This window comes from Cottoperca gobio, chromosome 20 (assembly GCF_900634415.1).
Source record: "Cottoperca gobio chromosome 20, fCotGob3.1, whole genome shotgun sequence".
In the NCBI taxonomy this organism is placed as follows: Eukaryota; Metazoa; Chordata; class Actinopteri; order Perciformes; family Bovichtidae; genus Cottoperca; species Cottoperca gobio.
This window is the reverse complement of record NC_041374.1, coordinates 3596860-3741038: the sequence shown is the minus strand read 5'-3', so window position 1 is coordinate 3741038 and position 144179 is coordinate 3596860. Positions and strand designations below refer to the sequence as shown.

Sequence of the window (144179 nt, the reverse complement as noted above, 5' to 3'; positions counted from 1 at the left end):
ACATGGGGAAGATGGTAAACATTAAACCTACTTAACATCAGCACGTTAGCATGCTAAAGTAAGCATGTAGCCTAGACTCTTAGATTAGTTCATTAAGAGAATTTTCTAGAACCAAATTTAACATTTAATCCTTCAGTATATCTAAATAATTCGAAATGACCAAATCTGGAGATACATGGTTTTCACTGGACGGTGACGTTAAATGGAGCTCACGTACATAACAGCACAACTATTTGCTGAGGTTCAATTTCTCATGCTTGATTCCTCACATTACAGTATATTACACACCAAAATAAAGGTTTGCTTACTGTTTCTACAATGTCGAACAGTTTTAGTAGAATGTGGCAATTTGTGCAGGAAACAGGGGAGTCATACAAAAACAACATTACACCAACTGAAGCACACGTTTTGTGTGCTGAGCTCATTACGAACAGTTGTATGGGGTAACATTAGCTTTTCTTATTCCCCTACTATTATATGTCATACTTAAAAACATGCATCCTCTCAGCACTTTAGCTTCTTTAAACTTTATTTGTCTGCAGTGAGACGTGATCATTTGTGGCTGCAGTTTCTTAATAATGCATCTATTCAAAGATAATGGCAATAATAACTTGTTATGCTATTTCCCTGCTTTATAAAAGACATGGGAGTGTGTAGGAGTATGTGCAAAGAGAATTGATGTGCATATGAAGCCAGCATCAGAAGAAAGATTGTACCTACACACCGAGAAGTGTGCATGAATACATTGCATGTGAAGCCAGAGAGTTAATGTGTTCCTAGGTATAAGGTGGAGGGGTTTCAAGTGAGATAATCCTTCTTTTCTATAAATCAAACCCATTTTCTACGAACATGAGCATGTTGTTGTTTAGTTTAGAAAATAATCCACAGTTTGTTCCTGGTTTATTATTTACGAGGTTCTTTTTTGTGCCGTTCTAAAAGTTTGTTCTTTAATATTTCTTCCAGCTTTACTTTGAAATGATTCCCAGCAGCTTCACATATGATGATGAAACTGTTTATGTGGGAGTTAACAAGGCTTCCTCCCTAATAAGCCTGAAACAGCATAAGGGCACAGACATGTAGACAACACTGTATTCACTACTGCCACAACACAACCAATTTATTCTTTCTTTGTAGATTCAGTAGCTCAGACACCCGTCTCAGTCCAGCTGTGAGGTTACCTCAGTGGTAATAAACAAAACATAAATAAAAACAACACAGACAGTTTTACAGACATAGTCTCTGGTTATCATCCATCTGAAGGATGATTGAGTGACAAATACAGGTTAGTCCTCCTCTGTCTGGAAGAGTAACACTGTGGAGTGCTTGCTGGTGATCTGCCGACTGTGCAGCGGCTCAGCGCTGCCGGGAGAAGAGGTTCCTTAGGGCATTGTTGTAGTTCTTATTAAAGGCGGTGTATATGAGCGGGTTAAAGAAGGAGTTGGAGTAACCCAGCCACAAGAAGATGCTCTTCCAGATGGGAGGGATGTCACAGGAGCACAGTGGGACGATGAGCTCGGTGATAAAGAAGGGGATCCAGCAAAGTACAAACACGCCGATCAAAATGCCTACCATCAGCGCCGCCTTTTTCTCCTTCTGCTCGCGCCATGTGTCCCCATCTGTCTGGAAGGTCACAGTGGCGTGGCGCACAGTAAACACCATCTGCGGCTGATGTCCTTCATCCTTTACCTGCGAAGGAGCCGATCAGAGAGCAAAATCAGTTACTCTATTGATTCATTAATCAATCAGACAAACCTGGTTAGCATTTGAATCAGAAAAGCAATACTTATATATATATATATATATATATATATATATATATATATATATATATATATAGGCCATTTTGCCTGCTCAGCTAAAGATGTATAATAAACTGAATAGAAGTGAAGTGTGAATCAACTGGTGGATCAAGAAGCCAAAGCTTATTCTTTCATTTCACACACACACACACACACACACACACACACACACACACACACACACACACACACACACACACACACACACACACACACACACACACACACACACACACACACACTGATACAGAACATAAATCCAGTGGCGTGTCTTAATCTGCATTTTCCAGCAGCCTATTTTGTGCCATCTCACAAACATACTGCGCAGCGGGGAAAAGGAAAAAGAGAATGTCAACATTAATCTGCTGACTTTTTTCTCTCTCTTATTTGTTGCCAAAAACAGCTCAAGGCTGACTCTACATTTTATATCAGGTGAAGTTTCCCAGGTCGTTCAGGAGCCTAACAGCTTTTATAAAGACAAACCATCCCTCTCTATAAATGTGTCAGAAGTAAAGTGCCCGGGCTAACACTCTAAACTGTTGTGTTCTGTTCAACATTCAAGCAACCCGCACCTAAATGGAGAAACTCTCCAAAAAGTGAATTTAGTTAAATCAATACGGGTCCACAGGGCCTACAACTGATAACATGTATGAAACACATCCATTTGCAGTGGAGGTAAAAGCAAAGTGCTGTTGGGAAGGAGGTTTCAAATTGAGTGGATGGTTTAAGAAACTTCCACTTTAGATGGTGCAGTAGATCAACTGAAGACCCTCCTTCGATGGAAACATCTAGTTTCCCGAGACAAACCTGTCCGAAAGTGTTTTTTTTATTTTGCCGATGACGACACGTTGTTATGTCAAGTACGAGGTTGAGCTATTCAGTCAACAAGCGAGACAGTCTACAGGTTTTATTCATTCTAAAATGTACAAATAGAATTAGCAGTGTTTTAACATCCGTCAGTTTTCTGTTGATGGATGAGAGAGTTTATTATAATTCGCAGGGCTCGGTGCCTTCACTCTTCGATAGTCGCTGGGAAATGATGACAATAAACTTTGGCTGGGTAATGAGACACGTACAACATAACCATAAGTTGTGTCGGTGGAAAGCAAAATAACTAATAAAAGATATTGGATTTAATTGCTAGCTACAAGAGCGATTGCCTGTGTAATGAAACTTGACATAAAGTTGGTCAACCAAATCAACATACCATGGGGCTAATTTATTCCCAAATGTTGGGCAAAGTGATGTCACACTTGCATAACTAAGGGTTATCTTGAGGATTTAGGGGGCGGGAGGCGGGGGGGGGGGGGGGGATTTCAAAGTACATGCATTACATAAATGAAAATAAAAATCCTTCCGTGTGTATTTTCTGTGAAACATTTCTCCCTTCTGTGGATGTTTGCCAAGTTCTCAGAATCTTCCATTTCTGGGTGGTTTTCATAAGATGCCTTTTATAGGAGAAAGAAAAAAGTGTCTGCTGAAAGAAGTCTATAAGTGGCGTAATCGCTATCGCTGAGGTGTGCATTAAAGATGCAGGAAGTGGTATTTATAGCCTTCTACCTTCTGCCTACGCACATTAACAAGCTGCCGGTATAATGAGCAGGATTTCTGCAATTATTTTGTCCGTATGCTCATACGTTGGACGCTTATGTTGCCCTGATTGCTGTCGAATAGCTTATCATGATAAATAATTGCACAGTAACTCATATTTGTGGGTCAGGTGCATCAGCCAGTTGAGAAATATTCATTTTAGGAAGAAGAAACTGCCTGCCTCCACAGTTTATTTGTATTCAGAACATATGGTTTATTTAAATCTCGACATAAGCAGTCGGCATGGTCCTGTCAACCAACTTTGCTGACTCATGTACATCTAGTCACAATGTACCTGCTTATTCAAGCACTCTGAGTGTCCTTCACACCTTGACATCTCCCCGTCTCGGTCACAAGGTTACAAAACTATTTTACTCAATTATACAATTACGACATCCTAGAGATCACTCTGTGTGTTACCTTCGCAGTGCCACCTAATGCATCTTACACAGTGCTGAAAGTCTAGCTGTCAAAAATGTCCAATTCTTAACTGGATATTACATTACATTCACATATCAAGTCACGTTAAAGGTTTCTAAACTCTACCAGTCTTTGTTACTGTCAGTCCTTGTGGTGTGTTTCTGTTAAATCAATTACTCTCACTCTGCGCACAACCAGAGCCCTGATATTGGGTTTCAATTCCTACTGGCTCTGAGCTCGCTTACATAGTCTCAGTGTTCCCAGTTGCATCTCTCCCTGATGCTGGTCCTCTCAATGTCTTTGCATCTCTGCGTCTGATGAGTGCTTTTGTTGGCCATTTAGAGCCCAGATTATTCAGGAGTGAATGAAGTATGGTTATGATCTTTCGTCCCATTAGCAGTTCTGCTGGGCTGACACGAGTAGGAGTCATCAGTGTTGCTCTGTATCACATTAATGCTAATAGTGGGTTAGTGAGTTATGAACCGCACCCTCTGGTGGGTTGTGAGGACTGGAGGTGCCATGTACAATGTCTGTGCAAAAGTCTTGAGTAATCATCTGATTTCACAATGTCATGATTGCCTCTACACTCACATATGTCTGTGGCGATCTGTTTCCTCGCCCGCTCTGACGGAGGCGTAGGCTGTAGGGGCCCTTTGAGCTGTGCACGTGGCAGGTTTCCACTATGCGTTTATTATGAGCAGATATTTTAGTTCTCTGCATTTCAATAAGAACTTGGTGTCCGTCATGTATGAGCTCCAACGTTCCCTGTCTTCTTGACTGTGGAATTACAACGCAACGGTCTAGTGAGATAAGGTTTCTGAGAGTCGCCTATATTTATTTATTCTGTCCAATGCACTACACTTACTGGTTACTGTTCCTAGGTCAACATTTTTCTCAGTCTCCTTAACAGCAGTGACTTCTCTTACTGACTTGGTGAAATATTTTCTCTCTCAATGGCCCTTTTCGCTACATTTTCACACTCAGAATCTAATGCATTGCATTTGTCTGGGGCATTATGCTTCTCCTGACCGCATCAGCAACACTTGCAGCCCCCCCTCGGCTGGCTGTCTCTCCCCCTCTTTTCGACGGTCGCCGCTGTGTCACCTCCTGCAAGCTGAATGCTGCCTGTTGTTCTTTCTGGCTCATCTACTGTGCTACATCCTGTGCTTTTCATACCATCTGCATGGCAGTTTCAGATGTGAGGGCGAGCATGAGCTCTAATCTTCAAAGTCATGACTTTAAATCCTTTTTGGCTTCCTAGCCCATTGCATAAAAATGTGTGTGTGGATATTATAGCGCCTGGTGCCTCTCTCATGACACCATGTCCAGAGAAAATATAGGTCTATTACCACCACAACAGCATCTCAACATGAGCGGTATACAAAGTGCTAATCGTGTAAAAAGTGTCAATCTACATGTATAAGGGGGGGAGGATAATGATATTATGACTTTTAAGGATGGATGGGATATTTTAAGAAAATTAATTTAAACAAAAGGAAAATAAATAATCACCTCAGCCATGGGTGTTATCGTGTTAGTCTTGCGGGAGCCAATCCGAAACTTGGCAGCCTTGTAGATCTTCCAATAAACAAACAGCACCACACAGAGCGGCAGGTAAAACGCTCCGAAGGTGGAGAAGATGGTGTAGGATGGCTCCTGGCTCACCTGGCACTTCATCCCCTCTGTGTAGGTCTCCCCCCAGCCGAAAAGAGGCGACAGGGAAATGATGGAGGACAGCAGCCACGTGAGTGCGATCATCACATTGGAGATCTTTTTACGCGTCTTGAGCGTGTACTCCAGGTGCCTGGTAATGGACCAGTAGCGGTCCAGCGCGATGGCTGTCACGTTCCAGATGCTGGCCGTGCAGCAGAGCACATCAAAGGAGATCCACACCTGGCACAGCACACGGCCCAGTTTCCACAGCCTGCCGTTGAGCTCATGGATGAGGCTGAGTGGCATGACCAGGGCGGCCACCATGACGTCGGAGATGGCCATGGAAGCCACAAGGTTGTGGGGCACCCGGTGGAATGTCCTAACCCTCAGGATGGTCACCAGCACCAGCAAGTTCCAGACGAACGTGGCCACCACCAGCATTGCCAGTAATGTAAGAGTGAGCACACTGAAAACAGAAAAAGGCCGGTAGATGTTTCCCCCGGAGTCATGACTGTCCAAAGCTCCGCTGAAGTTGGCGGTCAGTATGCTGGTGTTGGGATGCGTCATGGTAGCAGCTCACGGCCTCGTAGCCAAGGGCCAAGATGATTCAGAGACAGTTTCTGCAGACAGTAGATGCATTCTGCAGTGGAGAGAGAGAAGCAGGCAAAACTATTTTAATTTGATTTGTACAAGTCTCTCTCATCTTTGTGACACGGCCACAAATGTGAGAGGATTAATTGTAATGATAAAAACCTTTGGATGTTTCTGATGCAGTGTGTGTGTCCACCCCTCTCCTCTGCTTTAACTTGTCGCCTCCCACGAGACACTAATGAGGTGTTCTGTCCCACACAGGTGTAAGAGGGCGTGGCCCGGGGAAGAAAGGGAAATGGAAATGTTTGGGGAGGGAATTTGGGTTGGTTTTGTTTGCTGAGGAGAGACAGAGGAGTAAGAGAGGAGCGATACCTCGTCCCACTGAAGGAATGGGAAAACCAGTGAGATCTGAGGAGTATTCCCCCCCCCCCCCTCTTCTTCCAGTGAGTGCGATTCCTTTTTGGATGCATTGCTTTTACCTGGATTATATTTTTACGAGGGTTTTGGAGATATTTTATTTTCCTTGAGACTGTTTGTGCTTTTTGTTGGGGATCGAGTTCTGTCGTAATAAATTGTCTTTAAACTTCCAATTAAGTTTCCTCTTAGTTTGCTTTAGGTGGGGTCACTAGAGATTTAAAAGGACCCACATTATTACTTACTTATTGTTACTCTCTTAACTAGGTACCACAACAGCCCTTGAACCTTTTTGTAACTATGTTTACCGTTAAGCTAACTGTTCATATCAATGATGAAATTCAAGAATATATGCTGATTGTTGAAGATGCAATACTCAAAGAAAAGTCAACTGCTGCATCAATGCACTGGTGTTCATCACTGTGTCGTTCACAAGAGAAGTACTTTAGCGATTTGCTCACAATAGTTAAAAGCACTTGAGTTTCTAACAGCTATCAAGCAACCTACCTGCAACTTTCAAGTGCAATTTCATCTGCTGTTAAAAAGGCTCAAAAGTACTCTGAGGTCTGGAAAATACCATAAATATTCAGTTTCATCATCCCACTGCTGTCCTTTCATTTGCGTCAAAGTCAGACCTCTGTTGCAAAATGAACAGTTTTAAGTGGAGTCTTTGTTGTACACTCATTCGGGAATATCTCACTTTTGTCTCCGATAGAGAGATCCCTCTGTTCAACATGGTGGAGTTGTATGCTTTAAGTGGTTTGCAGGAGAGCAGCATCTATGTTCACTTTAAATAGGAGAGTTTGTTGAAGAGACACTCTGTATTAACATAGGATTGTCTCCATTTCAGATTCACAAAAGAAAAGATTTGACATGCCAGCTCTATCGACACACTCACAGGAGCGGCTCAGAAAGTTGCAAAGTCTACACAATGTTCAACAGAGCAGAAAGAATGCATCTCAAATCACCGCGTATGGTGTCGGCTGGATGTCGTAAAGTTTAGGATTTAGTATCGGCTATATACCTGTACAGCATAAATCAATAGACCAGCTTACTAACAAGTGGCATACATACTTAAATAACTATAATATGACTTCAGTGACTATTCTAACTACAAACTTTAAGTGGAAAATAAGTGTCTAACATTAGAAAAGCATCATATTTGTCTAGAAGACATTGTTATGATAACTATCTGCCTCCCAGAAGTCTCACATTCAGCAGCATCACTGGGAGCATTAATGATTTCATGCATCGTGTTTTGGAAAACATATTCAGATATGCCTGATTTAACAATCTCATAAAATGTTAATTTTAATCATTAATTATAATTTCTTATTTAGAAATCGGTTCAGCCTATTCCTACAACCTGCTCTTCTAACAACCCTCCAGGCTTTAAGGAGAAACTCTTACCTTGAACCAGTGTATTGACCTCACCGACTTTTTAAAGTGGAGTTTCACCCGCAATCTTGAATATTTAATATAATCGTTCATTGTTCATGTCTAGTCCTTGTGACGTTGTACTACTGAAGGGATCTGGAGGACTTGCTCAGGTTTTTCCCAGGACTCTGGGCGCAGTCCATAATAAGTGTAGCTAATGCATATAATTCAGTTGATTCAGTCTCTAATTGAGTTTGATTTAAATTGCAGGATTTAATCAAAAGGATCATATTCTTGAGGCCTCTAATAACATTGTGTTTGGCTGTATTGCTGAAGCATTAATCAGATGAATAACTCAATCAAAACCTTCTCAAATTTCCAAGGATGTGTTGATTTTGTTTTTGTGAGTAAATCAACAGAACAAAAACAGAGGTGCTCATAAAAACTTTATTCATATACAGTATGTTTGTACACCCGGTGGGTTGTGTCGGAGTGATCTGCTTGTTGTCAATCACCGCGTCTCATCAATAAGGCCCGACGGGTAATAACAATAAGAGCCGTGTCCCTGTCAGTCGGTATATTTATATGACATGTGACACCGTCTCTTAGCATCACAACCCATGCACAATAATCAAAGGGTCCAACCAAGCACACCGATAGGCCCTCTGCTCTGTTTTCTCCCCGCGCCTATTAACAAGTCTAATAGCCATGAAATTTGACAAGCGTTGTGGAGGGAAATCAAACATGCCTGTTCCCTCAAACAGAGGATGTCACTCACTATGTGAAAAACGGACAAAGGGGGCAGAAAGACGCCTGGAAATATGCATCTGTGAGGGGAGAGACACCCTGACGGACAGGAAGACAGGAATCACATTTGCTGACGTCAAAGGATAATAACCGAATACATTTAGGCTACACTTTTAGAGGGTTTTTTTTAGACAGCTGTGTGGGTAAAGTGTCAATTCAGGTCAGTACCTGTCTTGAGACTTCCAAGTGTCGGATGGTTCACTGGGGATATTTGCTTGAGAGCCTTGTGAGGATTTTAGTTAACTGTGAGGAATTAAACGGGCACACAGGGTGATTAACATCTCATTACCACTGATAAGGTCGTATACTTTTACTTTTTAATGCAAGCAGGAGGGATGAGGTGACATTTTAAGTTATGACACAGAAGTAATTTCATATTGCTTACAGAGCTACGACTGGGAGATGTTAAAAGACCACATACGTTTCATTATAATTAAAAAATTAGCAAATGAATCGGTACAACAAATCCTGTTAAAGCTTCACGAGGCTTCTCAAGAAAGACGTTGGACACAAACTCAGATTAATGTGTTTTGCATTGTTTTTTAAATTAAGTTTTCATCTCTGCAAAAGAATAGACATTTGCAAGTGCTACACATATTTAACTTTAGTTTCTGTTTCTAACTCAAGATTATTATTATTTTTCGACTCTTCTATGCAATCAGCCTGTACATAAAGAACAGTTCCCAGCAAAGCATTGAAGGCTGCCAGCTTCAGATTCAGATAAAAAGTACTTTGACATACAAGTTACCTCATGATTACTGCAGACAATCTCTTTGTGTCTAGCTCTTCATTCAGTTGTAGCTCCTGTGTTACACAAGTAGAGTTCCCCTGAGGCTGCAGAGGGATGACATTTGCAGCTGAAAGGAAGGGAAGGTATGTACTATATGTGTCGTCTCATATTAACATAATAAAGGAGCATAAGGCAAACCTTTTAACTTGAATGTTAATCACGTTGTGCATTCAGCAGCTTTGGCACTTTTGGATTGGTGGAACATGTTTCCAAACCAATGTAAGATACATTCAGAGGAGCGTTATTCATTGACATCCACAGTTTCTGAGAGACTTACTCTCCAGAATAATAACTTTCCCATATAAATATTAAGGATTCCCCGTGGAGCTCACCTGTCCCATGACGTTTTACTGTCTTCACTTAACTCTGATTATGAACAACACGTCACTTTTGAATTTTATTCTAGAAAAAAAAAGCGATTAAGCTACTTGTTAGGAAATAAAACACGGCGGGAACGATTCATAAACGGAAATAACCTACCTCATTAACAGTTCGGCTTAAAACGGTCCTGCACGAGAAGATCTCAGCTCGGTCTTAACCTCTCCTTCCAAATTCACTTTGCTGGTGTGTTAGCGGAGTGATTGAACCGCTTGGCTCAGTGTTGATGACAGCAGAAACACACCTCGCACTGAGGATACAGAGCCGCTGGAATGAACCACGCAGTTGTCGGAAGGGGGAACTGAGTCCACGTCAAATGATAAACACTGCGTTTTCTAGGCATGTGGGAGATTTGCGTGTGTTGTTTTGGCGTGCACGTCGCGCAAGCAACAGCTGTTCTGTTCAGTGTGGAGGAAGACGATGCGTCTGTGTTGTCAGACTATTTGCGCTGCTCGGAAAACATTCCCTCTTTCTAACTAGTCTTGTTCTGCAGTGATCAGAGGTTGCTTGAGGAGACACGAATCCTGCTGCTTTATGATGGATGATACTTCCATGCGACCACCCTTGTAACTCTCATGGCATTTCTCCCATGTCCAGCAGATTAATGAGTAATTTAGAGCTAAGCAGCCTAATTCCAATCCCATATGTTGACAGGAGCGCGACTCGGTGCAACTTGTAATCAAGTTTCTCCCGGTTGAGTTTTATTTGAAATTTCCAGTGGGACACTTCCTTTGTCCTGAGAAAATCCCCCAGGATTATTTATTTAATTAAATCATCATAGTCTGCACCGGTTGCATCCTGCAATAACACTCTGCACACAACAATATAACTCTGTGTAGTAGACATTGTATCAGTATGAATCTGTTTTCATATTGAAAATGAAAGCTGTCTTGCTTTTTAACGTTAGTAACCTTCACCAGCATCATACCTGTGACTATATAACGACCTGATCCGAAATGATTCTTATCAGACTTTATAATGTCAGGCTGTTACTGTGAACAGTGGCGGACTCAGGCTGACTGAGGAGCAGGGGCGAACAAATAAATCGGCAACAGGGTGCACAAAGTTGTGATGTATGTGAAACAGTTCCAAACCCTGGTTAAGATTAAAATAGTTGTATAATTTGTATTCGTAATTGTAAAATATAACTATTAAATACTAGAACTACTAATTTTCTAGCGTGTAGGGACACCCTAGAGGGCACTGCATCATGTTTTCTCTACTGTCAGGGCCCCGTAGAGCACTGCGAATGTTATCAGCCCCTTTGAATGGCTGTTATCAGTTGCTATCCCTACCATTATAATGGTTCCTACAGGGCAAAATTGGCAAACTGCATATTGCAATCACCCCAGCCGCAAAGCCGAATCATTCCAAGACGCCCATTAGTGCACCGCATCACGTCTTCTCCTCTGAACAGGCACCCTATCACATTTTCATGCACATAGGGCCACCATAGAGGGCATGTTTCATGTTTTATGTCCTTTTTCATATATTACAGTAACCGTACAGAGCAATGCCCTGACTGTAAACGTACTGTTTAGTACCACAGACATACCATGAATCCCTATATTAAGTGATGATAAATAAGAACCCATATAAATGCTGTTATTGTCCGGACTATAGCTAGCTCCATGTGAGGCTTGTTCATTACCATCATAGAAAGAAATCCTGTCCGTGGCAGCACATGTACATTAAGTCCTTTGGTAAAACACTGCATGCACTTGGCTTTATTGCTCCTACTGCAGTGTAAATGTGACATCACACACCTTCCACTTCCTTTACATCAGTAACCTTGGAGAGTACAGTGAGCGTTTATCTAATTGTCGCCTGTCACATGTTCCAAATCCATGCGATTTGTTTGAAGTGGACGAGTGTGCTTCGGTAACTAACCATGAAATATGCAGCCGCACTTATGTACCATATAAACACACTTGCCGTTCATCACATCATTCCCCGCTCAAGGGAAATATTTGAGTAGCTGCAGCCTTTCCCTGCCTCCCAACGCCTCCCACCGCAATTCTTCCTCCCACCTTAACTCCCTCATACAGGTGATGCTAATGCACACAATCATATCAGCGTAGCAGTTGCAGGGATTAATGCAACCCACTTAAAGTGTCAGTGTCAGCTCCTTATTAAAACGGAAAACATACTTGCACTTCCAGCTGTTTTTGAGTTGATCAAAATACAGTGCAGGTTGAAAACACTGGAAGTGTAGTCTTGTTTTTAAAAAACAAAACAGGGTGGGCACTAATCAAACTTAACATTTAACTCTGTCTCAGTAAAAATCCCACTGTGTCCTGTTTTGAGCAGTTCCTCACCTTACTAAATGCAAACGTTCCACTTTGCTGTGTTCCCTCGTCTGAGCCATAAGGGCTGTTTTTCATCCTTATTTTCTCTCGGCACGTTGCTGTAAATCACCTCTCTGACCTTGTCCCGCCGCGCCGGTCTCATCAATTATTCCTGTTACTACCAGAATTTAACACTGTCAGCAACTACAACTACACATTGTAGGTCCTAGAAAATGATCGGAGAAAAAAAAAGACATGTGATGTAGTCTTGAATCAGGGACTTTGCTGATAAACCTGCCACATAAATTCAGCGGCGTGTCTGTGCTTGCAGTAATTGTGCAATGAGTGATTGAATGTCAAGCATAGAGAATCATAGGATTTCGTTTTAGGGTACCTTCTGTTTGCTCTATGATCCTACAAGGTCACATGGAAACGTGTTGTACATGCAAACTACACGAAACCCCCGCGTTGAAAGCAGTGCCGTGATTTATTGGATCTTTTGAGGAGTTCGTTACACACTTTAACATTTTAAAATCAGGAAAGCCTTTGTGTAAAATGTTTGTTTCATTTTTTTGACTGGGATTTGATCCAAACAACAAACATCTTAAGATGACAATAAATAATGTGTCAGTCTCAATGTGTCATAGAAGATAAAGGGCTGAACCTTTTTTAACTTGAATCGGGAATGTTCCCAATATTGCTAATTTTATTCTCTATTGTCATGCGTCCCCGAGAGTCAATGATATCTGTCTGCAGTGCACTGTACCACCCACCCCTAATTAAAGAGAAAGTGTGTGTCAGTAGTGTGTGTCAGTAGCTGGCGAGGTTTTAGGTTGTGATGTGCTGAGCCAAGCAGCGCTGGCCCAGTAGATGAAGGAAAAGAAGGAGAGATTCAATACATTGTGAGGATGGAGCAGTGGAGGTGCTCTTTGATGGGCTGGTGGCAGAGTACACGAGGAGCAGAATTTCCTCCACGATACTCACAACTTGTACTATATGCTCAAAACATATTTGTCAAGTTTGACTTAATGTGACCCCAGGCACAGTGCGCATGCCAAAATGTTTGCCTTTATAGAGGCTGCGGTGATATACTGCTGTTCTCTTGCATTACAATGTGTTCCTGTAACCCCCCCTCCCTCCCCCCCTTGCATGTATGTTTATGTTTTATTGAGGAATAAATTAGCACACATGCTAAAACTGTAAAATACAAAAATCTCTGAGTTGCAGCTTTACATTTGCACATTTCTACCCAATAAAATGAAAAGTTGCACAATTATCGGATGCACTGCCGTGGCATTTGGTACCCATATTCACAGCCCCCCCCCCCCCCCCCCTCAGAATGAATATAAATCACTTTTGGTGATCCGTGCACGACATCCATGCAGCGACATCATCAGGTCAACATTTCAATGGGTCAATACTTTGATTTATAGTTTACCGTGGCATCCCAGATGAAGGAAGTGGCCTGCTGGATCATATTATCTGCTCAGGGAATTCCCCATTGTTTTTATTGCTGCTGTTTACATTCCTCTAAAAATGCACCGTCTACAGGAATGTCCTATTATTTTTAGTTCTGCTTTGTTATGTCATGATGTTCTTGTGTAGCGTAATGGACTAACCTTCGACTGCATTTCACTGTGCAGCCCTTTGTTGCATAATGAGAATAAATGAACCTTTTGAATCCTTAACCGAATACCTACAAAAGCAGCAATGACTTCTCATTTCCTCTCTTAAGTTGTTATCTTTCATTCCTCTTTGAAACTTTTGGCTGGTTTTCAGGCTCTGCACATAATGGGAGGGGACAGAGGTGTCCTTATTGTGCAGCAATCATCTTGATAAATCGCTCTGACCCCCTGTGGTGCTGTGAACTTGCCAAGACTGGAAATACATTTGCAGCCTGTTATGTTAGAAGAATGTCAAGCTGCTGGAAATGACTTGTTTTTGTGTTCCTCAAAAGACACTTTTCAGAGAAGAAATGGTCCGACTGTTACAGTAGTGCAAATATACTTTATATGATGTGTTGCCGTCCACATCACTATCAGTATACAACACTCTTTCCTCCAGCGTTTATTTCATTCTAACTTCTCACACAAGCAAACTGACTAGGGGAATCCGACCCAGAGATGCTTCTAGTATCTTTAAACGCCACTTTATATCTCTATTTCCTTCTGGTTGCAACTGATAATAATATATATTCCATATTTTTTTAAAGTAAGATTGAATTCATACTGCAAATCGGTCAGGGAGGAATTCTTCGGCCTCTTTTTTTTATCATTTACTTTGGGTGACCACAATGCAGATGATATATATTGAGTCTCATTCACACCTTTCCAAAGATGACACATTGAGTGCAATGCATTTCAAAACACAATGAGTCGAACGCATGAATCCTCGGTCACTTAACTCCCAGAGTGAAAGGCATTACAGACGTCTGTCAAAACATGCATCCACATGTCTTGTATCCTAAAATGAATCTAACTTTCACTCTCTGGGAAGTATACAATTGTTCCAGATCAGTTAACATCTTCGTGAATAAGGCGTTTAATTCAAGTGCTTAAATGCCAGTTAGCATTAGGCACTTTTCAAAGCATCTCATCTTCACTTTAGGATTAATCTGCATGATGATCTATTCTGTATTTTCTTTTTTAAAGTGCTGTCTTTGTTATTTGGCATTTGATTGAAGCATAAATCTAGCAGAGTGGAATGAAGTTATTGCCGTTTCTTTAAATGTTAAAACAATTCGGATATGATTGGATGTAAACCAGACTCCTGTCACTAAACACCTTAAATAACTGCTATTCTTTGAATAATTGAAAAGAGTAGCTTACACTTGAAACAAAAGCTAATTTGATCATTTTCATTTAATTATTCTACAACAAGATTTTTTAATTGAAATAGTTAATGAACAGTTGAAGTCTTTTTGACTGGAAATTGTCTAATGTCTGATCTTGTGCCTCGAGTGATCCCCTGACTCATCTGTTAGGTGAATAGCCCGAGGTATTGCCCTAAAAAATAAGGAAATTAATGAAGCACTCAAGGTCATGTGCTGGGAAACTCTGCGAGGAGCCATCCATCTACTGCTCCTAGGGACCGGCCAAGGTAAAACAGGCTGTGGCTTCATATTTCTTTAAAATAACATTAGCATTTTCAGGTGCAACAATGAAGCAGTGTGGTTTAGAATTACAATAACTCATCTAATAATGCTCTACTGCTGCCAGGAAGCTCTTTGAATTCACACCATGAGATTGTATCATCTTTTTGTAACATCTTTGCGTGTACAGTTTGGTGTCGGGGCATGTTGAGTTCCATCCTTTTCATGTGTCTGACGCTTCGGGTGCTTTCCTCCAATCCTCCTCACACCTCACTCTGTTAAAAAGAAATAGAGCCTGCTGCCTGCTGACAACACACACACACACACACACACACACACACACACACACACATTGTTACTCACACAACAGCACACATGTCATCACAGACACCAGCCAGTGTGTCGGGAGCACTTGTGTAACAGTATGAAGGGCCCTTTAATCTGTAATTTGCTGCAATCAGAGAACCTAGACCTTCGGGGTACAATGATTCAGATACTTGAAATTGATCCCTTGCCAGACACCAAACAACGAGGGTATACTGTCCTATTTTCTGTGTCCGAGCTCCTTGCTTTGCCCTGTTAGTGGACTTAATATCAAGTCTGAAGTGACACATCTAATTTAGGAAGGTGTCCGTCTTCTTCCTCTTTCTAACTCGTGGACCGGAGATGAGGTTTTGATCGTGTAAATGACAGGATGTCTATAGTTTCATCACCCTAGCCTTTGCTTTATTGTCCTTATTTGATCTAACATAATATATAATTTTTAATTCGACACATCGACGCAGCTTGCAGCACTTTTCCAAATACCATGAAGTGTTATTTACCATATTCTTCATCTTTATAAACATATTCAAATTCCCTCCAGCTGTAGTAATATTTCGCCTGACATTAAAATAAAACATTTAACATGTAAGAACATATTGAGCGTTTAGTTGAAATGTATTTTACTTGCAGTTAGAATAACAAATGCAGCTCTGAAACGAGCATAATGCTGTTGACAATGCATAAACAACAACTCTGTGAGACATAATGTATGAACACTTGACGTGAACACATCGATGTGAGGTACATTACATTCCTGCGAGCTTGTTCAGGCAAACAACCGACCTCTCTCTTGGTATTCGATGCACCTTTTGTGAAAAGATTGCCAATTATATTTGAGGGCAGCAGAAACAAGCAGGATAAACAACAATGACACATTATCACACTATAACGTGGAGAGCAAACATACCGGCAAACTGTTGCTTATTTAGACATCTAGCAGACACAAAGCTGTACTGGCGTTCATTTGCAGTCATGTTTCTGCCCACCTGGCTGTAAGATAAATATTCACTCTCTTCTTTTAGTTCTTTCTTTGGTGTCCACCAACTCCTAAAGGGAATATCAGGCTCTTTAGCTGCTAACTCCTCCATTATATTCACATGCTAGTTGCTATCTTTACATCCCATTTGGTTCTGGAAAGGTTATCAATCACTAGGTTTATCACATTTTTACTGAAGCTGTAAACAAGCCGGACGTTGCGATAAAGAAGCTACAAAGCCCTGCAGAAATGATCCATTGTTGAAATGAAAACGTTGATACGAGCAGCTTTAGGCTGTCACTTCGCTGCCCACCCTTACATTGCTGTCTGATGAATGGTTTGTGGCCCACATACTCTGCTGGCTGCTAATTTCCCGCTAACTTCTCGTCACTCTGTTGTTTATTTGTTCTGTTTTCTTTAGTTGATATCATTTTAATTATGATGCCGTTATACTGTTGATTTGGAAAGGGATGAAATAGGAATACTCATGTCAGAGTATTGTGATTGCTTTTCCTGTATATTTCCCTCTGGGTTATCTGCATTGTTTTGAGGGGCTCACTGTAAGCATGCTAGTCGAAGGTAATGATATTGACTTGAGGGATGTCAACATGTTTGTATTGCTCATACAGCGCATTTTGATAATTATTTCCCTGTAAGAATGTCTTCTTAATGGAAACTCAGCAACACACAGTCACAGTTACATCTCCACACACTTCTTATTCAGCCAAGACATTGAGAAAGTATTTCTACATTTGGTTTGTGTGGCAACTTGCTTTACTGTTCTTTATGTCATAATTACATCTGAACTGTGTCTGTGTTGAGGTGTATGCTGCTGCTGCTACAATGAGCTCTACATGCTGACTGCCCTCCAGTGGTTCTCTTCATACTTCATACACTTCAACAGAACATGTGTTGTGTCCATGGCTTTACCTCCCGCCCGGGCATCATCCATGTATGGGGTGCCGCAGGGCTCCATTCTTGGAGCAATTTCTATTTTATTTTTTATTTACTTCCTTTGGGCCAAATGATCAAACGGCATTGTATTTTAATTAATTGCTGGCTTTTCAGTTATAAATTGTATTTATTTTTTAGTATGCATTACTGCATAGGTAATGCACCGACTCAGCTGAGCTTCGAAAGCATTACTCGCCAGAGTACCCGCTAGGTCCTCTGATAAAGCCCTTTTGTGCTATTCCCCAGGTCTTGGGTGACGGGGTGTTTGCTGTTACGGCTCCAACCCTTTTGAATATCTTACCTGAGGAATTCAGACTAGGCTCTGAAGGCTAAATATGAAGCTATAGCCAGCAAATGGGTAGCTTAGCATAGAACAGAGTCAGAAAATGGGGAAACAGCTGGCCTAGCTCTGTCAGCAAGTGAATAAATCAGCCAAGTAGCGCCTCTAAATGATGTAATAACTCAATTGTTTAATCTGTTTGTGTAAAAATGTCAAACTGTGATTTAATGGGAGATTATTTGCTGGTGGGCTTGGCATCACTGTGCAGTTGCCAGACTCTATAACTTCGGTCGTACACTTTATGCCCGACAACAGTTACAGAAGGAGTTACAGTACGATTATCTGTCCAGTTAGCATTCAATCATCATGGCAGCTTCCACAGTATCATCAATTTTATCTCTGTTATAAACAGTCGCACACAAATAGGCTAACTGAAGACACTTGCTTGTGTTGTGTATGAAGAGTTCTTGGATTTTGACAACCTTTGAAATATTTCAGAATAAAGTATAAACCAGGCTGCACTCTCAATATTTCAAGCACAAGCAATCTTTAGTTTTATCTCTGAAGGCACTTCTTTATTCATGCATCCTGTTGACACCCCTCATAAACGTGTGTGTGTGTGTGTGTGTGTGTGTGAGGACTTTGTTCACCGTGTCAGTAAAGGGAACAGGCTTCGTTAATTTGACACATTACAAGACAGTTTTACAACACAGGATTGACGAACTTGGTGCACACAAGTCACATTAAATGTAGGAAAGAAAAACATCTAGTAAAGTTATAACCAGAACAATCGTCAGTTAAGCTTTTCAGACTAATTCTAAACATGTGGCACTGAATTGTCTTGTCGTTTTAAAGCAATTGACAGACCACTAGAGAACAGGGTTCTCTATAATTAGTACTCCCTTAATTACAACTGTAAATGAAAATCTATATCTTTTGATTAACATCAACAAGTTCCTTGTTGGTTTGCCGTTGTCCTAGAAGACTACCTCAATGCTCATCTGCACCCACAGAAAAGCACCACCACTAATTAGTCAGATCTAGTTAAAAAGTCCTAATTATTCCTACAGATTTGTACTCTTTGGTGTCTGCTGTCCCCACATCTGGACTGAGTGGGGTTTTCTTAAATATGGAGCAATAGGAGTCGGGGATTACCAGCTAATTAGTATAATTGTCATGGGGTTAATTAATTCAAAGCATTTACATATATTCTAATTGTCTTGCCAAGCTAATTGATATCACTGTGCCACAGTTGTAATATCGAGGAGTTTTGAAGTATATTTGCTAACAGCTAAAGTCACTATGTCAACCTTGTGCATGTTGTTGTTGTTGTTGTTGTTCCCTATCGGCTTCTTTGAGGTGCACACACAGACGATGAATACAAATGCATTCATTCCCAACTTGATCATCAGTCTTGGTTAAGGTCAAAGGTATACTGTACTTACAGTAATGGAAGTTGTCATACGTCGGCATAATACCGCTGAGAAATTAACCAATTTATTATTTAAATTATACATGCATAATAGAAATGATAGAAATTGTAATTTTCTCCAGATTTGGGTTCTGTGACCTCCTGGGTTATTTGGGTCGATACCTACATGTATTGAATACAAATACACGGCGCTAGTAAATGGTAAAAAATATGGTTTGATCTCAAGGAATATAACTTTAAAGGGCCGTATGTGATCATAGTTATGACTGATGCTGACATAACAAACTGAAATGTGTAAACTGCTTAAATGTACTTAACGAGTCATAAAAGACTATTTTATGGTCTAGTCGTTTAAGAATAAAACTCTTAAGTGAGTGGATACATTTATTTGCTTGCTTTAACAAGAAACGACAAGATGGTTACACTTTTCATCATTTCTGGTGGCAGTTCAGATTGTGAGGGTCCCTTTTTTTTTGTCATGTTATAAATCCTGCAGACTGGGACTCTTAGAAGACTTTTAATCTGAAATTGTAATAGTCTGTGAACCAAAGAAAATGAAGAGTTATTTATTCTGATCACAAATCATTAGTTTTTTTGAGAAGCTGTTAAGAACAAACACTCGTCAGGTCAGTTTAGGTCAATACATTATATATCAGAGAGCTTTTGATTAAACGGTGCTTCAGTGCAACTGATGAAGGAAGGATTGTGCTTCAGGGAGACTTCAAACACAACCATATTTCATAAGTACAGTGAACTTTGCTCAAACACAAAGGCCAGCGTTAAGCTGCTTTTCAAATCAAAGCATTAAACTGCTCTGAAAATGGGGTCACAAGGTCATGTTTAGTGACTACATTCAAACCTCTACTTGTATTGATTACTTCCGTCAACTCGCAGTTTGTTGATTCCAAAAGGCTTAAGACCACTCGCAAAAATGTTAGAGATAATTGATGCTCATCTGTGTAGCCGCGCATGCTTCAATATTCCAAGCTAATTTAGCTGTACCCTGCAGAGTGAGTGGACTCGAGTGGGAGGACAACTTGGCACATTGTAAGACTTCTTTTTCTCTACTCAATCTCTTTTCCCTGCATAATTATATGAATTAAATTAATTGGGAATGCACATTTGCATATCTAGGTTATTTCTCTTATGGAGGAAAAAGGTCTTTAGAGAGTATAGAAACAATTACAAGCCCGCCAGACAGTAACACACCCCCGTTTCCTTGTTCACGTCTGCCTTTTACCCCAGTGTTTTACTCCAGGGAGGATTTGGCCTTGGTACTCTGGAGGAAGAATGTGATAACACCACAGTGCATGAAGCAATTTAATGGACTTTGCAGCCACCTTTAAACAAACACTATCACCTGACATCTTTAAATTACCTTCAACAGTTGTAGCTATTTGTAAAAGTAGAACTATTTGTTTATGTTAGGGAGGGAATAGTTGAAATTTCGGGAAAGGCAATTTGATTGGACCCGTTTAATCTGATATTGGTCGGTAAATCGGTGTGGGGGGGGAATCTAATTTTCTGCTCTTGCTCAATAATTTTTCACTGCTGTATTGTGATAATACTGAGCCAACATGGTATAAAGCCATAGCTATTTTTATACAACTAAGCTGATGTATTATGATGTTCGCCTGGAAATACTATAAGACTATCCGACTCCACTGGAAGTTGCTTACCGCTGGATCATTTGAAGTTCGCTCAGAATAACAGTTATTATATTTCACCACGGCAGGCCGATGCAGCTGACTGTAATCATTTCAACGTGAGCGCACACTCCCAATGCATCCCTCTTCCCTGTTAATACAGTAATGTTTTCTAAAGTGACGACCATCATTTCCAGTCGCTGCAACTAACTAATTATTTTCTTGATTTAATCAGGCCATCATAATTTCCCAGAGTCCATAGGTGACATATTAAAATGTGTTGTTTTGTCCAGCAAATGGGTCAAAACCCCCAAAATATTTAGTTTAATATCCTAAAAGATTAAAGAAATCAGAAAATATTCCCAACTTTTGTTGTGTTTTTTGCTCAGAAATTACTTTAACGGTTAATTGATTATCAAAATACAGTCCAAAACCCAGACATATTCAGCTTTCCATAATAGAAGACCAAGAAAACAACGACGTATTCACATTTTAAACCAATCAATTGACCGTCTTAAAACATTCCAACAGATTTCAGGTTAAAATCAAAGTCCCGATACCATCAGTGCAGGCGGCTCTGTGAATGTACCGCAGTTGAGTGTGATATTCCATCAACATAAATGTTTCTGGAAGCGTAATTATTTGCTCAAAAATGTACACAAATCTAAATTACATTGATCATATTTGTAATTAGTGATTTCCCACTCGCGGGATCTTTTGGCAACGACCCTGAAAGCGAAAACAGTTCAGCATTTTGAAGCCGGAGATAATAACTCCTCCAAATGAGGCAGTAAAATAAATTGCCAATGTGAGTTTATGATCAGGGTCACAGACATCCACCCACAACAGAAGGCACTTTTGCATTCTAATGTCTGAAGTAAACACCGACATAAAACCTCACCAACAGCAGTGCAAAGTATCGTTATGGCTGCTCTGTAGTTTGGTGTAAATTGATCAATGATTCACAATCCCAAAAATAATGAAAAGAGCATACTGTGAATGCATCTTATTCTGGACGTGAATATGTGGAAATAAGAGGAAATATATTGTATTAAATTACTTTATCAATGAACAAAGCTCTGCTGTAGATGGAGAGCAATTGAGTCAGCTGTGCGGGCAGCATGTCCATCCATAGACACCATTGTATCACTACTGTCTTTTTTTTTTTCCTTTGCTGCTTTCATCTGACGTTGGGTTCTACTCAGCTCGCCATCCTCATCAAAGGTCGCGCTCACAGCCACCGGGCGTGTTTGATATTCCGTTCTTTAAGCCGCATCAAGAAAGAGGGCACTTATAAACTTGAGCATGTGCGATTATCTCTGCTGTATCACGTCACAGACGCAGTGAGAAGCGCAGAGTGGCAGTGGGACAGGGTAGAGACGTTTCTAAATCAACTTAGTTTGTCCACCACAACTGGGAAATCATTCAATCATACTGGGTTCAAATAATCTATGCTTGTATTACCCGGGAGATAAATTGTAAATTAGGATTTCATGTTTTTAACAAAGACAGAGAATGTGGCTTAAAACCACAAACAAAAACAGTAGGAGCCACACTGTATAACATTGTTTTTAATTGTTTTGGATTCTTTTTGAATGACTGACATGCTCAATGCAGAGATTTCCCCCATGAAATTGCAACGACTGTGCCATCTTCTGGTACAGCAGAGCGATGTTAATCGCTTCACGTCCTCCCTGTGAAGTGAGCATGTGCTGTCCCCTTTTGGTGATTTATGTAAAGTGCACACTTGCCTGATACATATGTTGCTTTATTTAATTGTTTCCTTTTACCACATGAACTCAGATTTAGTATAAATCTTTCTTGATGTCGTCACTTCTGAGGTCTGTGTGCCACACCGTCTCACGTCCTTCAAATGTCACACGGGGCTCCATGGCAACAGGTTTCCTCGGCTTCTCCGTGTGCAAACATGCAGAAATCAAATGGATCAAGCTCATGGAGGTCATGAGAAGCATGAGGAACCCTAAAGATAAGACAGGCATGAATAAACTCCCACAGTAAATAGACAAATGAGATTATTAGAGGTGCCATCTTACCACAATAGACTGTGTTTGCCTGCGAGGTCATTGAAACGATAGCTTCTGGTGAACATTGCACCCAGGCCCAGAATGAGAATGGTGTAAACACTGAGTGTGTAGCGCATGTACTTGGTTAACAGGAAGCTCTGGAGGATGAACCTGCAAAATTAATAATTTCTTTAAAATAAAATCTTTGTTGCTTTTAGAAACAAAAGGCAAAATCAGACAATCCTTTTTAAATCCCCAGTTCTTTAGTCCTTACCAGATTATCGTGAAAAGGGAGACTATGGTGAGGACGACGGTGCTGACCAGAGGGTCCGGCATACCAGCATCATACTTGAGCAAGACGCCGAAACCCAGCATCGCATTCAAGAGAGACCACCAGGCAAACACTGCCAAGCCGTTCTGGGTCTGCCACAATGATAAAGCATAACATTATGTAGACAATATTGACAATATTTTAACACGGCTTCCATTTTTTTGACATCACGCCCTACCCCAGATATTACAGAACACAAATACATTTTTACCACAATGATCTTTTGTTATTTGAGCAGCCTCACCAGGTAACGAGTCCACAAGATCACACGAGGGTTGTTGATGGCGAGCCTGGCTTTGTGTTTGTTGAGGTTCGAGTAGGACATGAAGAGCATGATGAAGCTGAGGATTGGTTGGTTCCACTGGAGTATGACGGCTCCACGTATATCGCTGTGGAGAGTGACAGCAGCTTTGATTGTGTGTTCGCACACATTTCCTCGCGTGTGCTGCAACATAAGAGCTTTTTGGCAATACTTACTGTCTGTCCCAGAGATACATGCTGCACATCCTTGCGATGTTAATCATGGTCCACATAAGAAAGAATGCTGGCGGGTGGATTTCCGGATTGCAGGACTCTGGCCCGAGGGCATTTCTGCAGATGGAACAATAACAGTCTTAACTATGACCACATACAGCACTTTAAAGTTATAATCCTTGAGATCAAAGCCCATTGCTGCCATTTACTGGGGCTGGGTATCGGTATTCGATACCTTTTTTAAAAAAGGCAACCAAACACCGCAAGCGTTCTTCGATTTAATGCAACTTGTGATTGGCCTTCTACCCCACCAGCTACCACCCATGCAATCTGTGATGTGGTGAGGATCAAATCAAAGTAAATGCTTCCAATCACATGATGGGTATTGAAAAAAAAAGGTATTGCATTTAAAACTCTATTGGTGCTTTAAGGGTGCTGGTATCAGTACTGGTATAGTAATGTTTTAAACGATACCCAGCACTACTATTAACAGCCGTTCCATATATTTACATTCATAGCAGTTTCCATCATTAGTGGCGGAGTCCGCCATTCATGCCTATGTATGCACACCTATAACATGAGTTTGTTTGATTGCTCTGTAAACAGATACAACAGTTACCATTCTGTTGCGTCTGTGACAAAGAAGCAGCTCAAGAAGTGTTTGCCGCCCTGAGGATTCTGGGATATAAAGCTTTAAATACACCACTCGTGCTACCTTTTAAAAAGGCTGACTGCTGCATAAAAGAGCCAAGCCACAGACCACAAGTCCACTATAATCCAGTATGTCTCAGACCACCAGTCCATTGTCACCTCCAATGGGAAGGTCTCAGACACATTCCTGGAGGAGGTCTTAAACAGACCTGAAGGCCAAGAAACAAAGAGAAAATCACAGATCTTGGTTAGGATGCATGAGAAATGTGCAGACAGTGAGACATTGTACCTGGGGCATTAATAGGACAGAGTGTTGATTTGTCAACTTCAAATATACACTCTCTTAAAAGCACTGTAAAAATATCATATCAGTCTTAATTGCAAAGTGTTTGTGTGTTTTTATAAGGTGTAGTTAGTTTAATTGGCCTCCATCCAGGTCAATTGCTTGCAAAAATGGCATGAATGTAAGTACAAAGGTCAGTCAGAAGTGCAAATGCTGGCTTAAAGCCCTTAAAAACATTTTATTCATAAGTATTCATGACTAAATCTGCAACAATCAAAGTAAAACTAACATCTTTATCTTTATTATGAGCTAAACAAAAATGCATCATCGTGAGTGATGCTCTAAAGTATGTGACACTTCAAAACCAGTGACAAGAGCTCTTATTTTGAAAACGATTGAGACTCAATAACACATCACTATGAGCACAAAAAACACTTTAATAAATCACATATTTTCTCATATTTTCCAGCTCTGACTACGACCTCGTTCTCGTATAATCACATGAAATATTCAATAGATGTGGATTCACTCACCATTGGGTACGTTGCTGTCCTTTGCCAGGTGACAGAAGACATCTGCGATTGCCTGAGCAATGACAGCCAGGAGAACGCTCCCAGCATGGATCACTACATGGTCAATCTTTTTCACTGAGAAGGAAGACATCTGGAACCTCTCCATAGAGTCGACGGCTCAAACTGTGAGGCACAATACTTGTCAGCTCAATCTAACATCTTGGACTTTGGATTGCTGCATGTACTGTTCCATTTTATAGTATCTCTTTGATTACGTGTGCGATTATGCTGAAACAATTAGGGTCTTATCGATAAGTCATTAGACAAACATGGCAGTTTCTCAAATTCTGCTTTTCTCCGTTTTTACATGATTTGGATCTTATACTTTCGGTTGGGTCAGTTTTAAGATGGGACTGCATTTCCACACATTTTGTTTGACATTTTATGGACTAACTGATTCATTTGTGGTTTAAATATATATTTTTTTGCCGCCAAAGAAAGCCTAAAACGTGTACTTTGTTGATCACATCTTAACAAATGTCGATGTATTGGTCGTGGCCAGTTAGCATAGCTTAGCATAAAGACTGGAAACGGGGGGGAAGAGTTGACAAAGGTAAATCTTTAAAAAACAAAACATTCTTGGCTTCTTTTTTCCTTCCATTTATTTGTTGTAGATGTAGATTCATATTTTTAGAGGAGGTGTGTAATGTATTAATGTAAGAATTAACACATGAATAGTATTTATTGTTATACACTCTAAGCTAATATTCAGAGAAAGAGTTTCCTTTGCTTCAAAGCTATTTCCACTGGTGACAAACTGTGTCCACTATAAAGCGGCCGCTTGTGATGCTTCCATGTGACCAGGGCCATGCGTGCCACGAACATGATGCAGGAAACAGCCAGGATGAAAGCTGAAGGAGGGGGGGGGGGAAGAGGAGATCAAATATCTATATGAATTGATGAACAGTGAACGGATAAATGCAAAATAAATATTGGTAATGGAGTGTGTTGTTATCTCTCAGTCTAAATGTCACACAGTACCTTCAAAGATGTAAATGTCACTTTTAGGAGAGGCAGAATTGTCCAGGGTGCCTGTCAACCACAGGATCACCACAGGGTAGATGGTCACAATATAACGCACATGCTCATCAAGGTAGAAGTTCTCTAACAGAAACCTGGGAGCAAAGGGAGACAGACAAAAGATTTGGTTTCCTTTCCCCCGTGCACCGTCTCTCAGGGGAAGAAAAGAACAGCGACAGCTAAATGATAGAACGCAGCAGGGAGTCAGACTCACCAGGCTAACAGCTCCATCAGAAGCAGCAGCATTGACAGCATTGCACAGTCACATCTAGAGGTTTCTGTCAGATGCTGCATGTACATCGTCAGGTTTAGTAGCATGGAGAGAGTCCCCCATGTTGCATATACAGCTACTCCATTTTGCACCTGATTCAACGCAACGAAAGAAGACTTCAAAGCATGTAAATCTATATGTCAGCAGGCAATATCCTAATCCTGAAGCATTTAGCAGATACTCTGACCGGTTTAAATACCGTTTAATGTACAGGATGCTGGTCTGTCACGTGACTTTATCGACCTCTTTAACAAGAAGCGCACGGCAAGGAGGAAGGAAACCAATCTCAAGGTTTTTTTACTCCGGCTGCTCCTAATCTCAGACAGTCACCTTGTGCACAGACTTTGCACAGACGACAGGACTGGACATTTTGGTGGAAATTCTCTCTTTAGATGGAGCAGCCAGCAGCTTTGGGACCATGCGGCTGGCTTCTTTAACCTTATAGTGTGTCAGCAGTGTGCAGTGGGACTTAACAAATGGAGCGCTCCCGACTGAGGGATAAAACGTCACTTTAAAAGGAGTATTTTTACATTTTCAGGAAAGCACTTATTCTCCTTTTTGTCAAGGGTTTGATGCGAGAATCGTCACCACTCGTGTCTCTACAGTGTAATGAAGCGACAGCCGGCGTTATGCTAGCTTAGCTTAGCATAAAGCCTGTCCTGTCTCGGTCCAAAGGTAACAAATTTCACCTACGAGCACCTCAAAAACTCCCTTTCCAGTCTTTAAGCTAAGCTAAGCTAATCAGCTGCATGCTGTAGCTTACATCCATGGGAATGGTATTGATATTTTCCTAGTATCAAACCATTCCTATCCCTAATAAGAATAGCATGTAGTTCCCGACTGCAACAAGAGGGAAATGAAAGGCCGCCAATGTTCAAGTGTAGTGAAGGTTAAATTGTATCCTGATGAAGGCCACTACTAAAACATGTGCTGTGTAGAGGTTACGGTCCTGCGTAAACCTTTATTATACTTCAAACTCACCTTGGATGTCCATATCTTCACTCCAAAGAGCATCTTTTGTTTGCTAAATGTGTGAATGAATTACTGTGTTTACAAGCTTTTTAATTGTAGTGTCTGTAAACCAAAGACTTCTTTCCTCTATAAAATGTTTTATTATTCCCTTCGAAGCCAAGTGGAGATTTAAAAAACACAGAAACCATTCCTCTGGTATAATTTTACCAATATTCTGACGAGCCAGAGGTCTACGTTGTGATATTTGTTCAGCCAGGCTCCATAGATCTTCAGTCCATGACAGGAGAAAAATAGGATCATATAATCGGTGAGCGTCATTAGTATTGAGATGATCAACACTGGCAGTAACAACCTACACACACACACACAGACAGACACACACACACACACACACAGAAAAGCAGATGTTTAAACCGTCAGCAACGACAGCAAAAACTACAGTTGTTAATCATGTGTTTAGAAATAGAGGACCATGTTTGGTTGGCCAACCCAAACTCACTCACTCACTCTCTGTCAAACAGAAGCAACCATGTAACGTTCAAGCAATATTTGATGATGATCAAAACATGAAATCCATAGCAGAGCAGCGAAGGAGTGGTGTACATCCAGTCATATGCACTCCTGCAGGGAGCAAGGATAATATTGTTTTATGCGGGAGAGAAAACACACCGCGGCAAACAACCTGTGCCTGTCGGTTAAATAATTAGACTCTTTCATATAGAGTGAGAGAAATGTGCAACATGGAAAGAGAAAATGACTCCATAGGGAAAAACTAAATTGCCTTTGGACTAGGTGGAGTGATTTGCTGCATGCAATAATACAACAAATTAAGAAATTGACACAGTTATGCAGTGCTATTAAGCATTATCATATTTTGTAAATGTATGTATGAAAATATGAAGAAATTGCACTACCTTCTACAGAGTCCCACTAAAAAGTATATAAACATGGCAAAAACCCAAACGTATATGAAATCCCAGACAAACAGAGCCCACTGAGCAGGAGTTATGGGTGTTGTGTACTTCAGTATAATATCCTCCGTGCTCTGCTTGAAAACACCTGTATTGAAATAAGCACAGTTTAATCATTTAGGCAGTAACATACTTAAAAACAACCTTCAACTGATTTGGTTTATCTTACAAATATTCACCTGATTTAGCTCCGAATCCCGATAGAGAGTTAAAAGTCATTGAGATTAAAAAGGCAAAAAATCCAACAAACATGAGCACGACACGGGCTGGGCTGCGGTTTACCATGGTGATGGTCTGAAGGGTTAAAGTCCACGCAGGAGAGAGACGAAAAACAACAAAAGCACGGTATTTCTTTTCTGACGATATATAAAAATGTGAATCTACTAGTTAAACAGGCTTGTAGTTCCTCCACAGAAAATGTAGTCCAGTGTTTGCAGGTCTAAAATAGGGAATGACAGTACGTATCATAACTTGTCTTGGCATGATATACTATGTATGGTGTCATCTCTTTTTATGGTCCTGCACTCATCACCTGTTATCTTTCCCTGTCATAAACAAGCTGCTGTCCAAAGCAGGGTAAAGAGTAAAGACCAGGTTGTGAAAAGAGAATCAAAACATTTACAAGAAAAGAACGTTTTCTAAATAGTCGGAGCTAAGCCTGAAATACAGATGCACTGGGCTGTAATCATCTCTCCAGTTGTAAAACGTCTCCTTCTTTCTGGCATTTAGTTGAAGCTACTAGATTGCATGTGAGGATGTCAAGAGTTCAGATCGACCAGGCCACAATTATCTACAAATCTAGTTTACTGTTGTAATTTAATATGAACATTGTTTAATGAGTTAAAGCAAGGATAATGAGGATACAGCATTATCTGACCTGGAAATGATTACTTAAATGAACTATATAGTTATATCATGTGTAACGAGTAAAATGTATACAGTATACATTTAAAAAAATCTAATTAAATTGAGCTACAGTTCCACAGCTTTATATCTAAAATGTTTTTTCCCTCAGAAATTATTTAAATTATAATGTATTGCTATAGTATTTACTGTATTTGAAAGCTCTATAGTCAATTATTTACCTTGTATGTTTGCATTTTAGTGCTGAAACCTTGTTTATGTTGTGCTGAGTTATCGTATACTCTGTGATGCAGTCACACTGCAGACCTTGTGAATGCACCTTTATTCCACACAGGGGCACCATTGCCTGATAGTGTAGCAGTGTGGTCTTGTGAAAGAGTATGGTAACAGCTCGTTGTATTTTTTATTTACATTTAAATGAATTCAACTTTTGGTAATTAAGCATGCAAGTACATCAGGACTTTTCTTGTAACAGAGTACATCTACACTGTTTTGCTACTCGGGTAAAATATCTGAGTGTTTCTTCCACCACTGCCTATAGTGCAACTTTGTGATGCATTCAAACTATTTCAACTATGAAATCAGTTTGCTTTGGCCAGTCAGTCTTTTCCACCCTTAATAGGACATAAAAACAGTACTTTGTTTTTATGTGTGCCATTATCCATATGATCCAATTATTCTGCTTCTGAGGACTGGGTTTGTGGTCAGGCAGGCCACGCCACGGCAGCGCAGCTAAAGTTCAACCTTTTCTAAAGGGAGCTCTCGACCCAGGAAACCTCCCCCGCTGGTTCCCTCACCCGGCACCAGATGTTGCATTGTGGTGTACTTAAGGCTTTGCAATAATTAATGCAGAGCTCCTCCAGAGCTTGAATTAAAGGTTTTATGGACTCTTGCACTCAAATATGCAATCATATACACATGTATGCGTACACAAAGCACAAACACACGCATTTTACACTAGAGTTGAGTCATAACTCCTGATGCCATTATTCGTGACCATCAAGTCAACAAGCCCAGTGTATGAGGCTAAATTTACCAAAAGAACACTTCACATTGCTGTTCACTTTATAGTGTTCAGCTTTATTTTTGATGTTGTAATCTCACATTGTCTGTGGATGACTCTTTCAAGTTCAATGACTGATTGCTGTGACCTGTACTGCTGGCAGAGGACAAGGCCCAATTTGTCGGGTGCTCATCATCTAATAACTGAAATCATATCCAATTACACACCTGCCATCTTTGATCGCTTACATTATGAGATATATGTGCATGATGGGTATTATAAAGGATCACTGTCACTTTGGTAACAAATTATGATTCACTTTATGACTCATGTAGGTCTCGGCGACAGTGAATTCTCAAAGGCTTTCTGCATCACGCAGCGATTACGTCCAAACACTGTTAAATATCGGAATATTGTCAACATTTTTTTGTCGGGTTGCCAGCAAGAGAAGCAATTACCTTGAACTGACAGGGATCCGGATAAACTGAAAACAGTTTGCAGCTGGAAGTCTTGATCAGAAGGAAAAAATAATAAATTGAAAAAGATCTTCAAGTAGTTATGCATGCCAGCAGCTACCCTGGCATCGTTTCTGTGCAGACTAGATTGGACAATTGGGACATTCTCCTTGAACCGTTTGGTAATTAGGGACCATGCCTAACAAGCTGTGTGTATTTGGGGTGTTTATCTCCTCACAGCCCGGGCTATGTGACTTTCACGCTGTATTCATGGGCCGACATTTGTGGATCCCTCTAGAACCAACTCCTAATGTCACAATTACTTTACCGTGACCAATAGTGGCGGCTGTGCCAACTAGATTACAAATGAGGTTGGCAAAGGACAACAAAGGTGAGTGGAGGATTTTAGCCTCTGAATGACATAAAGACTTACTCCGAGTCCCAGAACTATAATTTAGACATTATTAGGAAAGTGATGAAACTGTTCAGTCTGCAGAATCCATGACCTTGGGTAGCCACTGCTGTCTACTGCTGTGCCGTATAATCACTGAACATCAAGGACACAACACATAGAATAACTTGAGACGTGTGACTGTACAACCTTTCTCAATGCCACTACACTGTCACTCAAACCCTGGCTGCTGCTAGTGGAGTGTGAAGGCTGGAAGTGGGGAGAACGGGACCCTTCAGACAAGCCGGGTGATGTTGGATTAAATCAGATATTGGGGATTTGGAGGCCCAAAGTCATATCTGGTTAACTACTGCACTCCTGCTCAAACTCACTGCTGTGACAGATCACTCTTTGACAAATATGAAATACAAAAATAATTGTATTGCATTATTAACACAGTGGAACAATGAAATATGTATTTTATTTTGTCTTTGGAAACCGTTCAAGGAGACATTTAATTTCTTCTGATGTAATCAGATACATGAAGAGTTGTATTAACTGACACTTAATTTTTATTATAATAACTCACTTGTTCTCAGGCAAGTAGAAAACAAATAGGTAGGGTGTGTGACAAAAAATAATAAACACTTTCCAGAGACGTGACAAATTAAAGACAAAACACATATAATACAGATGCTTTCATACAGGATATATGTGGTCCCTAAATGATTAGATGAGAATCAGAATGATGCCTTCACACTCACCAGGACACGACCCAATTGAACACCTTATTGGAGATGTTGGCATGACTCCCATGTTACCAACCTGGGAGTCAGCAGACCATGAAATACATCTGAGAGGCTGCGAAGTAAAAAAGAAAAAAAAAACATACTTTCAGACTTTCCTCTTGTTTTGTGTTTTTAGGAGCAATGTTGGTATATTTTTGGTACATTTATGTCGCTGTCTATGTATTTTAATCACTTGGGTGATCGCTCATTTAGCCTCATCATCAGGTCAAATGTGCAATTTTTCAACTACTTGATAACTTATTGACATTCCCATCATCCTCAGCTGTACTTTTTGTTAAGTGCTAGCTTGCAAATGTTAGCATGCTAATAACTCAAAACTTTGTATTAGCTTACTATTGTCATTGCATGTTAGCATGCTAACGTCAGCATGTTAGCATGCTGACGTTAGCATGTAGCATGTTAGCATGGATAAGCACAGTCTATGGTCCAGCCCGACTGACAATCAACAGGTTGCAAGTAAACATTTTACTTTATATTCAGGGGTCACACGCCAAGAAATGTAAGAAACCACTGTCACCACCATCATCAAAACACCACATTTGGGAATATCTTTCAGAAGAATGGGACTCATCCCTCAAATACATTTCCAGAGACTTGTAGAATCTCTGCCAAGGAGCACTGGAGCTGTTCTGGCAGCTTGTGGTGGCCCATCACCTTAATAAAACACTTTTTGTTGTTTTTTCCTTGAATTTGTCACTATTAATTGTTCACACACACAGTGATGTCCCTGCTGATTCAAAAATTCCATTCCTGTCACGCAGTTCCACACTTATAGTTATCACATGTTGTCGGTTTGAAACTCACATGGCGTCATCCATCATGTTCATCTTGTTATGGGGAGCACAAACTGTACCTCCTTAAATCACACAGCCTGCATTACAAATGGTGCAAAATTGAACCAAACAAAAAGTTTAATGGAGGTAAATTGAATGTTTAATATGCAGGAGACAAAATGGCGGACTCACAAATATCACAAGCGTATGACAAGCAGTAGCTGCAGAGAGATTGATGTCTGCATTGCCCTAGCTTGGCCTCTTTGCTTTGTGAAATAACTAATAATACTATTATAGGAAGATTTATCTCATTAAGGTACACATGCTGTTACTGTGGTTACTGCTGGTGGTGGATATGGAGTTATGATCCCTCCCTGGCATCTGAGCCGCAACGCTTTCCTTCAGCAAACTAACATTTAACAGCACATGTTCGCCTGCAGCAGCATGTCTCTCATTCACTCAGCTTTCTTTTTTTCCATCCTCAGTGATTCACTTTCATATCCCCCCCCCCCCCACCCCCATTCTTTCATCTCTGAATGCAGTAGTGTCAGAGCTATAAACTCCCAGCAGCACAATACATGGTGGTTTAGTGGCATTGTTAGTGTCTCAAATGTGGAATTGCTTGATTCCATGGAAGGTATACATGGTTTTGTTTCTTACAAATACTTGTTTTCTCTCCTGAAACTATACCTTTTAGTATTTCCCTCGGGATTAATAAAGTATCTATCTATCTATATACTTAAATATTGATATAATATTTCTTGTACTGTATCATCAATTAGTGTTATTTTGTGATAAATACGCCATGTTTAAATCTACTAGTAATTTATCACATTTCCCAGCAGATATTGTAACAGCCACCTGAACAATGACAAAGTGCATTTGGTTGCTGTGGAGAGCAATCACAATAATAATAATGCTCAAAATCAATTTTTTCATTTCCTCGTATTGTGTGGCTGCAGTGCATTATGGTCTATTGAATACACTGTCGGAAAGGAAACAAGCAGTTGTCCCTCTTACTGAATAGTTGTCAGATATATTTTATTTATTCATCTTTATTTAAATGAATTAACAGCTAGAACAGTATGACAGCCTTTAGTAACCAAACTCATTTCATTACCTTTACACGTCACATTTTAAACTTTAAGCTGTAAATTTTAAAGACTACCATTTCTGCTTCTTTCTGACTGGTTTTGATAGTAGAAAGATGTCATGATGAATGTGACTCAAGCTGACTCTCTTCCAAGGTGACACTCTTTAGTGAATACAAGAGGAGCCCTTCTGACTCCTGTCACTTCAGTTAGGGCATAGTGAATTAAGGGTCAAGAGAAAAATATAGTCAGAGAAGAAATAAAGAGAGAGCGCGAGAGAGGGGGAGGGCAAAGAGCAAGAGAAGCGAAGAGAAAGCAGTGCAGTGAAGCAAACATAATGTAGTCACTGTTTGGTTCTCTCAGCACCTTCTACCTGCCAGTGAACAGTTCAGGCAGGAATAGCTCCTGACTGTCTCTATCAGAAGGACATGGCAGCTACAGTGACAGAATGTACCAATACATTGCTACAGTGTCAATATAAACAGCTCTGTCACAGGGCAGGGAGTTCTCTCACAGAAATCCAAGGCTCTGGTGTTATAAAAGCCTGATGGAATAAGGCATGCTTAGTCAACGTTGCATTGTTCATTAGTAAAACCGTCCTCATAAATGGAGGGTCAGCGCTTCAATTTGTGTAGCAGCTATGCGCTCGTCTGCAGCTGTGTGTCCTTTCTGAGATTAATGCTTTGCCTCAAATTGCTTCTGCTTATTTGCTCACTGATAAACAATAGACGTGTACTGAATATATATTTTGCTTTCTTGTTGGTAGTGAGGTGAGAAGAATGATACGACTTTCATATTTTTAAGCTAAATATAAAGCTACAGGCTATTAGCTTATATAAAGAGTGAAAGCAGGTGGAAACAGCTAGCATGGCTCGCTCCAAAGGTAAGAAGCTCTGCCGACCAACACCTCTAAAGCTCACCACTGAACACATTGTGTGTTATTGTCCAGCACATCAGCCAGGGGAGCTAGGCTAGTTGTTTCCCCCTGCTAGCAGTATACAAAGCTAAGCTAACCAGCTCCTGGCTGTAGTTTAGCGCACACATATGAGAGTGGTATCAATCTTCTCATCTAACTCTGGGTAAAGGCCCTGTCACACATATCCGTATGACAGAAACGTATGCCGGAAAATACGTCCAACTTTTCCTCAGATCGGATCGGAAAATGTCTAACCTATTGATATCGTATCACTTACTAATACAAAATGTATCAGACGAATACCCAACAAATGCATAACATATACAAAAATATGGCGTATACAAAATATCGGCAACACGCTGGTTACGTTGATATAAGGTATAAGTAGTATTTGTTAAGAGCTCACTGTGTTACGCTGGGGTGCGTTGTTGAACGCTGATGTTTTGAGCATGTTAAAAATTACCGGACGTACCCGATGTGTTTCTTCATAAGATATGCAGATGTTACGTTACGTTAGACGTACGTGAATACGGAATACGTACGTGAATACTTACCTACGTAAATACAGTACATGAATACCTACGTGAATATTTACGTGACTACGTTAGAGGTACGTTAGATATAGGCTATTTCGGCTGACGGTGAATCCTACAGCCAATGTATTGATGACGAGTGGATACCCTATTCCTACCCTATGTTAAGATTATGCCTGACGACGGAGTAACTTATTAACGTGTTTCTACAGTACAGCTAGCGTTCAGCATGTTAGCCGTTCTCCAGCATCAGCATGACGTGAACCAAATGGCACTTTTCCAGCTTCCGTTGTCCAGACGCTCTGATACGTTTTAAATAGGTAAGTGATACGCTATCAATGTTTGACATACGTATAATAATTTGTTATGTATTCGTTATGTATACGTCAGCTACAACACCGCTGTGGAAAAGTTGGACGTATTTGGACTGGAAATTTGAGCCACTTTTCATAAACGCCGGCATGTTTCTGCCGTACGGAGCTGTGTGACAGGGCTGTATGTTTGACGTGTTCGGCGTATCGTCTGCGTCCTTCAAACGATCACAACTTACCCTTAATTTATATCAACCTATTGCAGATATTTCGTATGCACCAGCATACGTTTCTGTCACACGGATATGTGCGACAGGGCCTTAAGAAGGCCAATGTCAAACTATTAACTGATTTAAAGAAACAGTATCATTCAATAGTGAAAATAATTCTTAGGTGCAGCCCTAGTAAGATGCATTTATCCTTATAAGTGTTACTGACTATTTGAAATAAGGAAAATCATATGATCTGTCTCATTAATCCAAGGTGATGATATGAATGTGCAGCTCCATTTATTACATCTGGTTCCACAAATCTTGTTCCATCTTGCTTAACCCACTTACTTTACTGACAGACGGCCGCTTTAACATTCTCACTTGTGCTGTTCAATATTTAATACTTCACTGTGAATTTCTTTTGTAAAGTTTAGGGAAGTGTGAAATGCACAAGTCCCATCGAGGGATGGAAGAGGGCCGGCGCTTTAATGTGGGAAATAGAAAGTATAAGTGCTGCCTGTTCTGTTTGGAAGATGAAGTTAGATTTTGAAAAACCCCAATGGGTGAACAGAGCCGTTTCCACCCATTCCAGTCTGCACAGTCCACAGGATTCACATTAAAACACAGACTTTTACACTGTACTACCTTGTAAAGTAAATTCGAAAGTGGACCATGTAGACTCATGGATGAGCTTAAACAGATTTTATCAATCGTAAATGTGTTTTACTGTGATGAGTAATTCTTGAGACTTCATCAGTTCTTCAGCTATAAAACCACTAAGTGCATTTAAATGAACTTGACCCATAGAGGACTGTGTTATGATTAGTTCATCCTTGTATAAAGTGTCCCTCGGCCTGTTTACGACCAGTACATACACACACACTTATGTATCCACATACGAACACACAGATTCTTCAGTGAGGGAAATATGCTGTTGTCATATCTGCATTTCTAAGGCTTTTTTTTTTTTTTTTAGGACTCATGGAAAAACTCGTATTCCACCCCCTGCGTCTGAATTATTCAGCTTCAATGCCATATCTATTCTTAGTACTTCTACTAGTGTTTGGATAGCTGCAGAAGAATCCTAAGTATACAGTAAACAACATAAGTAGCGTATGTGTTGCATAGTGCCTACAGGATATAAGCTCTGTTCATTAGCTCTTTCATGTGAATATCGTGGTTAAGAATGTTCAGATATGCGCATGAGTTAATAATGAGTTCTGATTTTCTTGGGTTAAAAGATGTGCAACATTAATTGGGCAATTAGAAACTTCAACATGTTCGATGTTCCTTAACTTAAGACCATCATGCTCACACCATCTGCTCTTTGCACAAAAAATGTGCGTACATACGCCAAGGTTTAAATCAGATAGGGATGTTTACACGCCACTTTTCAGGCTGGAATTAATTTGCTTCAAGACAAAGAGGCCTGAATTAAATCAAGTCGAAAAAGCGATAGAGTCTTCAAGTGAACATCAAAGGTTTGCAGACGTCCCTCTGAGCTGTTTCATGAGCATCGATCGAAAATGCTGGGTGGGAATGTGCTTACGGTCTCCCATCCAGTAAAACTGATTTCATCCAGCCACGCCTCTTAGCTGAGATCTGCTAATCTCTCAAGTCTGTAATTGTTCTGTGAGAAGCAGCAGAAGGGTGAGTGGCAGTTAAGGATGGAAAGATGGGACGGTAAAGCTGAAACTAGGCTGCATGCTGCTGCTGTGATCAATATCCACAAACTAACATATTATTTCGTTTTAACGTGAGATGTTATGGAATTCAGATTCATTTTATTATTCACCCCACATTTTACATGCAACATTTATTTAAAGTAGAAACAAACGTTTCTAGTGTCATTTGATGTTTTGATATACTTATTTAAAACACATTTATTAAGCTTTTCCCTGTTACAAGGCTGTCATTCCCATGGCAGCATCAGCAGAATTTATAATGATGTAGTATAATTAATAATTTACATTGTTATGGCTTGTGCTTCATCTGCGAGCATCATGCATTTGATTAATCAAATAAATGGCAGTGTAATTATAAACCATAAGATAATCAATACTTGTAAAACAAATGTGTTTGTGCTGACATTGACTTGTAGAAATGTGTATATATAACAAGCAGGAAATTCATTATAATGGCTTCTTCTTGGAGTTTTTTAAAAGAGAGCTGAACAGTTTGAGGCTGTAACAAACAATCAAAGTATGATTAAGTTGTGATTGTGACAACAAATTAATCTAACAGTTACTTTACACTTTCTGTGTCATCTTTCATATGTTTGCAACTACCACCTTTGGTATGAATTATTGATAAATTGCTGGCTGTTGCATGCTGAGCCAGAGAGAGAGAGAGTGAGAGAGAGACATAATACATGGACTGGATTAAACCACAGACAGGATCTTCAAGTGGATCTGACAAAATGCATGCAGTTCCAGTCGCTCATATTTAATCTGAAATGTAAAATGTGTTAAAACACCCCGGTTCTCATGGATTTTAAATATTTAGTGCATACTTTTTTTTCAGTTACATAAAACAAATACAAATGTAATCTTGTTGAATGTCTTTGTTGACAAGCCTTAGGGATATTTTCAACGAGCATATCTGTGTTTCTCAGCCTCGAGACAAATTTTGATAGAGCCGAGCTATTTCGCACACTTTGATGTGCAGGCTAGCACCATGGGTGTATACTGTACTTGCAAGATGCTGTGACGCAAATAAGATCACACATGCCTCCTGAGGGATTCACTGCACCAGCACAAGTTCCCTTAAAGACATCACACACACACAAAACAATCTTGAATTTGAAAATAACTAACGTCACACACACACACACACACACTTACACACAGTTTGTTTAAGCCCATGGAGAGCAGTGCTGGTTGTTGTTTAAGGACAGCTCTCAGAGATTTACTGCAGCCAGCGCGGGTGACAGTTTTAGTTTCCCCCCAAGAAAAATCAGTCATCACACTGGGATCAGTCGGGATTGAACCATTACGTTGACAATTAAAGTCAACGAGAGTGAAAGGGAGAAATTGGTAGTAGTTTGCTATGAATAGTGAATTGTACAACACAGTTCATTCATAATGTTCCACTGGTAACACAGTTAATCAGACTTATTTGCATACAGTGCAAGTGTAGCCACTCATTATCCCTCTGCTTATTTTCCCCTCCCTCTTCGTCTCTCTCTGGGCTGTCACAGGGGATTATTGATTTCACCGACACTTTCAGGGAATGCCTTTATTGACTGACTGCCACCAATACATTGTTGATTGCTGGTTGATGAAAAGGCTTCAGGCTTCAGTAAATCCCCTGATAATGTCTCAATGTAGAAATGCCATTATGCAGTGTCACATCCAAACCATTATTTTAAATGCATAATTGATTTGTTTAAAGCCTAATCACCCAAAGTCCATACTAACACACACACACACACACACACACACACACACACACACACACACACACACACACACACACACGTAACCGACAGTAAGCTCAAGCTTTTGCTGCTGCTGCTGTTGCCAGGGTTATGCGATTGAACTTTGTTATTAGATCTAGGCTGCCTGGCGGGCACAGAGCAGAGGGTTTGCTCGTTCTTGCTCTCCCAGCAGAGAAGCCTCCAGTCATTCATCAGTATCACTGCTAGAGAGAGACAGAGAGTGATGGGAGAAGTCTGTGTGATGTGTGCGTGTGCACTGTGCTGCACGACTGTCTTTTCTGTGTGCGTGTGTGTGTGTGTGTGTGTGTGTGTGTGTGCGTAAAAAGAAATGTGTGATTTTGATGATTAAAAGTGTCACTGAAGGATCTCATATTCCGTAACATAGATGTCACATTGTGAATAATTTTGCAGCTTGTTTGGGTTATTAATACAAGACATGATAATTACATTTAAACATTTGGCCAAATGAACATTACAAAAGCGAGTGAAATTACACAGCACTTAAGAGGGGTAGCCTCTGGGTGAAAAGAAAGATATGATTTCAATTTGACAAAAGCTGCTCTTCTGAAGATGGATGTCTCTCTTCATGTAGTTGCAGATGTTTAAATTTCAATTTTATGAGCTATTTATGGTCTTCTCTTCCACTGGGATTTAGGAAATTGGGATTAACTGTTGATGTATATTAAATAAAAATAATAATCATTTTGATAATGATAATATAAACACTAATCATAACTCGAGGTTCATTTACTAGCCTGTCCTTTGTCTGATGTTGAGGATGAAGTGTGGCTGAAATCCCTGAAATGCGAGTAAGTAGATGTGTTTTAAATATAGCATTATACATGTATATGTGTATATATAAATATATAATAATATTGTAATGTGGGGCTGAAATATGAAACATGTAGCAAATAGCATTAGCCTTTAGCCTCAACCCGAGCATACCTGTGTTAATTAGTGACAAATGAAACGCACCTGGTCTCCTCCTGGCTTTGCAGGATAGGTCTAACCTCCCCCCCCGTGATAATTAACAACACAATAAATTATATTATAGGCTATTATTATAATTCTATTAAAAGGCATACTACTATTAGTTGTTTAAGTTTTAGCTATAGACTATCTCTACAATGTTTCGTGTGTGGAAGAGTGGACCCTGAAGAATCCAGACGGGGCTCCATGTCGGGCTTTTCCTCTCTCCATCCATGTGAAGCGCTGTTTCAGACGTTCAGTGATGCCTCTGCAGCCCACAGACGGAGCGATACAGGAAGATACTACAGTGTATGGGACCTTACCATCCAAGTGACGTCCTATATGATAAATCCAGACTTGTTACATTCTTGAGGGAAAGAAGCAATTTCAGCGAAATTCAGAGGATTACTCTCGAGGCGATTCTCGGACAGCCTGTGTTGACAAGGTAAGGGGCAAATGCGCAAATTGTTTGTCTCGTTTCATTCATTCTGCAGTGACTATTTGTTTGCACTTGTCATCACTTACAATAGATCCACCTTTTGTTTTGTATCAACACATGTTTCGTCAGGCACTTTTGTCTTGAATGTGCAGTCCTGAACGTCATGCTGCTTGTTTTCCTGTTGTCAGATTGTGCGTGATGGACTGCGTGGATTGTATACATTTCCACAACTTTCTTATAAACCTGGACACTGAAAGAGATTAGGTAATTCGTTTGGACAAAGTTGTTAAGACTGCATTTTGTAACGACCTCCTATGGCACGTTGACAGCCGTCATTACCACTAGCCGTAAGTGATAATGAGGAACGGGTCAAATAAATCAATCAACCAATCCGTGCGCCCTGACGGAACAACCGCGTCTGCACTTGCGTTTTAGGCCCTTTTAATATAAGGATAAGATGCATTAATTGAGCTTCTTTTGCAAGATTAACATAGCTTGGAAGCAACAACAACAACAACAAAAGCTGAACTGACTGCTGCCACTTGTGGGTCGATGATACGGTGGCCATCATATCACTCTGAGTCCAAGGCTTGCGACCACATCTTCCTGGTTCTGGGGTACCATGCCTTATTCCTATAGCTATGCCACTCTGGCTCTGTCTCCTTGGCTTGGTGTTGCATGTAGTCTGCCCAGACAGCAGTACTCCACACTGAATGTGTGATTCCAGTCATTAAAACACTGCCACAAGTAGTAGCCCGTGAAAGTCAGTGGGCATAAATGAACAACATTGCATCTGTAAATTACTCTCTAGACTAACTCCAGCTGCAATATGAATGGCTCACTTGTCTAAATGCACAACTAGTTTGTCTGCCATAATAAAGCTGTGTGTGTGTGTGTGTGTGTGTGTGTGTGTGTGTGTGTGTGTGTGTGTGTTGTGTGTGTGTGTGTGTGATTCAAGGAAGATAGGAAGGGATCAAGGCTAAGAGGTCAATCAAGTTATAGAGAAGCTATTAGTACCGACCAAAATGAATATTGACTGAAATCTGCAGGCCACACAGATCATCCAGATTTGAGGTAATGTGCTACAGGATAGAAGACATATTTAATGATCCCCCCCCCCCTCCTCCTCTCTTTATCTTCTTGTTCTTGCCTACACCAAGTGAAAGGCATTGCAAGGCAGACATTATTTTTTATCTCAAAGAAGCAGCGAACAGTCCCACAATCTGCTGATCTTCCCCCAGTGCCTGTGTCCCTTCCTTACACTGTAAACGCGCACGCTTTCCTTGTTAAAGGCCCCTGCATCTTCCCAATAGAGACCCCCCGCATCACGCTTGTATGACTGACTGCAGTGGCCTCATACGACTGTGGAGATGGAGTGTTGGAGCGATCATTAGGTGCCTTTCCTCTTTGCTCGTCAGATAATGATGGACTCGGAGCTGAACTCTCCACCTTGTGCCTGTGCTTCATTAGCTTCCTTTTTGTCTTGATGCTGTTATCAGCTGTAGTGGCTTCCCTCTGTATCGTTTTCATAAAACTCAGCCACCTCACAGAAGATGAGAATATAAGAATTCATGGATTTGAAGGTCTTTTGTGACTACCTCTTTTTATTCCCATGTCAATTAGAAGAGGGCTTATCCTGCTCCCGTCTGTGTTGTTCTGTTGTTGAACTAAGCGGCGCCAGAGTTAAAACACGATGACATCTGCTCTGCTACAAAATACCTGTAAAGACTGCCTCAACCGCTTGATTTCCACACGCTGTGGAATATTAAGGACGCTTTGGAGGGGAGATAAGGGCTGTTGAATATTTTAAAATCTCTGTATATATTTCACACTTCTTCCATACCCAACAAGTCTCGCTTTGCCATGTAATTATGCAGATAATGCTGTTCGGGTGAAAATGTGTCATCACAGACAAGTCCGAATGGCCTTGTTTGTGTTTGCTGTTCTGTTTTGAGGCTGTCTTTGAAGCCATGGAACCCTGAAATTAAAATGAAATGATAAAATCAGACTTGAGCAGCCCGAAGGGCAAAAAATAGGCTAAGACTAGTAGTGGCACAAATATTGCTTTCTAACACCCCGAGGCTGTACAATGGGCACGATAAAGGCAAAGCAGATTTTGCAATGCAAAGTGATGACATAGCTGTTACTCATTACTTGTCCCCCTCAGGTTTTATTAGGGAAGGCCAGAAGTCACAATTGTGTCGTAATGATGGTTGTGGATGACAGCAATGATGAGTCAGCTATAGCAGTATTCTCTGTGCGGCAGTTCTAGGCTGTGTTCTTTTCTTTGTTGAATTTTAATTACACTGCACTGTTCTACTGAGCGGAGCCCCGTCAGGTCCCACAGCGTCTTGTTGCTTTTCAGTGGTTCACTTCTGAGTGCAGGACATCTTCTGTTTCCGAGACTTCTCTCTTGCACCAATAAGACTTCCTAGTTTGGCTTGAGGGGACCCTTCAAGCACTCCTGCACTAGTCCTGTAATCTCAGCCTGCCCACTTTCGGCAGCACTTATCTGCTGAGATTGGTCGTATGGGAGCCGTCAGCAGGCCAATTTAATTTCTTCATTTTTTTTTCTACTGTGGATTTCTTTTTGCGTGTGCTGCGTGTTACCTCGGGGAGACCAGTGCAGAACCTTATGTTTTTGTGCTACAAACTGTGAGGCTCAGATAGAGCTGAACTTCCTTATAAAGCCTGTAGTCACCGACGACTACAGGAGAAGTGTGTGTGTGTGTGTGTGTGTGTGTCACTGCCCATGAAAGAGGCCTCGCTGTACCCAGGCAGATTGTTACTCACACTGAAGGAACACTCAGGCTCCAAACATGTACTAATCTCGCTCCTCTGACATTATCTGCCTTTTGAGGAGTTCTGTTCCCGAGGATTTATTCTTAATGACTCGTCTGGTTTTTTTGCTACTCCTTGAATGTCAGCAATCACCATAACATGTTCATTTAGCTGCCCCGTTCACTAAATTGACAAATATAATTCATTTGGAGGTCAAAGTCATTACCCTTATATTGTACTGCAGCTGAAGCATGAGACGAAGTACATTACACTTACTGATGATGTCACTGTGCTGGATATACAGTATTCTGCAGAGGGTTTTGTGTGTGCAGCAGCTTTTAAGTCACAACTCTGACAAAGAGCATTGTTTATCATTACAGCTTCCCTTCATGCCCGCTAATGCCTGCAGGACTTACTGCAGTCTATGCCTCAGGCTTTCTCTCTGTGTTGATAGTGTGTGTTTCACTACACACACTATAAACACACAGTCGCTTCCAATACGTCTTACCATGTCATTATCTCTCCACAGTTCTGTGAAGCCTTCTGTCTGGTCCATCTTTCATTAGTGAGGAGATGCTAACAGCCACAGTGCGCTCACCTTTTTTGTCTTCACGGTGACACTGGGTCCCTTTTTTGCATGTGTGATGCCATTCATGCCACAGCACGCTCGGTCGAAATGCTTTGGTGTGATTGTCTGCTTCTTGTTTTCCTTTCACCAGAAACTAGAGCACTCATTTGTTGATATAAAGACATACTGTAGACTTACATTTGACAGGGGACAATGTCAATTCTGGTGGGAGAGCGAGGGAAAGGGGAAGAGAGGCATGTTTCTATGCCTTCCAGCTATTGGAGCATGCTCAGACTGTGAAAGGCTACAGCCATTGTTGGGTAACATAATCCACCAGGGAGGCCTTCGGCCAGACACTGGGGAGGACTGCCTGTACGCACTCTCCCTCTCTCTCAGTACAGATGCATATCCCTTTCTGTGCTGGAATCAGCTGCTGAATGCTAAGCTATTTTCAACTGTTACTGAACCTGTATGTGGGGTGATAGTGCACACATCCCCACAAACTCTCTGCTGGCTGACTGGTTTGTTTAAACAGTCTTATAGATAGCTGTATATTCTGATATTCTTCACTGATGGCGAGGGGCTCAATGGGAAGAAAAAAACCTCCTTGAGGAAAGAGTCTTTCAAGAGATGCTCTCTGTGGACGGTTTTAATGAAGTATGGTGGTGTGTATGGTCACCTGCACAACTGATACCTAATAATGTATCTGTGAGCAGCAGATTTGTGGTTTGAATCAGTGGCTCACAATGGATTATACACAGACTCGTACTTCAGTATCGGATTGCGTGCAATCTAGTAAGTGTGGACAATATTTCCCATCATGGAGACCGATATATTGTATTAGGCTATGCACCCAGGCTGCATATACACACATGCAAACATGCCTGATCAGACGGTTATCTGTTGTACAAACTGCATACTGTAATTTCTTTATTTCAGGTTTATTGCATTGTGCAGCTGAGATTGCAAAGCTTAGTGTAACTATACAGAACACATTATTTAATACATGCAGTAATATGACTGTCTGATGCTCATTCAATCATTCATTTTGATTATATTTGGTATTTTAGATCAGGAGTCAAAGGAATTACTGAATTTACTTTGACCCAGAAGGATTAAGGTACAGTCCCATTACAAATGTAGTGAAGTTCATCCATTTCTATTTCTAACCTTATCAAATATCATCAAATAGCAGTCATGCTGTTAACATTTTTCATGAAAGGTTCACATGCTCACTTTTCTCACTTACAATTGTATAATCTTTGTGAGTGAACAGCTCCTTGCCACTAAGTGAAGCCCCTCGTTGCGTCATTTGTGAGGGCTCTGCGTGTGAGTGGGTAGTAGACATATTACTTGTTGAAATCGCTGTTTTTGTGAAAGAACATTTTTGCGAGAAAATTAGAAAGCAATCATGCTAATATGCTAATTTCTCCCATAATTCCAAACATTTATAGCTTAAACTGGAAAGCCAGTCGCAGAGTTGATGCTAATTCCTTTGTACCATAGTCTGTTAATGTTTGTCTGTTAGTATGTGTACACGAGAGGGAGAGGGAGGGAGAGGGAGGGAGAGGGAGAGAGAGGGAGGGAGAGAGAGGGAGAGAGAGGGAGAGGAAGAGGAAGAGGAAGAGGGAGAGAGAGAGAGAGAGAGAGTCTTTACTACATAACCATTTGAAAAACGAATTAATATATTTTATTGACAACAAACGGGGCCAGACGAAAGCATGTTATAACATTAATCGCTTGCTGCGGAACAGATAGACACTCGTGACTTTTTATGGTCTGACAAGATAATTGCTTCGCTTATTATCCCAACATTTTAAAAAGGTGTCTTATTCCTGAGGCGATGGATAGATAAATTATTTTGTAAGGCATAATATTTTCTCAGCGATCATCAAACATAACCGCCTAGATGGGATGATCGGTGGGACAGGAATGGGCCACAATCAATATCGTGTCAACCTACTTAACCTCGACACAGAACAGATGTCCTATTCACTGTTCCCTGACACTGAAGAGGGATTTTGCAATCCAACCTATATACTGGTTTGTCTTGTTTCATCACTTACTGCAATATTAAGAATCGATCTACTGTAAAAAAGAATTATGCTAAAAATGATGTATGACATTAGCTGCGAGAACTTCAAAATACAAGCCGCGCCATGTTTCACCAGTTGAACACCTTTTTTTATTTGTAGCAGTGTGAGATGTTGCACATAGCAGTAATTTAATAAAGCTCTGATAAGGCTTTGGGAAAGTAAACAGTATATACTATATAGTGAGATATGGCTATTTCCATAAATAGTAGAGTTTGGATAAATAAATTCCTCTTAATATAATATTATACATACTTTGTTTGGTTTCCATGAAGGTTTTCCTCTTATCACACTTTCCCCCTGGACTGTGAAGAGACTTGTTGCTCACAATGTCAGTTTGGCCCTGTAGCAGCTGGCCTGGCTGCCTCTCACTGGCTGTGACAGGAGAAAAGAGGATGACGAAGATCTCCCCAGCACGGACTCTTCTCTGACTTGCCGGGCACTGTCACACAGCGAGATGGCAAGCGATCACAGTTACATTCAGCCATTTTAAAGCTCAGAGGCAAGTGTGGTTCTGCAAAGCTGGCGTGCGTTACTGATCCACAAGGCCAGGACGTGTACGTCTCTTAAGGTTTTAGGGAATGACAAAGTCATTTTGCCATCTGCTAATAATATTGTTTTATTGAAACTCCCTATTTATTAGTGTCTCCTACATTAATGAAACATTTTAGACCTGCCTCTCCATTCAGCATAGAACACACAGTTGTTGCATGTCCCGTGCCTGTGATGTCATGTGGTCCAACATCAAGGAAATCCTTTGTGAGCACAGCTCCTGTTTATTTAAAGCAAAGAGATTTATTTAAGAGCTCATTACACAAGATAAGCTGCATAAGGTAGAGCTCTAAATGGAATAGAAGAGCCTATTTATAAATGTCGGCATGTGCCAGGCTTTACGTGCCTGGCTGGAAGATGAATAGAGGTGATAAGCAAGAGAGGGTCATTTCAACAATGGGTATTTTAAAAGGTAGATATTTTGTCATGGCAGCCTTTAATTAATCTCATCACCTTTTGAATGGAATGTAATATGGGGTTTTTATTGAGCTCATCTAAACGCTAACAGCTCTGTCAGTTCAGAGAAAGTAATAGTTAGAAGGATGGTCTGAATGTTAGAGCAGCATTCTGATGCATCAATGGCTGAATCTCTCCTCAAGCTCCTGCTCAGTCCATGGACTGAGCACAGGACTTGATCCAATCGTTGACAGTAAAAACCCACAAGAGATGGTCTGAGGCAGAACTGACTAAGTAGGGATGTTTGACACAGTTGTCTTGGATCCAAAATGGCGTCCGCTCAGGCTGAAAGTCCCTTTATGTTCTTAATTGAGAGAGAGAGCCCCTCGAGCGCACTGCCAATCTTCCCAATAGAAGAAACCCTACAGGGAACTTTTACTACTCATTGTCCTTCTGCGTCAGCGTACAGTGTTCGCAGCTCTTCTACCTCCTCCTGTTGTGAGAGAGTATCTGTCTTTATTCTTTTAAAACATTAATCATTTAATTGACATTTGAGTGGCGAGATATGTCACTTGGATAAGTAGTGTCCTAATAATATGTGTATGAAGAATAAGCATAGAGCATGCCGTAATCTTCGTATGGTTGCATGATCCATAGGATTAATTTGGATTAGCAAATATATCCAATTTCCCGGGACAGCAATAGTAATCTGTTTTTGAACTAATAACCTGTTAATCGTGTCGGGGAAATATTTATTCCCACATTGAAGTGACTGCAATACTCTCGACCTGACACTTAAATAATTGATAAAGAAAAAAGGCGGGAGGTCCAGATGTAATCATAACGTGCACTTGAGTTTTATATAGGACCCATGTACTGTGGAATGTCCATGTGAGGGAAGGCAGGGCCTTAAAACTCTGCCAGATTTCATTTCACGCTCTGCAGAGCACAGCCTCTGAGACGGTGACATTTACATGGCCCTCTATACCACCGCCAGTTGCTGCAGGCCCAAGGCACTGGCTAAATCAGGCACAAGGGCCAATGAATGAGGAGGCAATGTGAGTGGGAGAACGAGGAGGAGATGGCTAATGTGCTGTGCAGAAGAAGCACATGGAGCCCATGAGTTTATGTTAAAATGACTACATCACAACACTTCATCTCATTTTTGGTATCAAGCGCTGTTTTTAGAGGAACATGCATTACAGATTGTGAAATATGAATTATGCAGGGATAATTAATCATCTTTATCTCTGTATCATCGCTAAGATGTTACATGATATGTAGCGTCTGTACTGACCTTTTGTTAATGATTATTGTGCGGTGCATATGCGAAGACATGAACCCCCACGAACATATTAAAGCAGTTCATTTAGGCAAACCCCATCATACAAACAAATGGTACTGTATATGCCGCAGCAGTGTTGACTGTGTGTGTGTGTGTGTGTGGGGGGCGGGGGGAGGAGACAATTGTTCAATGAGTAAAGCCAGATTTTCTAGGGATTATCTGCTCCAAAGATGAACTGGTCATCTCCTAAACCAAAAGGTCATCGGGCTAGTTTAAATGCTGGTTAACCCTTCAACATGCTCCTTCTATTCCACATTAATCTGATTGTGTCCCCACCTCTGGTAGCTGCTTCACTTAAGCCAGCATGAGTAGTTTAGTCTTTGCGTATCCGTATCGGCTCTTTTCTTCTTGATGGTGCTCCCCCTGAGAGGTTTCCCAGTAGGTTGAAATAAACATGCAGAGCAGCTGCGCATTCTGAAATGTTTCTGGCTGCATTCAAAGAAAAGCCTTTGGCAACAGAAGAGAATGTGTCTTGCTCTGAAACCATTACAGACTGCTTTCACAGGTCTTCCAGTAAGCTCCTGAAATTGTGTGAAGACAATGCACATTTATATAATAACTGCACAGGACAACTTGGGCATCATCTCCTCACGCTGTATCATCTGAGAGCTTTCTGCTGCTGAGCCAGTTTGGCGCAAATTCCCCGCTCCTCTCGGTCTTCAAATCCTGGCTTTTGCTTTTGTTTTTGTTCCCTGGCAAGTCACTTTGCTATGATATTCTCCCCCAGGTGGTGTGAAACTATAGAGTCGTGTGTGCAAACACATCAGCCAGTGTGTACTGAAGACTGGAGCCTGTTCAAGTCGGAAAGCTGTGGAGTTGTACGTGACAGCCTTTCATTGTCTGCAGAAATGTTTTATTTCAATCACAACATATTTCAAATGAAATGTCGAGCCATAATTGTCCCTGCGATATAATCGGATGTAGATGGGGAAGAGGCAGATGGACATAATGACGGCAATAGCTCGAGAGCAGGTGGAGGTCAGCATTACCACCACGCAGTCTCAACTGGCCTGTTCGTCACGGTGCAGTGAATCAATACGGCTGTCAAGCAGATGAGTCCGCACTGCTAGTCCATTACAAAGTGGTAAATCTAGCTATGGCGCTTACTAACCGCCATAATGAGGTGGTAACAAAGTTATGGAATCATTAGTGAGCATGTGTCCCTGCAGGACGGTGAGAGAAAGCGAGCTTTGGGAGGTTACAGCATGACAGATGGTGACTGTGTGTGTGTGTGTGTGTGTGTCAGTGTGTGAATGAGTGAATGCTTGATGCTGGTACTCGGGGTTGTTTTTGCAGAAACCAGTGATGGAAGGACCAATTATGGTTTTCTTTTTGTGTTTATTGATGGTTTATTGATGGTAGCAGGTCCTTGGAATTGTTGGCAGTGTTAGTTTCACTTCCTTCTTGAGGGGGGGTTAGTTTTGACAACATGATTTCAATATTGTTGACAGTGCGGAGGATTATTTATGAATAGTTCTTTTGCCATCTTGGTACAATATTGTCAGTGTTTTTGTATCAAAAAGTAATAGTTATAGTCCTAGTGGTTTTCATTATGTTCCACAATCTGTGAGAGTTTGTGTCATATACCGTTTTTCAATTAAATTAAACTGGATTCCAGACTCCCTATCAGTCACATTTTCTGAGTAATAATTCATCTGAAACAATAACTCAAATGGAACTAAACCAAATGTCATGCTTGCATTAATTCCTGGATTATCTCTTGGTTTATAGAGACAATCATTTGTCAAATGAAGTCTATACGGATTACCGAAACCCGCTAACAAACTGACTGTTACCAGTATTTCTTTGTTATGATTCACACGGGACCCAGAACACGAGTCTGTAAAACATTTCAATAAAGTTGCGTAAAATAAACGCAGATCCTCGTTTTTTTTTTTTTTTAAGTTCAGCCATAAATCACCATGTTGAGTTTTTTTGGCTGCAGTTAGAGAAAAAAGGGGAGAGCGGAGGCAGAGGAGGGAGGAACTGAAACTGTGGTACAAAGCCAAAACACGACCGATGCCAAGGTGGCAGGCATGCAAGAGGTGGGAGGGAGAGAGAAGATGAGATGGGAACAAACGTCTTCTCAATCTAATAACCTGCATGGACGGACAGTGACTGACGGAGGACCAATCATCTAGATTGCCCCTCTGTTATGTTTTATTGTGTTCATACAGCTAGTATTGTCACATATATGAGGGCTTAGTTTCACGAGGCCATTCATTTCTTCTTTCATTTTTTTTTGTAGGAAAAACAACTTTCATATGGACTTTAAATACGTACTGTAATAGTCACAGTCATTTTGGTGTGCGTGCATCATGCACCGTAGCTCGCTGAACAAAAAGTCCAAATTGGTCACATCCATTTTTTGCTTTTGTTTTCAATCAATGAAAAAACTGTGTTAGATGTTAGAGCATAAGTTTGAATTACGCTGTTGTTTTTAAAAGAAAAAAATGGAAATTTGAATCAATCTAGCACTTTGTTTCTGCTTCCAGGCCTTGGCAGAGCTCCCCATGTTGTCCTTTCTCTCCAAAGAGTGCCTTTTTTTTTTTTTTTTTTAATGGTTACCGCAAATTGTGAAAGTGCACTCCTGCTGGAGTATTCTTTCTTTTTGGAAATTCCTCTTGTGGCTATTTACAAGCTCAGATTGTCCTGGCAACTGAGTGACAATGAATATAACTCTGCTCCCAATTTTGCACTTGCAGAGGGGCCAGGAGGGGAATGAATTACCGGACCCCTCCATCGATGTCGTTTTCATTCTGGCTCTTATCTTCTCTTGACCTCCACACCCACTCGTTTGTGACAAAGAAATTTAGTGTCTAGATTTATTAGTAATTTAATTAGCAGGGAACAAAAGGTCACAGGCGCTGAGATCTTTGCACATGTGCAATAGAGAGAGTTCTTTGCTAATTGAGCGCAAAATGGACAGACAGCTGGAGGTCAGACATCAGTCTGGCCCTGTGGGCTGAGTGATGGGGCTGCTGTTGAATTAGCTGGCTTCTCGTTCTGTTATTGGTCACCACTTTTTCAGGTCACCACTTACGCTTGTATTCTCGCTGAGCCTTTTCAGGGACATGCCTATTTTAGTATAGATAATCTAGATATACATAATAAAAGTGGTTTTGGATTGAACTCAGGACAGCAGATTTGCAAGGAGATCAAAAATCTGATTTTTGGCTGAAAGTGTGTGTGTGTGTGTGTGTGTGTGTGTGTGTGTGTGTGTGTGTGTGTGTGTGTGTGTGTGTGTGTGTGTGTGTGTGTGTGTGTGTGTGTGTGTGTGTGTGTGTGTGTGTGTGTGTGTGTGTGTGTTGTGTGTGTGTGTGTGTGTGTGTGTGTGTGTGTGTGTGTGACAGAAAAAGAGAGAAAGATGAATGAATGTCCCTGAAAGCAAGTTGCAGCTTGCAGGATGACTTCAGCACCACGGACAGTGTCTCATGCTTCATGCGTACACATTGCTCTTCTCTCTGTATCGCTGCACTCCATCTGTTCCAACAAACACAGATTCAAAAGCAAACCTACGTTTATAGATTAATGAACGTGGCAGTGCAGCAAAGATCTGTGGAGCAAGTTTCCGTGATAAGCTCAGCAAACACAACTTTGCAGCCTGCAAAAGGAACCAAGTTTAATTTAGCATTGCCTGTTATTTTCTCTGCTTATTTCCATAGCTGGCTTTGACACCGGAGGTTTTTGAAGCAAACACTGACACAATCCCTCTATTACATCGTGTGTATGTGTGTTTATATCTGAAATATTCCTTCCATAGTCTCTACTGTTTCATAACCCTTGTTATGAAATGATGTTTGTCTCATTTAAACCTCTATCTGTATCTTGGCTTGCAGTTTTTTGTCCAAAAGGATGCCTGGATGTGTGTGTGATGTTCAGCGTCTGTGAAGTCGCTGTCCAACATTGCATAGCTAAGATGTAAATGATCAAACCACTCACCCACCTGACAACACACAGAAGGACCTGTGGACTTGTTGTTTCATCCCCACAGTAATTGCATATTCATTTCAATTTCCCTTACTTCCCTGACTCCATTCTGACAGGCGTTTCATTGAACTTTATAGTCCCTTTAAGACGGCTTTGGCCCTGAGTATACTTTAAAAAGTTCTGGTCTCTCTCTCTCTCGGAAATTCTTGTCCTGTTTTTGTATTTGCCACATCAAGAAGAAGAACGAGTGGAAAATGTAAACAGACACTTATTTACTCATTCGAGAAAGCAAATCAATCAATGCCATTGTCCCCTTTTGGAATGAGATGTATCAAATGCATAATGGACAGCAAGCAAGCCTTTGTAGCGTAATTAGCAAGTTGTTGAGAAGAGGATGCTGGGCTTTTTCCTTCCTAAATGTTTTTTACACACTGCCAGGCAGGCAGACAGTGAAAGCTTGCGTGTCGAAAGCATAAAATACTGGCATCTGTGAGGACACCCAAATCTCCTTGGCGGTTCTGGCAGAGAGAGAGGGGAGTGCACAGGCAGCAGAAAATGGCTTAGTCAGGGTCATCACTAGCCAATAGCTTTGGATAACTGTGACAAGCCAGGGTATTTTCTCAGGCTTCAATAAGCTAAGTGAGAAAAGATCTTGACGCCACAATGCCAACAAACACTTTTCTCACGGTCTTTATTGACCATAATTATCATGCATTTTATGGAGTGGTTCAGATTGTAGTGTTTATATGACATCTAGAGAAGCTTTCATAGCCAGCAGCAGGAAATTTAAAGTCCGAGTGAAAGGAAATGGCTTCTCCTGTGCACAGTTTTATCTTTTGTTTTAAAGATTGTCTTATAAGAATGCTGTAGTTTATCTTTGTATGCAGGTGGAGAAATGCTTTGTAACCATCATCGTGACCGAACAACTGACTGCAGCTGAATGAAGCTTTCTAGTTAATGTCCTCTTCATGTGGATAAGCGTGGACAGAGATCTTGTGTTGCCGATTAAGCTACTAAACAAAAATCAGTGTGTAAAAGCACGCTAATGTAATTTTGCAGGCTACAAAGCTAATAAGCTAGTTAGCGGCTGCACATCGATTAGCTTAAGAACTTTCAGTATGACGGTAAATGTCAGGACCTTTCAGTTTAGATGCTAAATTATGTGATCCTTATTCTTAAATATCACTGCTGACAAAACATTGACTGTTTTTGCCTTGTGAGCCGGCAGAAGTTTGTTTACTTTGTGCCCCTGCCGGCTCAGCTGTCAATCATAGACTTTCACCAGCCCGCCCACTCGGAGGCTCGGAGGCAAACGTTTCTGATGTATCTCCAAATACCCCGTTTCTTCATTTCAATAATAGATATTAACAATAGATTTGTCGAATGACATTGACAAGTTTTTGTCAAATGCGTCTGTGATTTTGACTTTAACAGCATTTCTAAGTTAATGCAGTTGTCAAACAGAATTGCCCTTGATTCGGTGTACTGTATCCATCTGTATACTCTGTTGTCTGAGCTATTCCATGTGTATATGGCTGCAACCCACAACAATGTTTTAATACATCCTCATTGAATGTTGTTTTGTGATCAAACATATGGCTGAAGTCAAACCCAGTCACGATACCTCTGTTTGCTGCTGTGCAGTGGGATTACTCTTTGCATGTCAAAGGGCCTGGCTGCTTTGTTCTAATCTAGATGATTCTTGTCACTGGAAATGCATACAAGCGGACAAACATGGCTGTTGAAGTTCAGTGACCTGCAGAACAACAGATGTACATCCTGTGTTGACAGTCATGCAAGCCCTGCCACTAAAGCCTCTGTTGCATCTGTTGAGTGTGTTAAACTCAGTCGGACCCTCTCTGTTCAACCATGCAAAAGGTTCGTCATGTTCTCCAGTCTTTTTGTTTGTTTGTTATATGATGATTCTTTTATAATATCAGGGTTGTTTTTTTTATAAAGAGCTCTGAAATGCGCAGATATACACAAATGCACATACGGTACACAGAGCAATAGATACGGCACCGACACAATACAACCATGCATGCACACGCTCAAAAATAAACACCCTTGATGATGTCATTTGTATAATCTGATGGAATCTGGGCCAGCGTTGACGAGGAGGCAGCCGGCGGGATGAGCAGTCACTGTCATAATGATTTGCTGTGTAGGAGGGGAGGTATGGGAAAAAGATGAGTGTGTGTTTGTGTTGCAGTGTAGCGGGGAGGAGTGTCACCTAGCAGACGCAATTCTCTTGCTTTTTATATGAAGGTTGCAACAAAACAAAATGTACTGAAGCGTGAGTCATTATACCTTGTGTTGTTGTAATTTATGCAGTCACTTAAATTAAAACAAAGTGGTCCTGCTCCATGTGCACCATTTAAGCCATTAGTCATTTACGTTTTCGCTGATCTGAACAGGTAAAGAAAAAGAAACGGAAGATTCATCGTTATTTCAGAAGATATTTTGAAGCACCGCTCGTGTGCAGTTGAGTTTGGTAAACCCTGTAATTAACCAGCTTGTGTGATAAATTCCAGATTTCCTGCAGAAGTCTGTCAGTGATTTTGAATGTACTCGCCCTTTAAACGTTGGCATTACTTTTGGAATCTCTCATGTTTCCAAATGCCAGACAATTTCAGGCATCCTCACTACCCAGTTTGATGAAAAACATGTCTCATTTGGTTGCAAGCCACGCAATAAATTCTTGGAACAAATCCTGCAAATATTACACCAGGCGTTTAGACTTCGAATTAAGCTTTTGCTCATTGCCAAACATTAATTCCGATGGTTTTATGCTCATGATAGACACAAATTTAATAAAGCAGTTGGACTAATTACACAGCAAATGAAGACACTGATGTCTTTGAATGATTACCACAGTTGTGTTGTCTTAGCATAATCATTGCACTCATCAAATAATTAACCATAACTAATGTTTTTTTTTACAACAACCTGTGAAAACTCTGCCTGCAGCTATACAGCTAGAGTAATAGGATAGCTTACAATCAATGTGTGTCTATTGATTTATACACGGGCCCAAAACAAACTAGACCACACCGTAGTGATGCGTCAACATCCTCTGATTGCCCCAAAGCAAATGTCAATGAAAATGATTAACTGACTGCTGTGTGTGTGTGTGTGTGTGTGTGTGTGTGTGTGTGTGTGTGAGTACAGGAACGAGGTTAGACGTGCTTGGGCCACAAAAGCGTTGTTGTTGTTGTCACATCGAGTCATCTGTCACTGTAACATTAACACTGTTCTGTGTGACGTCTTCCAGCTCTGAGGTGATGTTGCTGTGGAAAGTTTTCTCAAAGGTAAAATCAGCTTGGAGACTTCCATTGTGCGAGGTTACCTAACTGGTAATCTGTGCGCTTCCATCTTACGCTCCGTTTTACACAGCAGTTTCTTTATGCCTTTTTGTCCTTCACGGCTATTCACAGCATCACATTGGTTTAAGCTGCAGCCACTCGAGGAACTAACAGTTGAGTCCAGTATTTAACTACTTTCTTTACAGTATTTGAAAGGATGAATCGCACGATGGTCATGATTCATTAGTACATTTACTCAGCATTTATGGGCACGTGTCATTGTTTGCATTTGTGTTTCTGTACATGCATGAATGATGAAGCTGGTGTGTCATGGTAATCCTGTACAAATATGCTTGTATGTCTGTGTGCTTTATGTGCTTGGCGCGTGTGAGTGGGTGTACAGGCATGTTTTGTGTCTGATATATACGTGCCATTACGGGAGGCACATGTAGTGGTTGGCGCGACTCCTTGCTGTCAGTGTGGTGCTGCTGGCTTCTGGCCTGACGCTACCAGAGTCTCCTCAGGTAATGAAGCTTACTGTAGCTTCCTGGCCCATGATGTAACTGCTGCGCTTGATGCCAACTATAACCTACACCTGACTCTCAGCTCCTCTGGCACAGCTGGGCATGGACTCTGAGTCATCCGGATTTAAGTGCAGATAAAAACACACATGCAGTCTTTAAATGTCAGTAGTAGGCTTTTATGCATATAACTCGGGCTGCGACCGGCAATTGTTTTCTCGATTAATCCGTTTTTTATTTGGTCTGTATGACATCAGAAAAGATAAAAAATGCTCATCACAATTTCCTAGAGCCCAGGGTGATGTCATAAAATCTCTTGTTTTGTCCGCTCCAACAGCCCACAACCCAAAAATGTTCAATTTACTGTAATGTCAAGAAAAGGATAGCGACAATTTCTGACATTTAAAACGATTTTACAAGTTTGGACATAATACTTGCAGCTAATAGTTGCAGCTCTACAGTGCAAATGCAATGTTTTGAATTCATCTAGGGGTCCTTGTAATCTTGTTCTCCAATTATTTCCCTGCCAAAGGCAAAATGCTCGTAGAATTAATTTTGTAAGTTTCACAAGAGGCATCTGAGTCATTGCTTTTGCTAAAAGGTTTGACGTCAACACATTTAGATGTTAAATTACAAGTTCATGAGGTCAAAAACTACCCCGTCATTCCTCTATTTTCAAAGTCAGAGCAATGATAGGAGACGACATCACACATGAGACATTAACCCCCAACCCTCTATGGACACTATTGCACTTATATTGCATGTGGGTACGTTTGTGCGCACGCAGTAAGTTTATGTGTACGCACCAGGTGGTGTAGTATTCCGTGTAAGCCTTATTTTGTTCAGCATGTGTAATCCCCTTAAATTCCCCAATGATAGCCTGACTACATTCTCTTCAGATTAGCCGAGGTAGAGATCAAGGAGCGCTCCTCTCCACAGTATGTGGGACAACACAGAGGGCACACATGGCTCGAGAGAACAGAACCAGGTTTAGGAAAGATGCCGCCATGGATCCGATACTTCATGTGATCAACACAAAATAAAACGTGGATATAGTGAGTGATGTGAATGTTTATAATCCACTTGTGCAGTCACATCCTATGGACATTTGTAGTGATCAACATAGTGGTGCTTATGGTTCTAACCATACATGCATCTGTTTTGCATTCATGCAAGCACATTTGATAACCATATATGACATACTTGATTTATTGTCTCATAAAGGTATAATCTTCATATCACAAAGATATGTGAATAGTCATCGGCCTCATAAACAGGAATCAATTTCCTTAAGAGAGCCAAGCAGCATTCTTTCTAAGGAGTCATTTTATTTTTTTCAGTAGACCTTCTTCTTGTGCGAGTGTGATCCCGCGCTGCATTAAACGTACAACCCACAGACTATTGTGAACGATTACACACGAGGTAACAAGTTAATGGGAGATGGCATATACTGTAGTGTGTACACACCGATTTAATGACCGTATATGTTCCTTATGGGAGAGCTAGCTCGTGTCAGCCAGATGGAGGGGTGAGTGTTCAATCTGCAGGTCAATCTGCACACAAATAAAGGTTTATAAATGGTTTATTTCATGTTTGTTTGGATTTATCTGGTCAAATTGTCAGATGCAACACATGTTCATGAGCTGTCAACACAGTCAAAGCTTCTGTGCATTTCAGGGAGGGGGGGGGTAGCCTAATAAGACTCTGCAAGAGTGGAACATTAGAATTACACAAGCACGTCTCATGTCTTCTGAAGTCTCCGTAGAATCATCACAATCCCTGCAGTTTGTGAATTAAATGTACAAGTTGGTGCAGAGGCACAATAAAAACAAACAAACAGTTGGGAAACTAAAGGAACCTATTACAGAGATCCATTTGTTCTTTCTTGATTTGTATGCAGTATGTATTATCAAAGGTTATTAAAAGAGACTGCTGAAATGTGTGCGTCTGGCTGTTTCAGTTTAATAGATCATTCAGATCAATATAAACTAATTCACTAGGTGCACTATTAAGAGAATAGTTTGACATGTTGGGAACTATTCCTGTAATGAAAAAAGCCTGCTAACAATGAGCAATATTATTCTCATAAACTGAACGTTGCATCCTTTTGTCAAGGGAACCGTAGAAACGGCTATACACTTTATACTGACTCTGTACGTGTACGTGTGTTACAGTACACACTACGGTTGCAGCTGGGATGGTGATTGTCCAGTGGTGCATTGGAGCAAAATAACATTTATGTTCAAATGAGTTGGATGAATGGCAAGAGAATTACATGAGTACTGTGGAGCAGGAGCATGAACACGGTGCCTGAGGCCAAATGAGCTACTAAACAAGGACGTTTGTGGAGTAGTGCAAAATTATGCAAACAATGTTGCATAATAATGGCAGTTTATCACAGTGAAGTCTTATAAGTGGTCCAAATGAACTATTTTGTTACTTTTAAAAATGTGGTTTTTTTTTTATTAACCGTTTTGGGTGAGTTCTGTTTGTACCATGGTGTACAGATGTCACCAACAAAACGTTATATGCTCCAATAAATTGGCCCCTCCACTCTAATTAGAATGATTGAGATTGAGTGCATTAGGCCGAAAGCTGGACAAAAAAATCCTTTTCCTCAACGAAAAATAACGATTAGGCTGCTTTTTGTCAGCAACACCCGTCAAGGTTCACTACATTAATATGAATCACATCTATTACAGAGTACAAAGTAGGATTTCCATTAATTATGTTTCAGAAATGGACAAATTCTAAATTGCTTTTGCAGAAAACCTGTGCAAGCAGGTGAAATGGACTTTTTTTACAGCAGACATTTTGGCATGGTATATTTAACATTAATAACGAGTGCTTTGCTGGAGCGCTCTGAGGCTCACCTGGTGGAGTGGGTGGCTCATGAGCTGGGGTTCGGATTTGGGTCCAGCTCTGGTTCCTGTCCACCCTTTGTCTCTCATTCTCATATTTTCTTTCTCTCATTCTTTCTCTCATTCTCTCTGTCTCTCTCTGTCTGTCTGTCTGTCTCTCTCTCTGTCTCTCTCTCTGTCTCTCTCTCTCTGTCTCTCTCTCTGTCTGTCTCTGTCGCTGTCTTGTCTCTCTCTCTCTGTCTCTCTCTCTGTCTCTCTCTCTCTCTCTCTCTCTCTGTCTCTGTCTCTGTCTCTGTCTCTCTCTCTCTCTCTCGCTCTCTCATTCTCTCTCTCGTTCTCATTCTCTCTCTCATTCTCTCTCTCATTCTCTCTCCCTCATTCTCTCTCTCTCATTCTCTCTCACTCATTCTCTCTCACTCATTCTCTCTCACTCATTCTCTCACTCATTCTCTCACTCATTCTCTCACTCATTCTCTCTCTCTCATTCTCTCATTCTCTCGCTCTCATTCTCATTCTCATTCTCTCGCTCTCATTCTCTCTCACTTTCACTCCCTCTCTATCATTCTCATTCTCTTACTCACTCTCTCATTCTTTCTCTCATTCTCATTCTCACAATCACTCTCTCATTCTCACTCCCTCTCTCATTCTCTCTCTCTTTCTCATTCTCACTCTCATTCTCATTCTCACTCTCCCTCATTCTCTCTCTCTCTCATTCTCACTCTCATTCTCACTCTCCCTCATTCTCTCTCTCTCTCTCATTATCTCTCTCACTCTCATTCTCACTCTCCCTCATTCTCTCTCTCTCTCATTATCTCTCTCATTCTCATTCTTACGCTCTCATTCTCTCTCTCTTTCTCATTCTCACTCTCACTCATTCATTCTCCCTCTCTCTCTCTATCTCTCTCACTCTCACTCTCTTTCTCATTTTCACTTTCTCATTCTCTCTCTCATTCCTTTCTATCTTCGGCACATCATAACGTCTACTCCTAAAAAGGTCTACTGTAAATCTAACCCATTACCTAACTGCAGTATTGCCCAAGTTGAACTATGCTAATAAATGTGTTACCATTATCATAAAGGCTAATTGAAAACAATATCAACATATAGTTATTGAACATCATCTTATAGTAATTTACTTTAGTGCAGGTCATTGTTTTAGGCGTCATAAGTGAGACATGTTATCTACTGTCTGTCTATGCCAGATTAATATAGTAAATTAATAATTATAGATTAACTATCATTTTGTTATCTGAGTTTTGTTGGGCCATCGTTGTAAAAGGATGAATGGTAATCTATGATTCAGCCGGACGGTGTGTGAAGGTATTGTTGAGGTCCGCTCTTCTCTTAAGGCCTGTGTGTTTTTATAATGTCCATGTATTTATCATAACACCATAAACGCTGAATGCTTGTGTCAGTTTTACAGCACTGTTATTCTGTTCTTAAAGCAGAGGATTCAAGTTTGTTTGAGTTGTAAAGGTTAATTCTGTGTGATGAGGGAAAGACGGACAACTAAAGGATCAATGACAAACGATGAGAGTGTAGCACCAGGGCATCGCCTGCGTTATTAGCCTGTATTCAACCAGCCAGCGACAGGAGAGCTGTCTCAGAGAAATGTGATTACATGCTAGCGAGTACTTGAGCCAAGCAAATAAGAGGTATACTGTAAGAGCTTTAGTTCTGGTACTTCTCCACTTTCCTATCTCATGACACTCAAAAACAAAGTGCTTACTTGCATTTTGTTTTCTCTGGGTTTGAGAAACACTTGGTTTTATCCTCATTTGTCTTGTGTTCTTCCAATTTAGTTAAAGATTATCGACAGTCTGGCTCTCTATAAATCTGGACTACATCTCTGCTGTGAATTTCACACAATCCTCATTTTGTCTCCAAACTGCTCCTCTTTTATTTAATCTTTTTGTTCCTTTTTGTTGGTCCTCTGAGCTGCACGATGCATCTGTCTCTCAGCTGTAACTCATCCAAGTGGTGGTCTTGATGCTCATTCAGTCCCACTTTACTTGCTGGGGATGACATGAGGGCTGTTCTCTCCCTCTGCCCTCCTTCACTCATGTGAGGGTTTAACGGTGTGTGTTATGATAAGGTTCTGCTTGCTGCCCTGCACTGTACATAGAGCTTAGCACACTTACTGGCTCTGTAATGGGATATCTGCTTCCTTCATATTGGTAGATTTGGCTAGTGCCGTCTGTCTTATTTCTTCCTCCGTCGGTGATATTCTATACATGCAAAATCCTGTTAATTTATTCAAAACCACTGAAACCTTGAGTTAAATACCTCAAAAACATTTCTAGTCAAGAAAATATCAGTGAATTATGCTTCCCAAGAGGACATTGCAGTTATGCAAGCGGTTTTATTAATTCAAAGGATTTGTGTTTTCCAAATAAGCACTCAGTCTCAATTTTAAGTTTGGAGTTTGAAGGAAAAAATACAGCAGGGAACTCTTTGACACAGTTAAATAAGCAGCTTCTGGCGATGAGGAACATGTTGTCGTTTGATGATGTGCTGCTGTTGTTCCTGTAGATAACCAAGCCTGGCACAGACTTCCTTCAATTACACTTCACTTTTGCTCTTTGTGGTCTGGCAAGGCCACAAATGCATTAACTTGAGATGAGCATCATGTTAAGTAGGCTGCACGGTGGATGATTGACCGTCCTCTCCTTCACTCGGACGGCAACATGAATCAATCCTACATCTGATTGATGAACGCGTGGGTCTTTGACGCTGATTTCTAAGCTGATGTATGTCAATGTATTCACCAAAATCATTGTGTCTTGATCATTTGGAGGCTAAACATACAGTAGGATATACAGATGTAAAATCATGCTTATTTTAAAACCCCTAGTAGCAGCAGGGAGATGCATAAGGGTTCGAAAACAGCAACTGTATTCACTGTAATGAAGGAAAATGTCAGCTATTACAACGATGGCGCTCATTTATAATTAAAAAAAGAATAAATAAAGGTACAAGAAATACGTTAGATCAGGCCTTTTGACTTTTAGTGGGATGTGTTAACAATAAGAAAGATCTGGAATATAACCAGCCTTATCCATTAAATCCCCCGACCAAAGCTAAGCGTGAAAAATGCAGCCTGGCTGTAGATAAGCCTTCCTGCTTTTATCGAGGTTTGGTGCCTTTCTGGAAAATGTTCATGCTCTGCTTACAACTAACCATTGCTGTAGTGTGATATCCAACCCCTCATCTCAAAGTGCCAGGAGCCACCTATAACCACACACAATTGTTGAAGAGGTATTCAAAAAGAAAGCGTTCATATTTTTGGGAAATTGTCCCCACACACACACACACACACACGCCATCTCTTTCTCACTTTAACTGTCTGGCTTGTGCTTTTGTCTACATCGGGAATGTAATATTCCCTGTTGATTGGGTGGTGTGCATGTGGCAGGGGGAGCAGACGAGATGTGTGTGCATATGCAATGCACGTTTCTTAATGTGCAGTATTAATCATTCTGGAAACGGAAAAATGAGGAAGGGTCAAAAAAAAAAGGGAGGTTGTCACTGAGAGGTGGAAGAAAAGAAGATCATCTGGGTGAAGAAAAAGTGTCATCAGCACTGCCACCATCTCACTCGTCATCATCATCTCCCCAGCTGGATCCCATTCATCATCTCTTCAAGGTACTGTAGAGCATTGAGCTATGGAGCCGATGCATTGAAACACTTTATGTCTGACCCGCGATCAATGCCGTCTTGAATGCCTGAGAGCTGTGTCTGTTAAAGGAAGAAAAAAACCCTCTCATAACTGCATTCTCTCATTCCTCTGGCTTGTTTCCAGGGCTTTCAATCAATCCTTTCACAGTGAGAAGTCCGGGAGAGATTGAATTAGGTCCTGGGCGTTGAACCACGCTTTCTTAATTTGCACAGGATTAATTCACATTGATTTGGCCTGATTGGACTCCCTAGCTTGTGTTTCCACTTAATCACTGAGCACACCCTTCTCTTGAACCACTATTTGCATGCACCCTTCCCCTCAGCCCATGTCAGTCACTCACAGTCCATGGCAACCTTGTGAATGTGCATGAAATCACTGTTGCTGCTTTACTATCGCCGCCTCTGCTGCTGCAGCACACGCACTACGCTGTGTTAATCAGATTTCTTGGTGTTATTATTACAACAGAGTCTTGGTACAGTATAGCAAAAGGCTGATGCTATGCCAGGTCTACAAAATTGCCCTGTGGTTACAGAAAATGTTCTGATAGATCGCTGCTGTTATTCTGAGTGAGCAGGGGAGAGCGATGGAGTGAGAGAAGGAGCCAGGGAAAGATGGAGTGAGAGAAGGAGCCAGGGAAAGATGGAGTGAGAGAAGGAGCCAGGGAAAGATGGAGAGAGAGAGATTGTCTCCAGGGGAAATAAAGTAGGGACAGGAAAGAACACAGATTATGCATGAGAGAGAACAAAAGAGTGCAAGAGAGCAGAAAAGATCACAAATAAGCGAGCATTATGCTTGGAAAGGGAGCAGCAGAGAGACGATAAGGGAGACCGATATGAATGGAGAGGGAGACATAGAAGTGGAGATGGACTGGAGCTTTGACAAGAATGTCTAACAGTTCTGTGCTTCCGCCTCTCAAAGCTCAGACCTTGAAGGCAAGTGTCTCCATAGAATTCAATTTATTAGACGAGGTTATTGTATTTTCTGTGGTAGTGATATGTGGAAATGTGCAACATTTTGATGCCTTGATGTTCGCATTAGTATATATACCTTGAGTTGTATTTTCACATTGTGATTCAGCCCATCATCTCTCAGAATATGTGGGGAAGTGTTGATATGATATGTGTTTAAAAGACTGTGCACTTGTACATGCATCTGGGATGTCGTCTAGTCACCGACATGATTGGATTTGATTATAGGCTGTCTGACAGACTACAGGCGACCATTTCTAGGTGGGTAATCTCACATTGGCAGACCTGTCTCTCACGGAAGAAAGGTCTAACTGAACACGTTGTCATTTCAGATAAAGAAAACAATCCGGGCTGTTTAAATTCCTTAATCCAATCAGGATTGTCATGGAGATGCTGAAAGAGCACAAAGCTGACAGGAGCTCATGGGGGGGAAATATTATCGAGGAAGATTTTTGCATGGAACTAATTAACTGCCTTATGTTCAATTCAAACGTTTTGTTCAAAGTCAAACCAATATATAAAGTATTTCCCCCGAAGAAATCATCATATATATCCTTGGTGTTTGTTTTTGACTTGTGTCAAAATTGTAATTACTAAAAAATATGACTTTTCTACTGTGTTAGCACCTGGTGTGTCGGTGTTGTATACACTATACACTTTTGCAGCTGCTAAACCTGCACAAAAAAGGTCAAAAAGAAACCGTGTCATTGTCAAAGTACTCTCAAAGGGTGAAATGCATCCCTCTCTGCGCTGCCAAGTAAATAGCGTCCCGGTGCTCATGTGCTATTTGCACATATTTAAATAAGGTAATGTGCAAAAATTGGCCATGTCATTTTTGAAAATGAAAGGGGAAAAAAGGTTATTATGGAAACGAATAAACAAATTATCTCTTCCCTCTCCACCTGCCAAAAAAAAAGGGCAAATTGGTTGTAACTACAGATTGTTATATCATTTACGCATTATGTTTTGTGAACCCAACCGTGAGACGGGGCAGATAGTTGCAAGTTAATGCGCAATTCCTGGAGCAATCGGCGCCGTAAAGGAAAAAAAGGCCGGTTTTGTATGAACGTACGAGTTGGAAGACAATAATGTGAAACTATGCACAATAGCTGCACTATCATTTTTGGCTTAAATTTCCTGGCACACACAAAGCGTGGAGAATTCAAATTTCAGTCCATCTTTTAATTGTTCTATTATTATCATGCAGCTCGTACGCTAGGTCAACTGCATGTCATAGTTGGTTAACACTGAAAATGGCAGCAGATACTCTGAGGGAGAGAGAAGGGAGGCAGAATGCAATAGTCAGCCAGTAGGAGGGCTTATCTAATCCGTCGACTTCTATTGAGTCAGACTTCTGATTCCTAATATGATTCTTTAGGTATCATATTGGTATTCATTTCACTTTCAGACTCCGTAACATTCACACAGTCAGACATAATGCGCCATATGTCTCCTTTACTCTTCCACTACATCCACACCACAGGCCTTCACGCTCGCTGCCAAATGTGTTGCTCATATCTGATTGTTTTGGCTGATGTTCATATGTAGGCTATTCTAGGATATAACCCATATCCTATTCTAATATATACTGACAACGATGTCAAACAGACACATGTGCAAAGGAAGACGATGACAGAAGGTATCACATCTCTGTTGTACCTTCAGTATGCTTCTCCTGCTCTCTTTCAAAGGTTAGCCGACTTGCTTACTCTGAAGTGATGGCGCTCAGTTCTATCGGCATCAGCAGAAAATATATTAGATTTTTGCGTTTCCCACAGAGAATTTATTGGCAGTGATTAACTGAAAAGGGAGCTGATGGTGGTTGGTCCTTCACCCGCCACTGATTTGACAGCATAGGTCAAGTCAAGTGTATTTACAGTATATAGCCCAAAATCACAAGTTTGTTTTAAGAGAGGTTTACGACCTGTATAACGTACAGCAGCTGCACCCGTCATCTTCAGACCCCGGCCCTCAGTTGGAGGAATGTCTCTGGAAAAATAGGGGAAAAAAAGAAAGCTTTGTTTTTTTTTTACATACTTTTAGATCAGAAAAAGTATTATCATAATAAATATATATCAGCATGTTTCAGATCAGAATGCAGCTTCCTGCACATTAACTGGAAAATAACTGATCCGACACTAAAAAGTGCAGAGAAATCTTCTTCTTGGTGATTCTGCACCTCGACACGTGTTTACACACAAACACTTGCTTGTTAATAAATGACTACCTGTCATCAGTGTGTGGTTCTCGCATTACAGCACTGTGAATTCATTAAGTGTGCCCTTTTTGGAAGTCTAACCAGCCAGGTGGGGTGCCGTCAACCCCCCCCCCTGCCTCTGTATCACGGCATGCATTTCAATTGCAAATACTGTACGCATCTCAGTGCCCTTGGAAACAAAACAAAAGCCTGAAAGAAAACGTACAGACACAACTCGTGTCCTATTTTTTTTTTTAACGCCGCAAAAAAGTGTAACTGTGTAGTGTTAAAACAGAATGTTTCTGTCCAACCCTCAGACCTACAGATACATTTTTAAACTCCTTCTCCTTCTTGAAATTCTCTCTGGGTATCTCTCTACCACTTTCATCCTCTTTGGCAGTTTCTTCAAGTCTTTTGTGAAACAGAAAAAAGCACTGAGATTGTATCTTAGTTTAATCACCCAGCATTTATTCAAAATCTGGCGTTATTCTACTCAGAGGTTTGGGTGTATTTCAAATTGTATAAGTATGTGTTAGTCTGTGGATAGAGGAGATTCTACAAGCTTCAAGTCTGTCTGTGCATTCCTTCTAGTCTGGCCCTCAGGTTTTTGAGGACTGTGTTTGCAGGTATGGGATAAGGCCTAATAGGAAAAAGTCAGGTCACACATCTTGGATTTATGGTTGCCTGAGCAATGTCAGTCCAAAGTGACCTGAGACAGTCTTACTGAGTCATCACTAGTTGCATGTGTAAGTGTGTATGTGCCGAGGGGTTAGAGGCTTGTGTGGACTGGCAGAGCTAAATCAAAATCCTCCTCTTTTCCGTCAATAATTCTCTTTCACAGCCCCTCTAATCCCCTTTCTGACGGGACTCCCCTCTATTTATCACCAGCGTGCCTCAAACAATCAGGCAAAAGTGTGCTAACGGTTCCGTTTGTGTGTGTGTGTGTACGTGCATGTGTGTGTGTGTGTGACTTTCAATCTGCGCTGATCTTGATCGTCCAGATAAAGGTCCTTGCCTTTTTGTGTGTTTCTTTGTGCTTTCTGCTGTCGGATAACAAATCACACGACGACTTCTGAGATGACTTTATGAGCTCTTGCTCCACAAATTCCATCTTTGTCCAAAATAAGCATCAGGTCCGCAGCTGACTGGTGTGAAGTCATGCTGCTGTGAAAATGTAATAAAGCACAGAGATAATCGCTGCTTAAGTTTGAATAATGGCTCTGTATAATGGATCCGTGCTACACCAGTGTAGAGATTATGCATCATGCTGGCCAGGCAGGCAGCTCGCTGGTGCTGCTGCTGCTGCTGACTCAGTGCAAGCATAGCTGAGGATTGGGGGGTTAATGCAGCAGGGCCACGGGCTGATCCACAGCCCATCCTCATCTGCCAAAAACTTCAAAAGATGCCCTGACAGAGTCTAAATCGCCATCTCCTCCACTCCAGGCTCTGCAGAACACTTCCCCTCCCCCTCAGAGCACAGGTCAAACTTGGCCTCATCTTTTATGTATCGCTTACCCCATTGATTGCGCTCTAAGAGATTCATGAATACCTATTTTCGTATCGCACTCCAGCATATGGAGGTTCGTTTTTTTTTTTTTTTTTTATATATACAAGAGAGGAAATATTTCTCATTTGTGCAGCTCTCATTTTATTTCCCTCTCGTTCTTTTCTTCTCCCTGTGTTTCTGTTCACCTGTCATTTTTCATCCCCGTCCTAAACCTGTGCATATCGCATAGAAGGTCACAGTCATTTCCCCCTTTTGACAGACCTCCTTTTTTCTTTTTTTTTTAGTATTTATTGTTCACTCATGAATTATTCAGATTGCAGATAGTGAATTTGAGAGTTGCAGTTGACTCACAGGAAGCTTACTGGAGATGGATACTTTGAACAAATGTGGACACACACGTGCACCATAATGAAGAACCTTACTAATTACTAATGAGAAATTATAATAACTGTTAAATGTTATTCTAGATTGTTGTGTGCATGTGCCTGTTGTTTATTTTGAAAGTAGACACAGCTAGGAAATGGCCATTGGGTCTCTATCTACTGACGGCAGTGCACGCTGTATTAGCATTAGCATTAGCATGCCAACGTCATGTCTCGTGTTTTAGCAGGCCAGCCCTCCCCACCCTCTCTCTGTTTCTGTACCTGAGTTTAAGTGATGTGTGTGTTATGCACCCCAGCAGAGTGTGAAATTGAAATTCTCCCCTGCAGAGGTGATTGACAAAGAAGAAAATGTGGAATCTCATCTTTCACTGAAGTTGTTGTGATTTTTCTTTTTTACTTGAAACTATGGAGCGGTTCATTTAAAGACGGTTTAAATGAACCGCTCCACCGCTTTATAATGCTCTTAATGTTCATAAGGGTGAAGGTCAGAATGTGGGCGACCTTGGGATTATAAGGTTCTATCTGAAAGCTGTTTTTGAGACATTGAGCGTCAAAGTTTTGACATCCTAAATAGTGCAACTGCATGCAGTGAAGTTGCCGTAAAAGACACCTTTTTAGAGTTACTCTAAATATAAAATACCACAATCCTAGACTGAACCTTCTAACTCATTTAACACCAGAGTTAGCCTTCGACCACTGAGATGTTCAATAACTCAACAGCTCGAAACATGAATTTAAATCTTTACTCTTGGGCTGTTATCTCTGAAGTAGTCACATTACCTTTACTAACATGTCTTCATGCTGACAAAGCATCGGCTTTTTAGTTCTTAACAAAACGATCACAAACATAGATTATGTGGATAGTTCTGTTACAAGGCTGCACTAACTTTACATTTCCACACTTAGTTTTTTTAATTGGTATCTCTGCATCCTTGTCATGTGAAAAGGACCTAAAGCCTACCCTGGAGTCCCTAGCCCCCCCCATCTGACCTGTGGCTGTGTGTCTGTGCAAACTGTCCAAACCAAGTCCCACCTGGCGAGCGTCGGACAGACCACCATCTGTTCCGTGCCCCCACGTTGAACTACCTGCCACCTCCTCTTCATCACCTACATGGGATACCAGGAAATGATTTTTATTCTCAAAAGCACAATACTGAATCTGGTTTGATCGTTTTGTTTTTTTTACCAGGTATAATTATCTAAGATGTCTCGGAGCTGAACGTTTCTTACAAAGCCCTTTTTTCAAGTGAGAAAAGAAAATCATCAACGGTATGACAGGCCACTGTGGTGTGCTTTAAGAAACGAGAGCAGGGTTTTGGTGATCTGCTTTATTAGAAAACAGAGTGAGTCATTGGACTAAAACAAAGACTGGTTTCACCCTCCCTTTAAAAACACCTCAAGGAATTAACACGCTAGATTTAAAGACGCTCAAATAGGCTTAAAATGAATTTCCTCCCCTTATCTTTTCTTTTTTTCTTGCCGGCAGTACATTTTGCATGTCCCCTCGCTCTTTTCATGCCGTCTCCTTGAGATATTGCTTCCCAAAAGACGCGGTTTAGGATCAAAACCAACATGTTTACGCTGTGCAAAACTAGGGCTTAACTGATGTACACAGCCATTTTTAATGTCTTGTAATCCGACCTCTCTGGTCAATGAAGATCAAAGTTTTCAATTTTCATCTGGGGTCTACTTAAAAGCAGGAAGGATTTGTATCGGGTTTTGTTTTTTTCTTCCGAAGATGCCGTCCACCATCCCCTAGAATTTCACCAGAAATTGCAACACTGAAGTGAGTCTGAAAGAAAAGCGCAGTGAGCAACAGCACAGTATGAACACATGGACCAGCACATTAGCCACCAGGGCACCACAGGAGTGTTTTGATATATGTTTGGATGAATTCTTAATCATGGACTCTGTCTTTACTCACTTCAAGGTGGAGAAATGTGCACGCACGGAGGACGAGGAGTCTGGAATTAAGCACAGGAGAGAAAAGATGCCGAAGATGAAACAATAAAGAAGGTGAGTTGCACCGATCTGCATGCTTGTTCTCCACCGGATCAATACACTGCCTTTGTGCTGCTATAAGTGACTTTGGGTGCAACGTCTATTGATGCACAGGTCAGTGCCTGTATAGTGAGTGTTAACATGTATACAAACTCTGTTTAGGCTGACTCAGAATACTGTCAATCTTCACACCTGCACACTCACAATTCACCTTTTGACCCTTGAATGCAGCCTTCCGTGCACCAGCTATAACCTATTACTGCCCCATTAGTGGAGACGCATCCGTCAAGGTTGACAGCCTACCATCGACGGCAGCAGAAATGACACAGAAAGAGACTCAATCGCGGCGACGGGGGGGGGGGGGGGGGGGGGAATGGCAGGGGAAAGGGGAATGACAGAAAGATGTGGAGATGGGACAGAAATAATGAAAGTGAGGTTTCACAGAGGCTGTTTGGATTAAATGTTTTTTCCGGTTTGTATGATAATAACTGGTGACGGAGCAGATGGCGGGTGGTGAGATAAACAGTTTAAAAAGTGTGCAAAAGTGCTTAATGGCGAGTAAAAGTGCTGAACATGTTTACTGTGCCAAGCATAAGTCAAAGCACTCCAGCAATGTTGTGCAGACAACAAACAGGAGGGAGGGCAAAGGATTTAGTTATTCTTTGTCATAGGACACAAATAAAAACATTGTTACTTTCTAACATTAGAATCAAGGTGTTTCAGATGCTGTTTAATACACTAGTGATCTATCCTGTTCATAAATGTTTACAAAAGGAACAAAGACACAACATTTCTGGCGGCAACCTGGATTAGGAAATAAAGTCATCAGTTAAGAAGTGTGTTTTAAAATAGTTTTCTTTCGTCTGTAAGAGTCTTTAAGGATTCTGGAAATATCTTCATCAACAGCTGTTGTACAGGGTTTCTGGGTTTTTTTTTCAAAGATCGCTCTGTATTTAATTTTTTCAGAAAACCGTGTCTCTGCCTGAAATGTAACGGTTACATTACGGCTAACGGCTGCTGTTTGCCAAGTTTTCTCTGCAATCGGAGCACAGAGAGATTACAATTGAGATGTCAGCCAACACATGCAACAGACTACGTACTTGCTTTGTGATTGCAATCTCATGCACATCTCATACATGCAAAAGGCTAATTTCACCGAATGCAACCATTTTAATAATGACTTTTTCATTGATTCTAGTAAATAAACATGATCTGGTCTAATGTAAACTCAAAGTATGCTGTAAATTATAATGTCATGTTGTTGTTTTTAGTATTAGATCTCAAAAAGTCAGTTTGCTTGACAATAGACTGAAGTGTGCTGACTTCCTCTCAGCTATTATGCAATGTACACACTTGTTATACTTGCAGGCAATCATTTCACAACTTAACATTTCTCCAGAAGAAAACAGTGTGTTCATAATAATTACAGCAGCTGCAGCTTAATTAGAATGGAAAACGTACATCATCATTTCCATGAGTGATTAATATATAATCACGCATGGGATCCAATCTCTGGTTCAGCTCCTGTAGACGAGCCAACCCTGAACCCTAAGTCCTGGAGCCTCTGCCAAAACGCTGGATTTACAGTGAGCACAGCTTACTATTTGAAAACGTATCATTTGCACTGACTCGGTCATCATCGAAGAAGTAATGTGGTTTACGAACAGACTTTAAGCCAATGTGTTTTGTATCCCATGGAAGCGCGAAGAGGGAGTGAAGGATTCGTCAGGCAGTGGGATAAACTGTTTGATAGCTGAGGCCGTATCACAGAATTCCCACTGTGCAGCCACACTCTTCAATTCAAGGTTGTTGTTTTTTTTTTTCAAATACCAAAATCTTGATGTTATCCAGTGCAAAACAACATTTTGGGTTTCCAGCATCAATCGGTTTCTGGGGAGTGTGTTTATGGAGATTAGGCGAATGAGTGTGTAATTAGGGACGATCGGATGAGGTAAATCTTGGCCAGTGGGAAGAAATCCATGGCGCTAATACTGGCAATCACAGCAGAACAGAACAGACACCCGGGGTTGTGTGGGGAAAACATGAGGAGCAATCAAGGATGGAGAAGGGTTGTAGAGAGGGAAGAGAAGACAGTGTTTTGGGATGGAACAGGAGAGAAAGGAAAGGCGACTGGACATCCAGCTGGACACGTGTGAGAGCTTCTCCTCATACCACACTCTCTACGATACTCGCAGGCTAACAATAAAGTGCCCGCACTGAGCTAATCTGCTGTAGTCAGCGTGCAAGAAACACATTTGTTCAGCTGGGAGCTTCGACGCAAGGTGTTGTGATTAATTTCTTCCACTGCAGGCTACCGAAGAAAAGGTTTATCGAGAACACACATTGTCGTAAATGCAGTTGATGATGCGTTCAAAGACCGACAGTTTGTTTTGACCTCATACGCAATTCTAGATAATTGTAAACGTGACATTTAGCTCTTTAAACGGTTCAGTATTTCAAAAATGTTTTTATGATTACGGTATTAATAAGGCTTTGATATATTTTAATATAGAGCACAAGGAAACACCAGCGCTATACCTTCCTTATCTTTGAGGCTTCCCAGTTCATTAATTCATAATAAACTACATTTAAAAATGTCCTTTTCAAAGACTAATTTACGATCATATCTCTTTGTTGCAGAAATGAGACTCCTTAATCGTGGTTCACATCTCGAGTGTTGCCAATGATAACATCTAATATTCAAAAAGTGAATGTTATTTAATGTGATGTGTGTCACCTCAGTACACCAGGAGGCTGTTATCTCTGTGTACCTGAGCAAATTATGAAATGGGAAGCTAATTTAACTTGCTCAATGAGCGGCACATTTCACACTTCATTTGGTCGTTCATGAAACACTCAACAGCAAATCACCTTTACACCCTCAATGCCTTGTTTCTAATTCCAACACTTCACAGCGCTGGGCAAGACATTTATATAATGTACTTTTGTACCACACTGTAAGAAATTGTCATTGCATCACAGCAGCTCGGGATGCATTTCACCCTTTTGCGTGTTCTTTGACTATTACATGGTTTCTGTTTGTCCCATGTGCGCAGGTTTAGGGAACACAAAAGCCGCACAATCCTTTTGAGAATTCGCCCTTCAGTGTTTGACCTTAAAGGTAAAGAACATTCTGTACTCTTGTTTCCAGCTATACAGATATATTGATGTAATTGTCTTTTGGGTGAACAGATAGCATGTAAGAGCTTAAACTGAGAGTTCTTTAGCTTTTAAGGATATTGGCTCATATCATTCTGGCCAGGCGGAGCGAATCATAAACAAAAGAGAGTTAATTAGAGGCAGACATGAACATGCATCTGAAAAACAACTCTACGCTGCACTAGCTTTACGGCGCATTACTCAATTTCTCATCTCGTGTCTTTCTCCATGTCTTTCTTTTTCTTTCTCTCGTCTTCCATTTCAATGCAATGCTATTTTTTTTATAGATGTTCAGCCCTGAATGGCATGTTGACCACAGCTACCCGTCTGTATTTCTGCTAAAGAGATCGGTCTCAGTAATCTAAGTTTAGCAACAAGGTCCCAGTCTTTTGATAGACGTTGGTTAAACCTGAGTTGACAGGAGAAATATTCGAGCCCATTTGGATGGCATTAGCCTTGCATATTCCATTTAGTTGGGAATTTTCATGCCCTCTATCCTTGTCACCAAGCTTTTTGATGTGAGGTCAGCTGGGAGCTAGCTGCTGCTAGCCGTCAGCACACAGCGCTCACCTGGTTTGACACCTGCTCTCTGTGCAGGCAGCATGTTTGGTTGAGGCTCAAATCTCCACAGTGTGCAGGGAGAGCTGGAATTATGCCTCCTAGCCTCTGTGTGTGTGTGTGTGTGTGTGTGTGTGTGTGTGTGTGTGTGTGTGTGTGTGTGTGTGTGTGTGTGTGTGTGTGTGTGTGTGTGTGTATGCATGCTGTTGTATCTGTATTTGTGATTGCTTTCCTTGTGTATGTGTGTGTCGCATTGGATATGCGTGGACCAGCACTCATGCGAGAAGACAGCGGGTTAGACCCCCCCCTTCAACCCTCTTGCTCAGTTGGATCTCACTCTCAGATATGTCAGGCGTCTGTTGATGTGTCCTCGAAGTGACATGCCACCCACGGTGAAGGAGAGGCACAAATCATCCGGCTTCTTCTCATTGGTTTACCCGAGTGCCTCCCATATCCAGGCAGCGACCTCTGCCCTCAGAAGGTGAGCAGATAGCGTTGCATTGGTCTTAGAGATGCAGTCGAGGTAATCTCATCAAAAGGTTGGTCGTCAGCCCATTATGTAAGAGTTCTCCCAAAAGAAACGGACAGCTAAATCTGCTTTTTGTTTTTGTTGTTGTTCTCTTTGCACAAGCTTAATTATTATTCTCTGAGCTGGCGGGAGTTATTCCATTACAGAATTAAAAGCAAATACAAACTATTGTTTGACATTAGGCCTCACTGGCACGTTGTTACTACAATATTTAATCTTCATTTAGCACATATTGTCTAACAAACGTTGAATAAATTGTTTGCCAAAGGAACAGTGAAAGGTTTTTAGACTACATCAGCTAAAAGCGTTTCAACACATTAGCTGTGTGCACTTAAGGTCAGCTCTGTTTCCTGACATGTAATTAACTGTAGATTCAGTTGCTTGAAATCACCTGACACTCTGTATGCCTCTGGCAGCAGTTTGATGCTAATGCTGCCTGACAGTGGCAAGTGACTGTACTGTGCATACTGTACAAGCAAAGTGCATGCGCTCAACCAGCAGAGAACGTGGCTCCTTATGTGTTTTGTTTTCATCAAACAGTATGAATGCTTTTGTGAGTCACGAGCAATGACGCGTCACATTTTTAGTGATTAGGCAGAGGATCAAAAACACAGCGAGGCAGCTGAATATACACTTTGTTTTGTAAAGTTTAATTATCCGATGTTCAGTTTATTTGTGCTGCTCACAAGCGACGGCATGAGTGGAAATAGCAGCTGTAATGAAGAAGCAGCAGCAGAGGAAGTGCCACAAGGAGGAAACAGTTGCCAGCCTTACGCTGACATTAGCAGCATTACTACACATTTTTTCCCATGTGGGCCATGGCCCCGGTTGATGAATGTGGCTGCTGTGTGATATGTAGAACATGCACAGAGATGCACACACACACACACACACACACACACACACACACACACACACACACACACACACACACACACACACACACACACACACACACACACACACACACACACACACACACACACATGCAGCCTGACTCTCCAGGGCTCAATTCAGTTATCACCGTCACAGCACTATGGCGCTTCCACACAGTCTAGGATTAGGCGCCCCTGATTTCACAGCTCTTAAGAGAGAATATAAACATGAAGGTTATTATTCTGTGCGAGCGCAGATCGAAATGTGCATATCAAAACGAAATGCGGATGCTTTTTACCTGATGTTTTATAAGTTTGTATGGCAGGCTCACAATAGCCTTTTTAATGTTCCACTTTGAGACAAACTGTGGTAATTGCAGTAGTTTGCCTTCACCGACCAGTCAAGTTGCATGTAATAAATTAGCATATGAATTCTTGAGGTATGGCCAAAAATGTGTTTTGTGAGGTCACATTGACCTTTCACTACAAATTATTATCGGTTCATTCTCGGGTCTAAATGGAAGTTTGTGGCAAATTTGAAGAAATTCCCTGGAGGTGTTCCTGAGATCATGAGAACGGGTGACAAAATGTGCAACAAATTCACAACAGTCGTTCATTTCTTCACTAATTCCTTCAGATGCTGAACGTAGGTTTAGTTTCAGTTCCAACACTTCATTAACGAGGGACCAGCTCCGCCTCGATGGCGTACGTGAGCCGTCGGTATGACATATAGGCAACTTCACCAATTCTGTAGTGCTCCTTGTGCTTTAACATTTCTTTACTTTGCATTTATCAGAGATAAAAACGTTCTTTTACAATCTTCTTTGTGTTCTCAAATCAACATTTCTAAACAATAGATGATCTGGCTTGGGTTTGGGCATGTTTCACTACTTCCTTGCTTGCCCTGTGGATCCATAAAGATATAAACATAAGAAACGGAGACTTGTGTTATTGTCCACACGTATGATCCCTGAGCGGGTGGAACATATGAATTCTCATTAGCTGCGCTGAAAACACATTGTTCTCCACCAGAACATCCGTTTGTTTCCATGGTGATGCTGTCTTTGTCTGCTTTTTATGGATATCTTTATTGAACTTTTCTCTAAATCTTTATTGGCTTTTTTTGTTCATTTTAGATAGAAAGAGAGACTTAACAGTTAAAAATAATTATAATTATAGAGTATGTATGTATATATGTGTATGTATATATGTGTGTGTATATATATATATATATATATATATATATATATATATATATATATATATATATGAAGCTCAGTATTGAACCAAGTCCTCTGAGAGATCACATGACTGCCTTATATAAAGAATTGTATCATATCTATTTTCTTTTCTTTTATGAATCTTCAACTTTAACTTCAAATCTCAGTGGAGTCGTGGCCTTTTGTTATGAGTCAAAGTGTCAGATCCACTCAGTTCTATCTCTTCTTTTAAAGATCAAGGGATTCATGAATGAGTACATTCATTGTCGTATAAAAAGGCGAGAAGGCTTTTCAGCACGACAATCTTATCGTCTGAACTCTTCTTATCTATGCTCGTGTATTCCTGCATCCCGTGTCTGCATGAAACCGTCATATTTGACGTCACCTGCATAAAACTAAAAACCTCTTGACATACCTTTTTTTTTAAATTACCTTCAAATCCCATGGTGTTTACCTTCACCGCTCTTCTCTGTTTTATTGAAGTTGTTATTTAAAGTAGCGTGACAGCTTTTCCTGAGACAAACAACACCAGTCTTCCTCCAGACTTAATGCCTCCTGTTAATTTGTTTACCTTGATCAAATAGACCTCATCACTTGAAGAATTTGTCTCCAGAATGTGTTTGGCGGGTACCGAGCTATAACTCAGCACAGTCACTCCATTTGTCAGCGAGAGCTCTGACAGTCAGCCTAATTAGTTTGGTTGTGACAAAGGAGCTGTCTTGTGGAAACCGGGAACATCAATCCATCCACGAAGGCATGTGTTTTCATAATGCAGCCGATACAGTGAGCAGAAACATGCCTATTAGGCGTCGGTGAAACGGCATCTCCGACATCTATCTAGGTCTAATGATCTGTTTGGTTAAAAAGAAATGCTTTTTTAAAGATGTGCTGTATTTGTTTTGCGGGTTATTTTTGCATGTTTTGATAAGATTCCAAGCAGCTATTTCATTCATGGGTGCCTCCATACATATTACAACGGAAACATGTTTGGTACAGATATACTGTCTGGCTTCTTATCTTCCTCTGTGTCACCTTTTGTATAGACCTGTCAGTGTTGGAGAGTGAATATGTTCTTCCATAAGATGGGATGCTGAGAGCATTTTTATGGTTATTATCATGTCAGCTATTGCTTTTTGTAGACATTCATATATTTTATGAAACAGTAATTTGCAGTTTTTGTTCTAAATGTTGCGTCGCTGCAGACAGACGAGACAGTCATCTATCATTTAAGAGTCATTTTAACAGTAAGACATTAAAGTTAGTGGTTCTTCTCTCCTGACATCCCTAAAAGCCACTTCTACATAATCCGGAAACACAAAAAATTACCAGTTCCCTCGGCCCCCCGGCTGTCTTTAAAATGTTCTTCACTCTCACTGTTCACACATTCGCAGTGGTGTGTGTGTGTGTGTGTGTGTGTGTGTGTGTGTGTGTGTGTGTGTTTCATTTTGAGATATTAACGTCTCAAATATTCATTTTATTAAATATTAATAAATACGAGTGACTTTTGTAAAAGTTGCTCCACAGAAGAATGTGCGTCTGTAGCAGAGCAGAACATTTACTCTTAGTCTTTATGTCCCTTCACAGGGAACATTTAGATTGTCCACTATATTGACTTCTTTCGCTCAAAAAAGCATAATGCTAATTATGTTGATGATTCCAGAGCATGCTGCTCAATTATCTTCCTGCTCTTTACATTTAAAGGGTCAGTTCGCCCAAATTACAAAATTGCTAAGTGTGTTGGTGTCCTCTCATCATGCAGATACAATTGAGTTTTATTTGACAAGCTTTTGAGATATCTATTGCTGAGACTTGACCCCATTAAAGTTTCATGGGTTCTCAACTCGGCAAGGTCTATCGATTTTATTCCGAGTAAATGTCATCTTTAAATGCTTTGAGCACCACAAACCGTTTTCTTTACCACTACTGTACTTTAGTGGCAGCAGAAGTCTCATGACATAAAACCAGAGAATATAAAAACCAAAGCTATCTGCGGGACTAGACCCCCCCCTGGAGTGAATGGACGTTCCAGATCATGTGTGCAATAATGTTGACTCTAAAAGAGGCAAAAAGCATGGAGACGTCTAAAAACATTCTAGCATGCAATTAACTTGTGATAAACAGAACACAGTGTACAGTATGCAAACAAAATGTGGAAATGTAGGCCACATTAATTAAGTATGCAAGAAATGCAGCATTCTATGCAGGTCAAGAGGAATGCATGTTTGTATTTTGACAGTGAAACACTAAATGCTGAAGGATAAGTGAGCATGCATGAGTACATTCTGTTTTCCCTTTATTGAAGTACAATGCAGTCAAAAGGACATAGGCCTACCTGCTATCCTCTTTCTAGTCTCACACACTGAGAAACATTGAGAGTGAACAATATCTTCACCAGTCTGTGCAGTCGAAGCTTAGGACTGCAAACGTTTCCAGGATCAAAAGCAAAACTTCACTTGACCAGCAAAATGGAGGTAAAGTGCTCTTCCACACAAACATAAAATGATCCACGTCCACCAAGGTGATTTGATGCCCTGTGGAGAGAAGACTGGTAATGTTTTCAACCTCTTAGAAAAATCATTGCCAGGTTTGAGCAAGAAGAGACCTGTTGTAGCCTCGTGGCCTCTAAATGCCTCAAAGAAGCTCTGTAAGCCCTGAGCTCCGTCTTGCAGCCAGTGTTTGATGTGATTGAGGAATATAGACGAACTGCAATCCGTACAGCAGCCTTTTATTGTTTGCCACCAAGAGAAGCTGCAGCAGTCTTCTCACACTAAAGCATATTGATTTCACCACTTCCTATAAAGATGCAGTAAGTCCATGTTACTTTTCATTTTCATACCACCTTTTGTTTATTTGCTTTGGTAAGTCTCAAAGCTCAGGGTGAAGTAAGGGTATATTATATATACGAGTATATTTGACCACTTTGAGGCTACTTTGTTAGATGATGGAGAAGGAAGAATCTATTTCCCATTTATCTCCTCTGAGCCCAAAGAAGCATGGCATCCAAATAGAAGGTTTCCTGCTGTGCTGATGCAGTGCAGGTGTTAATGGGCATTAACATTCATAGCCTGACTTGTTTTATCTACTCCTGTATTTTGTTTTCGACACCTTGCTGTTCGGCACGCAATTATTTTGACTTTAATGATTTCTCAGTGGTTTTTGGAGCCTGTATACACAAAGTGAAAGGAAAGAGTCGTTTGGGTCTCCTTGCGGATCATAATGAGAATCCTGCTTCTGTGTATACCTACTGATCCTACCGCATCTTAAACTGCCCCAACAAAGAGGGGTGTGGCTTAGCAAACAGCCCAAGAAGACATTTTCCCAATAAATCAATAAATGGAGTTCTTTAACTTCCTCCATTCATGCGACCGATACCAGCTGTTGCAGGGTTAAAGGAAAACGCTACTGCGCTTGCTCTATTGGCCCCATGGATGCCGAAGATCGCTGCAAGATCCGGGTGATTTTTATTCTCGAAAGTCGAGCAATCTTGGCTTCATGCGCAACTTCCATAGAAATGAACAGGGCCCCGTCTCCAACACTGTGTCCAGTTCTCTTTGTACATGATTACAACCCTTATCTTGACATAAATATTGTTTTACTATTTCAGAGTTGTAATATACCCTCTCCAGTTGTTGGTGTGCTATACTGAGGTTGACCAGACAGGTAGAGACACAACTGGGTCAGTCGGCTGCGATGGACATGGAGCATAATACATAACCACAGCTGTCTATGAGCTTCCCTCGTGTCACTGTAGGCTGTACCTGACATACACGGCAGAACCAGCAGATCCTCTTCTTCTTCTTGTTGATAAACTGCACTTTACAAGCTAGCAGCATCGAAATTCAGCATGGATATGCAGCCTGTCAGATACACTATGTATTTGTATGTCAGTCTGTGTGTGTGTGTGTGTGTGTGTGTGTGTGTGTGTGTGTGCGTGTGTATGTGTGCCTAGCAGGCACAAAGCCAGCATGACCCAACTTCGGCTTTTCAGCTTTAGTGCAGTGCTGCAGACAGCTGTGCCACAAACACGCTGCTGTGGATCACCGCGAGGGCCTTTTTATTTAGGTCACATTCTGTGCTTCAGCGGCCAACAGAAGGGATCTCTGTCAACTGCAATGAATACCTTTAGTTGGACACAGCCCACTTTTTAAGTGCCCTACAAGAAGTGGACACTGTGCGTGCCTGTGTGGTATGTAGTGTGTGCTTTGTGTGAGTTCACTCTTGTGAGTGTATTGCAGATAGGCTTGGGGATTGACCACACTATATTTTTAAATTTTCCTTCTAACAATACAAGTGTAATATATTGGCTTAATTCTCTCAGAGTGATGTGATCCTCTGGTTTAGTACAGACAAGAACATTGCATGAATAATTTCCCCAATTTTTCAATTAATCCAACACCCGGTTTATAGCCACGTCAAAGAAAATAATAGATCTGACTCACTCTATATTCCCCCACATAAATGCATCCTGCATGTGCCCTACACAGTGTCCTCTAGTTATGTAAAGAACTGACATGATGTTTCATTCCGCTGCTCTGTCTCGCTCATTTTCTCTTGTTATGTTTCCCCTTCCTTCTTATTTTATTTTATTAACAGTGGCCTTTGGTAGTGCATTATAAATCGCAGTAATGAATTCCCCGCGCGGGCTCGGCCACACTGCTGTCACAGTGCCACACCAGTGTGCGTGGGTTCTTATTATTGTCTCGTTAGCTTCACCTCCAGTCCATTGGAAACAGTGTGGGTTCAGCGGCTAGCCAGTCACAGCCCCAGATGGGTAAGGAAGGCAGTTTAAGGGCCCTGATGGATGCCATTGTTTTCATGTCGGTATGTAAGGGAAAGGTCGTTTATTGCCGCTTGCCTCGACCGGCCCAGAAGCTGTCAGCTGGGTTTTACTGGCCAATTAGTTTACCCTTAGAGGAGAACTAGAGGTATAGAGGAAAAATGTGGGATCAGGCTGTGATCATTTGTTGTGTTTGTGGGTGGGGGGATGTGCATGCGTACACACTGAGCAGTTTTACTGTAAAGCAAAAATAAATCCACTTTTTGAGTACTACCCGATGTGTTGCATCTCTGCAGAAGATGCCTATTCCATTCCAATCACCAACGTCTTATTATACTTTTTGCTGAGTTAAAGTGACGAGTTCAGTGCCCGGACGTCGGTCGATTGCTTGGCCTCTAGTATTGCGGCTCGCAGCTTTCTCAAAAAGCGCTCCATCCAAACAACTTCACGCTCAAAACATCGAGCTGTATCCAGCATGCCGTTGTGACGGTAAATAGGGGGTCCCTTCTCAAAAACAGTACACTCCACGAATAAATATGTCCCATAGATCTCAAGAGCTTACACTTAACACAGCACTTCCTTGACTCCCCAGCAATACACCCACCAAATGTAAAGTTGATCAAATAAACCTTTATCGAGAGAGTCGAATGGCATACAGACAGAGACTCCTTCCATTTGAGTTAGATCCTCATTTCTAACAATACCCTTGAACAAATATAGCGCACACACTTGAGCTGGAAATAGACATGAACTCTTCTTGTTACCTCTTTTTGCTTTGTTTCTCTCTGATTCCTCGATCCCCTGTCACTTTTTCACTGAAAACTACACGAGAGAAGTGGAAGCGGAAGCTTGAGGACAGATTTAATGTCAGGGACCACATGCCAAGGGGCTGCTATATTTAGAGATTCTCCGTTTTGAAGTTTTAAAGGACAAACAGAAAAGAATGGGTCCAAGTCTCGTCAACATCATCAAGTTTTCTCATCTGTGAAGGAGTGCCAAAAAGCATCTTCTTCAAATTAAAGCCGATGAAGACACTGTGCTTTGAGTGTATGCAAATATGAGATATTTATAATTCTCTTTTATGTCTCTCTCTCTTCTTGTTTGTTTGTCTGTTATTCCTCGTGGCTGTGTGTTTCTTTGTAGAACTAGTGTTGGGGCCTGTGCAGACTAACCGCGGCAGCAGTTGGATGTGCACGTCGACCCGGCCACGATGACTATGAAAGGCCTGTCCACCAGCCGTAGTCACCCTCACGCGGTGACCTGCGACCCCTCTTACGACTCCATGACCCTGGGGCGCTCGGACCGTCGGTCCTTCTTCCTCAACCCTGGGGAGGCTCATCCTGCTGACCACCCCTGCTACACCCAGCGCAACTCCTTCCATTCTGAGTGCGGTGCCTACCCTGACCTGGCCAGCTGCACCTTCCCTCGCAGACATTACAGCTCTCACCATGAGCTGAAGGAGGAGTGTGGGGCTTTGGTGCCTTATACTGGGCAAACGGGGAGTAGTAAGGGAAGTGGAGGAGGTGGAGGAAACAACAACCGCATTCCTTCTAATCTGCTAGAGCAGTTTGAGCACCAGGCACCGGTGCAGCGTGAAGGCTACCACACACTGCAGTACAAGCGCACTGCAGTAGAACACCAGCGTAGTGACAGCCCTGGTCGAATCCGCCACCTTGTTCACTCTGTCCAGAAGCTTTTCACCAAGTCTCACTCCCTTGAAGGTCCCTCTGGGTCTGGTGGAGGAGGAGGAGGGAGTGGGAGGATGAATGGCAGCAAATCTAGTCCCTGATGACCCACCCTCCTCTTCTGGCACCCTGAAGCACAGTAAGCGCAGTAAGAGCAAAGACCGCTCCAAGTCGGAGCCTAAGATGCGCACTGCCATCTCAGGCTACTGGAGCTCAGATGACACGCTCGACCGGGAGATGTGCCTCTACCACCATCACCACGGGGGCAGCAGTGGAGGCCTACCTTCAGGGGTCATGACCATGGGACGCCATCCGGACAAATCCCAGTCGCAGTACTTCATGGAGTCCTACAACACCATCAGCGCCCACTCTCTCAAGACGTCACGCAGCAACAACGATGTCAAGTGTTCGACGTGCGCTGGGGGCAGCAGTGGAGGTATGCCACTGGTGGGCACATTGGACGGCCAAGTGCAGCTGAAGAAGAGCTCGTGGTCTTCTACTCTGACGGTGAGCAGAGCAAGAGAGGTCTACCAAAAGGCTTCAGTCAACCTAGATAAAGCTCTAGTGAAAGCTGAGCAGGGGCGCACCTGCCACTTCCTACAGGTAGGACAGTTACAACAGCTCCACCTCTCGCATGTCATGCTTCATGCTTCATGCATCCTGCGGGGCCAGCTGCTCCTCCATGCTTCTGTATTTCTGTTTGTGAGTGTGCCCTCAGAGGGGGAGACTTTGGTTGTAGTAGCTCCATCCTTTCATTCCCTGTCACTGCTCTCATGTTGATTTTATGCCCAGTATCATCATAAAACACTTAGCAACATCACCATGTCATCTGCTCCTCAGTGTTTGTTTCTATGTGCATGGAAATATTTATACGTTAGCATGTGGAAGTGGTGCCATTATTTCTCTACTGCACAGTATGTCAAAATACATTTTGTGTGAGTGTGTGTGTGTGTGTGTGTGTGAGACAAAGAGTAAGTAAGGGCCACAGATGAAGGCGAGGGGAAGTGAAAGGCAGAAAGCGAGAGTGAGGGAGCATAAAAGACAAAGAGAAGGTTCTGTGTGGCCTTGCATTTTAACAGATTGAAAAAACGGAGTGAGCAGATCAAGGAAGGATGTTGTCGCTGTGGTACGCCAACATTTCTCCCAGCCTAAAAGAGCCATCGCTTCTTTTCTTCAAAGGGAGACTGAAGGGAAAAACAGGCTTTTAAAGAGATCAGCCTGACAAGTTAGTCTGCACACGTTTTCTGAATCCTTAAAACAAGAGTGTGCTAATGGGTTGGAATCCTATAATCCATATTCGATGTTCACACACACATTTACACACATGTGAACACCTAAACGAAAGCCAAACCTTTCCATGCACTGTGAGGTTAATGGGATTTTAAAAAAAGCATTACCTCATTTAGTTTTTTATGACTTTTTCTCAATAACAATCCAAGCTTTTGACATCATCACAGACTCAGTGATTCCCAAAGGTGTTACCCCAGTCTGTAGTTGCCCCTGACATCAAAGTCAGCTTGGTTTCCTAGTTACGCACCCGACTGTTGAATGATTCTCGCTCTGTATCTCATTTCTTTCACTTCAGAGCTGGTGCCCTAACAGCCACTCACATTGGGACTGCAGTGGTTCTTCTGAACAAAACCCCCTTTGTTTTCTTCTCTCTTTCTCTCTCCATGTCTGCTGTCTTTGACACTCTCTCTCTCTCTCTCTCTCTCTCTCTCTCTCTCTCTCTCTCTCTCTCCGCTCTCTCTCTCTCTCTCTCTCTCTCTCTCTCTCTCTCTCTCTCTTTTAGATTAGAGATAGGAGATAGCTTTGCCTCCTTTTATTCTTACCTTCCTTAGTTTGTGTGAAAAGTCAGGAGAGCAGACAGAGGCCAGGGTTCTGTAATGTTTTGTCAAAACCTTTTATTCCCTGCTTTTGATATGCCGCTTGCATCGCAGGACAGACAGAAAAAGATGGTATGATCAAGCCGGATCCTGCATTGATACACTTATTGAATCTTTTAAGGCATGAAGTGCACTGTCTGATACAGGTATTTATATAAGGCAGGGTAGAACATGTTCCAGTGCATCTGTATGTCTGGAGGGTGACCTATGTGTGGTCCCTCTTATCTAATCTCACCTCATCTCTACAGGTGCCTCAGGACGATTGGAGCGGTTTCTCTCCGCTTGGGAAGGATGACGAGATCCCGTGCCGGCGGATGCGCAGTGGAAGCTACATCAGGGCCATGGCAGAAGAAGATAGCGGAGACTCCGACTCCAGCCCCAAACCCTCGCCCAAGGTCCAGGCAAGACGAGCTAGCTACCTGAAGGCCACACAGCCATCCCTCACAGAGATGACCACACTCAAGTAAGTGTGTTTAGTTTGCAAGATCAATTATTCTGTAAAAAAAAAAGTTCCCAAAGTGAAAGAAATCACAATTTGCAAAACTGTTGTTGGTTGATGGAGAAACAGATGGAGATACGTCTGCCTAGCAGCAGTCTGGCTTGTGTGTGAGCGCCGGAGTCGGTGGTCACAGCTTAATAACCTGTTCCGTGTTTACAACTCAGACACACGCTTCTATCTTCAAAGCTGGCCCGTGCATCTCGACAATGGCACAAACACATTGAACAGACTGAGCCTTTATTGAAAATACATGATGCCTGATGATGCACTGACGTCTCTTCAAAAATGGATGCCATGTCGTCTTGAACTCCAGTCAGGGTTGAGAACAGGCGAGGGATATTTTCTTTCTTGTTTGAAAGATCTGAGGTTAAAAGCCGAGCTTCATCATTTGGAGACATTATAATGGAGTTGTTTCTTGTTGCATGTGGCATTCTCTGCTCAGCAGCATATTTCTGACAGCGTGAGCTCATAAAGAAATCAGCAATGATGGAGTCCATCAAGGAGATTTCCAAATGAGCAAAATCTTGAAACGCATCAAGCTGACAAAAGTATCCACAATTAAGTCCACATGAGTTAACTTGAGCTACAAAAAAAAGTCCATTGGTGAAAGAACAATGTGCCGTCAGACAATGATACCGGTTAAAAAGAAACATCAATCCCGTTTTACAGACCAACTTCCTGGTCTAACTTGCGGCACTCATGCATGCACACATTTATTTGTGCAATGGAGGATTATTATTGAGATTTCAGGCGTGCTCACTTTTGGTTTTACGTCACAATAAAGTGTTTTAGAGATGATGGCTAAAACTAAAAAGATACAAGTTGTAATAAACCAGAAATATCTCATTTGTCATAATGACATCCTGTATGTCCTTTCACCATTTTCATTACTGGACACAACTAGTCAAACTGTCTTCCTATAATATTAACTCAATGAAAATGAAAATATTTTCCATCATACTGCAACATGGGGCTGTGACTGATTAGCTGTGTAATATACAGAGATGAGAAGAACACCAGTGGGTGCTCAGTCATTGCTACTGGTTTCACAAACACAAGCACAAACGCACACACACACACACACACACACAACCTTATGTAAGTGAAAGTGGCGCAGCTTGGGGCCCACTAATGACTTGAATCTGGCCCGGGGAATGCCATCATCATGTGATGGAACCCAGTGGAACAGACCAAGCTGCAGTGCTGCACATTGGAGATGGAGAACGAGGAGGGAGCAGCTGACGTCTTGTTTTCACACTGTGCTTTTGGGAGCTGGCACAAGTCTGTGTTAAACTGTGCAATGATTCAATAATCAGCTTTGTTGTTCCATATGTTTCAGAGCCCATTATGTGACCATTGTGTCCTTGACTAGTGAAGAATTGCTCCTAAGAAGTTGTAGGATTTGTTTACTCTCACCCAATGCTAACCCTCCTCCTTATTAAAACACACAGCGCTCAGATAAAGCATGCATTTAAATGGCTGGGATTATTCCTGGCAGACAAACAAGCTCAGGAGAAGATGACATCCTTTCTTGTCTCCCTCAGTCACTAACAATCGTCTTTCTTTCTGCCACGAATTCATTTATTTCTGCCCTAGATTTTATCGTGTTTATTTTTTTTATGTCTCAGCGAGAATAGACATCGTGAATAATGGGTTGCAGTAATCGCATCTTCGTCTTTCTGTCCTTCTATCCCTCCAATCACAGTCATCACTCTGAAGGCTTTTATTCTGGCAGTGACTAAGAGGAGGGGGGGGAAAGAGGAGAAGGTAAAAGGAAGTGGAGAGGAGAGAGAGAAAACTTCTTAAATGAGGAAGCAGGAGGAACTTACTGGCAAGAAAGACGAGGTCAAGCCAGCAAGGGGGACACAGTGAAATGATGAGGAAGAAGTCAGACGAGGAAAAAAAACAGATCCAGGATTACATGAACAGTCTCTAATGCAGAAGAAATCAAGAGACGGCTTTACCCAGCTCTGATCCCTGACTAGCAGAGAGGAACATGTGTTCATTAATGTCACTTGTTCCATTGAGGGGACACCCTGGGACAGTCTGAACTTCCCCCCCCCCTTAGGTGGTACTGATTACAGGCTCGGTCTGCCATTCAAGTTGCCACAAAAGACGTCATTGGTTCTGCCGATAATCAGCTCCACTGGGAAATCAAGAGGAGATGTGAATAGAGATAATGGTGTGGGTTGACTCTTCCTTGACTGATTGATTCCTGTGTGCGTGATGCACGGTCACAGACTGCAGGCAGCATATACGTTTGATTCAAACCAATCTCTGAGCTTTGAAAATGTACAATTAGATTTCTTTTTTTCTTTCTCTTGGGTTGAAAGATGTACTTTCTCATTCTCAATTCACCCACAAGTGTACAGAGCCCCAGCAAGACAATTGGATATATTGTGAAACATATAAATATCCATAAGTGTTAGTACGGACTACTTTGATGGGAATCCTCAGATGTTGATAAAATGAACTGGCACGCCGAAGTAACCATTAAATGTATTTTTCCGTAGATTCTGCGCACTATTAAAAAGCCTGAAGGACTACATGGTGACGCTTTTTAATATTAGTGACTATTCTTCTAAAATCAACACCTTTTATTCCCATATCAATCTGTCCTTGCATAGCTCTGGCTCTCTCCTCCATTCTCCCATCCAAGAATAAGTAATCTAGTTTGTTTCACTGTGGTAACCACACTCTATTTTAAGGAAGTACATAATTAAAGCAGACCTGACCTAGAGGCCGAGAGTCGCAAGAGTTTTGTGTGTATGTGTGTGTGTGTGTGTGTGTGTGTCTGTGTGTGTATAAATATTTTTTTCTATACTCACGAGTGAACATAAGAGACCGAGATATTGGATCTCACTCCTCACAGTTGATTTGAGAATAGACTTTCTAATCTGGTTTCTAATCATTTCTCTCTGTGCACGTCTTGTTTTCTGGAAGTTGGTTTACTAGGCCACGATGTTCATCAAGAGGAAAAGCGAGTCAGCTTTTTAGGTTTCATTTCCCTTGATTAATGAATTGTTTAGCAGGCATCCCACTGCTACATATCCTACACACACACACACACTTGTTCCACATGTACACACACACACACATGCACATAGGCGTGATGCATGCTGAGCGATCAGATTGGAGGCAGGTGAGAGTTAATGAGACACCTATTTGTCTTCCTTGGAGATGGGGATGTGTTTGTGCGTGTATGTTATATCTGATTTCATGTGAAAGTCATTAGATTAAGAATACCTCACAGACACAGTTCCTCCTCGCTGTTCTGACATGTGTATGTGATTGTTCTCACTGTTAAGTGTTTTAGAACTTGCTTACAAGGAGCTTCAAGGACAGACTACCTAAGCTACTGCCAGTGTTTCTCAATACTACTGCGCTTGTTGATTAGATAAGGGTGTCTCCTGAAGCAATTGTGGATTGATCCGTATCTTTGGGTTCATACACACTGCCAAGTACTTCACAAATACCTTCTCTCACTCTCTTTATCGCTTTATCTCTCCTGTTTCCTCAGCTCCTTTTCCGCCTCCATCTTGTTCTGTTTTTCACCCTTTTACCAAGATCCCTTTTCTCTGTTTTGACTTTTTCTTCTTTTCTTGTCCCTCCCCCCTTTTCTCTCCTTTCCTCTCTTGTGGCAGGATTTCCACAGAGCATTCGCCCAAGCTGCAGATCCGGAGTCACAGCTACCTGCGGGCGGTGAGTGAGGTTTCCATCAATAGGAGTCTGGACAGCTTGGACCCGGCAGGGCTGCTGGCCTCGCCTAAATTCCGCTCGCGAAATGAGAGCTACATGAGAGCCATGAGCACCATCAGCCAGGTTAGTGGCACCCAGGGGCCTGTGCCTCTGTCAGCCTTTACACCCCCTGTACCTCCACGGCTATGTCCAATAAGGTCGTGCAGGGGTGGGGGGGGGGAATCCCATCCCATCCCATCCCTAGCTGTCCTAAGGCCTGAATTAACAATCAGGTCACCATCCGGCAAAGTATGAACAGCACGAAAACCCCCAATCTCCCAATTAGTCTATACGTCTGCGTGCTGTTTTCTGGAGCTCGGATGATTACAGGCGTATTCAGATTGGCTAATTAAACAGGAGGGCATGCAGAACCCCCACCCATCAATCCCCTCCTTTACCCTAATATGCTCCTTCTGCCTCGGCATACTTTGTGATGCAAAATGACAGGCTAAAAATGTTTTCTTCAGTTTGGCATCTGCTATGTAAGAGATGAAAAACAAGAATTAACATGCAGACATATGAATTTTTATGAATAATTGAAATTAGGATTGGTTAAAATGATGGTGGGCATTTGTCCTGATTTGATAGTTATTGAACATTTTGAAGAAGGAAACGCTAAACAGTCGTCTGTTTTTGTCATGCTGCGAAATAAGAAGTTAGTCATTTTGGTTTTTGAGCGAGGCTTCAAACTTTACATTATTTGGAGTGACAGTGGAGCTTAGCTTACCTTTCTGCCTGCGGTAACGGGGATATGTACTCGCCTCCAAAGCCCAGGGGCAACACTTTACCTCATCTGCCGAATGATGGACCCTTGAGACGTCCCTTCAAGTCTGGCACGGAGCAGGCCCAGAGGAGAGTGTCACACTGGACCTGGCATCTACAAAAATGCCACTGAATAAACGAGGTGCTGGTAGGCTCTCTCTCTCACTCACTCACTCTCATATTTGACATGTACACACATAGTGTGCGAGTGTGAACTGACACACAAAACGGAGACTTGCCATCAGTTGAATCGAGGTCCACAAACCTTTCTGACTCCAAGCTCGACAGTATATACTCACACTTGTCTGACTGTACACTCTCTTCACTGGCAAACACCCAAACCAATCACTTAGGTCCCTCGCAACATCCCATTCCTATGTGTTGCTCCATGTCTCTGGACCAGCTTAAAGGAATGGAATGGAGCTTCATGTTATCTGCCCTCACACAACCTAATCTGTAGCACACACACACGCATCTCACAAGTCTGCAGCAAGAGCATTCTAAGTTTTTTGTTTTTGCTTCAGACCCTGTTTTGAAACTCGTTGATGATGCGGGTGTACCTAGATTTCCTCGAGTCACGTCTCAGCTCCCAGTAGTCCTAGTTTAGACACTTCCTGATTCTCACCTCTAATAACAACACTTGTAGTGTTTCACTCTGTTGTACGGCCCTCATCCTAACGTGATTCCTCCTCCTCTGCACTCCCTGGACGCTCTTATTATTATTATTATTATTATTTTGATATATTCCCTTTTTTCAGTTTCTATACATTTCTATACATGGATTAAAGCTTCACGAGGCAGTTCCGAGGTAAACGTTTGTGCTGAGCAGCTTGACTAGTCTGTTTAACCAAAGAACTGCAAATTCTTCTCTCTGATTGCTTTTTCTTAATGGATTTGAGTCCAAAAAACTTTTGTCAGTGAGATGTTTCTCGGGCTCTTGTTTAAGAGACCAATATCAAACAACATCATTTATTTTTGGCACATGGTGAATCAGTACGCCTCAAATTATGCGAACACCGTCTTCTGTTAGAGCACCCAATTTGTGATCTAAGTGTGTTTGTACATAAAACTCCTGCCTACTGAAGCTTTAATGCGAGCTTCTCTAATATTGTCCCTTCTCCTTGCATAATGCTGGGGTGTGCCAGTGCATTTATATTTTCCCTCTGCTTGAGCTTGTACACTCCTGTGTGTTTTTTTTGGTCTGGGTATTTGCGTGCACGTACTGTATGTCTCGGTGTGTGTGTGTCCCCCTTTCCACAGGTGAGCGAGGTGGAGGTGAACGGGCAGATCGAGGCAGTGTGTGAGTCAGTGTTCAGTGAAATGGAGTCGCAGGCCGTGGATGCCCTGGACCTGCCCATGCCTGGCTGCTTCCGCATGCGGAGCCACAGCTACGTGCGTGCCATAGAGAAAGGCTGCTCGCAGGAAGAGGAGGGAGGCGTCACGGTGGTCATCAGGAGGACCAACTCGCCCCCGCGCACCACCACCACTGTCAGAACCATCCAGAGCAGCACAGGTCGGTGCATTTACTCATGTTCTCATGAACATGTGTGAACATGCATAATCCATAGCACATTATAAATAGATAGGTGTGCATAGAAAGTATGTATTATAGATGTGTCTAAGAGCAGCATGTGTACAGTGTTAACAGCAACACAAATAAATGAAATGTTACTGCAGTTAGCGCAGAGAGAGAGAGTTATCCTTCTATAAAGATTGAACTTTGGATTAAGGGCCATCAAATCAAATTCTTCTATTTCTAATTCTCTTCTGTGGAAAAGCAGTCTTGCACGGAGTATATTTTATAAAGGGAAGAGTTGCCTTGGTTTGCTGACCGGGGAATAGTTTCACTTTGCAAATGCAGACCTAAACCCTCTGCATTATTATCCATCTGACCCAGTTTTCTTCTCAGACACAATATGATGAATGCAGAACTATTTTTCCCACGTAAGAGCTTATTCGAGCTGTAAAGCTCACTGGCTGCCGGATCTTATTTTAGCCCTCTTGTAGCCTCATGGTCTGGAGCGCTTGGCTTTCCAGCATTACTGCATGCAGTATTGATGCTGAGTGGTGCTGGCACCGAGCACTGGGTGCTTCTATGTTTCCCACTGCAAATCCAAAAACGTCATTCCCTTACATTGTGCATGTTGAGTCACCGTCGCCTGACGCACACTGTATTCTCCTTCATTACTTTTTAAATATGCCAATTAAAAGACAGCATTTCCCCCAAACCTAGCCCACAAGGTTACATTCAGCTAATCAAACACATTTACTGCAAAATGGAAGAGTTGCAAAACTAGTTCAAACAATTCAGAGGGCCCAAAATTGATTCTGAGCAAACATTTATTTAATGCTGTTTTAAGATTTGCTGCAACTGACTTCCTCCATGACTATAATTTATTTGTCTAGTGAAAGAAATGAGTCTAAATATGTATCTATTTGTATCAATTCACATCTTTTGACAAGTCAGGGTAACGACATTAAGGGCAATAAAGGATCCAGTGATTGTTGTATTGTGTGGAGGTAGTTATTGATCTACAAAAGGAGCCTGATAAGATCAAGAGAGGGACATTCGGAGCTCCTTCCCCTGAGGAAGGACGAGATAATGAAGACTATCTATCAGCTGAGGTGTTGTAAGGACTAAACTCTGTTTTCCAAGCCAGACAGCTGCTCTGTAGTGCTCCATACACTGCTGCTACTTATGATAAAGGAAGCCCCTCTTTCGTTTACACTCGGCTGTCTAGTGTCTCTCACGCTCTTTGTAGGTGCAACTGTCTTGATCTGTAATCATTTGCTGATAATTTAAAGTGTGTGTGTGTGTGTGTGTGTGTGTGTGTGTGTGTGTGTGTGTGTGTGTGTGTGTGTGTGTGTGTGTGTGTGTGTGTGTGTGTGTGTGTGTGTGTGTGTGTGTGAGATGCAGCAGCGCACACGTCTGCAGCAGTAGCCTTACAGCTGTTGCCAATTTAATGAACATTCATTTTTGACACCTGAATTTCCCACATGATGAATGGACGTTGTGGAAACACACAGATATTAGTGCTGTGTGGTCACTGATGATCATGATCATGATCATTATGCCGCTGCTTCCCATTGAGAGCAATCCTCTGCCTGGTTTGCATAGCTTGCTGTGATTTGCTGTCAACTTCTTGTGACCGTTGAACTTAATTTGCTGCCGACCTTATTGCGTTCTCGGCATCAGCAGCAACTGATACTCAAACAAGCGTGGCAGGGGAGAGCGGGTTCCAGTGATATAGTGCGAGAGAGCAGTTCACCGCGGTTGGTAGTGAAGGTAGGGGATTGCCTGAGATTACTGTCATAGTTGTACTACTGCACAATTCATCACCTCCTTAGATCTTTACCACTGAGTCGTCAGTCACTGTAATTAATTAGCTACTTCTCCATCTTCTCCTCTCGGGGAAACGCTGTGATTGAAGAGGAGAGGAAGAGAGGGACTTTGGAAGGAGAGAAGGAAAACATCTCAGTCTGACTTCATTTTGCCTTCCTCACCTTCTTAACACGTGCACCGCCGCCATGTTCATGTCATGTGGGAGTTGCCGTAATTACCTTTTTCTGACATTTACACACTGTTGCAGTGTGTGAAATACTGGGATCGCAGGTGGTCTCGGACCCTTTTAATTAACACCACCAAACAAAATCAGATTTTTGGGGTTTTGCACATAAAATGAGACTGACGGTGAACAGCTCATGTATACCTCGCTCATGATACAACTACTAGTATGGGCATAATATAATATTTAGGCTAAATATTATGGTCCTTTTCTTCTTCTGCATATTTGAAGCCTCATTTACGTCCAATATGATTTATTCATAGCATACAGACATGGCACCAGTGTAAAATAAATAGAGCTTCTTGTGTAAGGGAGAAGGATACCTTTTTCATATGGAATAAACTATTCCAGTATGTTGTGCATATTGTGTTCACACAAATAAGCATCGCTGAGATCTTCCTGAGAGTTCTTTATATATCCGACTCGGCACTAAATATTGCAGACGTGCCGGAAAAAGCAAACAAACTTTGATCCTGTCAGCCAGCCAAAATCATTCATGGTAATAAAATGCTAATTGAATGAATACAGGGGCTATATTGACCATGCACACTATGTTTTACCACTCGCATGACCAATTCTGCAATCGCACAACCGTCGCTCATCATTAACTCAGTTAACAGCTGATGTTATTCATTGCATCAATATTAATAGTATTTTGTTTGCAAATAATAATTTCTTCTGATTTACATTTAAGAATGGTAGTTTCTCTTTCCGTTGTGTTGTGTTTTTTGATGTCAATGTATAATATATGTCTTGGGATGAGAAGAGCAGCTTCAATGTGCAGTGACAGTCAAAGGAAGTGACTCTGCTCTTTTCTATAGGCTGTAACAGTATGCATTATATAATCCCCCATATTCATTACAGACATTTGAAACATTCTCTTTCTTTGCTCTCGCATATATAAACTACACAGCTAACGGATGGCACGGTGACTTCCTGCCAACATCTTTCTTCTGTTGTTCCGCGATGCAGGAAACCACACACACACACACACACACACACACACACACACACACACACACACACATGCATGCAGTCATTTCACAGGGAATCTTCTGGGAGCCCAAAGTGAGAAGTGAAGACGTTGTTGTGGTGAATATTGCATGATGTTTCTGAAGGATGGTTCAGACAGCAGTTCCAGAAAAGCAGCCTGCGCTTATGGTTCCTGCTTCCACTAGTCCCTGCGGCAAACCACCGAGATATCACACGCATGCACGCACACACACGCACATGCACACACACACACACACACAGGTGAGAGACCTATCGGCTTCCACTCGTGCTCCTCTCCAGTTTGCCCACTGCGCTGCTCCAGCCCATTATTATTGATGATCGTTTTAATCCTGAGGAAGGAGACCGAAGTAAGGGGCTATCCTTTGATCTCTTCTCTTTGAACGTCAAGTGGCTGTGGCTGCTAGTGCCTGCTCCTCTGCACACTCAAGCTGGCACATACGCACACACACACTAACCCGGGCACACACACACACATACTACTACTGCGTCGACATGTTGGCCTCGACATCAGCTCTTTTGGATCAGTTTAACAAAATATGGAGCAGATCCTCTTTTTAAAGCTCGGGAAAATCCATAGCAATCGGTTAATGTGAGGATTTGAATGCCTCTAAGCCCTGGCTCCTCCACCCTGCGTCGTCTCCAGTTAACATATTCATCACCCTTTGTCTTTCCCCTCATTTGCTTCGTACACAACAGATCCGTTGCCTTGTGAGCTGTGCGGGTAAATCAACCTGTTGTTTCACTGGGAAGACAAATTGACCTTCAATTAGAAAGAGTATACACATAGATCTTAAGTTTGGGAAATGTGCCATAGTTCTCTTCCTCTCACCCTCAGTTTCCCTGGCTCACTGACCTGCTGTCAATTATCCAGCCTCATTTTCACAGCATCTATTTTTCAGAGGTGCTGAAAAGACTGGCTCTCCTCCTCTCTAGCGCCTGTAATAAGCTACAGGACAATGTTTAATTTAATGGCTGTGAATTTCCTATGGGCCCCAAACAAGCGTTGCGCTCCATAAAGCATTCTTTAAGTAAGCATTTGAGTCATGCTTGTGGCTCATTTTGCTGACGGTCTTGTCAAACACTCAGTGGAATACCACCTCTTCATTTAGTTTTATCTGACGCAGCTCTGGGCACACATTTCTATTTGTTGTGTAGCTGAAGCTCATGGATAAAGATCAGAAAAGCGTTCACACTTTGTGCTTTGTCCAATATTTCTATTGATTTTTCTATTTATTTGTATGATTCCAGCCTCGATTTCAGACATATTGCGTTAAAATCCTCAATATGCTCTTTTCAGTGTGGAACAGTAACCTTATAAGATTCACTGCAATGTTTGTAAGCATTACTGTACCGAGATCACCTGTGTATTCCCAGCTCTATCTACAGCACAGTACTACAGGCTCAAATCAAGCCTGTACAACACTGCCCCCAGGGGCTCAGCGTAACACAGCACAGCACTTCTACCCTTTATTCCTCCAGCTAACTGTGTGAGTGGGTGGATGTAAAACTACCAGACAGCTTGACCCAATTAACAACAATCGCTGCCATCTTTGGCACTTTTCCAAGAGCTCTGTTCTGAGAGAGCTTGTGAGAATAAATATCTTCGGATTTCCCAGTGTGCTAAATTAAAGTGGCAGAGATACAGGCTACTGAAGTCTGGTGGAATTAAGATCAAGTCCAGCGTTCGTCCAGATCTCCCCTCACACCTCCACCAGCCCACGCAAGGTTCCAAGAGCAAGCCTGAAATCTGTTTTGTATATGTCAGGATGACTCGTATGTTACGAAAGCAAAGAGAATTGCTGCTCAAGGGTTCCCTGTGTGTTTTGAGAAGGTCTCCTGCTGCTACAGTCAGTTACTGTGGATGTGACAATAATCAATACATAGTAAAGAACACACTTATCTACACAGGAAGATCATAACCCCATCAATCCCCAAAGTATACATCAATGATATTCATAAATACAATCATTCTTTTTGCAATGACGAGGGGCAACCCTGCACTAAATCCTTGCCCCCTGGGTATGAAAATGCACAACTACACCACACTTTATTAAACCACAAGGTGGCAGTCATGAGACTCTCTGAGTTTATGAACGCTATGAAAGTTTATGCTCAGTGAGTTCCAGAAATACTTCAACTTGAAATTGATTTATAGTGCAGCCTCACCCCGAGTACAAAGGCTCACACAAAATATGGATTAAAGCACAACAACTGAAAAGTTAGTAAATCTTCCTTGGCTGTAGGCCTACTCCTGACTATATATCAGACAATAAGTTACAGCTACCATTTGGGGTACTCAGGTCACGTCTTCTGTAATATTTCTAAATATAAAATGAATTAATTAAAAGATATTTACCACCAGAATTGCATACCTGTCAGTAAAGAAACAATAAATAATAAATATATATATATATATATATATATATATATATATATATATATATATATATATATATATATATATATATATATATATATATATATATATATAATTTAAATTGATTAATAATATGCCATTCATATTCATCTTTTTTAAAGCATTTATCAAATTATATAATATCAAAACCACGTATTTGGTGGTGTTCTGCTCAGGGAATTTGGACTATGAACTAGCTATGAAGATGAATTATAAATTGGTCTTTCTCATGGATTAAAAGCATCTCTGGTGTTTATTCAAGTGTTTTTGAGTTCAGTTGTAACACAAGAAGTTAATGCTTGTTCATTTAATACAGATATATATTTCTTTTAAATATATATTTTACAGAGATGCCCATTTAATAGCTTATTTATTAGAATTTCAGGGTAAATAAAGTGTGTTCAAAAACACTGAACAACACAGAGCTAAAGAATTGAGAAGGGGGAAGTTTTAGAGGCATTGCAGTAAAAGTGGATGACTGTGAACGGGACTGTCCCACCCAGTGCTGAATGCAGTGTTTGTGTGGGGCGGGGGGTGCGACCAAGGCGCGTCCACATCCTCACATAAGATCCAATATCGTCAGAGTGAAGAAGGGAAAGAGGGAGAAAGGACTCCTCCTGTCATCTCATCCCGGCTCAGTGTTGCGGACTCGCAGCTTTCATGACGTTGCTTCAGTGTTTGTACAGCGCGATGCTCGGCATGCGTGATTACTGGATTCGCCTTTGTGAGTAAAAGCCGCTGCTGTGTTTCTCTGTTGTTTGAGGCATGATGGCCGATGGCGAGCTGCGTCAAGAGAGTCAGTGGTGGGGAAGTTAGACTATGTAGCCTTCAAAATAAAGGCAACACTATCCAGGGGAGGGCGGCCATAAACGATGCATAACACATTGGCACTGTAGCATATCATTCAGATAAGGACACTTCTAGGCTTACAATAATGGAAGGTAACTACCCGACGTCATGTCAGTACTAGGCTGTACCGGTGAAATATAAAGTGCGTCACTGACCTTTACTTTGAAAGTACTCGCCGGAAGTGGTGTATTCATTGTTAGTAGCTTGACGTTGAAACTGTCAGCGCCCTTCCCATGCTTTCTGCTTATTCATGCTTATCATGCAAATGGAAGAAGTTGTTCGTATTAAAAAAGAAGAATAACTATAGGAACAAGCCATTGACAGGACTGCACATTATAATTAATGCCATATGAAATACAAAAAATCTTATTATGGTAGTTGTAAAATTATAAATTAATCCAATTTAAATGACAAATTATATTATTGTTTCCCTCTGTGCACACACACCCTGTGGCTGATAAGTTCTTGACACTGCTAATAAATAAACTTCCAGCTATCTACCAGGCCGTCTGCAACTGGTTTTCCCTGCAAAAAAAGGATACAATGTGAGCATACTGCGATTAGCCTACATGCTGTTTGCTTTCCCCTTCGCTCATGGTACCCGGAAATTGTTGACCACCTTCCAGCTCCCGGGCTATTTCAGTATCATATCTCTGATGGGAGAACGACAGGTGTGGCCTGCATCACACAGAGCAACGCCTGGCACAGCCTCACAACACACCTCTGCAGGGTCCAGTTATTTAGGTCAGACTCTGTGGCCCCCCCTTAGAATTGGAGCTCATAGGGGTTCATCTCAGACTTCTGTGCTTGTTGAAGTGAGTATCCAGAGGGCAGGGGAGGGAGACGCTGAACCCCACAGGCCTTATAGGAAAAGAGATCACTAGTGCCTGCTCTGGTAGATGAAGGGCCCCTGACATCATACTGTGTGACAGACGAGCAGTCTGTGGCCCCATGTCTCCAACCGACCATCTGTGTTTCAGTGAGTCATGCACACACGCCATTCTCGCCACTGATGCCAGCTATGCAGCCTGCCTGCTCACCTACCAGCTTTCCGCTTTCTATTTTCGGACGAGGCTCCAACACCCTACTGAGCGAAACATGCCATGGACACGCACATACTGTACACGCATGTCTCCGGTTATCCAAGTAGGCCATAGTCACATGAGATTATGTAAGTATTGAGTGAATGACAGTTAGGGGAGGCTCAGCTGTTGACACATTCATCCGGGAAGTTGCTTAGTCACACTTCGTTATCAAGCTGTAAATAAACACTGCAAGTTAAGCTGTTAATCTGTTACTGTAACACTCTCAATCAATAAGTTCATTTAAAAATGTGAGATAGTTGTTTACACTATATACAATCTTTGCTTTACTGTTTTTATTATGTTTGGCTGACTTCGTATTCTTGTTTTCCTACTTCACAGCCATTTCCTGTGCTGAATCATTACTTTTATTTGTGTTCGTACTTGACGTACCCTGACGGATCATTTGTTTCTCTCAGTTTCATCCACAAATATTTCCAACCCATCAGTACTGGCTCAAAATTCATCCTGAGAAACATTTTCTCCAGGGCACAACCGTATTCTGAAGAGCTGGCGTATTGGCATTTAAACTGAAAATGCTGTAAACTGTTTTAAGAAGGTCATTGTATGAGAGCAGAATCATTACTTGATTAAGTATTTCAGTAAAAAAGAAAAAAAAGGAAAATGTTTAGTAACATTTTACCTTCTGGATTAACTTTCTTATGTTTAAGTTTAAAGGAATATAATTAGAAAGAGACGGTTATTTTAACATAAACACTGGAAACTGGTTCAAACAGCTGGCATGACTCCTACCAGCACCTCTAAAGCTCACTAATAAACAATGAAGTTGTTCATCTAAACACTAAAGCTTATAATGTTGATGACTTAATATTCCAATATAACCCTGTAACATTTGACTTTATACTTGTCTGTTTGCAGACCCTATAAAAAGCTGCGTTAAGACGATTCATTGCTATTATTTTGTTCCATCTTAATGTCCTGACCCACCCAACTCATGTATCACATTTGTAACCGTCAGTAGTAATGCATTACTTTTACCAGTAATCAAGTGATTATGTTTGAGTTCTTCTATTGTGGAAGCTGTTAAATATGCACTATATATATATATATATATATATATACTTAATGTGTGGTCTCAACTGCTGGATAGTTTAAGCTGGAAGCTTTATGGTGAGATAATATTGTAGTTTGACTTTGGAGCGCTACATCTATGTGACTGTAGGGACTGAAAGAGTCACAGCTCGCAATACTCCCATCTCTCTCTTTGTAACTTTCTTTCTCTCACTTCATTTCAGTGAGGCTTTATTGGAGTATGTCAATATTGCCAAAGCACACTCTCGTGAGTTCCCCCCCCCCCACACACACACACTTTCTCTCTCTCGATCATGTACTGTAAATTATCCGGGCATATTTCCCCAGCTGCTATCACTTTTAACAGGTGCTAAGACTTCACCTGCCCCCCCCCTTTTGTCTTTCAACGTGTCTTTTAAGAAGCAATTATCATGTCAAAGCTAAGCTTAAGAAGTTCTTGCCAAGAGAAAAGACAGACACGTTTACTTCAGTCATCCAGTGAAGATATGAGGTGTCCACATTTACAGTAACTTTGGATAGAGATGTGATGACGACTCATAAACACAGCCTGCCCCGCTCCGGGGTAAACAGACTGAGGTGTCGTTGGATCTGATGTCTTTCACCGAATGTCCCTGCATGTCTAATGTTTCTTCACACTCACTTACTGTTTCTCACTCACTTACTTTTTCTTTTCTCACTTCTAGTCTTTCAACTTCGCTCTTTCATCAGCCTCTTAATTCCTCTGTGCTTTGGGCAAAGTTAATTCCAGATTTCTAGTAATCCACGTACGAGGCAAGAACAGAGACAGAAGAAAGAAAGAGGTCAGGTGAAAATATGGTCATTAATTAAAACTGTTAAATACTAAGCTAGCACGATGGAGCCTCAGTGCTTGCTGATCCTGTCCTTATGTACCAACTCCTCACCAACACATTGTTGTCTCCTGTCACATGCATTGTATGTGTTCATCCCAAAAAGAATTCCCTCTATTGAATGTAATTTAAGTGTAAAGTGGACATGTAGGAAATTGGATAAATAGGGGGAAATGTAACAGATTAAACAAGGAATTCTAAGCATTTTGTAATTCGTGTTTTTCTTCAATAACTTTTCCTTTTTGATTCAGCAATAATTTCATTTTTATAGTTTTTTCTGTTTTTCAATTTTGGTCCATCGCCACTAGAGGGCGCTTCATCCTCAGTTTTAGAATAAATCCAACTTTCCTTCTGAAGTCTCCACAGCACTGGATCTCCGTATGGGACAACCCACAAGTTTCACCTTGTAGTATTGCTGTCAGACATTATTTTAGACACACTGTGTCTCATCAACAGCTCTAGTGTGTATTTGTGTGTGTCCAAAAGAAACAAAATGGAGGAAAAGAGTCAGTGTGTGATATACTGTTCCTCAGAATCATGACTGACATCCATGCTTTGCTTTATGTGTGCCTGAGAGATATGGAGATCAAACAATGTTCACTGAAGAGGAATGCTCCTTTGAGCTCCATCAATCCCTCCTGCCATGTTTGTTCCTCAGTCACACACACAGATAGTTCTGCATGCTCTGGCGTTAATTACAGGGACAGATAAAGCCCTGCCTTAGCAACGTATTCCGCTACATGTGAAATACACCTGTGTGTCAGTGGATCAAAGCTGCCATCATCTAAGGTGGAATTATTATTCAAAGAAGGGATAAATTAAACAGTACTCTGGTGTCATCTGTCTCTCCCATTCTCTCTTTTTCCTCTCATACACATACACACACCTGCATAATGCTGTCATCCCACATGCTTTGATGGTGCAAGTAGGTGTGTTTGACAGGAAACGAGGGCTGGGTCGAGGCATGTGGTGACAAAACCAGCACACGCACTTGCAAACGTGTGGAGTAAAAAGGAGAAAGACACCAGTTGTAGTTGGCAGCCGTACCTCGATGGAGCTTCTGAGCATGCGGGTGTGTGTGAACGCTTGTGACGGCGCGGTGTCAAAGTGTCTTTGTGTGGCTTCTCCATTTGCAGCTGCGATCAAGCCTGAAATGTGAGCCTCGATGTGGGTAAACTGTGATTTGGGTCTCTCTCTTCCTGGAGGAGATAAATCCTAATCATGCTGGTGTGTCAGCCACTCAGTAATTACTTCATCCTGTCACGACTGTCTGAGAATGCAAACCAGTGGGAACTTGCACTGTCGCTCTTTCATTGACACAAGGCAAAAACACTCTCCTTTACACGGCTCAGTGTCGGTTTAAGGGTGTTAGTCATCAGATTAACAGATTCAGAGGGATTGTATTTAGTTGAAAAGTTTTTACATTTGTGGATTTTACTACCTATATCCAGCTTGTACATTTGTAGTTTAATGTGTCATTTCAAATGAACTCTTCCTGCTAGATTTAATAATCTAAGTCTAGCGTGTAGATGTCAAATTCAATTTGAAGTAAATCCTGTTCTTGTGATCCAGATGTAAGCAAGGAAAAAGAGAAAATCCTTCACTTGCAATATGAAATCTCTCACTAGATGTCATCATAGCCTCAGATGCTTTGAAGCTGTTGCCATTTAAATGTGTGTAATCTGGAGAAGTGGCCCAAAAAATGCTTAACATGACGCTCTGATGCAATCTCATCCTGAGTAACCCATGCAGATGAATTGCACCTGAAGGCACTTGGTGAATATTTGTGCATAATTTGCTGTATCATGGTATCAATCATGTGTAATCATTATGCATTTCCACGACTTGAATAAAACAGTGATTTCCTGTCTGGACATGCTTAAACAGAATACAAGTCTATAGGATTAAATTGCAGGACTTAAAGCTTTTGTTCGTGGCTGTTAGGTGTTCGTGTTTGTTTACGACTTAATTGGTCCCAGGTTGTTATGCTCTGGAATGCTTTGATTATAGCCATTTAGGAAGAAAGAGTGGCGTTTGGATATCTTTTGACACAGGAAGAGGATGTCATTCATTCCTCTCCTCCTGCCCTCAGTTTGAAAAAAGGCAGAAGAGAGGGGAGAAATGAGAGAGGGGCACAGGGAGGAGCTGACGGGACTACAGCAAACGCAAAGAATGACTGCGGCATTGGACCCCTGCTGTCCCCTCCTCTGCAGAAGGAACACATACACTAGCTTCCTGCTAAATAGAAATAATCAAAAAGTGCTTTGAGGATCACTTTCCCGACAGTCAAAATGTAAATGGCACATATGGTGTCTGGTCAGGTGGACAGGGGCTGCTCTGTCAGGTAGGGGCTGAACCTCCCACTCCTCCCTTTTTTTGCTCTTCCTGTCTGTGTTTTGGCATCAGAAGAAGCAAAGGAAAAGCAAAGCCCCAAAAGGATTTCCTCAGTGTTTACTGTGGGTGATCCTCACGGCTCCTGCCTGCTGAAGCTGGGCAAGGCCCCCAAACTCAAAGGGAGTGAAACATGCTTTCTGTTCTGTTCTCTTGACAGAATGTTGAAAGTTTTTCGACTTCACTTGACAGCTAAATTGCGTGGTTCATGTTGCTTTCACTGCTCCGGAGGGGAGGGAGTATGTTGGAGTAACTCTGAGGAATGGTGCATGGCTATAAGTGGGTGGTTTGGGCTGTGCAGTGTGGGAGGCCAGGATCCAGTGCAAATTAAAGACTTCTCTGTGAAAGTCCCAGACTCGGCTACAGTAATGTGAGTGTGTGTGTCTGAGTGACTGAGCCTGTGTGTAAGCGGCCGGCGGGGAAGAGACCCGGCCCTCCCTCTTTTTATTTTTTTAACCAGTCATTAAAACTAAGCCACAACTCAGCCCCAAAACACACTGAGAGACAGCGAGAGGGAGAGAAAGAATGCATCTCCTCTTTCTCCTCCCTTTCTTTGAGCTTTGCTGCTTCACTAACCAAGTAAAACGGGGAGGAAAGGGGAGGAGGGGGGTGGCTGTGTTCAAGGGGGACTGATTCCACTCAGAGGTTTTTAAGACGCACACTCAGACCACTCCCCCGTGTAAAAAGTAGCAGGAGGGGTTTTTTTTTTCTATCCAGGAGGGAAGAGAGAGAGAAAGAGATGAATGGGCAAAGGAATGCAGAAGACAAACGAGAGCTCTCGGCAGGAGAGTGGGAATGTTGGAGAGACTATTGTTCCTCCCCCACGAGATCCTGCAGGGAGTGGATGTAAACATGTAGGAAGAGAGGGAAGAGGGGTGTGAAAGTTCACACCTGAGAGACGGATACGGCTCTGTCGCATCCACTCTGATATTTACCCTGATACATGGTGTCTCCATTGCTCGCTACTTTGGACACACACAGATGCACACACATGCAGCCAGTGCCTATAGCTGCCATCTCGTCTTTCCCTCCGCCCTCCTCCACCCCTTCAACAGGATGTATAGGGTCAGAGGGTCAGGACTGGAAACCACAAAAGACAGTATGCGTCAGTGTAGCCTGGTTCTTGTTCCAAATCCCCCCAATAGCCCCTCTTGTACCTCCCTACCTTTTTTCTCTCTCCCTCTTTTTTCTCTCATTTTCCTCTTTCTCTCTCTCTTTCCATCTCCCTCTCTCCTTCCGCTCCCCCCGCCTGCCCCTTTCCTCCGCTCATATAGGAGACGCAGAAGGCCTTACGTTTGGTTTTGGGCCCAGATGGCTTTAGCATGCCTCTGGCGGTGGATTAAGCCCACCAGTGTCTCCTTTCCCCTCCATGTGCAAGTGGTCAGGACAAAGAACGTCAAACAGGGGGAAAGGAGGAAGGAATGCGAGGGAGAAAAAAAAACAGGACTGTGAAACAACACCCGACGCTGATGTTTCACGGCATTCCTGGGCGAGTAAACTCCAGCGCTTGTAAAAACCGTCAGCCAGCTTTCCTGTTACTCTTTGTGCCCTGTCATTTTATGAATCAAGTTATGACTTTTCCTGGAGTTACTCCCCAGAGGAACTGTTGCACTCAAACCATGAAAAGAAGAAGTGAACTTTTGACCACATTCTGCTGCATTTATATGTAAATAGCAGCTGCAGCGAGCAGTGATCCGTCATGTAATGACATGACATCGGCATTGTGCTTCAGCCCTCTCACTTAAGGTGGATTTCTGTGTGTTAGCCTCTTAGTCTTTTTGTCTGTCTGGCTGTGAGTTTAATATTTTGTCCCAGAGTCCATTGCTTGGGGTTATGTTTTCCTGTATCCGGCTGTAACTCCACAGACCTTCAGTTCTTGAGGAAAGTCTGTCAATCTTTATCAGAGAGCTTTGTTTGGCACTTGGACACAGTGTGGTGGCAACATTGCTGTGTTGTTGTGGGTATTTTTAGTGTAACAGACACTGGCTGTATTATCCACTTAGCAACACAAACTGCCACCATTAAGACTCTTCTTCTTCTTCTTCTTCTTCTTCTTCTTCTTCTTCTTCTTCTTCTTCTTCTTCTTCTTCTTCTTCTTCTTCTTCTTCTTCTTCTTCTTCTTCTTCTTCTTCTTCTTCTTCTTCTTCCACTCTATCTTTATCTTTATCTCTGTGTGCTTGACTTTAACTAGCTCCATATTCTGAGATTTATGCAGACCTAGTCACTGCTCAATCACAAAGCCAGTTAAATTTAATGACCAACTGATCTCCCCCTCACCACATGATTCTACTTTTAGGTATGCCGTGGCTGGTTACAATTGCCCATGCTGTCATTTCCGGCACATGCAATGTGTCACTCCGCACAGCGAGTCAGTCTACTCTTAAAGTCTCAGTCAGTCGGTGAGCAATGCTGTGGGAAATGAGTGCAGTGAAAGCATGCGTGAGATGTGTGGCCGTGTTAGCTTTAGCGCTGGGGCTAATGCTCAGGTTTATGCCACACGAAGCAGCTGGAATGTACAGGAACTGAAGGAAGCAGCCTGGCAAACTTATCCTCTCTCCTATCCCCTTTTCTCACCTCTCTTTCTATTCTTCTTTCTTTATCTCTCTCTCTCCCTCTCCTCTTACACTGAGTGACTATTCTCTCTCTTTCAACCCCCTGCAGGCAGGTCTTTTGGGCAGAAACAAAAGACTGATGTGTCTCTTCATGTGCTTGTGGACTAGTCAGGGTAAAGCCCTTGCCAAGAAGCAACGCAGAACAATGGAAATGGCCTGGAGCCACAGGGCAGGTCTAATGAGAAAACTGCCATCGTGTAAGAAAAGTCTTCAGGAGATTAGCTCACATGCTTAGTACTGTACAGGGGGGAACTTTGGGATTACATAATTATACCAAATCACGGATGATTATACCTGGTGAATGTTATCTAGCTGCTATTTACAGTGTTGATGTTGACGATAAGAGTAAATGTTAGTTATTTTGAGATTTCTGAGGGATATAAAATGATCAGTTACATATTTCGAGAGTGATATCACTTCCCCCACAGGTAAACTTCAAAACCCTACGTATTTTAGGCTCTTGAATAAATGTGATCACAGAAAAATGTCTATAGACTGTTGTGAAAGTGAGTCTGGAGTTTTATTTCCCCACCCCATTGGTTTTTAACTCTCAGCATGTCTCTCCCTGCCTGTCACTGATTGACAGGGCGAGGAGAGCGTCAGGCCATAAAAGAGGAATGCAGGTAACCAGGCTATTTGAAGTTGAAGCTTACGAAAGTGGGTTAAGTGAAGTGAATCTATTGCCTAACAGCAAGCAGCTGCCTGCCAGATTTAGCAGTGGCTGACAGTTGTAAACACACTCTTATCTAGTGATTCAGGAGACGCAAGCCTGCCAGAGCAGTTACCCACTGTTGACACGGGTTTCTGTCAAAAGGAGCACACAGAGCATAAGGCTTTGTTGGTCTGAGGACACTGGAGGCATATTCAACAAATGTTCCACGCTGATATGCATACTTATGTTTAACTTTAAGAAAAAGATTCAATGCTGCAGTTACTGCAGGATGTTTACAACACTGGGACCATTTGCAATGAGAACTCCCTCCCCAACAAGCACTCACACATGCTAAATATACTTCTTTAAAAGGAGCTCGCAGACTGCAACCTTCCCCTCACACACAGTGAGCTATTGTGTCTGACTTCAGGCATCTGGAGAGCAGAAACCCTCTCTGGCGACCTCTGACCTCTGGTAGCTGAGAGGCGTAGACTGACATGAAGGTCTCTGGGAGACGTGCAGGTGACTCAGAGGGCTGTCAGAGGACTTTTAAAGGACCATTGTATACTGTGTGTGCCTGGTTTGTTGTGTCTCTGCAGTTTAAGCTGATTAGCGGTGATAAGTGATGAACAACAAACCTGCTATGTTAGGTTATTTCAACACATCAAAACACTTTCAAACTCAAGGCTTTTTGCAATGTTTTGTCATTTTGTACAGTAACTCATAGGAGCCTACTGGAGGCCATGTTGAGTCATTTAGATTGTGACTCGTCTTGCTGCATTGTTATTCACAATGGCAGTGTAACGTCAACCTGTGTGAACCTTTCAGGTTATTGTCATCTCATGACACTGTCCCGGAAACCCAGTGTCAAGCTTTTTGACAAGCGTTGAAGACAATGTGGTTGGTAGAGTTCAGTACTGCACAAAGCCCATGCTTCAGGCCTATAAACGTTAGTGGATATTCATTCACAATGGCACCCAGTTGTTCTCTGTATGCTGTTATCCTGGTGTTTATTTGATTTTTAATTTACGCTAGCTGCGGCCCATTATTCCTGCTGTGTTTTCTTGTTAGCTGGTGTTTAGGTGGGTGTCAGTACAGCTGCAGTGTACTCTGTCAAGGTAAACAAATGGCCAACAGAAGCTGCCTCTGCTCGCTGCTGGTGAAACGCCAAGCCTCCCGGCAAACTTCATGTTGCTATGTGTCGCCATGGTGACCCCGTCACAAAGGACTCCAGCTGGTTCTCTATGCGTGTGTGTGTGTGTGTTTGTGTATGACAGAGAGAGAGGGAGGGAGACAGACAAATGGACAGAGAGCGAGCAGACGGAGCCAGGCAGTAACTCTCTGATTTACCCTCGTCCCTCCTCCTCCTCCTCCGTCTTGTTCAGCTCCTCTTCTCTGTTCACGATTCTCTGCCCTCTCCCCTCTGGCAGACCCTCATCCCAAACACAGTGCAGCTGGGCTCAGCTGTCAATGTTCCCCCATACTGACCGCCCCCTTTCCGGGCCTTTGTATTTGTTTGGATGGTGGTGGATTTGCCCTTGGCCCCCACGCGAGGGAGCCCGTTTCTGTTAGCTAGCCTCTTAAACCAAACCGTCTGCTCTTTGAAGTGGCCTGTTGCGTAGATATACAGATTGAAGATTACAAGGCAACTGCCTGCCTTCAATCTGTCCAGTAACATGAACATGATGATCAAACAAAGGAAACACCTATGCAGACACACGCACACATGGGACACAGTGATCAGCAGAGCCTAAAAGAGGTGGCTAGCAAGTCTGTTTTTGTTCAGAAGGCAGGAAAAATGAATGGAGACTTTGCTTTGTCTCAGGGGAGGGAAGAGGGTTCTCTTTGATATTATCCAGCCCAGAGGTGGGGGATTGCTCTGCCAAGAAGAACTGCTATTCACACCAACTTGTCGGCATGGGACTTTTGAAGTATTTGTCAAAAGAAGGATTTGGCAGAGAGCCACTAGAGTTTTGTCATTCACAAACTCTTCTCTTTGGGATGACAATGCTCGCAGCAGGCTCCACCTACCTCTGTGAGGGAAGAGAGAGATGAAATTCCACAATTCCATTTCCCTGAAGTGAGGAAGTTGTTCTCGGTTCACAAGAGATTTTGAATGATGTCTTTCTTTTCCGTGATCAAAGCTTCACTGACCTGATATTATGGAGAGACAGAAAAACTTAGTCTGTGTGCTCGACGGTGTTTATCTGCAGTTGGTAAAGAGAGCTTTCCACATTTCTTCTTAAGGGTCTGATGGAATCCTGCGTCACGTTCCTACTTCACTCTGTCCTTGACTGTCTGTGTGCGTGGGAGGTCCAGTGCCGTGTAGCTGTCTAATGTGTTCATGGTTGCAAGAAGATCAAACCATTTTCTTATCTGTGCAAACTGGAAACTTGGCTGCTGTTTTATCAGGACAGTTGCTTTGGTCAGCTTTCCCTCTCACTGTTGTCAGACAGGCAAGCAGGAGAGTCTTTTCTTTTTTATTCAGATTTTTATTTTTCAGCCTATGAACTTAAATCCATTCTGTTTGCTTAATGTTCGATGGCACATCTTTACACACGCTTACATTCAAATCAGTGGCATGGGCCAAGTCACTGTTGACACCAGCTACTGATGAATGGAGAGCATATCAGGGGCAGGAAGCCTGTGGTCTCCCTTGATGTGGAGAGGTTGAAACGTTAAGCTGGGTTGTGTCAATGTTCTTTGTGTGCCTCTGTGTGCATGTCTGCAGGCCTGTGTGTGCATACGTGAGCGTGGGCATGCTCCGACTCCCGAGTGTGTTTACTTAACCTGTCTTGGCATTCAAAAACCTCCCCTGTCATTCTGCGCTCTCGCAGTGACAGCTAGGTGGGACATGGCGCGCCGTCTCCTGTTTCATACGGCGCTTTATCGAGCGTATGGAAACCCTCTGTTCTTTAACCCTTCTCTAGGCCTGATGGGAACACACACACGCATATACAATCATTCAACATGCACACACACACACACACACACACACACACACAAGTGTGACTTTTAGATGACTTCAGGGGATAGAAGCTGAAAGGGGCTGACATTCTATCCTTTGAACCTCAACGCCTGATAGGGGCAGGACCTCGCCCTCTCCCTCTGTGTGAGTGCATGTGTGTGTTCACTGTGTATTTTGTGTTCTCTTGTGGCTCTGTACTCTGTGACCTTTCTGAATATTAGCCCTGGATGTCGATCATATTCCCTAGGCATCAGTGAAAAGTGGAGACAGTGCTGCGGCATCCTCAGATGATTCCGCCTAAGATGTCTTTGGCACTAATTCCTGCACAGTATCTCTAAAAACACATGACACTTAGCTGTAGAAGGAAATACAGTAAGTCATCTTCTTTTGTCTTTCTTGTGGTTGGTTACCCCACCATCAAAGGCACTCATATTAGCAGCTGTGATCTCATCTCGCAGCATTCATCCTGTCTGAGGACTTTCCAGCTTGTCAAAACTTGACAGAAATCTTGTCTGGGATCATCCAAGCACTGCCGGTGAGGGTGGAGGCAGACGGATGACTCTGGCAAACCAAAAGGATGCCCTCTGTTCACCTTCCATATGTTAAGCCCTCTCTGTAGCTGTCAGTGAGATGGCAAGACACAAAGCGAACAACATCCTGCTCTAATAGTTTTAGACATGGCTGTTCGTGCTGGGTGTGGTTGGCAACAGTTGTCTGCCACACACAGAGCTGCGATCTCGCCACGGTAGGATGTTTGTCTTTTGTAAGGATTAAAAGAGATCCAGGAAACGCGCTGTCCTAGATTTTTTTAGAGAGAGAGAGAGAGAGAGAGCGACCTAGTTTTGGTGATGGCACCAGGTCAGGAAGGAGATTCCAAGGAGCTGGCTGTTTGTTTGTCTTTCTTTAGACAAACTATGTTTTTTTGTCTGTCGGCATTTTTCTATACCCAGACTTCTGAGTCAGTATGTGTGAGAGGCTCCATTGTTTGTGCAGAACCTGTAGCTGTAACCTGATAGCACTGACAGAAAGAAGGAGAGCGTCACTCAGCAGCACTAAGATGCTTTTTAATATCCGTTTGCTTGAATTGAATACAAATCCTTTGGAGTGGACTGAGCTCTCTCACTGTCTTCTACAATATTATTATAACTTCTGTCCATTCTCATAAATATAATTTAACTTCTGCGTAATTGTGCATGCAAACAACAGCAAGGCACAGAAACACGCAGGTTTATATTCGGCACCATCAAATGTGTACAGTAAGTGCATAGAGGGCTTAACCATCTAGATCAGTGGGTCAAGTGGCTGACGCACTAATCCTATTACGAGACGAAGCTCCGATTTGTTAAAGTTGCCCCTAATCTACTGTCCATTTTGACTCCAACTCGGGACCTAAGACCTCTGGGTAAACTGTCAGGCAGAGATTTATTTAAATGTATTTATTTTTCTATTTTTGTTTTTTGATTACAATATTTTCATGTACTTTCTATATGATTTTTCCTTTATTGCATAATATGCATATATGCTGTATTTTCATACTTTTATTCAATCATTTTGTACACTTTCTATAGTAGTGATGCAGTTGCAGGTTATTGTATGTTAAATATCCTCCATTTTTGACTTATTATGTAAATTAGATTTACAGTTTCTTCGATGATATGTATTTGTTATTTGATGCTGCATCGATCCAAATTGCCAATAAGGATCATTAAAGGTGTATTTGAATGATTTAGTGTTGCACTTCCATGAAGTTGTGGAGCTCGCAAGAGAAGTGGAAATTGCGGCAGCAGAGATATCCTGACTTTTAGTGTCTTGTGTATATCAAAAACACTATATCCTACATTTCCCATAATGCTCTTAAACCTCATAAATGCCTCTTTCCAACCCCGCACCTGCAATGTGTAACAAAGGGTTTCTGTTTTTAAGTTTCAAGCCCAAACTGGAAAAACCACTAAGACATTATTTGAGTTATTTTCTCAGAATTTAGGCCACTTCCTCCAGAGCCACAGAAGTGTTTCAACAGGCTGTTAGAACTCCGTGTGACGCGTCCTGAACTGAACTTCCTGTGTGAAGGTTTTTGGAGTTTCAACTTTTATTTAACAGATTAACAGGTTTTTTAAAATGATTTCATCTTTCTCTTTCTCCTCCCTGCAGTGTCATCATGCATCACCACCTACAAGAAGACACCTCCCCCAGTCCCACCACGGACCACCCCGTCCAAACCCTTCATATCCATCACGGCGCAGAGCAGCACCGAGTCCGCTCAGGACGCCTACATGGACGGGGGCTCCGGCCCCAGGAAGGGCATCAGCTCCCAGCCAGGCCTGTCCAACTCTACGGAGAGCATCGACAGCATGAAGGCCCTGACAGCTGCCATAGAGGCAGCTAACGCTCAGGTGCACGGCCCCGCCAGCCAGCACGTCACAAACAGTACCATCACCATCACTGCCACCGCCACCACCTCTGCCGTCGCGCACGTCTCAGCAGACAGCAAGGCGCAGAGGGAAGCGCTCCGCAAGTGCCTCTCCATAGGGATCCAGGTTTGTGGAAGAGCCAGGGTTTCTGTTTAAGATCTCAAATGAAACTTTGGCATGCCGTTTGACAGCTTCTCCCCTCCCTTTAGGTGGACCCAGAGGAAGAAGGGCCGACGGAGGAGCAGTCTAAATTCCAGTCGATAGGAATTCAGGTGGAGGATGAGCGATGGTGAGTGAGAGACGAAGAGAGAAAGAGAAGGAGGTTGTAAAAGTGAAACTGGATAAGTCTGAAGGGAGGGATGAGGCAGAGATATGGATTTGTGAAGACAGAGGGAGGTTTGTAGTGTGCAGTGCAAGCTTTTGCTCCCCTGCACTGGCTTTCCTGCAGCAGCTGTGCCCAATTCAAGGGAGGTTGGCGTCAGAGCCCCCTCAGCCAGGGGCCCCAAGTGACAGCTGGGCCAGAGGATGTGGTGCTGGGAGCTGGGAAGATGGAGGGGGTGAGTTGACAGCCATCTGTTGCTCCAGTCATTGTGATTCAGGCTACTTTGAGGCTGTGTGTGTGTTTGCGTATGTGTGGGAGAGGGAAAAGGGAAGGGAGTTTTATTGGGTTTGTTTAGTTCTGAGAGCACTGAGAGCACTGAGAGACTGCTGTGCTGTCAGCTCCAACCTCTCAGTCTGCAACATGTTCCCAGTTTGAGGAGAAGCAGCCTAGTGGGCATGCTGTTTCATTGGCTCAAATTGCACCAGGCTTATCTAGGCCTCTGGTGGGACACGCAGGCATTTATGGTTTCTTTCATTGTCTGCTTTCATTCACCCTGTCAAAACAGTGACCTTCTGTTTGGTGAGGGAAGTTGACAAATCTATCCACGGTAATGGTTTCGTGCTGTAGCCAAGGCATGCTTCGGGAATTCAAAGTCACATCACCTTTAATCAAAGGTCACAGTGAGGGCTGAGTCCAGCACTTCAAAACACACACTGTGTGTCAGGGAATGAGAGGGGCTTTCTGAAAGGGGAGGTCTCAGCTGACTGACCAAGCTTTGAGTTCCTGGAGTTGCCAAGCCAAATATTAACTCACCCGGACACCTTATACTCTGCGGAGGCTTGGAGGTTATGCAGCACTGCAGCCTCGGCATTTCTCTGGTTAATGTTTGGAGTAGGTGGGAGGGTGTTTTTGTTGGTGCATCTTAGATTGTTGACCTGTTGGCATGCATCTGAATATGTGTTGGCCCATGCATGGGTGTGTGTGTGTGTGTGTGTGTGTGTACCTGGGAGGTCTGGGCATTCTGCTCCCTACATTAGATTCCCAGACAGTGAAAGTGCCAAACTCCTACGGCCTCGCTCCGATGCTCAAACTGAGAGCCTGTGTGTTTTTATATGCAGCGGTCGCAGGTCACAACCTCACCTCGCTGTTTGAACTAAGAGTGAGTGAGAGGGAGTGGAAGAAAGCCGTAAAAGAGATGAAAACAACAACATGTTTGTCTTTACGCAGATTTCTGTGCTCAAATGTTGGGAGATTTGTTTAAATAAATTATACTTGTAAGTTATATTTATTCTCTCAAAGACAACTTTTAAAGGCCTTTTTTTCTATTTGTATAAGATATTTCACTTATAAAATTAAAACAGCTGATAGTATCTCATCACAAACGAGCATAAAAGTACAAAAAATAAATCTAAAAATGATTTTTATGGTTTAATTGATGGCTTCAGAATATATTTAGGGCCTTGCAAGTGTAGGGTCGGTGGTCACCAGATGGCTTTGCAGTCACAGGGAAAGTGGGGCATCTTAAAAAGTCAACTTAAGGGACAGATAGACCTCCCTGTCTTTTTATTTTTAACTTACCGACTGAGGGTTTGTCATTACTGGAATAAGACAAACAAACAAGAAGCCTCAGGCGAACGTTAAATGTTAATTTGTGGTGCACAATAGCAGCAGTGGCTGTTTAGTTCTGTGTTTTCTATCATCCAACTATCTCTCTTAGTTTTGGGCCGGCAGTAGCTCAGTCTGTAGGGACTTGGCTTGAGACTGGAGGGTCACTGGTTCAAGTCCCCAAACAGACAAAGTACAGATTGTGGACTGGTAGCTGGAGAGGAGCCTTGTTTGCCTCCTGAGCACAGATTAATTTGACTTAAAACAATAACCTAGAGGTTTACAGGCTCTCTGAAAGCGGCAGCAAATGGAATGCGAGACTCCACCTCTGTGATTTACAACCTTCCGTCATGTTCACCACATGAATGTTATGAGAACATGGCCTTTCTGTGTTTCTACGTGCATTTTCCTGCATACCTTCATGATATTTTATAGTCTCTTCTCTCTTTCCAGTAACTTTTCTCTTCAAATGATCTTCCTTGTTCTTTTGCCTCCCGTCTATTGATATGTCTGTCTTTCTGTCTGGTCCGTGTTTGGCCTTGCCCGTCTCTGCCCCTGCAGGAAGTTGTTAGCAGGCTGATAGAAAGCAGGCTGAGGTCATTAGAACTGAACACCTGCTCGGAGGAGTTACTCTTTAACTGCTCTTCACACACACTCGCACTCGCGCGCTGCTTGCACGTACACATAAAGCGCAAACACACACTGTGTTTGATCTAGCCGAAGCCACTCCCTTGCTCTTGCAGTCTCTTTTTCTGTTCAGGGAGGAAGAGATGAGAGATGAATGAGAAAAGGGGAGGTTGGAGATGAATGGGTAGCTTCGAGGAGGAGTGTGCGTCCGGAGACGGGCCGAGGCAGACGTGATGGAGCTATGATCATTTGTGTGTGTCGTGCTGCAGGCAGGTCAAGCTGAGGTTCATGTGTGAGAGGACTGGGGGCATGTTTGGATCAGAGTACAGCTCGCAGGCTAGCAATTCAATCTTTTTTCTGGCTCGGCAAAGTTGTTCATTTTTACATATTTGCCGTGTATTGACAGAAATGTTTAGGTTTACTTATTTGACTATTTTACTCACAGTAGGAACAGGCCTGCTTGGTATACCAGCATGTAAAGGTTTGCATGAGGACATGTGTGAATGGTACAAATGTGTATTCTTCTGTTTTTATCACTTTGTATCTTTGGAGCCCCCCTTATGTATGCTATCTCTTTGTAGGTGTGAATACAATATGTGCTTGGAGTCATGTACCACTTTGAGTTGTAATCTTGCAGTGATTAGACTGCCGCCTCCTTCAATCACGGCGCAGTTAGTTGGCAAGTTTTCCCCTCCAACACCAGCGTCCCTCTGGCGTCCCATTCATTAATGGGGCGGTGAGCTGCTCTATAGAATGAAGCCAAGTGTGTGTGTGTGTGTGTGTGTGTGTGTGTGTGTGTGTGTGTGTGTGTGTGTGTGTGTGTATATTTTTCTTCTTTGCACCAGTGTGTCTGTGTCTTCTGTGACACATAGTGTGGAGGGACTTGGCAAAGTATACTGGACAGCGGCACAAAGCTTCTGAGCCAAATACGACATGCCACACCCAGCTGTAGAGAGGCGTCCCAGGCGCGTGCGTGCGTGTGCATGTGCTGTTTGTGTGTGCATCAGCCCCAGAGCAGGGCTTGTGGTGTGTCAGGCGACTGCACACTCTGTTGCTTCTGAATGAGCCAGGTGACAAAACACACACACACACACACACACACACACACACACAAAAGGCGTTTCACACAACAAAAGCTATTCATCGCCATCAGTGATGAGATTGCTTTGATGATTTAAATTTGTCAAACTTGGATCACCTCCAAGAACTGTGTGTAAACAATATTATCATAATTACTGCTAAAAGAGAGACACTAATGTGGTGCTATCGTGCAATTTGAGCATAATCAATGACATCAAATCTGATATTTACAAGGTACTCTGCTTCCTCTCCTAGTTACCGCAGGATGACCCGCTCCAACAGTGTAACCACGGCGGTGCAGGCTGACCTCGACGACCCCACAGAAGCGCCAGACCTGCAGCCGCGCCATTGTGCCACAATGCCTCGCCAGCACTCCCGCGATGCTGCCTCTTCTACCGTCAGCATCCAGGGCTCGGGAAACCACTACCACGCTTGTGCCGCTGACGACTACGGGGAGGTGGGCTTCGACCCTTCAATCCTGCCCCCTCCAGACCCTTGGATGGACAGCGTGGTCGAGCCGGAAGGAGAGGCTCTGGAGGCCGTCGGGCGATCGGTGTGTCCCCGTGACGGCCGCTGGTTCCTCAAGTTGCTGCAGGCCGAGATGGAGCGTATGGAGGGCTGGTGTCGACAGATGGAGCAGGATGAGATGGAGAATGAGCTTCCTGATGAGAGTGAGTGGAGTCTGAGCGAGTGAAAACTGTTGTACACTGATATTAGCTCTAGTTTTCATCCTCTCCTCTCCTCTCCTCTCCTCTCCTCTCCTCTCCTCTCCTCTCCTCTCCTCTCCTCTCCTCTCCTCTCCTCTGATTTGGAGGTTGGTGGTATTCATGGTATTGGACCACAATAGCTGCTTGTTCCTGTCTCAGGCCCTCTGGCCTCCACAGACATACCGTGCATACTTATCAATAGGCCGCTGCTGGCCCGAGCCACACATCTGTCCTTTAGACACACTCTATAATGAACTCTCACACTAACACAGTGAAGGGGTTTCTCTCAGTGCTCCTCCACGTAACGATCTTGAGGTAACACACATACACGCACTGCAGAGCATGTCTGTATACACACATCTAAATACGTTTCATGCAGATGCTCTCACATAGCATGTACATAGCAGACTGAGCAAACAGGCCTCAGGCACTGTATTTATACCTGTTCTTACTGCAGAGCCGCTTCCATGTCTTACAGAAAATGTCATTGCGTATGCAGCTAGTGTGCTGTTATTGTTCCAGGCAAGATATTCTCTCACATGGAGGCTGTCTCAAGGTTATGTTTTTCCAGATCCCACGCTACCATGTGCCTACACACACACACAAGCTGAAAACATTGTATCTGTAGTGCAGATTCATTACTCCCTCTCCGTTTCTGATCCCATTTTCTTCATGTAGACTAATGTATGCACTGACAGTTCCTCTCCATGGGGATCTGTGAGCCAATAGGACTGACATTAGAGTCGGGGTGTGCAGTGCAACCTTGTGTGTCTCATATGTCAGTCTGCCACACATGCATTGTGAGAGAAATATTCTGTGAAAGTACTTTCTTTTAGGACCATATGCTTGAGTTTTAAGTCTCTTTTTGATACACGACAGCACTTAAAACATGTATTATGTTGTATGTGTTGAAAATATGGCATTTTGAATTATTAAGTGCTATTTTTGCATATTCTTTATTTTTTTTTAATTTCAGTAATAATTTCTACCTAAATGACTTCTGTTTATGAGAGGCACAGATAAAAGAGGATTCTAGCGTATCCTTTCATGTTTCCTCACAAATGCACCTTCTCTGTTAGCGCTGCAACATGCCTGCAGTATGCGGTTCTGTGAATAATTGCATTGTGTGTGTGTGTGCGCGTGTGCGTGCATGCATGTGTGTCTTTCTGCAGTCCTGGGGAAGATCCGCAGTGCAGTGGGGAGTGCCCAGCTGCTGATGTCCCAGAAGTTCCAGCAGTTCCGGGAGCTATGTGAGGAGAATCTGGTATGTGTCACCTCATCCTCTGCATGCTTCCCCAGCCCTCACGCCCTCCTTCTCCCCCTCCCCCCCCCCCCCCCCCAAACACTGACATCATCCTGCACAAATCATCCTGACAGGCCAGCCCTCATTTACTATGCATCTAGTGTAGAGTGTGCATCTGCACACCCTTACTGTCTCTCACGTACAAAAAGAATAGAACTTGCTGTGTGAAAACTAGAGTCTGACAAACAGGATTTCTTTAGATGCTGATACCAATACATGTGTGTTTGTGTGTATATATATATATATATATATATATATATACACATATGTGTGTGTGTATATATATATATATATATATATATATATATATATATATATATATATATATATATATATATATATTGAAGTAGCCAAAAGCTTTTGTTGTGCAGATATTCATTTTTATATTCTATTTGCATGTCAAAATGTTATAATGCCCTGTGTTGCGTAATTGACGATTATAACAATAAGCCCTGTCATTTGGAAACAGTGGATTTTTTATATATATATATATAATATATTCATTATTAATTATAATATGCATAAAAATAAGCGCAAATGGGAAAATCTCTATATTTATAGCAACAGCCTCTTTCCAAACATGTGTGATAGGCATATAAAGAATATGTGTTTGTATGTGTGTGATTATGTATTTTGTATGTGTTTTTTTATCTATCAGAACCCAAATGCACATCCACGGCCCATGTCCCAGGACCTGGCAGGTTTCTGGGACATGCTCCAGCTGTCAATCGAGAACATTAGCCTGAAGTTTGATGAACTCCACCAACTCAAAGCCAACAACTGGAAACCTCTGACACCACCAGAAATTCAGGTGCAAAAACTACAAATTTAAAATTCATCTAATCTCAATTTTGTTTTGGAATGCTTTACTAACCCGCATGCTATCTGCTGTCATTACTTTACACTTTAAACTGGAAGTCCTAATGATTCACAGCTAAGCTTTGTTGTAGCATGCACATATGTGTTGCATACTGTCATGTTGCCTGCCTGACGTCACCACTTGTATTTGTGTTTGTTCTGTCTTGTTGTCGACAGTGAGCTGCTTTTGAGAAGCTACTCTACCTGCCATGCACCGTTGGGGCCTCGCCGTCTCCAATGGTCAATTTTACCTCACGCTATGGCCACCGCCGTGCTCTCTTACCCCACACAAATGGCTGCCACTGTGACGCATATTATTGCATGCACTGACAATATACCGACCAACAGCTACACCGCTCTTTCTAACCATTACGCAAGCTGGCTGCAGTTGTGTTGCTCCTTACTGTGTTTACCTGCAGCTTGCCATGAGGACTCAGTGGTCTGTCATTAAGAATTTGTCATTCCTGTCCAGGAGAGAAGGATACCCCCTCCCGTGCCAAAGAAGCCCCTGAAGGGCCACCACCCTTCCCTGGCTAGGGACCGCTCGCTGGAGAGCTCCGAGCGCCAGCGTCTGGAGGCTCGCAAACGCCTGCTTGCTGCCAAACGTGCCGCGTCGGTTCGGCAGAGCTCTGCTACCGAGAGCGCAGACAGTATCGAGATCTATATCCCAGAGGCTCAAACCAGACTATGAGACAAACAAATGTCATGTACTCACACACATGCCCTAAACACTGTCCCATACACACTATAGCACCGAATGGTAAGGCTAGGGTGCTAACATAACATACTCACTTTTTTTGCGGACTTCCCAGATCACTGTGGGGTCAGTCACAATGGAAGAAGAAATGTACATTTACAGTATTAATTTATTAATTTATTGATCTATCATCCCCCCTCGTCCCTCATTTCCTTCTCCCAGCTTTGATGTAGCAGTCCCTCCTCTTCCTGAACCTCCACCCACCCCTCACTGACAGAAGAAGTACCTTGCAATCCCTTTTTTAAGTGGCCTAATACTACAAAGAAAGCCAGGTGTGATGCTTCACGTTATTATGTTTTATGTTATTGTGTTTATTATTCTGAGAATCAGAGGAAAACAGGAAAGGAGCATGCATGTTCATGTGGAGTGTGTGTGTGTGTATACACACAATGATGAGGTCAAATGTCAAATGGAGAGACCACACCTATTGACTCATGTTCAATTTTATTTTTATATTTGTAATAAATACCACAAACTGATTCTAATCATACCATGAGCTGGGAAGATTTCGAATTGTATAATGAGGTCAAACATTAGAAAATAATGGTGAAAAGGAAACTATAGTGTCGGTTAGCGAAACAATTCTCCCTCTGTCTGAAAACGGGTCTTTCCAGCAGCAAAAGGTCGACCCCCGTAAGGTCAAGAGGTCAGACTTTGATCCTCAAGGTGAGGCAAAGTGGTTCTTGAGTCAGGAGCAGATTTTGAGCTTCTGCAAAGAGTGACATTGACTGAAAGAAGCACTGTTGTGATGAAAAATGCCACAAACCTAATCTGTCTGTGTGTGTGTGTGTCCGTCTGTGTGTGTGGGTGTGGGAGTGTGATTCAGACGTTCATTTCAAAAGTGCTTCCTATTTTCTGGGTCAGAATGGTCCTAGATATAATTGAAGATTAAGGTAGCAGTATCAACTAACAGTAAACAACCCACCCATCTTGTCTCATTCTAAACTGAGTGAAACATGTCTGTATAAAGAACATGCAGACTAATGACATGCATGCTGACACAAGGTAACTGATATTGTTTTTGTCTTTTTTAAATCATATCTCATATTGCATTCATAGTCTTCTGTGTTACAGACGATGCTAAAATACTGATATTTGGTACAATACAGGTAGTTATACTATATTTTATTATGTCATTTTAGACGAGAGGTTTATCGACAGTATTGAGACTAAAGGACTGAAAAGGGACTATTTTCTCTTCACTGTGTGTGTGCACTATCTCTGCCTCAAAATGAAGCAATTATGTGAAGGTCATACAAAAGATATCCAACTTGTAATATTTTGTATTCATGTTTAATTTATTGTCTAGGAAAACAATGACATTGACATTGTGATTATTATTATTATTATTATGCACTGACAACAAGGCCCTTATACTGTTTTGTTTTATTTATGTTGATTCTTTAGCATGACAGGCACCTTTTTGTCTTTTTTGTTTCAGTGATCAGCCTTAATTTCTAATATGATAGTTGAGCACAACAGCAGTCTCAGGGGAAGATGAGTGTGTGTGTGTGTGTGTGTGTCTGAGAGTGTGACTGATGTATGTGACCCATGGCTTTGTCTCTTACTGTATATATCCCCAGTCACCAACGATAGGCCATGATCTTAAAATAGTACCCATGCCATTTTCTTTGAATGATGTTCCTATCGAACATCTCAGCCCTAATTGCTTCAATGTAACAAGGTATTTCTGTCAGCTGCTTGAATGTGGAGACAATCCTGAGCCAGTTTACCACCACATAATTGTTTTGATAACAGAACAGCAGGACTTTGGTGTGTAGTTCGATTCTCTGTATTGATCCGAGAAGGTTTTGTGCCATTGGATAATTCTAGGTGAGGATGTAGTCCTGCCGGTTGTCCCTATTAAACGGCTACCTGAAGTTTTCATTGAGCAACGTTTGAGAAGGAACTCCAGTGATGAAGTAACCGTACAGTATGATTTGTATTTCCTTTAGTTGGTCGATATGAAGTTTAGAGAGGATGCATAAAGTAACAATAGTTCAAACCTAATGCCATTTTATGTAGATGAAGCTCATTTGAGTATTTTTTACTTTGGAACTTGTATTTGGATATAATTGTCTGTCAAATGATTGACTTCTTATTTATGTTTATTATATTAACATATCAATATAATGCTCCTGGTATAGCAGGGAGTTAGAAAGCAGAATGTTGGATTGTGGTTAATTGCTAAACTCAAAAGACACTCCAGCACTCCTGAAGCTTGTGATGTAGTTATATTAAAACAACATTCAGATAAACATTTGTATATAAATGAATGTTTCCCTATGTAAATGTAAACTAAAAAATGATCAAATAACATATTAAGCAGATATACATTTTGTAATTAATGTTATTACACTGTTGATGTTATGGCACGTGTATGAGCTCTTATCAGCATTAAAACAAATATATCATTGCCATCATTTTGTCGTGGTAATTTCATTCTGTCTCCACATGTGTTTTCAATTGGAATATAATTAAACAGATTACAAGGCCAGCATGGTGTGCTTACAGGGCATTCCCCTTCCGCAGGGGCGGGTCCCCATAATTAGACAGCACTTTTGGCCTTGGCAGAGCCCCGACACTCCTGTACATGTAGCTTCTGGTGAGTCGTCACTCACACATCAGTCATGCTGATGGGAGGCATGTGACCTCAGTGGCCAGAGTTCAGGGTGTGGGGGGGGGGGGGTGTGCGGTGGTGGTGGTGATGAAAGAGGGGGTTGTGGAAATGGGTGTCGTCTTTGTATAACGCCTGGCCCAGGGTCAGTCTACCTTTCAGATGGCCCACCACAGTGGACCACAGCTACCCACTGTGTGCCTGGAGGTCTGTTTAAACCTTTAGTGTTTACATCCTCAACCAACCAGAGCGCTCGCTTCTGACAGGCAGCATCCGACAAAAGGTGGAAATGCATTCTGAACATTTTCAGACACTGACTAGTCAATAAAATATCATCATCAAAAATCATGTGTTTATTTTATATTGCCTGATCGATCCAGCAGCTCACGGGTTAGTGAAGACAGAGTTCTGATTGTTTAATGGGTCTTTTTCATGAAAGAAAAAAAACAACCTCAGCGAAAGTTTTCCCTTTCAAATCAGAAAAATAGGTTGTTGAGCTTCCGAGAAGAATATGTGAAAAATGAGAGGGTGGCTCTCAGCAAACATAAACAACACATCCTATTGAGGCCAATAGAGAAGCTTCAGCGGGACCAGAAGGGAACAGCTGTCCTGCTAGCCTTGAACGAGCCAGCGTACTCCGTTGTAAGCTGACTTACATTGACTCTATTGAGATGCAGGAACACATAAAGCCCCGCTGGCAAGAACTGTTGACGTCTGTCGTTTGCTCGTGTTAATTTATGCAGGATTATGCTAATTGCCAGGAGCCGTTGTAAACCTCTCACACACACAGGAATGTCTCTGAATGCCTAACGGTAGCCTGTGGAAAGACGTGAATACTAGACTATTTCTGTCCCGCTCTCCCTCCTTTAATTTACTGAACATTCTGACTCATTACACTCTCCTTATCCTTAAGGGATGAGTCAGTAATAGTATCAAAGATGCGCATGATCCGCAGGCGGGAAAATACCAAATGATCAATTCTGGAGATGTAGAAAAACAAAACTTTATTTGAATCCCATGTGACCCCTATTTGCCACAAGCATTGCACAGTATGAAAAGAAATCACATCATTGGGCATCATGTCACATTAACTATACACATGGTTCTATTATACATGAAAATGCTTTTTTGGTGATTTCAAAAAAAATGCCGTCTTTGTCAGGTTGTAAAACAGCAAATGCAGAAAAGACATCTGTAGTGTTTCATTTTCCAGTCCACTGGCCGTCGTTTTCGCTGAGTGATGGGATGAAGGTTCAGACTAAGAACCTGCTACATTGGTCATCTGAAATATCCCTTGGTGGGGGAAAAAAAAAAAGTATAAAACAAAAAGCATAGGTTTTTTTCTTTTAAAATAGCTAAAAGTAAAATGACAAAATAAAAACTATACTTATACTCATGAAAACACAAAACATTTACTACAGTAGTGAATATGTTTGTCATAGATGCTGAGAGCAAAGTATGTTTAAGACACTGAGATGACCTTCCTCTGCCTTTAGTGTGCAAACAAACGAGGCAGACCAATCAGGAACTGATCTCTGAAATGTATAACAGTAAACGTGTGTAGACGCGACCCATCTGTCTGATAGGTCTGTGAAGGAGGGCTGATTCTAGTTAATTCTCCGTCCTCTACAACTATATACAGTATAATGGAAAGACGTAAGACAGGCAGCATTTCTCTGATAACATTTTTGGTCCCTGTGTGCAAATAAGATACACATGTAGATACATACGCATGTATGTGAAATGGATAAACAACTTACAGCCAAGGCACCTCGATACAGTTCTTTTTCAATAAAAAAACATTCTCATCAATTTGATTGGTATACCAAAAATAGAAATGATCAGGCTTTCATGTGGATTTGTTCTCAATTGCGTGCAGACAAGTCACTGAACTCAGAGGAGTTCCATAGTCGAGACACAAAGTCAGTCTCTATTCCCTCTTCTTCTTCTTCTTCTGTCACTTTTAGGACACCAGCTGTTTGGCTTGCAGCTCCATCTCTGCAGCCCGTTTGAGGGCCACGTCCACCAGGAGCTGGAAACCGCTGAAGTCTTGTGTGAGGTCTGGAGGGGTGGGGGGAGGGGTGTTGAAAAGCCCGCTGCGGGGGCTCAGGTTGCCCTCCATGCCGGTGCTGCTGAGGATGGTGGTAGTGGTGGGGAGAGGCTGGCTGCCTGGCCCTTCATCCTGGCACCTGAGCAGCGCCTGAACCTGCACAGCCTGCAACAGCTCTGCTGCCCTGTCACAGTTCATTCCTGGCACAGACGGGTGGGAGGCTGTCGGGCTGGCCTGCATTGCTGAGGTGACAGTGGTGTGACAGATGACAGAGGGCCGGGTGGGTACTGAGCCCCGGAGAAGGGGACAAGGAGGTTGGAGAGGGTAAGGAGGGAGACGCCGCCTTCCTCAGGACTCCGGGCACGGCGGGTTCGAAGCAGGAGGGGTGTAGAACACGTTTGTCGTAGCTCTCCTCCGTACCGGCTGAAGGACTGCTGTGTTTCGGGGACTGGGAGCTGTCAGAGAAGCTGTCGCCTGCTTTGCTACCTTTTCTGGATATGGTAAACTGGTTAGGGTCTTTGCCATCTTTCCTCAGCATCTCTGGGAGAAGTCTCCGCCGTGCGTTAATGAACCAGTTGCACACCTGGAGAAGACAACAACAAAACCATGCTGTGAGAAAGCTGCATTGCATGGTTCACTTATGTGTTGCCATGCTGGTACACTTATCGCCCCTGTGCGGATTGCACCTGCGTCTTCAATGGAGAAATCAAAAAGAATGGGTAAACATCACCCATCACACACTAACTGACACCAGAGGCTGTGTATTTCACACTATTAGCATTATGGCTAACATCTCAAAGTATGACAAGCTTATTTTTCAACACAAAGGAGCATTTGGACTTCTTAATCCTGTACTCAAAATAAATTCTCATGAAAAGTGATCTCCTCTGTCATAGCAGTAATCACGGTCATCTCTCATCTTTTCTTCCCAGTGCTCCAGGCTAGTCGTAACTGGCCCAGGAAGACTTGCAGCTCCAACCATGTAAATGACTCTGCATTGTTCCCAGACAGCTGGGATGGAAAGGGGCTGGAGGGAGGGAAATTCCTGTCCGAGTGCCTCAGCCAAGCCCACAGCACACAGGGAGTGAGTTTACTCACGTTGTCTCAGGCTTTTAATGTTGCAACATCAAGCTGGTTTGGATGACCTTCAATTCACTGTTTGTGTGTCATGTTTTGTTTGTCATCTAGACAGGAAATGATTCAGTCAAGCTGACACTAGCTTCCTCTTGACTTTTACACTGGTGTGTTTACGCTCTAAGTGTTTACTCTGACTCTAATCTTATCTTTTCAGTCATATCAGAGTCCATACCTGTAGTGTGGAGAGCTGAGTCTGTTTGGACAGGAGGGCTTTCTCCTGCTCAGAGGGGTAAGCGTTGTAACGGTGCTCGTACAGCCAGTCCCTGAGGATCTGAACGGACTCTTTGGGTAGATTCCCCCGCCGTTTCCTCTTCCCGTTGCTCCCCGAGCTGGACGACAGATCCAGAGGGGCGTCCACGCTGTCCTCGTCATCCGTCTCACTCCCTGACAGCATCATCAAACCTGCGCAGGCGAGGAGGAAAAAAAAGAGCGCATGAGAAACGGGACAAAAGAATATGTATCCTGTTATGTCAACCACCCTGGTGTCCGTCTCCCAGCCGCTCTGCCGCAGCCATTCACCAAACACAAGCTGTCTGGGAGGCAGCTGATGTGTCAGAAGCAAGCTGTCAAGTTCAGCCATGTGATTCATATAAGGAGTGAGGGAGGGTGTGAGGAGGAGGAGGGAGCGAGCCCAGGGAGGGAGGGAGGGATGAAGGGGAGGGGGGGGGCGTCACAAAGGCTGGTCTGATGCTGTGTCAGTTATAAAACCTGCCTCAACAAATACAAGCCAGGTCTTTTGCTCTGACTGAGAGCACACCTTGCATGCTTGGATAAGTAAAGTACACCGGGCTGACCACAAGAACAATCCGTGTATAAAAGGGAGATTTTGGTTTTTGTTTTTTTTTTGTTGCAAAGATTACAGAGTTCCTCTCTTATTTAATTTGGCGTTTGAAGCACGTCTAATCAAAGTCAATCATGATCAAACAGGATTTGGGCCTTTGGATTACATTAAATGGGGGGGGGGGGAATAAGCCTGCTAATTAACTGTTCAAACTTTGATCAGATTTTTTTTTTGTCAGCCATTAGTCTGTTTTCAGTGTGGTGTTCAGCATATGTTAAGTGTTATAGAAAGTAGGGTGACACAAGTATTAAATATAAAGAAGCTCTTCATTATGTTTTAGCTCATAGGATGTTTAGGTGACTATATCTACACATGGATACCAGCAGCTTTCCACGCAGGCAGCCCAGACGCCATTAAGAACATTGAGACATAAGATCAGAGGATATTTAATCCACTACCCTGTGCAGTCTGCTCGGAGGCAAACTAGTGGGAAAGGAGTAAGAAAGTTCCCAAGTCTGAGCGGCCAACAGGATGAGGTAATTACGTAGGCTGGAGCGAGGGGAAGGGGGAGGGGAGACCTGTTGCAAATCAGCGTCTCCAGACTAAACAAAAGAATCTAGGGCTGCGTGGTTCTTTGTATGCAATTCAAAAGTTTCTACACGCAAACAGTGAGTTCGCCATAAACTTAACTCCCTCCGAAATATCATAGCTTTACTGAGTGGTCAGAAAATACGTTACAGAGCCTCCAAGACACTGGTTTTGTGAGTTTAAACAACTTGTAAGGGGGTTCTATTGTGTGTGCGCGCTGCACCACGAGGTCCATGAATGTAACAAGGCAACAGCAACTTCCCACAATGAGGTCAGGATGAACATTAGCCTACATTTGGATTTGGATACAATATAAAAAAGGCGCTGGAGGGGTTTCCGTTCCGTGGTAGATAGTTACAAGATGCTAGGTATCGATTTGTGAAGCATGCACGGTGTTAAAATGTTAACAAACTCTCCCAACTCCCCAATAGTCGCCAAACTTTGACTTGTAGCATCACTTTTCTCAAACTTCGACACAAATGTAGCTTTAGTCCCTCCAAATGAGTTTGTATTCAGACTAAAAGCAAGCATCGGTTAATTCAGTTTGGACTTTTGTATGCGAGCTCTAAAGTTGACAAGAAAAACAACACACATGGCGAAACAGTCGGGTGTTATTGTGTCAAAACTTGAATAAAGCCTATCTAATAAAACAAATAATGGGCAAACGTAGCTATATCGACTTTTGACATAGCGCCAGCACATGGCAGAAAAAGCCTCCTGTCATGTCTGGAAAGGAAACAATAGACTGCATGGTTTGCATATGAGGGAAATCGCCCTGTTAATCGCTCTTATACGCTGTCTCCGGCTATCTAAACTAATTTCGACTTTATTTTTCTCAAAAGCACTCAACCTACCCTTTTTCGCCTTCATCTCCGACCGAGAATGCCCACTTTTTCCTCGTCAGACGCAGAAGAAAATTGTCTTTGTGTTATTGCTGTGTTTTTCTTCTTTTCTCCAGATATCCCCAGCGTGTATCCGAAAATCCTTATTCATCAAAACTCGCTTGTTTCCCCTTTTTTTAAAAATAGTTTTCTCTTCTGGTCGTCCTTGTTTGGAGACGTAAGGGGGGTTACCTGAGATCTCTGCGTCCCTTCGGCTCAAAGCCCTTTTTCTCATTGACTGTGTGTTTGATCCTGAAACTGGGTGACAGCTATCTTTGACAGCTGCGTGACTCAACGCACAGAGATCCTCCCACCGTGGAGGGAAGAGGAAAAATCTCTGACATCAGCATGGCTTGTTCCACTGACATGGATACAGTCTCGCTAAGCTATTACTGCTGCAGACCCCCCTAACAAAGCCCAACAAACACCAACACCCTGTATATTAAATTATGAGCCGCAGAAAGGCGTTGATTTAGGCGCGCAGACAGAATGACAACAACAACACAAACAGGCTGGTGGAGAGACACTGCGGACCTCGTGGTAACTCACACAAATAACAACCACGATACAACAAAAATCACATTATCGCTACAGGCTATTTATTTTATTTTAGTTTTGTACAGATTGTGACTTTTGTGCATGTGTGATAGTCGGTAATACGTTTAGACATTGTCGCACTTTGGTTTTATTTGCTTTGCTATGACCTCAGTATTTTTGTATAACACCTCGTGCATAAATATCAGTGGCATTTAATTGCTTTTCTGTAATACTCTGTGTTTTCTGTTAGCTTAAATGTCATTGTATCGCCATATAATCGTGAATAACAAGAGACCCATAGTATGTTTAGTAATACTATAATAATGTTAATAATTAATGCTGCTGCACTTCTCCCTCCAATGTTGACACTATATTAGCATATTCTGTTGTGTACCTGTAGGGGCTGTATTGCGCTTTCCCTGTGGATGTTGTGTCATTTCATTTAGAATATAAACATTATCTAAAGGACTGTTGCTTCAATTTCGAGCGGGAATAAATAAAATAGCAAAAAAAACAAAAACAAAAAGCAGTATACGTTGGTGTTAAAGGGGGATGCTGAGCCAACCAACCAGCTGGAGGTCGGTGCACCAGTTCAGGTTACTAAAGACAACAGTACAGCGAAGGAAACGATCAATGCGCTCATTTGTATGCGCTGCACAACCTTGCAGCAGCTGCTGTAGCATCGCCTCTTTGCATGCATTTGTTCCAGACAGACGTTCAATTATCTGTGTGAAGCTAAATGTCGTCCCCGTGTGTGTATTTGTGGTACTTTACTTGAATGCAACATCACTTGCCCAACATAAGGTCATCGGCCTCCCTCTGGTGGTTATTGTCCTGCTGTGCAACTCAACATGATGTTTGGTAATGTACAGTTGTTTATGGTAGAAAAAAGTAGTTTGTTTGAAAAAAACACCAACCAACAAAGAATATATATATATATATATATATATATATATATATATATATATATATATATATATATATATATATATATATATATATATATATTGTCCACTTCCATTATCGTCATCACCAAAACGGCCCATGTCATTAGAAATCCAAATAGACAACCCACCATAGTCAGTCTAACTTTATCAAGTATATTAGTTTATAACAAGTTTACTTTACAGCTGCAGTTGTAACTGACTCGACTGAGGTAGTCTATACTAAGCAGTCAAAGTAGAGAGATACTCTTTCAACCGGACAAGCTGAAACAGTCATTGTGTTAAAAATAGACACATGAGCAGGTTAGGCATGCAGCAGCCTGCTGTTGCCAGTGTTGTGCCAAGTGCACATATTTGGTGCCATTTTGGTTTAAAGGTTTAGTATAACTGTCTGCAATGCTTAAAAACACAGCAAAAGAGTTTGCCCTTTGAAAGATTAATCAAGAAAACCTTGCAAATTTCAGAACAATCGTATGAAGGAGATGTTACTTAACTAGTACCAGTACTACTTAACGGCAGGCATAACTCGGCTCAACGCTTAAAGTCAATCCACCAGCCAGGTCCATTATACTGTATAGGCTACTGTGTGTCACACCCTATAATCCTAATAATAAGGAAGCTCAAAATAATTTTTAGTATGTTTAATACTAAAAAATAATTGAGTAGGCCTAGACCTAATTGTAATGCTTGTAGTAAAGTGTGAGGCCTCTTGAAATACTTGTAAAGTGTAAAACCTAAACCTTATTTCCTCTGCCATTGTCCACATTGACTTTTTAATGACTGTTTTCATATACTTGCAAATAAAGTTTGTCACATTTACTTATTTTACATATCACCACTCAATGTATTAGACTGTGACACATCAAATCCTTAACATTTGTCGACTTGTGGTCAAACACTGACGCACTGACAGTCAGGCCCTGAAAGTGGAGAGCAGCGTCAATCCGCATACCAACAACATGAAGGAAACCGGACATAAGTGTTTTGCTTTCAAAATAAAAGTACTTATTCAAAGTTGTCATGTTACTTTAAGCTATTAAACTTTCACAAACAAGATTTATCATCTCCTTGTCATGAAAGGAGAACACCATGTTCTCCTGGAAAGTACTTGGATTAGATAATAATCTAATTATAGCAAGTTAAATTGCAAACTTAATCTTGTGGTTCTTGTACAATGACAACAAAGATATTCTAGTCTATTCTAATAATGACAACCACAACGTTAACAGTTATAGCGATTATAATAATAGAAACAACTATCCTCATTTTAAACAAAAATATGTGTATCAGGGTAGTTGGGGGAAAAAAGATTAATACAAAATGAGTAAACATGTTTTAAATCCAGAATAGGATGCATTAGGTTACTATGTAGCTTCTTATTTTTTAACCAATCCCACAATCCATGTTTACTTTCCAAGGTGCGTTGTTTTCTTTTAACTTAGTAATGCAACGTTCGTTGATATGCATTTTATTTTGAAAGCACTTAACCGGAACACTTTTCGGTTTCATTCTGTCTGATTTGACATTGTTAAAGCTGACAGTGTTTTGTTACAGTTTAAAGTCTAAAATTAGGGAGGCGCCCCAGCAGCAAATGACGCAAGAAGCTAAAGTGGATAGTCTACTCGTCTCAGTGTGTCAATGGTGTCGGGACTCAGGACCATGGAAACGTTCACTACAACTTTGCTGTTGTTGATGACATGGGGGGGTATTTTTAAATGTTGTTGTCATCTTTCCGTAACAGCCCGGCTGCGCCGTTCAGTATAAAGGACTCCTTCAAAATGCAGCTGTACAACAGTGTGCTGACACACTACCCGAGGTCGTCTCGCAAAGTTACAATAACTTTATCGACCAGATCTGAGCGTTTGAACGGGACAACAGCAAGTTCCTCTGACGCGCATAAACCAGGATTTACACAACCGTTCGCAACTTCAACGACCAACAGCGATCCGGTGAGAGAGGCTGCTTCTTCTGCAAACATGCCTGCGTTGTCATGTTACGAAGCTTCATCAATGAGGCCAGTTTACTTCACATCGACTGCTGAGATATCAATCCGCAGACCTGATGGAGTAGAGAGGTCTGTGCCTGTCCATGTCGTCAGGGAGTCCAAGACTAAACCTGACTCACCTGGTGAAAGTATCCTCTGTGGTAACTGTGGCTCTGATGTGATTGTGGACTTGATAGATCGTCTAAGAAATGGGACGGATGAGCTTTTTCATGACTGCCCACAGCTGGTTGGGAATCACCTTTTCAACAGTAACAACGTCTGCAGACCCAGAATAAAAGAAAACAAGAGGATGGTAGAAAATTCAAGTGAGGATGATACCGTTTCAGTGACCAACGCCCCCGTCAGAAGCAATGGATGGGCCTTATTACATGAAGAGGAGCTAGATCAACCTGCAGAGCTAATACAGGAAGATTTTAGGGATCTGAGCAGTGGCAAAGCTGCTCCAGCTTCGGATGAGAAACAGGCCTTTGAGCTCAGCGTTCTGCAGGATTCGCCTCCACAGAGATTCCAAGAGGATACCAACAATAAAGTCACCCGGTACCTGGCTGAAGTGGAGAAACAAAACAAGTACCTACAGGAGGGGCATAAATACAGGTACCACATCATTCCAGATGGCAACTGTCTGTACAGAGCTGTGTGCAAAGCCACGTACGGGGACCAGGCGAGGCACGGAGAGCTGAGGGAGCAGACGGTGCACCACATTGCTGACCACTTGGAAGAGTTCAACCCCATCGTTGAAGGGGATGTAGGAGAGTTCCTGATCAGCGCAGCGCAGGATGGTGCCTGGGCGGGGTACCCTGAGCTTCTCGCCATGAGCCAGATGCTGAATGTCAACATCCACCTGACAACAGGGGGGAGCTCGGAGAGCCCCACCGTCTCCACCATGGTGCACTATCTCGGGGAGGAGGACGCCTCCAAAGTGTCTATCTGGCTGAGTTGGCTGAGCAATGGTCACTACGACGTCCTCCTGGACAAGAGTCTCCCCAACCCAGAGTACGAGGACTGGTGCAGACACTCGCAGATGCAGAGGAAACGAGATGAGGAAATGGCAAAGTCCATGGCTGCCTCATTATCCAAAATGTACATTGAGCAAAATGGATCTGCGTGAAAGAAATACTGTATGTGGAGAATTAAAGGCTGCACACTGATGCAGTAGAATGCAGAAGCACTGACTCTGCTTGGTTTCTATAGGCTTGAAAATATTATTTTTTTATAAGGATTTATATTACGAGGGAAAGGAAGTGCAGTGCACATACTTTGTTTTTTGTATATGCCAGCGTTGCCAAATTAGTGGCAGTGGTTTCTGAAAGTTTTTGAAAGTGTGTGAGCCTGTTCTTTTTGATAGTTTGGGTTATGTTGATAAGGATTTAAATGCTTTAATGCTGATAAATGAATGTACATGGAAGTGGAACTGTATTTATTTGCCTTTTATTGGCAGACCTGATATTTTTCTATAATGTTTCTGCTTTGTGGGCCTTTGCCAATGACAGATACATTTGGTTTGCCAGTTGTCACTATAGCTACTGTTTAATATCTCTAGAGCTACTCTCTTTTGCACAAAAGTCCTATCAGACAAGTCCAGAGAGTTTGGTTTGTGTCAGAACTATTGAAGGGTTCTTTTTCTATTATTCCAGTTCTTTTTAGGCTTTTGACAAAATATCACAAAATAAAGTTTTGAAAAAAAACGATTTTCAGTGATTAATTTTCATGCTCATTGCCTCATTATCTGTCTCTCTTGCGTGCATTTTGACATAAATGATCATCCATTATCACAATGATAATGTCAGCGATGTCATTTTGCAGAATTGCACGCTTCTGTAATGGGATCCATCTATTAAATTACAGTGGGGCAGTTGGCAGTACTCACCCTCTATCCCACCGCTGTCCTAAAGTCAAAAGTGATGTTTGGAATTTATTGAATGCAGTGACTCAGGAGCCTGCAGCCTCTAATTCAGATCAGGCTGCAGAATTTAGTGACTGTGCTCTCTGTACACAGATCACAAGGGACCTTTGCTGTGTCAAAACTTTATGAAAGTTAAAAGCGCTAGAGTGCAATGTCACTTTAATCTGTGGATTTATTTTGTATCGTTTCCTCCACACAGTATTTTTACGATAACGCTTGGAGGCAGTGGAAACAAGCTGTAAACACAACATTGACACATCTTTTTAAGTTGTGAATATATTAGAAAACAGTTGCTTATTTACACATCTTGTAGTTACAGAGCAACATTATCATTAATTTAAAGTCTTGTTTCTGTTCGACCGGTGAATGTCAGTCCAATATTCTCTCTTCTAGCTCTGTTTTGGTCTCTCCTGAAGGAAATATCTGGCTCACCAGCAGGAATCTTAACATCTGGCTGCTGTTAGATGCTGAGCAGATAGTGTACACTGGTTTTTGCGCCAGACTGCATAATGTTGTTCGTGTTATTTTTGTCCATTTATGCCAGACCGCTAATAGCGTTGTACCTTTCTTCCACTAGGTGGCGGTGTAGTCCCCCATATACATATTGACAAAGTTACTTTACTATTATAGGAATGTGTGTTTTTTATAAATTGATTACAACGTGGGATAATTGGACCTAATGTATTGAGTAAAAGAGCTTTAAAAAAAAAGTGAAATATTTTTAGTAATAGATATTGGCGGGAAGTTTTGAGTATTTTTAATAACGTTTTAATAATTATTTTGTAGTTGCCTAATTGATAGAAAAAAATGGACAAATACCCTATGACTTTTCCTTCTGAGTTAGGTAACTAGAAGCTCCTCATGAAACATTTTCAACCTCCTACTTAAACTTTATTATGGGGTGAGTAGCCTATATTTTTCCAGAAAGCTTTACAGCGATGACGTAACCATGCAGTCATGTGCACATTAAAAAAAAAAAAAGTTTGTATCTTTTTTTTGTTATGCGGGAGAAGTGACAGTGCCTTTTCCTGTGCCGGTGTGTCCCGTATGGAGCATCAACTGTTGGGCTACAGAGCAGAGGGCCGGAGTGAGAGGACCGAGCGGGCTGCTTCCCTCCACCGCAGTACTGGCACACAGTCAGCACAGAGGCACACAGGGAGCACAGGGAAAGTCAATGACACACGCCCACCGGTGTATGTGTATGTGTATGTGTGTGTGTGTGTGTATGTGTGTGTGTGTGTGTGTGGGGGGGATAGTGTGTCTGTGAATGAATCTCGCGCGCCGAACGCACGGGGACGTGGTCACCTCGTCTCAGTTCAGTCTCGTGCTCGGAAGTTACCGGATACTTTGAAACAAACCCGGAGAACAGAGAACACAGTCGGCGGTCGAGTGGCTCTGACCTGAGAGGTGGTGTCGGACAATGTCGGGACACCGGGTGCAGTTTGCGGACCTTCCTCCGAGTGAGCACAAAGGAAGTCCCACAATTCACAGTAAGGACAATTATTGACTTTTAATCTCTGTTGAGTACTAGTAAGACTAATGTGTGTGGTAGGCTCGTGAAGTTGTTGGCTTGTTTTAGGGGTTCCCTCTTTAGCTGTCAATAATTTCATCGTAACTTACTATTAAGTAGTGTTGTAGTAGTAGCCTAATACAGGAAACTAACCAAGAAGAGTTGGAATTGCAATACGTGTTTTTCCTTTTTTCTATCATGTATTGCTTATTGTAGCCATGCCCCACCTTAACTGTCCTAAAGGAAAAACAGTTGTGCTCCATAAACCTTTGACGAGATCATACTCTCCACATGCCAAAATAATGAGTTATTAAAACATAGCCAAGGGATATGATTTAAAGGTACGTTTTTACAAGTTTTTCTGTATCCTGTCTTGCAATTTTCAAGTAAAACTTTAGTTAGTTGCTCTCTTTGAAGAAATATGAAAATAGTTTCAGGCCCACACAACATGTATGTTGCTTATATTGCACGTGTTATGTTTCTTATGCGTGACTGCTTTGTGGAGATTGTGATGACCCCTTACCTGCATGCTCTGCATCATCAGTGGTGCGATCCCATTCTGTCCCCCCCTTGCTACACACTTATCTGAAGTGGCAGTTGCCCTTTACGTGCTGCTGCTAACTTTTTATCCTCAGTGAGTGTTACACTCCTCATGCTCTGTCTCAGTAAGGTGACGCTCACCTTGAGATGTATTTAGTGACCACTTCACTGCATCCCACAGTCTGTAAGTACACCACAACAATGGGTGTTATATATATATATATATATATGAGTAACGCATTCAGGGCTTTTATTGCACAAGTGATGGTTTAAAGATGTGATTGCATGAGAGGTGCGACAGTCAGCTGCACCCGCCTCTGCTGCTGTGTGCTGCAGTGTATGCACTACAGCATAAGACACAGAGAAGCTGAGCTCATCTCCATGGTGACAGGTTGAGTGACAGGACACGTGAGCAAAGACGCAATGGAAAATTGCCAGTTTGCTGCAAAGCCCTCCAGAGTACAGCAGACTCCGGTTCCATGACGGCGCATGTGCAAGTTTGGGATATATTTGTATCTACGATGGCAGCTGTCCTGGCAGTTTCATGTCTTTTTTTGTCAGACGTTAACGTGCACGTGAGCAAGGAGGGTAAAAAGTGCTGATGTTGTGTGCATGTCAGGCTCAGGTTGTATGCTGGGCATGCCGTGTTGGTGCGCGGAGGGACAGAACAGCAGCTTCAGCAGCACACCACACATTCTGACTCAGCTCATCCCTTTCTCCTGCTGTCCAGATGAAAGTGACAGTGGGGTCAAGTTTCAGTCTATCCTCTTTCTCTCTCTCTTATGAACACAGTCACATCTAACATACACACACGCCACTCTCACATGCTTTACCTCACAGCCATCCCTGGGTTTAAGGCCTTATTGTCCTCTTATGGATAAATCATCACGTTTTGATACTCTGATAGCACCTGAACAGTGCCGTTTATTTTCAGACTGCTATGACAGCAAATGATGCTACATTATCCTACAGCGCATGTGAGTTGGTTTAAAGCAGCTCTGGTGGTGATTCTGTATATGTTACTTGAGTTAAAGCAGTAATCTGCAACTACATTTTAGAATAAACATGGCCATTGTTGTGTCTTCTGTCTCAAACCATGGGACGTACTGTGATATCCTTTTCTCAGGGTTGTTTTATGTTGTTAAGTCAGCATTTGTAGCCGTGTCTCTTTTCTATCTATTTAGCCGTGGTGACTGCTTATGCTAAGTACCAACGTTTTCTTGCTGTTGTTGCTGCTGGCAGAGAAAAAACAAACACATTAATATCTGTGTGTCAAAGGACGTTTCCCAATAAAGCCCTAGTTAAGGCTTTCATGAACAGGTTACACAGTTTGTCTAATCTTGTGTTGTGCCAGTTTCATAGCGGCACAATGAGGGGAATTAGATATAAGTGGGACATTATTATTTTAACCTTTCTCCTTTTAGTCCGCACTAAAAGCTGTTTTTGTAGAATTACAGAGAGACAGTGTGAGTAAAAGTTTTCTTAGTTGATGCATAGAAGTACTAACATGTGGGTTAAAGGTTGATCCTTCTTACAGGGATGTGAATATAGGCTTGGTTATAGAATGCATGTCTGTAGAGCTGCACGTTCAACGAGTAAAACAGTGGTATGTCTTTAAGTAAGCAGCTTTACATCCCAGACAGCTGCACTCTGAGCCGTGATGTTTATCATCTCGGGTTTCCAGTGATATATGAAGATTATGTCAACGGTTTGGTTGGAGAAGGATCCGCAGCCTTGATTGGCTGGCAGAATGCAGATATCGCCTTCTCTTTTCCCATCAGTCTGGTAGCAATTCTCACGGAGAGGGTGGAGCACTTCAACATCCAACTCGATCACTAACTCGATCTTCAGAAGAAACGGCTTAAAGCTGTGCGTCGTGTGCTGTCTGCCAACAAGTTCTGATAACTGATGTTGTTGCTGCAGTTCACTCCATCGGTACGTGTCCATTAACTCAAGTCTGTCATGCCTCTTTGTCCACAAGCCAATTTAATCAAACAGACTTGTTGTGAGCCCAAATGTTCTGTCATTCCTCGATTCCCTTTCAAGAGGCATCTGCTCCTAGACTGTGATATCACTGCGGGATGGAACGTCACTTTGCCTTTTAATACACATGCGCTTTCTATGTATGAGATTATGTTATTACTTAAAAGACTGATAATCAAGGAGGGCTATGTACGATTTAATTCCAGCTGAAAGGAGTCAGCGATGAATCGATCAGTCAGTCACAGAAATCGTCAATTAATTCCAGCTATCGTTAGCTCAAAGACATTTATCAAGCAAAACTGGCAAACGTCACCGAGCTCCGAGGATTTTCTTCTCTCATATGTAACGTCTTCATGACATTTTATAGACCAAACAATTCATTTATTATTAGTTGATATATAACATGCAACAAAGGTCGTCTCCTGGGAATGATGTTGCACAGAATAAAAGGACACCTGACTTAGAAGTGTGAACATATCATATGTTTAAAGCCACATATTTGCTGTGGTGTGTATCACATTCCAAGGCATACTGTGTGGCATTGAGAAGTGTTGTTGAATGGGAGTGTTGGGACCACACCTGTCCAGTAAACACCTCCAGTGCCCTCTTACCTCATCACTGCAGTAAGAGAGATCAGCACGCATGTTATTGGTGACAACATTTTCACTTCACGCCAACAAGTGAGGCGTTTGTGCATCGCCTACATACTCTGCTTTAGCTTTAGGACTGTGCACAGAGTTCCAGATTGCAGCTTACAATTAATGTGTGGTATCTTGAGTGTATTTAAAATGAAATGTATTTGCATATGCAAATGAAATACCTTGCGTGACCTCAATTTAATGAGCAGTTTGAAGCAACACATAATTTGTTACTTTTAAGAATTAGTTTTACAACATCATGAAGTGCTCTCCCAACACAAGGGTCAAATCAAACCAACGACGCAGCGGTTCATTATAGTTTCCACGTTGCACTTGCTTAAGACTACGCTGCTGTTATTACTTCTCTGTGTCCCTTTTTGTCAGGATGTCCAGGAGAAACGGTAAACATGGCTGCGTGCTATCGTACTCGCAGTCCCCATAAGCGATTTCTTGGAAGCGGCAAATGTTATGTTGGAATGATAGCGAAAGAATGTGCTTCTTCACCAGCAGCTCAGGAATACAGTCTCTATGCCAGTGTCAAGCTTTAGGAAGCAGGGGCTGGGGGGGGGGGCTGTCGTCTCGGCTTATAATTCTCTGCGAAAACAAATGGAAATAGTGGTGAAGGTGAGGATAAAGCATGGCCCTAATTTCCTGAGACATATTTTCTATACATAGTTCACTCACTGCTATTAATGTAATCTTTTTAGTGAGTTGCTGTCCGCTCGGGGGAAGGTGTGAAATGTCACGGTTGGTAGGACCGTCACTCTCGCTGAAGATGCTGATCACATAGGATAGGCACTTGAGATGATCCTTCTGAAAATAGCCAGGCTCCTGAGACGCTAAACAGCTGTTTTCACAGTGGATTAAAAGCCTGTCCCTCAAGGGCTCTTAAGTTCCCTTGGAGTGTAAAACACAAAGATTTAAGTGTACGCTGTGGCCTTCTGTGCCCAAGAGTAATATACTGTTGTTATTCCAGCGTTCACTGGGGATGTCGCTCTCTGATAAAAGCCAGTAGCCTTGAGTTGATGTCAACTTTTATTTTGTGTTGCTCTAATGCTGAGCATGCTTTCAGGCGTCTCGTGAATCACCTGACTCAGTGAGGTTTGGTTGCAAACATAATTTAAATGTAATTTGCGTGCACATTTTTCCTTCAGCTTTTGCACGTATTCATCGAAGCTAGGGTTGAGTCATCATTAGACTGCAGATTCTTTGAATTCATTAAGACTATTATGCTATAAAGGTCATTTATGATGGTTAAAAAAGAAATTGAAAGACTCGCAGACATCTCAGAAGAGCTTAGTGCACTGTAGGACCATCTTTTAAAATATATTGGTGTGTATTTAATCTTCGGCACTCTCACATTTGATCCATTTTCTGCTGACCTTTTCATATCTATGCAGGTGCTTTATTCACTATATCCGGCTCTCATGATACATACGAAAGCGTTCTGTTTTTTCTTTGGCCTATTCTTGGTGGGGAGGGGGGGGGGGGGGGAAGGCATTACATACTGTTTATGACTTGTGGCATTTTGTTCCGTCATCAAACGCTTGTGAGAAAGGAGAGTTAACGTAAAGGTCGTTCTCGAGAAATGAAGTCACAGGGTCATGTGGCTTGAATTACTCCTGGTTGAGTCATCATCCCTGTCTCATTGAAACTTTGCGTGCCTAATGAATTATCCACCCTCTCCTGACTTCTCGTGTCTCTTCAGCAGCGGGATGCCCGTGCTATGTGGAGAGGAGCCAGATGTTTTATTCAGTTTTCTTCTAATTGATTCCCCCTCATGACTTCCTTCCTGAAGAGCACGTGATGAAGGATCTATAGTTTCCTCAAAAAATGCAGTAGAGCTAAAGTCTCGCAAACTTCCCCCGCCTGTTATGTGAAGACTACGACGATAATGAAGTTCACTTGTTCGGCGGCAACAAGTGACACGCAGATCTCTCAGCACCAGGCACTAAAAGCTTCTTATTGGCTGCTGCAGCTGAGCTAGAACTCACTCACAGCGCCCGTAGACATCGCAGCGTTATCATTCCCGCTACTCCTTTGTCGCCCGTGGAATCAGCTGAGGAGTAAACAAACACGTCTATCTTGTTTATAGTCATCTTAAGTCGGGGAGGATCTAAGGCCTGATAATACACAGATGGGAATGTGCACTGTTAAAATGATGACTCCCAAAGGGTGCCACAGCTCTCCGCACAGTTGTCATTCATCCGCCCTGAGCAGTGGTCTTGAAATATCTGTGCTTCTTTATTGGTGATTAGAGGCAATCTGGCTGTATTTCTGTGCTGTTGGGATACAGGGTGTAATAACATTCTCTGCATGCTCTCCTCCAGCACTAATGATGCGTGATGCCAGCCTCGATGACATTGTGTTTTTTTTTTTTTAAAGCAGCAACAGGAACAAAAAATTGACTTGGACACAGATGAGTGAGAAGTCAAATAGACTCTGCTTTTGATGTTGCAGCGAGGTCATGTTCAAAGGAAAATATCAAATAGGTATGTGTGGGAGAAGATGAGCCAGTGTTTCTGTGAGGGAGGTTGTGCACTGATGCTTAATATTAAGTGTGTGTCTGTCTGATATATGTGTGTGTGTGTGTGTGTGTGTGTGTGTGTGTGTGTGTGTGTGTGTGTGTGTGTGTGTGTGCGGGCACCTGATAATTAGGCTTATCTTAGGCTAATCTTCAAACTCCATGCTGACGACATTGAGTCTTTTATTCACCAGCTGAGATTTTAATGACTTTACAAATCAATCAAAAGATCTGGGTCACTGCCACAGAGGTCGGCCTAGACTAAACTCTCTCTCTCACACACACACACACACACACACTTAAACAAAATAACTTCTGTGTCTGCAGTCACACAGAGCATTTTTAACCTCATTTGATGAGAAGATCGATACTACTCTCATATCTGTTATGGAATAACACACACACATACAGCCAGAAGTCTGTTAGCTTAGCTTAGCATAAAGAAAACGGCTAGCCTGGCTTTTCTGAAGGTAAAGAAATCTTTCCAACAGAAACTCTAAAGCTCACTTATTAACACATTTAGTCTTGTTTGTTTAGCCCATACAAAAAAAAAGTAAAAACAACAATGTGTGTGGGTCGTGTCGGGTTCGATTAATGCATATTTTTGCGGGTTGTGCGGTGCGGATTGGCTCTCATAACGGGGTTGGGTGGGTGCGGGTATTAAACATCACTACTTAATGTATTAATGCTTAATGTGTGTGTGAACATATCAGAATTGTCATATTTAAGTATATTTGGTCTAATAAATAGCCTAATCGTTTTGTTGTGTGTGTGTGTGTGTGTGTGTGTGTGTGTGTGTGTGTGTGTGTGTGTGTGTGTGTGTGTGTGTGTGTGTCGTAATATTGTTTTACCATCCAGCAACATCTTGTGGGAAGTATGTGTTGCTTACACACATGAGCTGTACAAACGAGGACGCCTGAGACGATTATTTCAACACGTCTCTCATGTTCTCAGTATCGTAGTGCATTTGATAAGCTCTAACCTAACCCTAACCCTAAGCCTAACCCTAATTTCAAGTTATTTATGCTCAGTTAGCTTAAAAAGAAGCACTCATTTAACATTCCAAACATTTTGCTTCAGTATCTAATTTGATGAGTTAACTTGTGGAAGGGAGAAGAATTGACTCCCAGTCAATAACCTCAAGCCTCTCCTGTCAGTGTGATAAATGTGAGGTTTAGTGCGAGGATACAAGTGGGTGTTTATAAGTGGATCGGGTCGCCTGTGATTGGGTGCGGTCACAGCAAAGGGGCTGTGGGAGGAAAGCGCACGTCTAGAAAGTGCTGAGAATTTTTGTTATTAACTCGCTGCACATTCTAGCAACTACTATGTCTTCCAAAACAACTCGCAACCTTTCGATAAGAGAGAAAAACGGAAAACTCAACTGCTTCTTCAGCAACATTATTTACATGAAAATGAGGAAGTGAATAAAGGCATTGCTGTGTGTAGTACATTATTTTCCGGTCATGTTGGGCTAATCCACTTTCCTCCCTGGGAAAGTGTATGAAGTACTAGCATGCCAATAAGTGTGGTGCTGGCATCAGCAAACGGCTGTTGATCCTTTGATCCGAACTGTAATCTGAAGACAAAGGGTTTTTTAATTAAGAGCCTTTTCTATTATGTTGAGCCACCTACCACATTTAAATCCAGTCCTTCTCTATAGGTCAATATTCTTGATTTGAAGAATGAATGGGGCGCTTACAGAAACCTCGTTTCTTTTTCTTGTTGGCAGAAGTGTTTCCAATGTGTTGGACCGTGTAGCGTGTTTTCTTTACTATGATTGATTACTGTGATGATTTTGATTTGAAACTTCCCTAGCCCTTCCCTTTCACTTCACTTATCAGCGCTCTTACAGCTGCTGTGGAAGAGGAGGAGAGACTCGGTGATATTTAACAATCAAGTATGATGTGCCGCCTCTCTGTTATGTATGTGATGCTGAGCGCCGCACTGATGCAGACTTGGCTGTCAGGAGCCACTGCAAAGGCCAGCAGTTGTGTAAGAGATTTAATGGCCGAGCCTGGCGGTCTAAAGAGGGGCCAGCAATCAACAGACCTTTTGGCAAGGTCAGCAAGGCCCTTTACTCTCTGCTTTTCTCGTACAATGGCTCTGTTAGTCTGCCTGAAACATACTTCCCAACCTCCAGATGCTATTCTGTATGATTGTGTGTGCTTTTTGTAGTGCTCTGTTCTGATTCACAGTGCTTGTGTTGTGAATCATTTTGTGCGCACAATGAATATAACACATTTGGATAAATGAAAGTGTGGGTTCTGTCTGCTGTCCTCTGTTCGAACCGTTACTTCTAACCACAGCATAACTGCTTGTAAACTTAGGTAATGACAGACAGATGTATTCCTATGTGTGTACGTATGAGCGTCATGCGCGGATCTGAAGTTTGTTGAATGCACTTTGCTAACTGTCAAGCCTTTGGGTGTTTTAAGCCTTCTTTGTGGCTTCATGTCCCAGCATGAGCAGATGAAAGAGGAGCTATCGGTGTGTGTTTGATACCTGCTGCGTCTGTGATAGAAACAGCCCCTTTAGTCATCCTGTGCTGTTGTGACCTGAGTCTTCCCAGCTGTACGCTTTGGACCACCAGGGTGGAATGTATACTCAGCATTTATATTCTCCTCGAGACGTAGCCAACGGTGAACAGCTACTCATAGTTTCTTAGATACCTCTCTGGAGAAAAGGTAAGGAGTTAATTTGTGCAGGGAGTTGACAGCTAATCTGCTCCAGGGTGAGAAGAGGACTTCAATAGTGTAACTCCAGAAAACTGACGAGGGGATTTACTTCCCTTTTTCTCGTCCTTCTGTGGTTTTATCACAAAGGTCAACAATGTGTCACATGTCAGAGAGTGAAATCACCGTTTCATCATCCCTGTACAACAAACTACGAAGTGAAATCAACTGATCAACCATATTAGGGCATCATCCATAGTGACGAACCCACAGAGAATTATCACCCGACTCTTCCAGACCAGGAGCTTTTTAGCCTCTTTCAGCTCATTGTTTTGGTTTTACCGCCCACAATTCTTTACAGGCTCACTGCTCTATGTGTGAACAATGTGCTTAAACATGGGTCTTTTAGAATACTTCATTAGTTCATTGTGGTTTTAAAGTTGTATCTCAAGTGTTATGATTCACAATGTTTTGAGAATAACATTACCATATTTCCCAGCATGCATTGTTTTGGGGTTAACTGTCTCTGGGCATCCTTTCTTGAGATATCAGTGTCATGTCTTTCATCTGATGAAAATTTAAATAGACATAACCGTGATAAAGATTAGTATGCACTTCACTCCCTATGCTCACACTGCTTATTTGAGCACCCTCAGATGTTCTACCTTTTTATATTAGTGCTAACACTGTATGAAAGTGGCTCTCAACCTCACTGGAAGAGCTGAAAGGATTATGTGGAAAATGAAGAACTGACCTTGATACAACTTCAAAGTGAGAGAATAAATGTGACTAGAAGTCAAAGCTGACCAGCAGTGACCCAGGCCAATGTGACTAAAGAGTTGTTGATCGAATTTAATGTTCCTATTTAATCAAGTTAAAGTCATTTGACAAAACGGCAAAGAATAAATAAACTCTGAATGAACAATGTTTTTTACCAGTTCAGTTATCAGACTTGTGCTTTCAACTTGAAATAGTTTTGGATGTTTAACAACGTCTCACAGCTGCTAGTCACCATTATCTACACACAGCTGCTAGTTATCATCGTCTCCTTGCAGCAGAACGCTTATTCAGCCAATCACTGAGGTGAGGAGAAGTTAGCTCAAACTTTCCATTGACCTTCGGGACCTTAAAGTCCCTCAAAACCTGAGTCACCCGAGCCCCTGCGCCTGCCTCAGAACTTGACCCTGAATGGAGCTTTAATATTATGGGGATTGTGGGTGCTCCTGACTGATAGAGGTTTGGAGTTGGTCTTTGATGTTCTTTGTGCTTCTTAATGAGGATCAGACTCCAGGGTATTTGACCAAAGCCCTCCACCCCTCCCTCTTCCACTCGTAGCAGAGGGGCAGCAGAGATTGAAGGACCAGTTGTACCTCAAGAGGAGGATTCTTTTCCCTCTTCTACTCTTTCCTTCTATACATCCCCCCCCCCCCCCCCCCCCCCCGTCTCCTACACTCTTCTTCCTATCCCTCCCCTTCCTTCTTTAATCAGCCTCTCTGGCACCCAGAGCGTCTCTGCGTCTCAGAGTGAATTCATCAGTTCATTAAGGGAGGCCTCAGCCCAGATGAATCGGGCCTCTGAAGTCTTTTCATCTGCACATTGGGGAAGCGGGAGGTGTGCTTAGGGAGACGGAGAGCGCCACAGCACAGGAAGCACACCAAAGGGGGGTCCTGCTCAGTCTCGACTGGACACAAACACTGAAACGTGTGTACACAAACCTGTGACATGGCAAAGGGTCAGGGCAGATGTCAGACAAGGGGTGGGCCAGACAAACCCCTGACCCAGGTTCTGAAATTGAAGGCCGATCAAAAACATGTGTGCCAGTGCTCTAGTTATTTGCCTTTCCTGTTAAAAAGGCGAATTAACTCTGGGAAACAAAGACCCATTCACTCATTGCAAGTAGGCTCGGCACAGTCTTGATGGATGTGATTGACTCTTGTCAAGCGAGTCCTTTTACTCTGGTCAGTAAATAGTTGTGACAACTTCCACTTCTAAATGACACGTACAGAAAACCTTTAGAACTAACTTTCTGTTTCCCACAGGCTGTGCTGTCAACAATTGCCTGCAGCTATTTATTGTGCAATATATTACAATTAGCCTCAAGTCAGTGCTGTTTCTAGCTGAGGAACTGGACTGTTAATTTGTATTATTGCCATAGAGCAAAGCCATAAAGACTGGAGCTCATTATTCCTGTAGGAGCATTCTGGCCAAAGCATAATGAAGAGAAGTGGAGCTTAAGAATCTGTATCTTTTGTCCTGAGGCCAGACCCATAAAGCACGGCCCCATACCTTGCAGACTAGTTCCTCCACTCCTGTCCGTCAACCAATCCTTTCATTTGTCCTTCTATCATTAAGCCTTTTGGCCCTGATTTATTTTTACACCACCCCTATT

General features: G+C 42.2%; 5 protein-coding genes across 7 annotated transcripts in view; 2 read left to right on the top strand and 3 right to left on the bottom strand.

Annotated features, from left to right (window-relative positions):
• Positions 1–10359, bottom strand: part of htr5ab (5-hydroxytryptamine (serotonin) receptor 5A, genome duplicate b) — an 11525-nt gene extending 1166 nt beyond the window's left edge. The window contains exons 1-4 of one of the 2 annotated variants that reach the window (XM_029457253.1): positions 9922–10359; positions 9400–9508; positions 5322–6102; positions 1–1686 (exon numbers count right to left, since the gene is read on the bottom strand). The exon at positions 1–1686 is cut by the window's left edge and continues 1166 nt beyond it. In XM_029457253.1, the coding sequence (XP_029313113.1) occupies positions 1354–1686; positions 5322–6029 (1041 nt within the window). In that variant the 5' untranslated portion in view covers positions 6030–6102; positions 9400–9508; positions 9922–10359 and the 3' untranslated portion in view covers positions 1–1353. The remainder of the gene's footprint in view (positions 1687–5321; positions 6103–9399; positions 9509–9921) is intronic. The other variant, XM_029457252.1, reaches the window with a different exon arrangement.
• A 12102-nt stretch (positions 10360–22461) lies between these two features.
• On the bottom strand, positions 22462–23762 carry LOC115025709 (uncharacterized). Its single transcript, XM_029458150.1, has 5 exons — positions 23643–23762; positions 23410–23554; positions 23109–23257; positions 22865–23005; positions 22462–22791 (listed from the first exon to the last, which is right to left on the bottom strand). The coding sequence occupies exons 1-5, from the start codon at positions 23696–23698 to the stop codon at positions 22680–22682; spliced, it is 603 nt and encodes a 200-aa protein (XP_029314010.1). The 5' UTR covers positions 23699–23762; the 3' UTR covers positions 22462–22679.
• A 16522-nt stretch (positions 23763–40284) lies between these two features.
• On the top strand, positions 40285–120005 carry LOC115025382 (disks large-associated protein 1-like). The gene is given in 14 exon segments (XM_029457574.1): positions 40285–40590; positions 69601–69686; positions 72728–72792; positions 81933–82574; positions 82576–83077; positions 84609–84823; positions 88504–88681; positions 90620–90872; positions 110962–111347; positions 111431–111510; positions 115111–115526; positions 116735–116826; positions 117524–117676; positions 118196–120005. Coding segments are annotated over 11 exon segments (3069 nt in total). The 5' UTR covers positions 40285–40590; positions 69601–69686; positions 72728–72792; positions 81933–81999; the 3' UTR covers positions 118415–120005.
• A 2079-nt stretch (positions 120006–122084) lies between these two features.
• Positions 122085–126988, bottom strand: tgif1 (TGFB-induced factor homeobox 1). Its single transcript, XM_029457786.1, is given in 4 exon segments — positions 122085–123442; positions 123444–123730; positions 124457–124686; positions 126508–126988. Coding segments are annotated over 4 exon segments (915 nt in total). The 5' UTR covers positions 126524–126988; the 3' UTR covers positions 122085–123060.
• Positions 125582–131708, top strand: otud1 (OTU deubiquitinase 1). 2 transcript variants are annotated; one of them, XM_029457784.1, is made up of 2 exons: positions 125582–125601; positions 129757–131708. In XM_029457784.1, exons 1-2 carry the CDS (start codon positions 125597–125599, stop codon positions 131126–131128), a joined length of 1377 nt encoding a protein of 458 aa, XP_029313644.1. In that variant the 5' UTR covers positions 125582–125596; the 3' UTR covers positions 131129–131708. The 2 variants fall into 2 exon arrangements, with proteins under 2 accessions (XP_029313644.1, XP_029313645.1); XM_029457785.1 differs by lacking the exon at positions 125582–125601 and adding an exon at positions 125906–125924.
• Positions 131709–144179: the final 12471 nt, after the last annotated feature.

Bases quoted from the DNA above. Each gene is read 5' to 3' on its own strand.
- LOC115025709 (XM_029458150.1), bottom strand. From the start codon at position 23,698: ATGTGGACCATGATTAACATCGCAAGGATGTGCAGCATGTATCTCTGG. The intron at 23,555-23,642 runs GTAAGTATTGCC...CACTCTCCACAG, and splicing joins ATGTATCTCTGGGACAGACA to CGATATACGTGGAGCCGTCA. The intron at 22,792-22,864 runs GTAAGATGGCAC...TCTTATCTTTAG, and splicing joins GGCAAACACAGTCTATTGTG to GGTTCCTCATGCTTCTCATG.